A 109732-nucleotide genomic window follows, 5' to 3' on the forward strand; every position below is an offset into this window, starting at 1 on the left:
AGGACACCAAAAGTAGTCACTTTTGTCGAGACCTGAGGAAATGTCGATACATAAATCAGTCCAGAATATAAAAAAAGCGTTTATGCATGGATGTGAAACTAGGTGTAAAATAACAAAAGGGTTAACAAAAATACGTTTCGAGACGAACATAAATGTTCTTACATATAAATATGAGTGAAATTATGAAATACCAAGATTATGAAGCAAGCTTACCCCCGATTTTGAGAATTTTAACTAGAAAGACCGGAGAAAATTTTCATCATCATCATCATCAGCAGCATTCTCGGCATAAATGTGTTGGTCATCATTGTTCCCATCACCTATTGGATTGGCTGGAGGTACAGGAGGATCGCCATAGCGATTGATGTTAAGGTGTTGCATAAAGACTCTCATTTGTTCTTCCAAGTTATATATTCGTTCATCCTTCTTAACAAGTAAATTATTCAGACGATGCACTTCTTGGGTCAATTGCTCGTCTGGTCGTGACCTCCTTCGACCAGTCCCAGTGGATGATGAACTTCCAGGACTATTCGGCATGTACATCCTTGATAATGATCCCATCCCAAATATTTTCCCTTTTCTCGCCCCACCCGTTGCCTCCATCCATAATGCCATATTATCAACTGGTGGCCGGGACTCAGGACAATCATCACTACCACTAGCACTGCTCATTAAAAGTTCATCATATTTTTCCTACATTAACAATGTAGATGAAAATAAAATCACTATATATATATATATATATATATCTACCAAAAATATTGAAAGCATTCACGGTTTTCATTATAGTTTACATATAAGCCAAAGTATAACCTTACATACCTTAACAGCTTTTGCTCGATCGCCAGTCCATGTCTTATCTTTCTTTTGAAATGTGCGTTCAAATGTAGCTGCAAATGTCGGTTCCGTCCCCAATTCATGTGCCTACAAAATGTAAACATGAGTAATTGAATTAAATTAACTTATAACTCATTTAACAGACTTACCATTCGTTTGCGATGCTCCGCAATGTTGATAGAGCCCCGCATATGTGGTGACCCATCACTAGAACTAGAAGATCGATTCTTCTTATTACGCTCACGAGTTGCCGACTACGTTCGGATGCCCAAAATGTGTTAATTGCCTCCCAATTGTCAGCTGTAAAGAAAGACGGCTTCGCTTGCTTGCTCTTCGCTCTATTCATGACATTTCGCATAAAATCACTTATTTTCTTATCGAAAATTCTTCTCACTTCATTGTCTTCCGCCTCCTCCCACTTGAACTTCCGCTGCAATGAATAAAAACACAAATTGAAAATTATTATGATGATTACATAGCCATAACCATGCACCAGACAAATATAGACAGATTTTGTAAAGTTCATGTCGGGGAAAATATCTGGTCCTTTAGGTATCGAAAACTACAGAGTTGTTCTGTTCCCTTTACATCATTCTTGACCATCAATATACTACACCACACTTAATTGGTGAGAAAATAAAATATATAAAACTTACCTTGAACTCATTCCACCACATTTCTTTCACTTCTTGTGGAACATTTCTGTAAGTAATATACTCTCCCATCCAAAAGTTTCTTACTATTTTGTTCAATTCCCTCACAACAGACGGAGCATCCGTGAATCTGCATTCATATGAATATTGTGCAACATGGACAATTCAATTGACATCAATATCTAAAGCCCTAAATATTACATATACTAAAATAAAAATGAAGTACTTACGAATCTCCAAATGGGCATATGAAGAATCGGTTATCTTCTTGACCTATGTTTCCGTCAATATTCGATTGTTCCGCCGAATAATGGGATGGAATGGAAGGAGAGGGAGCTAAAGGAGATTGAACTGGAGAACGTTCAGTTCGCATGTGGCCAAGTCCCGTAACATGTTGTTGAGTGTTGGAGGAAGGGCCAACGTGTCCATATTGTGACGAACCATACTGTGGTTGAGGGTTAGATGCCGGGACAGGGAAAGAGGAAAGGGACGGGGACGAGGACGAGGAAGAGCCTTGTCTTCTAGGCATGTGACCTCCACGTTTAAACTGACAAGTAGGAAGGTTATGCGAATATGTAAAGAACTATTGACACGTATTACGAACACATAATGATGTACATGACGAAGCTTACCATTTTGATGGAAAGACTGAGAAAATATTTCCTTGAAATGAGCTAATGTCGAGTGTTTATGACGTGCAATTTCCTACAAACAAATATACTATGAATCCCATTCATTTTGATATGAAACATCAACGTATGAGCACGATTTGGGTGGCTACATGTATTAAACATCACTATATGAATCGCATTCATTTTGATTAAATTTTTTTTGACAACGTACAAAAATTTAAATTTCACTGAAAGTGGGTGGCCACAGGTATTCTGAGTTATTCTGTACAGTTTTGTAAGAAAAAAATTATTATTATTGCAAAAAAAAATTTTGGTCCCTAAAAAAGAATTTCACTAAAAGTTAGTGGCCACAGATATTCTAAGACATTTTGTAAAGTTTTGAAATTTTAAAATTTTAAGCATTTTTAAATTATTATTTTTAATATAATTTTTTTTCGTGAAATAAAAAAATTTGTCCATACTAAAATTGGGTGGCCACAGGTAGTCTAAGCTATTAGGTAAAGTTTCCAAAATTTTTGTCCTTATTTATTTTAATAATTTTTAGGACATGTTAAAAAAATTAAATATAACTAAAAGTGGGTGGCCACAGGTATTATAAGTCATTCCGTGAAGTTTTGAAAATTTTTAAATTCTAATTTTTTTTGGCCATCTAAAGAAATTTACATTTCACTGCAAGTTGATGGCCAAATGTTTTCTAGGCAATTCTGTGCAGTATTGAAATTTTATATTTTTTTAATTTTTTTTTCACCCAAAAAAAATAAAAATTTCCCTCACAATGGGTGACCACATTTATGTTAAGCCATTTTATAAGGTTATGGAAATTTTTAATTTTTTAATATTTTTTTCCCCGGAACGTTAAAAAATCTAAATTTCATTGAAAATGGGTGGTCACTATTAATTTTTGCCATTTTGTGATATTCTGAAATTTTTGTTTTTTAAAAAGTTTAAAAAACTTTTACGGTCAAATTTCATATTTGTTGCCAACATATACCATTGTTTTAATTTTCCGTAATTTTCCTTGATTTTTTATAGAATTGTTCAATTTTCAAGCATTTTCTGTGAAAACGCTTAATCAATCAACTTATCGTCATTTAACGCTTAATCATCCACATAATAGACAAATTAACCAGTCGACCATCGATCAAAGCCACATGCAATCCTGAAATCGACCAGTAACTTAGCCAACGAAAAGTGATCCTAAATAATCCTTAAACAAGTCCGACTAATTACCTAATTATACTAACTAGGGTTTAGAGAGTTGCTTACTTGGTTCAAGGACAATAAAAATCGGCCGATAGAACAGTGGCGGTCCCGGCGCAAGTGTGAGCTCAAATGGTGACTAGTCGGCCAGGTGCTCGGCCACGACCGGGAGAACGACGGCGGAGCTCGGCGGCGACGGCGTCAGGGGTGGCGACCGTGTCGGCGGCGGCAACGGCGTGGGGGCCGGCGACGGGCCGACCGGCCACAGCCTCGACCGGCGACTGGGAGGCGGGTAGCAGGCTGGTCGGCGGCGGCACGGCGGCGCCGGCGGCCTCAGCGGTGCGACAGTGACAACGGCGTCGGGCAGCGGGCCGGCCGGCTCGGCGGGCGGGCGACGGCGGCGAGGCCGGGCGGCGACGGCGGCCGGGCACGCTGGGACACGACCGGCGGGGGGGCGGCGACGAGGCGAGCTAAGGGGCGACCGCGGGGCGGGCGACGGGCGGCGGGGTGGCGGCGAGGCGGGGCGAAGGCGCGACGAGGCGGGGGGCGGCCGGCGAGGCGGGGCGAGATGCGATTCGATCCGTCGCAAATTTGCCACGGAGCTGTCCGTGGCAAATTTGCGACGGACAGCTTAGTTTTGCGACGGACTCAATTGTCCGTCGCAAATTTTGCGACGGACAGCTTAGTCCGTCGCAAATTTGCGACGGATTAATTTTCCCGTCGCAAATTGCGACGGATTAATTTTTCCGTCGCAAATTTAAACGGCAAAATTTTGACGGCAAATTTGCGACGGACAGATTAGTCCGTCGCAAATTTACAATGGATTTTTTTACGTCGAAAATTTCGAGCGGTAAAAATCTTATCGCAAAATCAACTTTCCATCGCAAATTTGCAACGGACTTTCTATATCGGTCGTAAATTTTGCGATCGACAAAAAATTTCCAGCAGAAATAAAAATTCGTCGCAAATTTGCGACGTAAAAAAAATTCCGTTTCAAATTTGCGACGGATTAAATTATCCGTATACAATTTCGAACGGTACAAATTCTCTCGCAAAATTTGCGATGGACAGCTTGAGTCCGGCGCAAATATGCACATACTACATGAACGTTGTAAATTTGTGAATTTTTTTTTTCGGTCAAAAATTTAGCATCTCATTTATTTGAGTCCTAAATTTGCTACATCTTTTTTTCAATCCAAAATTTAGGCATTTCAAATGTTGCAATAGAAATTAGAATATCGGAAATGTTAGGGCACGTTAATAATATTAGACTTGTCGGCATTTAGGGACAAAATTTCGGACGATCAATTAAAATAAAAAGAATAATCGACAATAACAATAATAAAAAAGCACAATAACAATAATAACAAGAACAATAATGATAACAACCAAAATAGCACCTGTAGCATTAATAATTACACATCTGTAGTGTTTTATGACAAAAATTTTAATCTTCGTCTTCGTCTTCGTCTTCGTCTTCGTCCTCGTCTTCGTCCTCGTCCTCGTCCTCGTCCTCGTCCTCGTCTTCGTCATCTGTCTGAAAATCAGATTCTGAACATTCTTGTACATTTAACTCGCAAATTTCAGTTGGCTCCACATCTATCATTGCTCCACACGGATCTCGTAAAGTTGGTATGTTATATTCCTCAATTTCAACCGTGTTAGACACTTCCTCCTGTTGGTAGGCTCTATCCTTCCAGTGTTCCTCGATTTTCCTCCGTGCTTTGATTTTACATACAGCCCACCAATCAGCTTTGTCACGTTTCAAACTAGGATATGATGCATAACATACTTGAATTGCTTGTTGTGCCAAGACAAATGGTTCATACTTCATATACCTTTTCTTGTGATTTATTTCAACCAAATTGAACTTCGTATGCACCTTCATTCCTTTGACGGGATCGAACCACGTGCACTTAAATAACACAACCCGCATCATTAATGGTCCAGGGTACTCTATTTTTATGATTTCATCCAACAAGCCATAAAAATCATCTTTCGAACTGTCACAATTGGATGACCGAACAGAGACACCACTATTCATTGTGGATTTTCTTATTCCATATTCTTGAGTATGAAAATTATATCCATTTATGAAATATGCTGGCCAACTTCGAACTCTTAACTGTGGACCCCATGACAGATAATGTAGCAATCCTTGCCCTCCAATTTCATCATAATTACTGTGAACCTAAGGTTACACATGCAAAGTTAATAATATATATTTAACTAAATGATGTATATAATTTTAATAACTTGGTTTTGATCCATAGGCAACTTACATATGTCTTGAACCATGCTGCAAATTGTTCATCGCACAAACGGTCAAACTCATTTGGTTGTAGTCCAAACATTGAAGTTTGGAAAATCCTAATATTAAAAACCATATCATTATTAGCAAATATTTGACACGCAAAACATATATTTACAAATTTACACTTACTTGAAGTATGGCTCGACTTTTGGACAATTCAGTAAAATATAAGTATGGGATGTATGAAGTTCTTCGCCTGATAAGTAACGAAACTGACATGCGCCGCTTGGTCAACCCAGATAATTGAAAATAGAGAATGTTGTGCAATTGGGATCAATGGGGCCTTCATCATTTCTGCCTGCTCTCCGCCTCTTGCATTGAACGTGCGGCTCAAAATAGTATGATGCAAATGTCGTCACTTCTTCCACAATATATGCATTACAAATTGAAGCTTCAACATGTGCCTTATTCTTCACTTTTTTCTTCAAATGATATAAGAATCTAGTTGAAATAGAAAAAAGCTTATCGGGACATATTATATGATAAACTCATTTGAACTGTATTTTAAAGAAAACATTACCTCTCAAATGGATACATCCATCGAAATTGGACGGGTCCTGCAACTTTGGCCTCATAAGGCAAGTGAACTAAGAGATGCTCCATTGAATCAAAAAACGCTGGAGGAAATATCATTTCTAAGTTGCAAAGAATAATTGGAATATCTCTCTCTAGTTTTTCCATGTGCGATACTTTTAACACTGTCGAGCAAATATCATGGAGGAAATTGCCTAATTCTGTAATGGCGCCCCATACAAAGTTCGGTAAAACTTCCTTCAAAGCTATTGGAATTAGTCTTTCCATCAGGATGTGACAATCATGACTCTTCAAACCTGTCAACTTGCATTCCTTCAAATCAACACATCTCCCGAGGTTCGAAGCATATCCATCGGAAACCGCATGATTTCAACCATTGACAAACAACTCGCCTCTGCTCCTTATCCAATGTATAAAGCTGCTTTCGGTTTTGGTCCCCGCTTTGCTTGCATCCACAGCTAGTATTGGCCGATCGCAAATATCTCTCATATCTTTTCTTGCGTTCAAGTTGTCTTTTGTTTTTCCGGCGACATCCATCACAGTATTTATGACATTGTCGAAAACTTTCTTTTCTATGTGCAAGACGTCAAGATTATGATGAATAAGATGGGCTTTCCAATATGGTAGATCCCAAAATATACTGCGTTTTGTCCACTTATGTGTACTTCCGTACTCAAAAGTCGTGCCGCGCGGGTTTTCAACAACAGTTGGAAAGTCCTGCACACGCTCCCAAATTTGATCGCCAGTCAACCTCAATGGTGGACGCGTTCTTTCAGTCCTATTCTTGCTGAACTCTTTCTTATTCCTTCTAAAAGGATGACTTGGCGGTAAAAATTGTCTGTGACAGTCAAAATAGCTAGGCTTCTTTCCATGTTTTAATCTAAATGACTTTGTCCTCTCCAAACATATCGGACATCCTAAGATCCTAGCTGTACTCCATCCAGATAACATTCCGTAAGCTGAAAAGTCATTTATCGTCCAAAAAAGGGCAGCCTTCATAACAAATGTTTGATCGGTAGAAACGTCATACGTAGGGACACCTTCAACCCATAGCCGTTGTAACTCCTCAATCAATGGTTGCATATAAACATCTATCAACTTTTTCGGATTTTGCGGCCCTGTCACGATCAATGTCAAAAACATATAAGGTGTCTTCATGCACATACCAGGTGGAAGATTATACGGCGTTAAGATAACTGGCCAGCATGAATAACTTTTTCCTGTTCTCCCAAATGGAGCAAATCCATCGGCACGAGACCTAACCCGATGTTCCGAGGCTCCATTGCAAACTCGGGTATGTTCTATCAAAATGTTGCCATGCCTCTGCATCTGAAGGATGACACATTAGACCATTTTCTGTTTCATGATTTGCATGCCAAGTCATGTGTTCAGCAGTGGCTTTAGACACATAAAGCCTTTGCAATCTGGGGATTAAGGGCAGATAAACCATTTGCTTGCATGGTTTACGCTTCTGATTACGACCCGGCCTCCTGTTAATCTTGTACCTAGGTTGGCTACAGAATTTGCAAGATTCTGCATTTTCATCATCTCTCCAATATATCATACAACCCCTACTACATACATCAATCCTTACAACCGGAAGACCTAAGTTATCCACTAGCTTTTTCATATCATAAAAATCACTTGGCATGTTGTTATCACGAGGCAATGATTCCCGCATTACTTCAACAAAAGAGTTGAAGCAATCCGCAGACACATTATGCTTTGCCTTGATATTTAATAGTCGGGCTGTCACCGATAACTTAGTGTGGTCCTCACAACCTGTCCATAGAGGTTCATCTGCTGCTTTCAAGACATCCCAGAACTGATTAGATTGAAAAGTTTCATTATACACATTCTCCTCAAAACCCGTTACTCCTATATCTTCCAACATTGAAGCATGACTAGTACCCACTTGTTCACGTGTAGGAGTAAAACTAGTACTTGCATGATTTGCTTCTGTGACAAAATTATAACTAGCTGCATCAATCACCATCCTCTCGTATGGGTTCAATTGCTCATAATAGCCACATTCTTCCCTAACTGAAAATTGGTCACTTCTTCCATATCCTTCATCAGATATAAATGGTTCACCATGGGAAGTCCAATTATAATAGTTCGGAGTAAACCCAAATCTAATAAGATGTTCTTTAACTTGATCACACACAAGAAATTTACCATTACCGCACTTTTTACACGGACACCTTAACTTATTTCCATCCATAAACTCATATTTACTACTAGCAAAGTCTAAAAATAGTTCCAACCCAGTACGAAACTCATCTGTCAATCCTTGACGTCCAGGTAAGTTCTTGTTATACATCCAAGCCCTTTCTCTTTGCATTGTGTCTGTATTAAAATAAAAAATTCTGGTAAAATATTTAAAATATCATATCTACTGTTCTTAATTAAAACCATAAAATTTTAGAAATTATAATTTTTGTTATTCACGCAACAATTAATATCAAATTGCAAAAATAGAAAAAACTACAATATAAAGAAGACTTACCAGGTGCTATTTGACTGAAATATTTGTAGGAGAAAGTGATCAATTTGATGAGAATTGCAACGTCCACATGGATTGCGAGACCTTCAATTAGGCACATACCCAAAAAAGAATAATCACTTAAGAATCATTTTTTAATAATTTTTAATGTGCGATGGAAACGGAATGTATCCGTCGCAAATTTGCAACGGATACTCAACTCCGTCGCAAATTTTGCGACGGAATTTTCATTTATTCGTCGGAAATTTGCGACGGAATAAGGTTTCCGTCGCAAATTTGTGACGGAATAAGGTTTCCGTTGCAAATTTGCGACGGATACTATGTGCCGTCGCAAACGTTCCGTCGCAAATTTGCGACGAATACTACGTGCCGTCACAAATTTGCGACGGATACTCAAATCCGTCGCAAATTTTGTGACGGAATTTTCATTTATTCGTCGCAAATTTGCGATGGAATCAGGTATCCGTCGCAAATTTGCGACGGCACATAGTATCCGTCGCAAATTTGCAACAGAATTTTCATTTATTCGTCGCAAATTTGCGTCAGAAACTATTTCCGTCGCAAAACGGCGTGGCCGTTCGGCCACATCCAAAGGCCGGCGAGGTATCGCCGGTCGCCGGTCGTTAAACCGGTGATGCAGATACAAAAAAAAAACAAACATAAACATATATTAAAAAAACGGAAATTACAATGCAACGACGAATAGTCACGAAGCTAGCTATGACACTTACCGGTACAAAAGCTTCACCGAGATTAATATGTGCGTGCGCGGATTTTGCTGATTTCAGACAAACGAAAGAGGGAGAAAAACGAGAGAGAGCGAGAGAGGGCGAGAGAGAGAGATAGGGTTGGAATATCACGAGCTGATAAACTACGAATTTGCGACGGACGCAGTTTTCGTCGCAAATTTGCGACGGACTTACAATGCCGTCGCAAATTTGCGACGGTTTTATTTTCCGTTGGAAATTTGCGACGAACGTTTTTCCGTCGCAAATTTGCGACGGAAAATACAATCCGTCGCAAATTCCGTCGCAAATTTGCGACGGCAAAACGTTCGTCGCAAATTTCCGTCGCAAATTTCGTGTTTTTTTGTAGTGGTCAACATAATAATCAATTTTATGAATCCTTTAACATGGCCACCACTAATTCCATGCCCATCCTCCATTGCAACTGTTCAAAGTGGAGGTTACTACGATCGACAGTCTCTATCAATCTGCATCCAGGCAAGCATGCACTTTTGCGTGCATGCACGAGAGAGAGAGAGAACACCCATCGAGATGGAGGTGCTATTATTAGCTAGAGGTGCGGTGACTACGACCGACGGCGGCAATGTCGTGTGGATGACAGGAACCTTGGATGTTGGGTTTCGGAAGAGCTCAAGGTGGGAGAAAGGAAGACCGGGATAAAAGATACAGAAAAACAAAGCAATTGATTTTTGAGTGAGCCGATGTATGCTCCCAAGCATGGTAAACTGAACATCTCAAGTTCTTCCCAAATGGCCGAAAATCCCAATCTCTAAGGGGAAAAATTTCAATGGTAAAAGCCCAGTTAACATCAACTCAAAACGAAGATCGTCGATCCATCAACTGAGGCTTTGTGGTTCTCTAAACAGTTCAATAACAAATCAATCTAAGTGATGGTGAAACCTATATAAGGACGCTAGGGTGAGTGTTAATAAATTTATTGAACTGTATATGTTAATAAATGTCGTTTATATTTCATTTAGGGCAATGTTTCATTAGTTATTATAGCGAGGGATGGAATCAAATAGTGCGATGATGAACATGAAAAGGGCAAGCAGTGGGAAAGTTAAAATTTAAGTAATTTTGTCCTGACTACCATATTATTTCTAATTGGATTATGCTAACATTTGTTTTAGGTTAAATCTTTTATTAGTAATTACAAGGGGTCGAATTGATGAGGGCAACAATTATGAAGATGAAAATGGTAAGTGAAGTAAAGTATAACATGGGAGGCAAGATTTTAATTAGATAAGTAATAAGTTAGTAAGAAATACTTAGATATGATTAAGCATTTAATAAAAAAAATTAACTCCAAACACATTTGTCACTTATTTAACAGTGCTGGCTGTGGACCTACCAATAGTCCTTAATTCACTTATTCATAGTAAAAAAAACATATATCGTTTTTTCTCTTTTTTCATTTTTATTTAATAAATTACATATTTTAAAATATTTGAAATAAGTTATGCAAAAACTTAATTTAGGTTTTTTTTTATCACTTACAAGGAAAGATAAAGTTAACAAGGGCAATGATGATGAGCTAAGTTGGTCAATTTACATTCTTATTAGAAATAATATCCACTCTGGGATCTATTTTAAGAAAACAACTCCATTTCAAACCTCTATTTAAATTTTTTTCTTAAGAAAAAAACTCTAAAAACAAGTGATCTTTTGACGAGTGGTGCGTAGAATTTGAAGTAACACGTTCTACAATATTATGTTTATGGTGGAAATTGAAATTTAAGATGTCTAGAGATATGCTGATTTTTCGTAATGCCAATGATGGCACAATTCTAAACCTTTCAATTATACCAATTGAGTCATAAATCTTTTTTGCCCATATAGTCTATTCGGCTGACTTTGGTCGGAAATTACTAGCATGAACGTCGGCTGTCTTACGTGGCATGGCCGGTGCTGACGTAGACAATTTTTATAATTTTTATTTCTTTTATTTTATTGTATTTCTTTTATTTCTATGTTTATTTTTTTACAACTCTGGGTCGGCAAGGTTTGGGTAAGGGTTGACGCCTTCGCCGGCCACGGGCATGGGCCTCCACGCCCTTGCCAAGATCCAGGCGAGCGCTTCGCGGCCCTCTACTAGATCTGGGCAAGGGCTTGATGCCCTCACTTGTGGCCAGTGAGGGTCAACCGGCCACCTCGCTAGCCCAACATAAAAAAATAAAAATAAAGGAAAGAAATGAAAAGAAGAAAAGAAAAATAATTAAAAAATTAAAAAAAATTAAAAAAATTTGTAAAAATTATCCACGTCAGCGTTGGCATGCCACATAGGACAGCCGGCGTTCATGTCAACGATTTCCAGTCAAAAATTGGCCGAATTGACTACATTGACAAATCGTCAAAAGATTTAGGATGCAGATACTATTGAAAGGTTTAGAACTGAATTGGCATAATTTAGGATTGATCGGCATAAATGCAATAAGTTTAGGACTCGTTTGGTAATTTTCCCGAAATTACACACTCAAACCTTGGCCACTGACTACACTTCCCGTTGATCATCTCTACTGTTTATCTTCTACATGTAAGAAATTTAAGTTAGCAAATCATCGAGCTTACAGTGCATTAAACTATTTAGACACATGAAATTACTCGCTCTAGACCAGAACAAAGTTGACATTTAATATACTAAGTTGTTTCAGATGGGACATAAGATAAGCAAGATTGTACCAAATTGAATGAACCGGATCAGTTCAATTCAAATGTTCTCTCCATAATCGAACTGAATAGAACCATTACGAGTAGCTTCATAACAAAGCAATATGTACATAGATCCCATAACTTCCGAGAGAATCTCTAGGGTAATGCATATGGACACAGGTGTTCCCATAAAGCCATATATAAAGTGAACATAAAAGTTACTAGAGTCTATAATGTAAAAAGGGGGACACAAAAAGAATACGTAATGAATCTTACAGTGGAACATCAAACATGAACCCGAGCAGTCGCTTCACAACACCCGAGCTCAAGACATACAGGAAAAAACACAGTTCCTGTTTCCAGTTATGGAAAGTCCACCTTCTTGCTCTTTCTAAGAATGGAACCCTAGCGAGACCCTCTTTATCTTGAAGTGACTCATGGCACTCACACTTAATGGATGAGCAATTTGCGGCTCCTTTATGCGCCAAGCAGAAGAATCTCTCTGAAACAGTAGATTCCTCTCCATCTATAGACGTTTTCAAGGGAAGGTTCTGTGTAACACAATTCCTGGTCTCTGCTTTTTATTACCTTAAATGCTAAAGATGCTTCTTTAACCAAAGTCGGTTGATGTTTAGACAGCAGGAATAATCCCGCTTACGTCTCTTCCTCTTTCACCTTTTATTTTGTCGTTAATGAGTGGTCCAAAGCATTTGTGAGGATTCATGTCTGCTTAATGAGGAAATATATGACTTGTAAAGCGGTTGATTTTATGCTATATAACAAGAAGGGATAAAGATGATGCTTTTTATTAAGGCGGCGAGATTACATTATCAATTTGTTCCCTGTATGTGATTGACACATGAGAATAATAAGATCTCAGGGCTAAATTGGATGCATCGACAAATTCTCTCTCTCTCTCAACCACAAAGGTTGCCTAGCTTTAGGCCAAAGTCGTGAAACCAAATTAGGGGGGACTTAAGGTGACAACTTCCTTTACACAAATGATTCGTAATGGTCGAATCCTTGTACCGATCTAATCTATTTTCGCAGACACAAACATGTGCGTGTGAACAAAGACACAGGATTTTAGAACTTCGGATGGATTCATGAACTTGGATTAGGACACGATCTAAGTACAGGAGAATTGGAGAGGATAATTTCATTCCCACAAAAAAGATCGACAATGTAAGTTATTTTTTCATTTAGGTATTTAACAAAGGTTTAGGTATATAATTCACTTCTTTCCTTTTTCTTTTGTTCATGTCTAGATATGACCAGAAATGGACAACTTGCATCCTTATGAGGACCCTACAATTGAAAATAGTGTTTATGATTTGCTTTCCGACCTGAAGTATAAGAACATTCACCGCTCTCCAATTGAGTGAACACACTTGGCGAGAAGGGTTGGGAGCTAATCAAGAACTGATTCTTGGGGACCCAACACGAAGAGGCATGGCACAGAGAATCACATAAATCATCAATTGCAATCAAATAAAAATCCCATAAAGCCGACAAATAATATCAATCCTCTAATCAATGAGGAATAAAAACCAGAGCTTCTGTAAAGGGTTTCCGCTTCCACCACGCAAAAGGGTCAAGAGTCCAAGCTAAACCATAACTGGTAGAATCTAGTTACCTTTCTGTTTCGATGTACAAATTGGTTGACACTTGACACGCATTATTATTTTCTCTCTCAAATCACATGCGCCCACACCTGCTGTTTGTTTGCAACACTATAAATATAAGGGTTTCCAAGTTCAAGAAACTCGCCTTCAGTGCCTATTTAGATCATTTCTTTGCACAACCCTAAAAGTTTTCTCTGCTTCAGTAGAGAGAGAGAGGAAGAGAGGGAGAGAGATGGCAAGGGCTTTCGAGCCTCTGACAGTTGGGAGAGTGATTGGGGATGTGATCGACCCATTCACTCCAAACATAAGAATGAGTGTGAAATACGATGGGAAGCAAGTGAATAATGGGCATGAGATCTACCCTTCCTCAGTTGCCGCCAGACCTAGGGTTGAGATTCATGAGGGTGACATGAGGTCCTTCTTCACTCTGGTATCGCACAAATTTATCTTCTTTTAGGACTTTCATTTCTGCATCAAAGATGATCAATAATAAGAGTCATATTGTTCTTTTCCTCGTTTCGGGCAGGTCATGACAGATCCAGATGTTCCGGGTCCGAGTGATCCTTACTTGAGAGAGCACCTTCACTGGTAAGTGATTCCTACTAGAAACCATATAATGTGTGCATGAGTTTGCATCATAATTACGGTAGATTGTTTCATTAACTCAGTCCCATTCAAATGAGATGTAATTTTGATCGAGTATTCCGTCAAATTATTGATTTTGTGCATGATCATTCGGCAGGATTGTCACTAATATTCCTGGTACTACGGATGCAACATTCGGTATGTCTATCCTTCATATTACTTCATTTATCATCTAATCTCTCTCCGTGGCGACAACTTATGTCTTGATTGATTTTACAACATCCGAAGAATTATTCTATCTAAAATCCTAACCGTATGATAATAATATCGCCAGGAAATTGTGTTAAGCCTAGCCTAGCTAAGGTGATCGCGTTGGAACATTGCATTATGCGGACTAGCATAACTTTAGAAGCAGTGACTCACAAGTCTGATGATTCAGATGGATTTATGAACAAACTTTATGCCCATACAAGAATCATTCAATATAAAATGTGTACATGAGCGTGGACATACGACATAGGATTACTTGGTTTGAGGCTTTCTTTGCAAATTATGACAGGAAGGGAAGTGGTGAGCTACGAGATCCCGAGGCCTAACATAGGGATCCACCGGTTTGTCTTCATCCTCTTCAGACAAAAACAGCGACAGCAAATAAGCCAGCCTTCTTCGAGAGATTGCTTTAGCACCCGCAACTTTGCCGCTGAGAACGACCTCGACCTTCCGGTTGCAGCTGTTTACTTCAACGCCCAGAGGGAAACCGCCGCAAGAAGACGCTGATCTGAACACCCTCCCTCTCTCCCCTCCACCCCACCCCCACACCCCCCCCTCTCTCTCTCTCTCTCTCTCTCTCTCTCATTCGCACTTCAAAATCAGTCCAGGGATCTTGTTGTAACACAAATAACCAAGAGAACTGAACTTTCTCTCCCTCTATTTTTATGTTGTTACCTGTTAAAGTCTGCCATGGTTGTCTTTCCATCCAAAGACAATGGATTTGTGACTGATTATTTCCAGATTTGAGCATGTCAAAACTGCTCTCTCTCTCTCTCTCTCTCTCTCTCTCTCTCTCTCTCTCTCTCTCTCTCTCTCTCCGATAGTCTCTCATCATCTCTTCTTGTTATATTCAAAAGGAAAATCATGAGATGGCACGTGAGATGTGAACCAGCATGTTTGCTTTTTATTTTATGCTAAATGCCAAGTTGGGGGTTTCTTCTGGGGCCTGAGTGTGTTGTGTTCCAGCTCAAACATGAAGAATAAAGTTGGAGCATTGGCATCACGCCAAGGGAACATCAATTTCCCATCTCTCAGTCTTATTAACTGTCAGATTTGCGGAGTTATCTCAGAGACACGTTTCTTTTGCTAGTTTTGACAGCATGTCGGCATCTATTTCCAAACCAGCAAGTTTCCTTTTGCCAAACATGTATAGCAATTACTTTTCCAAACCTAGAAGTCCGCCAACTGAATAGATGATGTGTACACGCATGGTACGCATCGGGTACTTCGGTTCGGAAAGATTTATGTGTACGCAGGATGATGTACACAGAAGTAACTCAACATTTTGCAAGCTCAAATACCCGGTACATGATAATAAGGTTTTTAAAATCTTCTCTGTTCTAAATTTGAGTCATACATCAAAGTGATGTTTATTGTCTTAGGTATGTATGATCGTATTGGCTTGCTTTGTGCGGAAACCTCGATGCCTAAGTTCAGGGGTTCGATCGTATATATGGAGAGAAAGGTTAGCACTCGCGCCCATTGCATTTTCAATAACTTTTGAAGATGCACAATAGGTTTCCCTACTTCTTAAATGGAAATGAATTATTAACACTGTCTATTTGAATTTTCTCTCTTAGCGAAGCCCATCTTTCGAACCTGACTGCTTGATATAGATGTTGGCACTTCTGTGAGAGAAACAAGAAAAAAAATGATATCACATACAAGTTTATTTTTCTTTGCAAGCTGACATGACATGTGAATTACCTTACATATATGAAGTGGAACACATTCTACCGTTTTGTTAAAATATATATATATTCCTATTTCATGCCTGTAGATTTCTGAAAGGATTGATGAGTGTAAAAAAGCAGTATTGATAAAAAAAATTACCGGTCACCTAATTTTGAGAAACTTTTTTGTAACCTACCAACACTATTAGGAAATTACTCACTCTTTTCTATAGTAATCAAATTATCAGCTTTTCTTTTATGAATTTTAATTTGTTTTCCTTACCCAACGCCTTAAATTAAGGTTGTACTTTATGTTTGTAATTCATGTCGATTGAGTTTACAGACACGGTAGTAGCTGTAATAACTATCTATGATGATTGTTTGGTATTTCTTGCATCGCCTCTTCTTATATGAACATGCTTCCATTGATTTCACCTTCCATCGGTGTTGTCCTTACTTGCGATGTTTCTTACTGTTCATATTACATTTCTGGGATGATCGTGTTCTTCGCGAGTAATGTTCGTGATGAACATGGACTGTTGTTTTGAACAAAAAAAAAACATGGAGTACTGTAATTTCTGTGATGATTAGCGTCTGCAATAATTTCACTACACAGCCCTCGCTTGTATTTTTTGCATCACATCGCAGTATAGATAGGGGTATGACGTTGGTGACCTCGCAATTTCTGAATAGGTGGAGGGACTTGGCATCTGTTTGAGAATGAATCTTCCTTTCATAAAGTGAAATCTTTTTGAAACAAAAAAACCCGAGATGTATTTCCCCTAGCACAACGGGTCTTGGCAACATCTTCTCCGTTGGGCGTCCACATCCATTGCTGGCAACAGCTTCCATCACCGCCTTGCTCGGTTTGCACTTGGAGCTCTATGCCACCTCATTTGGATAGAGCGTAACAACTTCCTATTTAGAAATGGGACCATTTTCCTGCCTGCGATGCGGAACCATCTTGTCAAAGCTGTTCGAGATAAGGCTCTTTCTCTCAAGCCTGTTGCAGATACTCCGCGCAATAGAAGAATCCAGGCCAGCTGGGACATCCCGACATCTATTTTTCTTAATGTTCTGTAGTTGTTGTTCCTTTGTGGCTCTTTAGTCCGCTTGTTAGAGGCTCAGCTCGTTCTTCTTATCACCCGGGCCCCTGCAGCTTGTAGCGCCCGCTAGCTTTAGTCAGCCGCGACACCTTTGCAACTATCGCAACACCTGTGTTGCGTTAGGTATGAGGTTTTTGTGTACGGCTTTTCTGCTGTATCTTGTGAATTGAAAAGTATATAATCCTCTTACCTTACCAAAAAAAAAAAACCCGAGATGTTTATCAAACTTGTCATGCGTTTTGACTGATTTCGTGGAATCTGGAAAATGGTACTCTAGTGAGTTGTTCTTGTATAGGGATCTTTAAGATAGTCTGATCATGTCTAGGATGAGAAGAGGCGTTTCGAGCCAGTTTGTTCCCAAAGACTACAGCTGCCCATTGCTTAACCCCTTTTTCGAGCCGGTTTTGTTCCCAAGATTTCAACCTTACTAGAGATTACCGACGGGTAACCGGGTTTTTAAAGAACGGTGTTGATCGAACTCCTGCTGCGACTCATAAGTCACGAACAGGACGAGTTTCCTTGTAGATTCCAGAGCTGGAAGCGGGTTACCTACATGATGATCATGGAAAGGGCGCGACAAGGTAAAAAAAGTCCGTATCTACTCTAGTTTCAAGGTTAAGGGCATCGCAAGGGTTTGAACTCAGTGCATTTATGCACAGTCCATTGCTCCATCATTCTTTCGAAGAATATTGTACGGCTTGAGCTCCTAAATTTCCACGCAAGAATCGATGATTTCAACTGAAACTCCACGAACAAGAACACCAAATCTGAACCGCACAAGTTTCCATCTTCCAACCGTGCAGTATAGTGCAAAAAGCAGAAACACATAATCAATCCGACATATATCTAACTTTCAACTATATACGCAACTATCTTTCTTGGTTTTTTTTTTCAGCTACAAAGATCGCATAAGTCGCATCAAATTCCTCTAGCTATATTATCGTACATGAGAGCCCTTGACAATGGGAGCTCGAGAAGCTTCCCTAGGGTCAGTGACTGACCAGCACCCATAATCAGAAACCTCGACGTCTCCGCAAACGACAACCTCCAGCTACTACATCCGGGTAACTCATCGAACGACTTCGCTGGGATGGCGCTGGAGACTTCCTCGGCGGGCAAAAGGCAGTTGGCGAACCGCGTAGTTCCGCCGCTGGTCGCGGCGGTGGCGGCGGCAGCAAAGCAAGAGGTGTCGTCCCAGAAGTAGTTCGGTGGCGGGGTTTTGTCGACGGCCTCTAAGTTGATCTCAAAGAGGTCGTCCTCTTCGTCTTCTAGTTCCTCGACCGAGGCGAGGCGGCTGGGTTGGTTCTTGCCAACGACCAAAGCCATGGCAGAGGAAGGTTTTAGGGGTAATCTGTGATGGAGAATGATGAAAGACTTTTGAGTATTTATAGGATGAGTTTTGAGTGGTGGAAGGGAGGGAGTGTGGGTAAGTAGAACGCCTGCAACAAATCTCCCGCTGATAGGTTTCTGGTTGGTTGCTATTGTTGATGCAATCCAACGTGCTTGCTGACTTATGAACACGCTCGTGTTTTCTTTGGAGTTGTGAGGTTTCTTTGATGGGTGGAAAAATCACCTAACATCGAAGACGAACGCTGGGTCTGAGGGGTAAAACGACTCGAGATTTTGCGATTTCGCCTCGATAAGCCTCGAGTTCTTCCAGTTCGATTTCTATTAGGCGCGGTCTTTTCGGCCTACATCGCGAGCGAGTAATTCCTAGCGAATCCTTTCGCCGGATTGGAAGGGTTGATTGAGTCTATTTGGTAAAACTATTCCGTAGTTCCATCTAACTATAATTAAGAAAGGGAAAAAACTCATTATCTTTGGTTCCAAATGATGGGAACTTTTGGAACAGTCATAAATCATATTGAATACAGCTAAAGATATTAAGACAGAAGTAGAAAATTGGTTTGGAAAGTAATTGCCTCGGTTCTTAATTATTGGGTGTTTGAATATGATCCACTTAGTCGAATATGTACTTAAATTGCCACATCGCTATATCAACTTAATTTTTTATACCGGCATTAGCATCGTGATTTTAATAGCATATATTTTTAGTAGAAAGATTTATTCACGGTAGTGATCTCAAGGCCATAACAAGTGTAAATTGTCATGATCGGTCAGTAAACATGTGCACTCTTGCTCATGGCCTCCAGACTTTATTGTGAACGAGCTAAAACCACTTGGAATTGATGGTTCCCCAAGGGACGGACTTCGGGCGATAATTAGTCATAACTCGTATCTTTTATGTAATTCCAATATAAAATATCGTAACACACTAAAATCGAGAGGTATCAATCAATGAACTAGATTTACTCTTCTTCTTTCTTTTCTTTTTTTTTTTTTCACTCCGACAGTCATCAAGAGATCGGGATCCATTCCCCGAGGATCGTCGGAAACATCCTAGTTTAAGTAGTAAACGCGATGCTACAGGGCTTCGCCTTTATTACTTTGGCAAAAGAATCAAAAAGGGAGAGACATAACTACACAAGCCCAACAACACCCACAGTTTCAAATAGGATACGCTAATGGCCATCTACCATTGACCTAAACCGTCAAGACGAGAGTCAGCAGAAGTAGACTAACGACCTCAACAAAACCTAATGTCCCTTGACCCAACAGCAGCCAAATTCACAACCAACTGTTCCTATTTTAGGACCTAATCTCCCCTACAAGTGATGTTTCGGTAGTGTCCGATGCAGGAGCTGTTCGAACTTCGCGTCATGCTCTCTCGTTTTCTCTGTGCAATCTGCGTCATCATAGCTTGTTGCATAAGGAACAACAGAGAACCTGCGTTCCAAACTGGACAATTCTGATCGCCCACCAAGAAATGAATGCGAATGTCCTCCATGCCCAATCGGCGCCCGTGTTTCAAGAAGCTATTGACTTTAAACGTTTGAGAAGATTAAAAAGGGAAATTGGTGGTGCTCCTTGATGACCTCCGGTGCGGCTCGATTTATGAGCAAGCATCTCTTATTAAATATGAGCAAATTCTGACCTAAAAAAAATTATGAGCGATGGCAAATCTCTTTAGAGCCCAAACCTCCATTTCTCTTACTTTGTTTTCACCTTTCGCTTGGCCCTTTATTTTTGGGATCATGCTGTGAAAAGATAACCGGGGTTCAATGTTTTGGCTGTTAGTCAATCGAGTCTCTAACTACGACCAAAACAAAAAAAAAATCGAGTCTCTAACATTTTATTTTTCTATTTTAAGTACCTAACGCGAAAAAGCCTTAATCAAGTTCCAAGCTTGCCATGGAAGGGTTTCCGAATCAATTTTAAAGTATTGCCATTTAATTAATGTTCTTTTTTACTTTGTTCCGCTCTAACTCTTCTTTGTCTCTTTCTCAACTAAACGCTGCCACCTACCCAATTCCTTTATCATTGGGCCGTGTGCCCAGTGGATATCTACTTGAAAAGTTAACATATGCAAGTCCTTTCTCTAGACTAATTGTCAGTTTGCATATTGATTTTGAAATTTTGCAATATGTTTTCTATTCAAATGATAAACATTTATTACCAGAATATGCTTATTACAAAGATATGCATAAGAATCTATTAGAGATTATCAGCAAAATATGCATAAGCAGCCCCATACTTTAACGTCTCAATAAGATAATTGAAATTACATTAAATGGAGCATGGGATACTACTTCGAATCTATTTTAAAGTGTGATGCAGACTGTAAATTGAATTTGTTGCTGCTGTAAAAATATGCTCTAGAATAGTAATACTAGTTCAAAAAAGGATTTAAGGTGTAGCAATTTTCTCAAAAAGAGGATTTCGAAATGCACATTATCTCAAATAAGATTTTAAAAGTGGTCAAGTTAGTATCAAATAAGGGCCCCTCAGCTTGTTCCGGCGACTAGGGTAGAGGCGATTTCATCCAAATTCACAACCGGGTAAAAAAAAAGTGGTAAAATCCCGAAAACCACAAACCTTAATTTGATGATATATCTTCAAAAAAATGTGGGAGAATATATCTTCAGAAAAGATGCCTACCATTGTTCGAAAGGTGCAATGCTTTTAGCAGAGAGGGGGATGCAAGGTCGTGACATCAACAACACGCATAAACACAGGACTCTGGAGCTCGGCAGCGGCTCCCGAGAATCAGGCTTCAGCATGCGAAGGAACCATCGCCAGATGTCAAGAGAAAATGGTTCAGAACGGAGCCAAAACCGAGCATCAAGAAGAAGCGACGCGAGCGCAGCGCAGCGAGGAACAGAACGGGATTTTACACCAGTGTTGATTTTTCAACCAAGGCAATGATGATGCACAGAAGGGTCAGGACGTTCAGAATCAGAGAGTCCCTCTCGGGGAAGTTTCTGTGAAGGGCCACCTGTAAACATGTCCTGTGCGCGCTTGAGCGAGAAACTTCTTGTTTTTTGCGCTTGAATCCACGATGAATCTTGGAACTCAATTTAGGGTTTTTTTGGTTTTTAGGATTTTTTTCCCCGTTGCAAATTTGGAATGAATCGCCCCTGCCCTGGCTACCGGAACAAGCCAGCTGTCGAGTTTGGATATTTTATTTGAGACTAATTTTGCCACTTCAAGCTCTTATTTCAGACACGGTGCACTTTGAGGCTCTCTTTCGAGAAAAGCCTCCACCTCAACTTCCATATGGAATTTTCCCTAGAAAATTGAAAATGTAAACTAAGTTGCAAGGATGCCAATAGATGATTCGAGTTATTTGTAGTGTGCCGGCGAACTGTACTTGGATACAATAAATATTGACTCATATTGTCTTGACCTCTTCATAAAATTTATCGAAATCGTTTTACTTTCCTTCAAGGAGTCCAAAAGCATTACCTATTTATCAGATATTTTTTAGAGAAACAACAATGAAATCTTAGATATCATTACCAAATGTAGCTTCAATACAGTGTCAATTTAACTCATCTTTCTTGGTGAAGCAACACCAAGGCACATAAATACTTTTATATAACTTTTTCGAAATCATAAGTAACTCTTTGTCGTTGATTTTCATTTATCTTTATCATTTTGTAATATTCATTCATTTGTCAAATACGTTCAAAATAAAGTATACCATTTTGAACACCTATCGAAAATTCAAATAATACTAAAACTTGTTCTAAAGCTCATTCAAAAACTGTCACGCCCCGTACCCCGCGAAGCGCGAACATCCCACGAAGAGGTCGAATTTGATGCGACGTCCCAGGACGCGTCGCCGACCCAACGCCCAACAATCAGATAAACATCTCGCATGCGGAAGCGACGTATATAAATATATATACACCGGTACACAAACAAGATAATCAAGGATAGCACAGTACTAAAACCATCATATTAAAAACATATACATTTCATTACTATCAACTATATACAATATTCATGTCTACCCCATAATACATTTATAAGAGCCAAAACGGGCCAACAACCACCAACCAAAAGAGGGTACGAGGCACGGCGGTCCACACCATATTTAGCCGGGGCTTCTCCCAAAACGAATCGGCACACCTGCCATCCTCAAAGCCGGGGGTCTGAAAATGTGGGTTATTACAACCGTGAGACGAATCTCAGCGAGTACAACCCCTAAACCTAGGCTAGGCTAACATGCATTCTCCTGACCGGAAACAAATATTTAAAAACCATAACACAACAACAATCAATGATTCTCTGACCCTGCAGGTTAGATAGTTCAATATATAATCATCACGGCACATACGTGGCACACATAGTCACACGTACGCCAATCACATGCTCATGCACCGAGTCTCACACACTCGCATGCCAGTCCATGCATGTTCCTGCATGCAAATGTCGTTGACATGTCATATGCATTTCCCGGCCCATTGGCCCACACTGACGCACTGGCAATCGCCCAATTTATTATTTATTACGACTCGAGTCAACAATATTCACGGCCCGGTGCGTCTAGCCCGCTTCAAAGTGCATGAGGCGCAGAACCGATCCGGCCCGGTGTCTCTAGCCTCGCTTCAAAGTGCATGAGGCGCAACACCGATCTCCTTACGAACCAGAGCCTGCTTCAAAGTGCATGAGGATGGTCGTCTTCCGGACGTACCGGGCATCGTCTTGCTTCAAAGTGCATGAGGACGGTATCGACCCGAAGGTCACGACCCGAAGGTCCTTAGGTGATCACACAACTCATTATTATCTGAACCCAGCGTATGACGCTTCGGGGTATTTTAGGTGATCATACACTCATGGCAGGCACGCATTCTCGCACAACTCCACCACATGCCTCACTCTAGGCATACATAATGCGTGTCCATGTCATGCGATGCAATGCGCCATGAGCACCAATGAAATTCAATCACTCAATATCACAACACGTGCTCAATTGGCCCAATTAATACCGTGTGGCCCAACGTGCGATTCACAATTCAATAATTAATTTCAAACCAATCATTGGTAAATCGCACTCCACATAATTCAGCCACACGACATGCGACATGGTAGTACGAAATCAATCATAATTAAGCACAAATTACGTACAACCAGTCAACCCGGACATACCAGGTAATTTTCCAATGGGCTCCTAAATTGGTCATTTAATCCAATTAATCTCCCCAAATAATTCTCATTAATCCACTAAATTTTCCCGATAACAATTTCTACCAATCAGTCCTCAACCCAGTCTGAAATACACACTGATACTACCTAAGCTAGTCCAGAAAAACGCACTATTAGTCCTAATCCGGGTTTAGGAATTTTACTCACTTAATTTCTAGACCACGGCGACGAGGAATGGCGGCCGATCACTGGTGAACAGTGGAACCGGCGGCGGCGTTTCCGGCGACGGCGTACGGACAACGTGAACAGTGACCGTACTGACGGCGTGAACAGTAACCGTACGGAACGTCGTACGGAAACTGTACGGACGGCGATGAACAGCGACGTACGGACGTCGGCAACGTCACAGTGGCAGCAGTTCAGCCGATTGGGCTCCGACGCGGCGGCGGTGAGGCTCCGGCACGGCGGCAGTGCTAACCCTGGAGAGAAAAAGGGAGAGAAAGAGAGAGAAAAGGAGAGAGAAAGTGGTCGGGTGAGGCTGAGGCTAAGGCTGGGGACAGAGGTGGTCGACGGCGAGGCACGGTGGCCGGCGACGGCGCTCCGGCGGCCGGCGGTGAGCTCCGGCAAAGCCAAGCCGAGAGAGAAAATGGGAGAGAAAGAGTGATCGGGAGGGGAGAGAGAGCTCTGGCCGAGAGTGAGGGTGAGAGGAGAGAGAGAGGATTAAATTCTGGTCAAATAATAGGGGCTAGGGCGCCAAGTGTCGCCAATCTACGCAAAATGACCAAAACGCCCCTAATCTAACGGCCTTAATTAATCCTTATCCAAAAAGTGAAGGGTAAAATGGTCTTTAGCCCCGATAATGCAGCTGATCCAAAAAGTGAAGGGTAAAATGGTCTTTAGCCCCGATAATGCAGCTGATAATCATCAATAATTTTCCCAAATAATTTCCCAAAAATTCGGACCCGAAAATAGCCTAGGGGCAAAACCGTCATTTTTCCGGTCCCGGGGCGAAGTTCCATTTTTCGCCCGTACCAACCCTCCATGTGCGTGGCCAACATAATGTGGTATCGGAATCGCGAAATTCATCGCGCAAGCCCTCGAAAATCCACGTCAAAGTTTCGGGAATAAAATAATATTATTTTTCTAATTTTTGTCGAAATTCCAATTTTTGGCCATAACGACTCCTGGTATGCGTGGCCACCCAAAAATGGCGTCGGCCTCGAAAAATAACCTCATTTGGCCTTGAAAAGCAACGCTGGCGTCCCGAGGGGCAAAATCGTAATTTTTCATCCCCTGACCGAAATTCCAATTTTTACTCATACTAACTCCAAACGTGTGTGGCCAACGTGATATGACGTCAAATTCCCAAAAATAGTCTCTTAAGCCTTCGAAAATCGACATCGAAATCCGGCCCCAATTCCGTGAACAAAACTCGCTAAACTTTCAATTTCAGGGTCTCTCACTAACGGGCGGCTGTTTAGGGATTACGCGTATCGACCTAGGGCTATCCGTATCGTAATGGTCTCGATCATCGAGAGAATGAGAAATTATCACTAGTTCTAGAGGTCACGATCGTTCGGTTCAAGTTCAGGACTGGTTGGCCACGTGTACTTTCGGTCTTGCAGAATCACCTGCGTCCCTATTGTACATCGTAGGCCTTGGCCAAACCCAATCCATTACCCTTTCCTACGATCGGCTCACGTTGGCCCAAAATATTCCCTCAGCGTCTCTCGTGATCGGTGTCCGTTTCACGATAGGGTCCCCGGTCCACGTACTGCTTCTTAATTAGCCATACCCTATTGGTTAGTATCCCGAGAGTGATCAGCTCTGGGCGAGACTTACTAAAATGAAATGCGAATTAATATCAGTTTTATTGATCCCGGAATTACATCGAAATTCGGGCTATTACAATTCTTTCCCCCTTACAAAAATTTCGTCCTCGAAATTTACAATCTATCCTTATCTACTCAAATAACTGGTGGTGTTGACGTCTCATAATTTCTTCGCTTTCCCACGTGGCACCTTCTGTTCCATAGTGCTCCCAGACAACTTTGACCATCGGGATCGTCTTGTTCCTCAGCACGCGCTCTTTTCTATCCTCGATCTTGACTGGTCTCTCCACGTACGACACTTTATCGTCCACTTCTATCTCCTCATACCTTAAGACATGAGTCGGGTCTTGATCATACTTTCTTAACATCGACACGTGGAAAACACTGTGCACTTGAGACAAATTGGGCGGCAAGGCAAGTCGGTAAGCCATATCTCCAATCTTTTCCAAAATCTCAAATGGCCCGACATACCTAGGACTCAGTTTTCCCTTCTTGCCGAATCTAGATAATCTCTTCATAGGCGACACCTTAAGAAACACGTAATCTCCAACCTGAAACTCTAAAGGTCGTCGTCTTCGATCGGCATAACTTTTCTGGCGACTCTGCGGTGTTCTGAGTCTGTCTCGAATGACCTCAACTGCCTCAACTGTCTGCTGGATCAACTCTGGACCCATGATACTCCGTTCACCCACTTCATCCCAACACACCGGCGTCCTGCACGCCTTACCATTTAAGGCCTCAAACGGTGCCATTTGAATGCTCTGCTGATAGCTATTATTATAGGCAAACTCCACCAAGTGTAACTATTCCTCCCTTTTGCCTTGAAAATCTATCACACAAGCTCTCAGCATATCCTCCAGGGTTTGAATGGTCCTTTCAGACTGGCCATCTGTCTGTGGATGGTATGCCGTACTAAACTGTAACTTCGTTCCTAAGGCCGTTTGCAAACTTTTCCAAAAGTTGGCCGTAAATCTCGGATCACGGTCTGAAGTGATCGTTACTGGTACTCCATGCAACCTCACGATCTGCCTCACATACAAGTCTGCGTATCTATCCAACTCAAAGTCCTTTCGCAGCCGAAAGTTCGCCGATTTAGTCGGTCTATCCACTATTACCCGATTGAATCATGTCCTTTCTCGGCTTCTTGGCGATCTGTCACGAAATCCATTGTAATATGTTCCCATTTCCACTTTGGGATTTCTAATGGTCTCAATAATCCTCCAGGCTTACAATGTTGTGCCTTCACTTGTTGACACGTCAAACACTTAGCTACATGCCTGGCCACATCTACTTTCATCCCATTCCACCAATAGTGTTGTCTCAAATTCTGGTACATCTTCGTACTCCCCGGGTGGATACTGTAATTGCTCCTATGAGCTTCCGATAATATTTCTTCCTTAAGTTTTATATCATCCAGCACACACAATCGCCCTCTAAATTTCAGAACTCCATCCTCAGACACTTGAAAGTCCGGTTTCCTCCTAGCTGCATCCATCTCAATAATCTTTTGGATTTCTGGGTCCATAGACTGTAGTTCCTTAATCTTGACCTGAATTTCTGGCTCAATCCTCAAGGCGGCCAGCAAATTCGATACTCGACTCATCTCGAACTTAAACTCAGAATCCCTGAGTCTTTCCAACAAGGTCCACTCCTTGACCATTAAATGCGCCAAACTAGACTTTCGACTCAAAGCATCTGCCACTCGATTGGCTTTCCCAGGGTGATACAGAATGTCGCAATCATAATCATTTAGAAGCTCCATCCATCGGCGCTGCCTCATGTTCAACTCTTTTTGCGAAAATAGGTACTTGAGGCTTTGATGATCAGTATAAATCTGGAATTTCTCTCCACACAAGTAGTGCCTCCAGATCTTAAGTACAAACACGATAGCAGCTAATTCCAAATCATGCATCGGGTAATTCATCTCATGCGGCCTCAACTAACGCGACGCATATGCCACCACTTTTCCATGCTGCATCAGCACACAGCCCAATCCTCTTAGCGAAGCATCGCTATAAATCTCGAATCCTCCTGGGCCCGACGGAATGGTCAATACAGGGGCAGTCGTTAACCGGTGTTTCAATTCCTGAAAACTCCTTTCACACTTGTCATCCCATTCAAACTTCACCTCCTTCTTAAGCAGCTTTGTCATTGGCATGGCTATTGATGAAAATCCTTCCACGAATCGCCTGTAATAACCAGCCAATCCGAGAAAACTTCGAATCTCGGTTACTGATGTTGGTCTAGGCCACTTGGTAACTACTTCAATCTTAGCTGGATCTACCGAAATTTCATCCCCAGAAACGATATGCCCAAGAAATCCTACTCTGCTGAGCCAAAACTCACACTTGCTGAACTTGGCATACAACGCATGTTCTCTCAAGGTACGTAGCACTTCAGCCAAGTGTACCTCATGATCGTCGGGGCTCTTAGAGTATACTAGTATATCGTCAATAAAAACTATCACAAACTGATCCAGGAATTCCTTGAACACCCGATTCATCAAATCCATGAAAGCGGCTGGGGCATTCGTTAATCCGAAGGGCATGACCGTAAATTCATAATGCCCGTACCGAGTCCTGAAAGCAGTTTTGGGAATGTCCTCATTTCTGATCCTTAGCTGATGGTACCTAGTCCTCAAATCTATTTTGGAAAACATTGAGGCTCCTTGCAACTGATCAAACAGATCATCAATCCTTGGCAGTGGATACTTATTCTTCACTGTTACTTGGTTCAACTGCCGGTAATCTATACACAATCTCAGAGTTCCATCTTTCTTCTTGACAAACAGGACTGGCGCTCCCCATGGAGACAGACTAGGGCGAATAAAGCCTTTGTCTAGTAGTTCCTGTATCTGGACCTTTACCTCTTTCAATTCTGATAAAGACATCCTATACGGCGCTTTCGAAATCGGCTCTATTCCTGGTGCCAATTCAATCACAAACTCCACCTCTCGCTCAGGCGGCAAACCCGGCAATTCCTGAGGAAACACCTCGGGAAAATTGCTTACTACGGGTATATCTTCCAACTTAGGTTCCACCACTGTTAGATTCACAACATTTACCAAATATCCTTCACACCTTTCATCCAACAGCTTATTCACCTCAAGCGAGGAAATCCAAGGGATCGAGGTTCCTCCTCGGTTTCCTTGAAATACAAAACTAGGATATCCATCTGGATTAAACTGGATCACTCTACTGCCGTAATCCACTACGGCATTTTGTTTAGACAGCCAATCCATACCAATTATCACATCAAAATCGAACATGGCCAACACTGCCAAGTCGATGCTTTCTCCTCTATCCCCAATCACTATTTTACAATTAGGACACCCCAATGACACTAACACTTTATCATTTAATGGGGTTGTCACACAAAGCATGGTCTCGAGCACAACAGGTTTAATTCCAACCAATCTAACAAACTGCTTTGAAATAAATGAATGGGTCGCCCCCGGATCAAACAATGTATAGGCAGCACGATCACATAAAGAAATCGTACCTGTGACCACGCTCGGCGTATCCTCCGCCTCTCTACGTGCCATAGCATAAACTCGCCCTTGCGCTGGCGGCCTGCTCTGATTAGCTGGTGGGGGATTCCCGGCTTGATTCCCTATTCTGGTTTGCTGCGGTTGCCCTGGGGGTACTGAAGGGCGCTGTTGGGGACAATTTTTGATCTGATGCTCCAAACTTCCACACTTAAAACAAGCCCCAAATCGGCTCGAGGGAGGGTTCGGTTTCCCAAGGTTCCTCCTAATTGGTGGGACGAAGCGCCTATTCCCTGTCATTGGTCTCTTCCCCAGACGGCGGTTATCTCTGTTCTGGGCAAACCGCGATCCAGATGCGGCTGCCCTATCCACCTGGTCCCGCTCAAGAGCCTGAGCTCTATCATAGATGTCCTCATAGGTTCTCAGATTGGACGGTATTAACAGGGTACAAATGTCAGGTCTCAATCCTTTCCGGAATTTTCGCGCCTTATCCTTGGGATGTTCCACCATCCTCAGCGCAAACTTAGACAATCTAGCGAATTCTGCCTCATACTGATTGACAGTCATCTGACCCTGGCGGAGTCGCACAAATTCTGCTATCTTCCTGTCCCTGGCACTATCCGAGAAGTATTTCCCATAAAAATTTTCAGTAAACATAGCCCAAGTCTGGGCGATACCTTCCGGAAATACTCTTCCCTTGGTGGCCTTCCACCAATCACTCGCATTTTCCTGCAACTGATAAACGGCTAGTGTCACTTTCTCCTGCTCGGTGCACCCCAACACCTCAAACGCCTTTTTCAGTTCTTCTACCCACTTCGGTGCAGCCTCGGGGTCACCTTTTCCCGTAAACTTAGGCGGCTTCAATTTCATAAATTGCTCCACTAGATGGGGCATCAATCTAACCCCTGCTGGTTGGCCTGCCCTGGATTGGCCTGATTTATTTCATTACCAGCTATCGGGGCGGCCTCAGCTGCCTGAGCATAAGCTGCGGCCCTTTCCTGAGCCTGCAATCCCATAACACGCCCTATCTCCCGTAGGGTATTCATTACCTCATCAAACCTGAGATCTCTAGCCTCTCGGACTCCCTCGCTAGCCTGGGCTTGGGGCTCCTTCCCCCTTCTCCTACTTGGAGCTTGAATAATGTCCTCTAGTCGGCGGTCTCGGCCCTCTTGGCCTTCTGAACTAGGCTGACCCTGGGGTTCCTTACCCTTTCTTCTACTCATCTTGCTACCTGGCTATACAACTACCTGCTATAATTCCATCAAGGAATTAAAGACTTAAACCAATCTATCACAGTCTAAGCCCTAAGCAGGTACGAAAACAACAATCAAGCAATCAACATGCGGCTTACTAAGAATTAATCAACTCATCACCCAAGGGTTTTGCATACTCACCTCAGGTCCTGCCGCGCCTGCACTTTACGGGTCAAACAACCAATCAATTCAAACACAAACACACGCTGTCAGGAGATACATGTAGCACACGAGGTCACCCTACTGACTACCCATGGTCTCATCGCTCCTTATCACTCCAGGCTTCGACCAAATGGAATCGAGCTGACCTTGCTCTGATACCAAATCAAATGGGGATGTCACGCCCCGTACCCCGCGAAGCGCGAACATCCCACGAAGAGGTCGAATTTGATGCGACGTCCCAGGACGCGTCGCCGACCCAACGCCCAACAATCAGATAAACATCTCGCATGCGGAAGCGACGTATATAAATATATATATACACCCGTACACAAACAAGATAACCAAGGATAGCACAGTACTAAAACCATCATATTAAAAACATAGACATTTCATTACTATCAACTATATACAATATTCATGTCTACCCCATAATACATTTATAAGAGCCAAAACGGGCCAACAACCACCAACCAAAAGAGGGTACGAGGCACGGCGGTCCACACCATATTTAGCCGGGGCTTCTCCCAAAACGAATCGGCACACCTGCCATCCTCAAAGCCGGGAGTCTGAAAATATGGGTTATTACAACAGTGAGACGAATCTCAGCGAGTACAACCCCTAAACCTAGGCTAGGCTAACATGCATTCTCCTGACCGGAAACAAATATTTAAAAACCATAACACAACAACAATCAATGATTTTCTGACCCTGCAGGTTAGACAGTTCAATATATAATCATCACGGCACATACGTGGCACACATAGTCACACGTATGCCAATCACATGCTCATGCACCGAGTCTCACACACTCGCATGCTAGTCCATGCATGTTCCTGCATGCAAATGTCGTTGACATGTCATATGCATTTCCCGGCCCACTGGCCCACACTAACACACTGGCAATCGCCCAATTTATTATTTATTACGACTCGAGTCAACAATATTCATGGCCCGGTGCGTCTAGCCTGCTTCAAAGTGCATGAGGCGCAGCAACCGATCTGGCCTAGTGTCTCTAGCCTGCTTCAAAGTGCATTAGGCGCAACACTGATCTCCTTACGAACCAGAGCCTGCTTCAAAGTGCATGAGGATGGTCGTCTTCCGGACGTACCGGGCATCGTCCTGCTTCAAAGTGCATGAGGACGGTATCGACCCGAAGGTCACGACCCGAAGGTCACGACCCGAAGGTCCTTAGGTGATCACACAACTCATTATTATCTGAACCCAGCGTAAGACGTTTCGGGGTATTTTAGGTGATCACACACTCATGGCAGGCACGCATTCTCGCACAACTCCACCACATGCCTCACTCTAGGCATACATAATGCGTGTCCATGTTATGCGATGCAATGCGCCATGAGCACCAATGAAATTCAATCACTCAATATCACAACATGTGCTCAATTGGCCCAATTAATACCTTGTGGCCCAATGTGCGATTCACAATTCAATAATTAATTTCAAACCAATCATTGGTCAATCGCACTCCACATAATTCAGCCACACGACATGCGACATGGTAGTACGAAATCAATCACAATTAAGCACAAATTACGTACAACCAGTCAACCCGGACATACCCGGTAATTTTTTAATGGGCTCCTAAATTGGTCATTAAATCCAATTAATCTCCCCAAATAATTCTCATTAATCCACTAAATTTTCCCGATAACAATTTCTACCAATCAGTCCTCAACCCAGTCTGAAATACACATTGATACTACTTAAGCCAGTCCAGAAAAACGCACTATCAGTCCTAATCCGGGTTTAGGAATTTTACTCACTTAATTTCTAGACCACGGCGACGAGGAACGGCGGCCGATCACTGGTGAACAGTGGAACCGGCGGCGGCGTTCCCGGCGACGGCATACGGATGACGTGAACAGTGACCGTACGGACGGCGGTGAACAGTTACCGTACGGGGACGGCGGTGAACAGTAACCGTACGGGAACGCCGTACGGACACTGTATGGACGGGCGATGAACAGTGACGTACGGACGTCGGCAACGTCACAGTGGCAGCAGCTCAGCCGATCGGGCTGCGGCGGTGAGGCTTCGGCGCGGCAGCGGTGCTAACCCGGGAGAGAAAAAGGGAGAGAAAGAGAGAGAAAAGGAGAGAGAAAGTGGTCGGGTGAGGCTGAGGCTGAGGCTGGGGACAGAGGTGGTCGACGGCGAGTCACGGTGGCCGGCGGCGGCGCTCCGGTGGCCGGCGGTGAGCTCCGGCAAAGCCAAGCCGAGAGAGAAAATGGGAGAGAAAGAGTGATCGGGAGGGGAGAGAGAGCTCTGGCCGAGAGTGAGGGTGAGAGGAGAGAGAGAGGATTAAATTCTGGTCAAATAATAGGGGCTAGGGCGCCAAGTGTCGCCAATCTACGCAAAATGACCAAAACGCCCCTAATCTAACGGCCCTAATTAATCCTTATCCAAAAAGTGAAGGGTAAAATGGTCTTTAGCCCCAATAATGCAGCTGATAATCATCAATAATTTTCCCAAATAATTTCCCAAAAATTCGGACCCGAAAATAGCCCAGGGGCAAAACCGTCATTTTCCGGTCCCGGGGCGAAGTTCCATTTTTCGCCCGTACCAACCCTCCATGTGCGTGGCCAACATAATGCGGTGTCAGAATCGCGAAATTCATCGCGCAAGCCCTCGAAAATCCGCGTCAAAGTTTCGGGAATAAAATAATATTATTTTTCCAATTTTTGTCGAAATTTCAATTTTTGGCCATAATGACTCCTGGTATGCGTGGCCACCCAAAAATGGCGTCGGCCTCGAAAAATAACCTCATTTGGCCTTGAAAAGCAACGCTGGCTTCCCGAGGGGCAAAATATTTTCATCCCCGGACCGAAATTCCAATTTTTACTCGTACTAACTCCAAACATGTGTGGCCAGCGTGATATGACGTCAAATTCCCAAAAATAGTCTCTGAAGCCTTCGAAAATCGACATCGAAATCCGGCCCCAATTCCGTGAACAAAACTCGCTAAACTTTCAATTTCAGGGTCTCTCACTGACGGGCGGCTGTTTAGGGATTACGCGTATCGACCTAGGGCTATCCGTATCGTAATGGTCTCGATGATTGAGAGAATGAGAAATTATCACTAGTTCCAGAGGTCACGATCGTTCGGTTCAAGTTCAGGACTGGTTGGCCACGTGTACTTTCGGTCTTGCAGAATCACCTGCGTCCCTATTGTACATCGTAGGCCTTGGCTAAACCCAATCCATTACCCTTTCCTACGATCGGCCCATGTTGGCCCAAAATATTCCCTCAGCGTCTCTCGTGATCGGTGTCCGTTTCACGATAGGGTCCCCGGTCCACGTACTGCTTCTTAATTAGCCATACCCTATTGGTTAGTATCCCGAGAGTGATCAGCTCTGGACGAGACTTACTAAAATGAAATGCGAATTAATATCAGTTTTATTGATCCCGGAATTACATCGAAATTCGGGCTGTTACAAAAACTTATTGTAATCCGTAATTTAAAGTTTATTCTCACCAATTATAAGACAATAGGGATTTTCGTCATCAATGATAAAGTGATAAGAATCATCTTTGATAAATATTTTAATCATTTTTAAATAAATGTTAAAAATTAAACTTACAGACCCTTAATTGAGTTTTGCATGCTTGTTGACTTGTAATTCTCAAATATAAATATTAAGAACTAACACATTTGAGTTCACTATAGTTATGCATCTAATCATGAGAGTCCTAACTAATTATCCATTAATGAAATATGAGAAATTGTATAATATATTGGAAATCTAATCATTGCATAGTTATATTTTTTTCATTTGCATCGACGAGAGATATCACGAAAATATGCATAAGGATTAAATACGCAAAATTATAGGTTTGCATTGATTAGAGATTGATTTACCAAAATATGCATAAGAACTAGAGATGTGAAAGTTTGTTTAGATTGGAGATTTGTTAGGAAAGGAGATTTGTTAAAGTGGATATTAGCAAATTGGCCTAATAATCTAAAAAAACCCCAACTTTAGGTCCAATCCCAGTTCTACCCTTAACTTTTTTTGGTCATGTAAAAAACTCCCAATTTTAGGTTTAGTCCCAATTCTACCCTAAACATTTTTGTCCCATGAAAAACTCTCAACTTTACGTCATATCTTAATTTTACCATCCAGTCCTAATTTTACCCTAAAATTTTTACAGTCTCATAAAAAAATCACAATTTTTTATTTGAGTCACAAATCTATTCCTATTAACCTCCCATCCAAAATTTCTTATTGACCGCCGAGAGATTGAAAATTCCCGAGCACAAACTATTCGAGCGTCCAGAGCCGAGTGTTCCAAGTGTGAGTTCTACGACCACGAGAGATGAAACACTCTCGAGCACGAGAAATTAAAGGACAAGCGCAAAATCAAAGATCTTTGAGCGAGATGGAAGGAAGACTTTCTTATGAGTAAGAGGAATTGTAGAAAGCTAACCCTAATTACTCTAATTTTTTACCTAAATTTCATATTTAACAAGACGTTGTTTGAGTTGATATGGATATTCACCCCCAAAAGACAACTTCTCAGATCTCAAATTTGGGGAAAAACTAGAGTAATAACATGGAAATGTCATGTAAGATCACTAAGGGTGCATTTGGTTCAGCATTTCCCCCTTGAGGTGTTTGGCAAGCATTTCCAATGAGCACTCGACCGAAAGCCAGCATTGGAAATGCTGAAAGCCCAAGGCTGGTCCGGACCAGCTTTGAGCTTTGAGCATTTGCCTAATGCTGAACCAAATTTTCTTCTTCCCAAACTACCCTCACTAATTCTCCAATGTTCCAATTTTGCCCCTTGTGATTGTTCATCTTTTTGGACTAAGGGTGGCCGGCGAAGCGCCAGCGCCAGTTTGGCTCACCAGCAGCCGTAGCCCATCGCTAGCTCCGGTGAAGGGTAAGCTTTTTTTTTAATAAAAAAAAATCCCAAAGCCCTTTGCAAAATAAGATTTACCAAACACTACTTGTGCTAAAGTAGCTTCACAATTGAGTTTTTATCAAACGCAATTTGCATTTCTCTAAAGGGCTTTAAGTTAAAGATATTTGCATTTTCCTAAAACCCTTTGGGAATGTTGAACTAAACACACCCTAAGAGCAATTTTGGACGGAGAGTTAATAGGCACAGATATGAGACTTAAGTAAAAGTTGGTGATATTTATGAGACAAAAAAAAATTTAAGATAAAATTGGGACTAGACCTAAAGCAGAGGTTTTTTATGAGATAAATAAAGTTTATGATAGAATTTGAGGTTTTTTACGAGACAAAAAAATTTAGGGTAAAATTTGGACTAGACCTAAGATTGAAGATTTTTTATAAGACAAAAAAAGTTTAAGATTAAAATTAAGTCTAGAGCTAAAGTTAAGTTGGGGTTTTTTTTAAGGTAGTAGGCCCAACAAATTATTGGGCAAGTACATCGATTAAAGAATTATTTCCAACATATGCATAAAAATTGAAGACCTAAAATTTGAGATTTGCATCGATTAGAGATTTATTACCAAAATATGCATAAGAATTAGAGATGCAAAATTTTAGGATTAAAGATTTGGTAGGATTAGAGATTTGCTAAAGTGATTCGCGTGGCTTAGCCTTGAAGGAACTTGATCCACTTATAAATATGTGTGTGGATGTGCGTGTGCGTGGGCACGACATGTAAATTTAGGACTTCTCTGTCTCCTTGTAGTCATTGGATACTTTTTAAAGAAATAGAAACTCGATTAAGCTCGAGAACCTGCAAGCTCAGTATTGGCATGCTTGAGCTCAACTCAAAAAGGTACTCGAGCTCAGACTCGGAAAAAATACTCGAGCTCAAGCTCAACTCCAAATTAGGAGAGTCACTCTCGAGTGCTGATCAAGTCGAGCTTTCGTTAATCCCTTCCACCAGCTTCCGAAACTGTTGAAAGGCTTACAGCAAAACCCCTACGGAAATGGCAATTTTGGTCTCAAAATGCATGGACAAAAATTAACACCAAAACTATCACACAAGATACTCGGAAGCCAAAACTAGCTTTCAGAAATTTTCCAAAAGCATCCTAAATTATGACAAACTCCACATTAACCTTTAAACAACTCACTGAGAATTTCATTTCATACATATCTCAAATCAGTTTCAGTATAACAAGCATTAGTCCATCGTGGATATCTCTGATGAGCCCCATCTACAAGGCCAATTTCAATTGCGTATGTCAAGATCATAAGCGAAAGCAAAAATCCTCAGAAAAGAGTTGTATTTGATCATAACCACCCAAGTGGACGTGATTTTAGCTTTAGCTTCTCCCGGTGTCCCAGCACTTTCTGGGTGTAAAAATTGACACAATTTCCTGTGAGTATCTCTCTATCCTTTTAACTAGACACGTTCTTAATGGCTTTAAGCATATGGGCCGTCCTAGCAGATGAATCGATTCATGGGATTGACTCGTAGACAGCAAAATTCAACATGACCAGACTCCTAGTATTTCCATGTAACAGCCCCTTTTGTAAAACTTTAATATTTCCTTCTTTCTAAACCAGTCTTAGATTGCAACCAGACACGAAATTCTTACCTTGATTAGAGACTGCTGCAGATGGGATAATAAGGAACAAGAATACCTCCCCCATGGCCTGTATCGATCAACCTAACAAAGCCTACTTTCTTACCTTCGGATCTCACTGACCAGTAGAGTAGTAGATCCACCAACCAAGCAGAGCAGCCGAGAACAAAACATGTACCAGCAATAAAAGTGGATAGGACAAGAATCACCTCGTAGAGGTACATTTTGCACTTCCAGGTTCTGCTGCATATTACTTGAATACACTGGTATGTGTAGCCACCAATTCATGGAGATAAATAGCATAGTATAAAACCTCATCAGACTAGTTCCTTGTTTCTTCAATACATATACCAAGGACAAAACCTCGCTTTCCCAGCACATCCTCAGTAAGCATGCTTGAACTAAGTTTGACATGATAGCAGCGAAATATGAAGCATCCATTTAGTCTTTCTCAAGTGATTCTACAACTTCTGGAAATTTGGAACAAACTCCACGTTCCGACGAAAAGTTAAATAAACATTAACCATCGTTAGTTTCCCCATGTACAGCCTAAGCACACTACTACAATTTGTCCTCTAGTTCATGGCAATTGAAATAGCAACCAGGACCCTCAGAGTACTTACAAATACCTTTTTTTCACGAGAGACTCCAATTCCAGTATAGAAAAGCTACATATGGTTTCCCGGCACATACCTTAGCAATTTCAGGCTTAAACTAAGCTCGAACTACAAGCATTAAGGCCCCGTTTGGTTCAGCTTTGAGAAGAGGCTTTCGGCCTCGAAAGCCCCTTCCCAAAATGCTGAACCGTTTGGTTCGGCTTTCCGAGTTTGGAAAGCTGAAAGCCAGCATTTGGAATGCCATTGGAATGCCGAAAGCCCAAAGCTGCTTTGGGCTTTCAGCATTTGTGGAATGCTGAAGCCTATTTTTCCTTCCCAAATTGCCCTCACTCAAATTTCAATTTTCCGGTTTTGCCCTGTCACTGTTCATCTTCTTTAACGTGAGGGTGGCCGTCGAGGGTGGCCGGCGAAAGACCGGCGAAGGACCGGCGAGGGCGGATCTGGCCGGCGAGGTCGCCTGACCCCAGGCGGCCGTCGCCTGGGTCAGGCAACCTCGCCGGCCCCTCGCCGGGCCTTCGCCGGCCAGATCCGCCCTCGCCGGCCCCTCGCCGGCCACCCTCGCCGGCCACCCTAGTCGGTGAAGAAGATGAATAGTAATAGGGGCAAAATCGGAATATTAAGAATAAAAATTGCCAAAGCCCTTTGCAAAAACAAATTTACCAAACACTATTTAGGCTAAAGTAGCTTCACAAATTTTTTTTTACCAAACACCACTTGCATTTCCCCAAGTGGCTTTCACCTAAAGGTATTTGCATTCCCCCAAGTTGCATTTGAAAAGCCGAACCAAACGGGCCCTAAATGAGAAGCATCCTAGAGACACCACAAATCAGTATCACAGATTCAAGCAAAGATGATAAAGAACTCCAATGAGTTAGCATATATTAAAATTGCGTCTTGTAAGATCCCCGATCTTCCGAGTCAAAAGTTGATGAGCGACTTGAATTGCACTTAAACAAGCAAGTTAGCAAAATCATAGTGAACTAACTTTTCAGCTCGTTGAAATTGTTGGAATCACAATCTTCTACATGATTTCAACCATTCTAACAATTACACAAAGGAACCCTACTTTAAACGACAATTAGCATTTGGCTTGAGAAACATAGTCCAAGTCATGAAAATGAAAAAAAAATCCCACTATTAGTAAAGTGATAAGTATCAAATATTAGGGGTGAGCAGTTCCAGGTTCTGTATAGATTTTACTTGAAATCTGTAACCTATCCATGAGAACAGGTTCCTCATTTTTTGAAACCTGAAACCTATCCTACATACCTTGGAAGTTGGAACCTACCCTTTTCCAGGTTTTAGGGTCAGTTCCCAGATTCCACTTGTATTATTATTAATTGAACGAATGCAGTGAATTATCACTTTTAATGATCACCATTTGCTACTAGAATTCATTGGCCACAACTTATATTTAGATACACGAAGAATATGGATCATTAACATAGTAAAAGTATCAGTCATGAAATGAAAACTCATACTAGTGGTTCCAGATTATACACTCGTCATTGGATGCCATGGAATACCGCAGGATCGCGCGAAGACATAAACCAAGAAAAATACAAAAACTTGTTTTAGGTTCTAGGTTCCACCTACCTAGAACTTGAAACCCATCCGTCGAAAAAGGTTTTTCAATTTTTAGAACCTGGAACCTACCCTGCATACCCAGTAACTTAGAACCGACCGGTCCGATTCTCAGGTTCCAGGTTCTATCCTGGGACCATGCTCACCCCTATCAAATATTCAAGGCTCAAAAGCACGTTGACCCTGTACCTTCCACCCCACTTGCCTTCTCCCTAACTTTGATTTCTTGGCTCATTTCTTAACTTCAATTTCTCGAGCCCACGAGTTTTGCCCCACATATTACCAAATCAAACATTTGTCCACATCTTCACCATTTCATAAACATCCAGAAAATGTGGGAACAACATTAAAAAATTAGCCCACATGCAATAGATCTTATACAACAGTAGATATATGAAATTGCATTTAACCATGTCATCCAAAAAGTATACTATGTTTAAAATATCAAATTCCAATGTCAATAAAATTTCACGATTTCATGATCCACTTTTACTATTTGATCTCAAATACAAAAGCAATTTTACTATCCTTAATACACTAAAATTACTGTCTCTGCCAAAAAAACATGTTTTACCCTTCAACCGTTGGAATAATTTCGAACTCTTCTACTCTAAGAGCGGCTTGCAGCACAACTGATTAAAATACTGGTTTTATTATATAATGATGTCTCCCTTTCAGCTACCATCCAACCAATAAGTACACATACTGTCTACTGAAAGAATGCACAAGCTATACAGTCTCATCATCAAACTGCTGCACCTCAGACTTGTTAGATTTAAAGCTGGCTAGGTCCTCCCAATAGATGTTGGATTGTCGTCCTTACATTCTACACTCCTAGTATCACCAAGTCCCAACAGGGAGTTTGCTTCAATGCAAATTCATAAAAACACATTAAGAAGAATGCCACATGAAATGATCTTTTTTTAAGTTCTGACTGTGCACAAATCACAAAGTTTCAGTCCCACCAAGGGATCCCAAATGGAATTCCAGCAGGTGCCTTGTACCTTGGCATTTCAAACAGCAGAACAAAGTTTAAACCGTATTTGTCTGGTCTATCAACATGCAAGGTGAACATGTCCCAGAGAAGACGAGAATCGTTTTAGTTTACACAAAAAGCCCGGACAAATTGTAACAACCAGCCTATTTTTTCACAAAAAGAAAATTCCATTGACGCTGACTCAAATCTATTCATCAAGAAGCAAAAGAATATGTCTGTATGTCCATATACTAAACGCTTTTTCATCCGCTCTTCTTATCATTAGCAAACAATATCTTCTCTGAACAGAGAAAGGCAGAAAACAGATCAGCCATAAGGTAAGGTCAACATGTCCACGAGACAACAAGAACTATCATAGTTCAACAAAAGCCTGGGGCGATTGTGATAACTGGCCTGTTTTTTGCAAATAAAAAAAAAGACGGTCCTAATTACATGAAAGTCGAGTCATGAACCTCGAATAAATCATCTAAATTGTGAAAACATTCTGACTGAAAGGCACTACATTTCCATCAGAAAGGAGTAGCCTTATAGGTTATACAGCTGCCTGCTGCCAATTGAAGCACGTAATAACTCTGTGAAACATTGGAACAAGAAGAGAAAGGTTTCTAGGCTAACCTAACTATTCTTGGAAACAAGAGGCAATCATTCATTGACCAAAATATTCAGTCAATCAACAAAGCGGAAGTTTACGCAAGTAGGATAAAACTCATCCACATCAATGACGTCAACCATTCATAGGTTGCACAATGTTGATGTATATCCTGCCCATGAAGTTAAAGTCAATTCGATCAAGACAGACATTAGTTCGCGCATTTCAGTATTTATAGAAAAAGAAAGACATCTTCATTGCGTTTGATGTTGAGGAGAACTTGCACACAAATCTCCCAAAAAATGTTGTCAGCCATTGCCACTAAAATCTGACAAGCAGCAGAGACAGAATCTAAAAGTTTTGTGATCTCTACATACCACTTCTCAACCAAATTACAACGAATCATCCAATTTCATTACATCATAACTACATCCATTACTCGTAAACTGAACTATGGCTTCACTATCTTTCATATCCCACACCCAAAACTCGGCACAAATCACTGGAAAACCCCACACATCTCTAGCCATTTCTACTAAAAGATGACGAGCAAAGAAAATAGAGTGTAAATCAAAAAGCACGCGTACGCAACAAGGCCACGATGCTCCTCCTCGCCTTCGGCAAGCGCCACCATCAGGGCCGTGGACGCCCTCGTCGCCCACAACACGAAGACCCCAGCGATCACGAACCGGACCACACTCGCTTGCGGCAAGAACAGCGACGCCGCCGACAAGATCACCACGGGCAGCAAACAGTACCCGACGACGCTCGTACACGTGTGCAGATTCAGCTGGCCGTTACGCCCGGCGAGCATGTTGAACACCACGTAGAGGAACATCGAGGAGACCACGATCCATCCCAGGATGACGCCGAATTGGATCTTGCCAGCGAGCAACTGGAACAGGCAGAGCGAGAGGTACAGGATGATCGGTCCAGACAGATCGGAGTCCTTGTGGACGGCCGGGTTCACGCGGAGAGGGTTGAGGATCGACCGGGTCTTCTTCCAGATCTGTTCGGGGTGGATGCCGAGCTCGTCGAGCAGGGGCTCCTCGTCGTCGAAGTTCGCGGAGCCGGAGGGGCCCCCGCCACCGCCGCCGATGGGGCCGCCGTAGATGGTGGAGGAGGCGGCGGAGGCGGCGGGGCCGATGTCGAAGGACATGAAGGGGAGGCTGGAGCCCGAGGGGCGCGGGGGCTGGAACGGCGCCGTGGGGACGCGGCGCTGCTGGAGGTTCCCCGCGGCGGGGTTTCCGCCGGCGGGGAAGACCACCGGCGGGACGGCGAATTCCTTCGTCATGGCGAAGAGGCAGAGAGACAGGTGAGGGAGGAGCTCGCCGGTTCAGGAGAGGAGGATTAGGGTTTCGAGGATCGATTGCGGAGAAGAAGCGATGCGAGATCGGAGCGGCGAAATCGGAGAGAGAGAGAGATTCTGGGGAGAAATACGAAGGATGGGGGGGATCGGTCGATCTGGAAGGGGAGCTTAGGTTGAGGGAGGAGCGGGAGGGCATATCCGGGATTGGTGTCGGCGGGTCCCGCAGACGTGTCGCGAGCCCATTGGCCCGGTGATGCCCTCCGGGGGGAGGGGGTGAAATTACCTTCGTAGGACGTGGATTCCATTTCTGCGCTGATGGGAACTTGGGGGAGTTTTCTTTTTTTTTTTTTGCCTTGGGCGTGAAGGTTCTGATCGTTTTTTGCCTCTTTGTACGTGAAAAATTGGATGATTTAAAAAATATTTTTATGAAAACGATTGCTTGAATATAATAAAAATAATTTTCATTTCTTTATTTTTTTATTAGCGATTAATTTTAGAAAAATAACTTCTAAATTATTCATTTTTCGCGAAATAAGTCACTAAGTTGTTGCAAATATCGATATTACTCTGCTAACGAGTTGTGGTTATTTGTCTGAATCATAAGTTATTTAAATTTTGACCAAAAAAATAGGTTATATAAATTGAAAGGTCGAAAAATTAATCGCATAATTAGCCAACTGAACGAAAATTGGTCCCATTTATTTCGCGAAAGATAAATGATTTGAAAAAAATATTTTCTAATACTAATCGCTTATATCCCGTAAGATAATTAGTCGATGAAAAAAATGTTTTCATCACGGTGACAATTTCTGTGTAAACATTTTTGCGAATGGGGAAAATATTTTTTGTTTATTCATGTTTGCACGCGATTGTTTTTAGAAAAATAATTTTTAAAATCATTCATTATTTGAAAAACAAACAAAGTTTAAGTGATCTAAATTCGAAGAAAAATAACACCCCGAGACCGAGAGACAGATCACGCAATAAAAAACAGGATGTTCTTTTTGTTTTTGGCCAAAATAGGATGTGCAAGGTGTATGCCTCTTCTTCTTCTTTTTTTGTAAAATTTCAAATTTTTGATTAATTTTCTTTATTTATTTTAGGTTAATTCCTATGCACCAAGAAGTAGGTCTAATTATCCCCAAAACAGTATAATAATAATAATAATATATTTTTTTTGTATTATTATTATTAGAGAAGAACTGCGTAGAAACGGAGGGGAAAATGGAGATTCCAAGTACTTCACCGCCGCGAGCCAGCGACCACGGTCGCCGCGAGCTCGTCAACTTCACTCTCCCTCCCGCTACTCCCCCAAGCCCCGAGCACCGCCCCCATCCGGAGCTGCTCCGCCGCCTCCTCGTCCCGCGGCGGCGGCGCCTTCCCCTGTCGCCACCGCCGCTAGGGCTAGGGCTCGCCGATCCGGCAATGGAAGAAGGCGGCGGCGGCGGCCCGGGCCTGTCGAAGCCGGCAGCGCTCGCCGCCTGCTTCTGCATGGCCCTTTTCTACGTCGCGACTCTCTACGCGCCCGCCGCGCTCCTCCGCCTCCCTCCTCCCCCCTCCTTCAAGAGCTTCATGCTCCGGCGCTTCGCCTGCGCCGCCGTCTCGTCTCTGGTCTCGGTCGTCGCGACCGCCCTCGTTCTCCCGGTGAGTCCCAGTTTTTCAGTTTGCAACTGGAAGATTCCTCTTTTCTAACGATTCGCGACGCCGATTTGCTGTAATCTTGAGTTGGCAATGTGGTTTCCTGCTGTATGCTAGATAAGGAGATGGGAGGTTAGGGATTTGCTGGCTGTTTACGGCATCAGAGGAGACCATCTGGTGAGTCAACTGAGTCAAGTGCAGTATTTCTAATTTTAGTTTTGTGTGTGTCTGCGTGATCACGGGACTGAGGAATTTTCGCTCGCGGTGGTTATGCGTTCAATCCTCGTTCTGCAGATTCTGAAATGAGATGGTTTGTGTATGTGCATGAAACAGTGGCAAGCTGTGGTTCTTCCTCTGTCGTTGACCTCGCTTATGTACGCCGGGAGTTTGGCCCTCAAGTTGTTGTTATGGGTGGATTCATGGAAGGAACATCGGAATTGCTCCGGATGCTTTTCCTTCGAGTATAGCTACGCTTCTGTGCAGTTTCCATTCAGGTGGATTCTCTCCAGGGCCTCGAATATTCTGGCTTGGCGTAACTTTGTTGTGGTTAGTGTTTTTTTCCCGTCGTGCTTGTTGCGCATTAAGACTTTGTCGTGATTCGAAATCTCAATCGGACTAATCATGCATCTCAACACATGTGATGTCAAAACACTTGGCAAAGTCGATAAACTGCAACTTCAAGTAAACATAGATGTTTCTAAACAAATACGATGCATCAAAAGTTAACTACTTAAAGCAATGTGAAAGTGTGGCTTGGAGAGGACATTTGGTCTCTTAATTAGGTTTTGGTGGGTTTTGACTGTTTAAGTACGCATTTTAACTTTTGCTTTACCCAATCACATAACTATGCATGTTAATGATATAATTGTCGTAGTTTCCCATTTTAAGTTGATTTTTGATGGATATGGTAAAGTTACGATCTATTCACATCATTTGTAACTGCAATTAGCCTGTCTCTGAATATATCGACTTGTACGCATTATGTTACGGATAATAAAGTGTCGATAATTTTGTGGATTAAGAATAAGACTATCTAGTTATTCTCAATTTCATGCTGGATACTTTTGAATAAGTTGCTAGATGTTTGATTCGTTTTCATTTTTACTATTTGCATCCTTTATTTAAACAGGCGCCACTGACAGAAGAGTTGGTATTTAGAGCATGTATGATATCCATACTTCTCTGTGGAGGATTCGAAAAGTACAGCATCCTTATCCTGGGCCCGATTTTGTTCAGCTTGGGTAATATGATTGATGAACTTATAATCCTGTCCTGTCCTTAGCAATTCCATCCACGCAACAAAAATTGCAGTTACAGAGTATCTTGGTTGATAATGCTTACCTTGTTGAGATATTGGTCAAGTGCAACACATGCATGGTGCTGCATGTTGAAGTCCGTCATTCTTGTCTGTATTTGGTAATGAAGTATTTATTAACTCCTGCATCCTTCAATTGTAAATAAAGCATCCTATAAGTTATCATCTGAGTTGGCACTTTAGAATCTTAAGGATGTTCTTTTACTTCTGTATTGTCTCATATAAATGATGAATTTGCTTTTTACTCACTACAATTTCCCAAGCTAATAGGCTATGTATTCAGAATTGTCTGATACACTTTATCAGAATTGGATTAGGTCCATGAGAACAATTCTGCATGCTGTGATACATAGTTAAAAGTGACTGTTTTATCGCATGGTAATTGCTTCAGAGTCTCTTGCTTTTAACCCAGTGGAAGTCTCTGGAGTCCATCCTTCCAGTCATAGTATTTTGTTAACATGTGACTGGGCATGGTGTTCATCTGTGAACATCTTTAAGACTTTTCTCTTCCTCTTGGTCTTTTTGATGATACATGTTTGATCAATGTAATAAGGGTAGATTTCACTTACTGTTCTCTTTTTGCTGGTGTTTGAGTTGGATCCTTCAGTTCATTGAAATGATTGTCATATCAGTAGGAAGAATTTAGAGTTCTTTCAACTGGTAAAAGTTAACTTGCATTCCCTTTTGAATACTCCTAATGTTCCTTATTTTTTACGTCATCTGACTGCAAAGCTATTTGAAATGATCAATATTGTTTCTATTTTCGCAAAGCATCAGCTCTGTCGTTACCAGTTCTGTAGATGGTTGCTGGTTTTAACTTCTGGCACATGCTTCAAAATGTATTTCTGCCTTTTCTGCTATTTTAAGTTGAGGTGAATTTGTGATGATATGATCGATGTGTGATCTTATTTGCAGCACACTTGAACCATTTCATGGAGATCTACATGCAGCAAAAGCGTCAAATTATAAAAGCATCAATGATCATAGGTAAACTCTATCCTGAATTTTATTATAATTAGATGCAATTTTTAAGGTCCGAAGGCTTAGTTTCAACCAATTTTTTTCCTCCCACGGTCATCTTTCTGGTGATTCTCTTTTCTCTTTTTTGTGAGATTTCAATTGCTGAATGAGGCCGTTCTCTCTCTTAACAATGATCTGTTGTTTTGTCAGGCCTCCAGCTTGGATACACTGTTGTCTTTGGTTCATATGCATCATTTCTATTTATCCGGACTGGTACGTCGAAGCTGGTTTGCAATGGTGTTCATTTGATGTCTGAAACTTTTTGAAGGAACAAATTCCATGCCTTGAACAATATCACTGTGAAACCTAAATATATCCGTTTTACAATGCTGGATTTATAGCAGTAGCGTGCATATGTTCTTTCCATTGTGCTTTATTGGGTCAAGAGGTTACTGCTTCTGAGTTGTTTGTTTTGTATGGTGTTGCAGGACATCTTCTTGCCCCGTTAGTTGCTCATATCTTTTGCAATTTCATGGGATTGCCTGTGCTATTTTCACACAGGAAAGGTATGTAACTACGAGTTGGCTTGAGATCTGTATGATTGACCAAATGGACTATTGTCTAATACTCCATAGATGACGTGTTGAATACGACTTTATCTATGAGTTTGGTTTTTTCCCCTGCTCTCCTTTTATTGTCACTTCTCAGCCCTCGTTTTTATTGGTGCTGTTCTGTCTTCCTGTCAGAATGTTTGCTCAATGACTCCTTTAAATAAGGCATCCTTTATACTCTTTTTTTTTGGCAAAAGAATGGAGTACTAATCTTGATATTAACGAATCCTATATACCTAAGATTCCCCTGAAAAAATCTTGACGTCATATACTGTTGTTTTAGCAATGTTCAACTTTGGTCTATATCATTGTTCTGAACATATACCTCAATGACTCGAGTAGGATCATCATTTCTATTAGCAGACGCTCCTCGCCTTGAAACCATCTAGAGGTCTTTATCACCAACCATTCTTCTACGGTGTTACCTCCTGATCTTGCTTGTGCTGGTGTGTGAAGTCGGGAAAGTTATTTTTCCAAGTGCCATCTGAAATGACCATGAAGCAGGAAGCATTATAGACCTCGCAACATTTGGAGAATCATAGTTAACATCCCTCTTTACTTAGCTAAGTTGTGTTTGTAGTAAACCATCTGACGTTGTACGCTTGGAGGTTCTGCTCTCATGTTATAAAGCTGCCCAGATTAACCATCTTTTCCTTTTGTTTTTCTTCTGTTTTTTTTTTTTTTTTGGTTGATGTTATTTAATTTTGTCCATACTCTGTAAAATTGCCTGTGCTAGTATTATGAAAGATGTGTTTCAACATTTTTATCTTTGTGCTGCAGATGGTCACCTTCTTGTATTTTCTGTGACAGGAATTGCAACTGTGGCATTTGTAGCTGGAATGATGGGGTTTCTATGGCTCCTTTTTCTTATGACAAGGCCAGATTATTATAATGACAGAACTAAAAATTGTAGATGTTGGCATGCATTCTGTTCCTGGATCTGAACTTTTTAAAGTTGCAAGATACGTCTTCAGTGTGAGGTTGTGTCCGGGGAGGATATATCGGAGAATTGAGAAAAAGGGATGAAATCGGGATGTTGGGTCATGTCCTCACCGACTCCTCTATCGGCTGATTTATCGGAGGACCAAAAGAAACGTCTCTGTTTTCATCCATACGGAAGTCCATCTGCTCAAACACAGTAGGCCAGCAGATATTATTCTAAAGTCCTTTAATCCGATGCAGCCCAGAACTTGTGCTGATTGTCCATCATCCCCGTCCTTATGGACTGCTGCCGCCTGTATAATTTTGTGCGCATCACTGTGCGTGTTCTTTTCTTCCCCGGAAGTCAGAAGAGGATGCTGGCGGAATTTCTATGGGGATTTATAAGGGATATTTTTCTTGTAATAAAAATCTAGGTTCCCTCGTAAGCATCTCGCTAAGAGGGTTGTTAATTGCTCTCATGTCACTGTATTTGTATTTGGAATTCTTTGAAAAAGCTTTGGCCAAGATAAAGCCTTACCTAATGATTTGAGTGGCAATCATTCATGACATGTGACCTAAATCCAGTTTGAGTACCGCTTGTGGTACAGTTCGAGGGGATTTGCTTGATGCGGATTCACTCATAGATGTATGTTTTTTTTTGGCTCATAGATGTATGTTTGAAGATAGAAAATTTCTGTTTCTTTGGCCATCCCAGAGGAAATTATCATCCCTAAGAGGGTATCGTTCTTTCTTGCAATCAAACGTGCGTGAGAGTGAGACTCAGGAGGGCCTGCTTGATGGTCGAATGGGTCAACGCCCCATACCATGTATGTGGTATTCAGAAGGATGGGCAAGATTCGTGTTGACTTTGTCCACCGAATGCACCCTGACGTTTCTTCTCGGACAGGATCCTTAACATAGAATCTGGATTGAGAATACCCGTGTCTATTCGTGTGCTGTACATCTTGTCTTTTCCTTTTGTCTGGGGTTATGTTTCTCTAGCGCACAAAAAGACATGCATGATGCGCAAGGAACGCAGTTAAAGAACTTCTCCAATTAAGCAGCACAAACATTCTTCTAGGATTCAGTTTTAGCGGACTTGGTACGAGCTATATTGCTTGAATGTGAAGATGAGCAAATCATAATCTCAGAGAGAGAGAGAGAGAGGTGCATTTGGCATTTGGTGATGGACCGAGACTTGCTTGAGAGATTAGAAATTCACATGTCAACCCGCAAAGATCGTCAATAAAGAAAAACCGAACCGATGAATCTAACGACAAACTTCTTTTTCTAACTGGGTATTACACTGGAAGAAGAGAGCGGATCGTCGATGGGGTCAGGCGGGGCATTCGTGGCGCATCTGAATATTAGGCGTTGGTGCCGGTATTGGAATAATCAGGTCGCGAGCTAGAGCTAGCGGAGCCACGGCGCTGATCGAGAATGGTGGTGTTCGAGGTAGGACTAGGACCTTCCTCCTTGGCATTGGAGAGCCTGTCCTTCAGCTGGGAAAGGAGTGCCTGGTTCTCTTGGTTCAGGAGCTGGGCTCTCTTCCTCAGCCTCTCGTTCTCTTGCATTATGTAGCAGTTCTGCAGATACAGCTCCGAGTTCAGCCTCTCCATCTCTGCGGCTTTCAAAGTGGCAACTGAACCGCTCCTCCGACGACCGGTGTTGCTTCTGCAGATTGCCCTGTTATTATTCCAAGACACAGAATCAACGAAGTATTGCTGAGTACTTTTCTAAGCATGAGGTTGACCACAATACATTAGTCAATGCCAGGCATACGAGGAGTGTTAGTATTTCTGTCTGAGCAGAATCAAGACCAGCTAAAGAAACAAAGATAGCTATCAGAAACCATACCGATGTCTCTCTCTCTCTCTCTCTCTATCTCCTTCACTGTGTTTCGTGTTCTCTTGTTCTTGTGGCCTTGTTGGGTTTGAGTTAAGAGCATGCATACCGTTTCCCAGAATCCATGGCAGATATAAATAGCCAGAAAACAAACAGAGGGAGCTTTTGTGGCGTAAATGTGAAAGCAGATGAAGACACGGAATATCATAAAACAAACACATTTGCCCAAATCAGCACTGTTCAGGACTTGTTCCCCTTTCGGCTTCCCCAACATGAAAGAAAGGGATAAAGCTCTTCTCTCTCTCTCTCTCTCTCTCTCTCTCTCTCTCTGTGGCTCTGCACAACTACTCATTGCTATTTTGCTGATTCCTAAGACTCGGGCCATCGTGTACGAGGCCAGCCACATCTGTGGCACAAAATGTCCTTGGCAGTTTAGATTGAACATGCAAGAAAACCCATGTCCTCCTAAAGAGAATTGACTGACCGAAAGTGTCATATACTAAAGGGAGAAAAAGGGATTCATAAACATGCAGTCTCCACTCAAAACTAAAGCCCCATAAAGCTCATGCAGAAGTTACCTGAGTAAATAAGCAGAGAGGATAGCGAATGTTACAAGACGTGAGCTGTGGGGAACATCAGGAGAGGGACAAAGGATAAAAAAAAACCAGAGGGGTAGTGTGAATTATATAGTGGACAAAGTGGAAGAAAGATGGGGGGGATTTTGTCTCTCTGTCCGGAACTGCAATCATGAGATGTGAGCATGGAAGGCGGCTCGTGTTGATGAGTGGTTTCGGAATTGATGATCCTCATTATGTTGGGAGGAAGATTATTGCCCCCTTTTCACTGCTCACTACTCACCTTTTCATGTTGTAATAGGATCACAAAAATATGTGGGAGGTTAGAGAATGAATAATGTCGCGCAAGAATTAGCTTATGTCTTTTTAACGATTATGTTTTTAATGGGTGGGTTACATATTATGAACATCGCCGCTACATACAGACTCGACAAAATAAGATGTGCCGGATGTGCAATGTTGCGACAGTCAATTTAAGGTATGATTAAAAGAAACTAAGGTGTCGGAAAATGATATTCGATAAAAATATATGACATAAAACAGGGAAAGTGTATGCCGTGTGATTACGAAATATCACAAGTTGGTGAGCTTCGGACACGTGTTTTGTAGAGGCCGGTGGGTTCAATAGCTTAATGGAATGAGAGTTTGCATGTGCTGGTGGCTTGATTCAACGAACAAAATATTTGCCATTCATCTTTACAGATTAAGATCCTCTCAATTTTAAGGAATTTTAGATCTTCAATTGACACCTTAAAGGACCACCATAGAACACACGGGAGATGTCGACTAAGGTGAGAGTGTATCTTCATGTGATTTAGTGTAAGACCAACCAATTGATTCCACATGTCGAGCTCTGGACGCAGGTGTTGTCGACAAGCGTCCTAAAGAAAAAAGTGTATTACGCATTGCTCGTATTCAATTACCAAGTGATGAAAATATGCAATAAATCAATTGTACAAGTGTGTTTACGGATTCGACAATCTAAAAATTATTATTGATATCTCGTGACTGTTGGACAAAATGGTTTCCTTTTCCTAACTAGAAGTTAGCTTATATTTTTTTCGAAACATCGAAAATTAGAAAATCATTGTGATATCACATCTCGCAACATGTGCTTCCATTGACGAAGTCCCGCAAGTGTGATCCAACCTTACTCACACGCGATTATTAGATTTGATTTGGGTCTTTTTAGATTTTTCCTTTTGGGCATAGAATGGATATCGTTGTCGTAGGATTAAGCTGAATGATTCATGGTATTTGTCAAGTGGTAACCTCATCAAATGAATGGAGTTTTCTCTTTTATGAGGACATTCGTGGCTTGTCTATTTAGTATACAGGGACGGCAAGTTCTACCGATACATTTTTCATTTTAACGTGCTCTATACTTACACACCTTGTATTTTCAATTCATTACGAATTTTTGTTTTTTCCAAGACGTAGGAATGAATATCCTCTAAAAATTTTACATTTTGATGATCCCGACATTCGAACGAATTTAACGATCTAGACATCCAAACAAAAATCAAAATAAAATCTTTTAAGGTCATCCTTAGGATCGGCTATCTATCTCTATCTCTCTCTAGCAAAAGATAATGGGATAGGCCGTCCCCCAAGATACGCAATGATGGGCATGGATCGGTTCGAAGTTCGAACCATCATGACCTCTCCCCCCCTCCCTGCCCATCAATGGCCCTATTCTTGTCTCCATGTGAGGATAGATTACGGGCAACCAATTACCATATCCGGTTACCCGCATTCTTACTTTCGGGTCATCATGTTGTTTTCGGGCGTCGGGAAGCGTTGGCAATGATCATGCTCCGCCGTAGCGTTTTAATGCGAGAGGGGCGTGATGGCCGCCGCTTTACACACACACACTGAGTCTCACTTGTATTGAGCCTCGTGTACCTTCATTTTGCCCTTTTTGATCTGGCATTTGCGTGGTTTACTATTACTACACACGAGGGAGATAACTTTGACTTTAAATTATGAATGCGAGCTATTGGGATTGGATTGTGTTCATCAATCATGACTCTTGCACGTACGTGCCTAGTGTTGCACTTTGGCAGCCCCAAAAGACATCTAGGTTGAGGCCTATTCAGGTAATGGAAGACGTAAAGGGAAAATTGTGGGTGGATTGATGTTTTTTCTTAAAGTTTATCTTGATTCAATTGGGCCTGGAAACACTTTTTGGAATGACCCATTTTGGCCTTTTGAGATGATGTCGAGAGAGAAACCTGAATTTTGTCCCTCAACTCGTAGAGAGGAAGTTCGAAATGCAAAACTAATGTCGACTCGATGGCGTGGAGTGTCTTTATGGAGAAGGAGAATATAATGTGGTATGTTGCATCTATATTGTTTGCTCATGTTAACATCATGAGGACTAGGTTGAACAGTTTTTTTAATAAAGTTATTATTAGGAGTGTGCAACAGCCGGAGAGATCACTAAGAGGGAGCCTAAGTTCGAACACGTTAAAATATTCAATTGGACCTACCTTCACTCAAAAACTTAAGCCAATGAATTATGGCCTAACTAGGATATATTAACTGTTGTACACCGCACTAATTATCCGATTTAAGATTTCCCTAACAAAATTTATACGTGCATCATAACAATCTACACCTTAATTCAAGTAATATTTATATGCATCAAGATATAAAGTTGGTACCAATTTGTTAGGAGTGTGCAACAGAAGCGTAATATCTTTCGCCCGGGAGATCACTAAGAGGGAGCCTAAATTCGAGGCTAGTAAAATATCCAATTGGACCTACCTTCACTCAAAAACTTAAGCCAATGAGTTATGGGCCAATTAGGATAAATTAACTGCTCTACACCACACTAATTATTTGATGTGGGATTTCTTTAACACAACTTATACGTGCATCATAACGGTCATTGTCCCTAATTGAATCGTAATGTAGTTTTTTGACAACTTATAACATAAGATAAAAGTTGAGACTATCGAGAGTGACCTTCCTATAGATGGCCTTCAAGTTAACTGTGCGAGTGCACATATCTAAGCTTCTGAAGAGGTTTTTCTTGAGCTTGAAGTAAGGGATGAGACTAATGGGGCCCCGAGCGAGGTGGTCAATGGTTCCTCTTAGACGCAACGTTGGTGTACAAAGCAAATCTAAATTGTTGAACAACGTCGTTGCCTAACATTTTCATTTCACTTTACCCCCTCAAATTGATAAAACCTAGTAATACAATTCTACAATCTTGAGAATGTTGCCGCCAAAGATAAAATGGGATGAATGCACTGTAAATTCTAAGAGTTGTCGCGAGAGTGCGATCAAATTTTAAAACTTTCAAGTAGTGCAATCAAATTTTGAAACTTGTCAAATTGATATGATCAAATATAGACCCGTGACAATTGGTATCGCAACAATATTTCTTGTCGCCGTGGCTTCCAACTCCGACGTTGTCAACTCCATGGATGTTGCTCAAGAGAAGGACGACCGTGGGAAGGTTAAGAGGGCTAGCTCGATAGACTCATGTCTGCCTTTGAGGAAAGGCTAAACAAGGTAATGGTGGCCATAGGTTACATGAAGAATGGGTTCGAGGAAATGAAGGAGTGGATGGACAAGGTGGAGGAGACACTCCGAGATGAGTTCTCGAGTGCTACGAATCACGGGCCACTTGAATGGAAAGAATAAAGACCTTGAAGCCACCAACGAGGCATTGGAGTTTGAACTTCAAGAGCTCAAGATCGAGTTAGTCCTGTGCAAGGCTAGCATTGCAAAAGTGTGGGATCCGTTCAAGCAACACCCAAGGTGGACGTGCCGAGAACCAAAGAGTTCAAGGGCAACCGCTCTGCTAAGGACATGGACAAATTTTTTTGAAGTATGGAGCAATCCTTTGGCCCATCGGCATGCAAGACAAGAACATACAGGTAAGAATCACTTCTATGTTTTTGACCATGTTGCTATGCGGGCGTCGTAGGTGCGGTGAGATCGAAGTGTTGGTCTTGTCAACACTAGGGATGAATTCATAAAGAAAATTTGGGAGAAAATTTTCTCCCTAGTTCGCTTAGGACGAGGCCCATGGTAAGCTTTGTCGGCTCACACAAAATGGACGGTTCTGGAGTATGTCGAGGAGTTCACCGAGCTTAGGCTTGAGATCCCCGCCCTTGGGGATGGGAAGCTCTCGTTGCCTTCATGGATGGTTTGAAGCCTTGGACAAGAAGAGAGCTCCAATGACAAGGTGTCCAAGATATTTCCAAGGCCCTCACCATGGCCGAAACTCGTGTGGACTTCTCTAATCCCAACTCTTCCATACCAAAGAACAAAGGGAAGAGTGGAAGAAGCCCCAAGGCGAGTGGCACAAGGATTAGAAGAAAAAGACTATCAAGTGCTTCTTTTGTGATGGCCCTCACTTGGTTAAAAATTATCTACAGCGAGGCAAGCAATCTGCTCTCATGGCGGACGATGCCGAAGAAAGGGAGAAGACTCGCATCGGATCAATCAAGATCCTCAACGCGCTAAAGAAAAAGAAAGTCTTGATGTTCACCGATGTCTATGTCGTAGGAACGAAGATGAGCGGTTCAGTGGATACCGGCGCATCTCATCTCTAGATCCGCCCGATCACCAGAACACATATCACCAACAGTTCACTTAGCTGATTGTCTCGCAATTAGCAAAAGCACAGGGCGAAGCATTATATAATTATATCAACGAATGAAGCGAAGAGCCCGTTTATAATAAGATGTTCCATTGCTTTTGAGATACAGATGTTTACCCAGAACACCATTTATTTATTCTATCCCCGAACCAACTTTGCCTGTATAAAACAATTACATTGTGCATTCGGGTATTTCTATACCTGTGTATCAAGGTTATCACGATTTACAGGCAGGGTTGGACGAGAGGCTGGTCAACCAAGCTGAATCTGCTTCCACACCCACATCATCGTCATTCCTATGCCATGTCCAAAGTGCATGAGTTGCATTCACCACCTCCAGTTGCCCGTGCCCAAAGCTCGCCTCCCGGAAAACCGATATCGATGGTGCCGGATTCATGTACCTGGCAAGGGAAGCAGCGGCTTTAAAGTTAAACCCATCTATGGTTAGTCAGCCGCAGCAAAATGCAAATTGAAGTTCAACTTTTTCCCGCTCTCAGTCAATTTCGGTTTCATTGTGCAGCCAGCAACTGATAAGCAGAAAGAAGCATTTGGACAAGGAACACGAGAAAAACCTTTTGGCAAGGCCTTCGCGGTTTCCGCCATCGCCGATGGTGATGTGCACCGGACCGCAATCATTGGCATTTCCGTTGTAGACGCGGGTCTAAAGAGTAAGGAGTGAAATGAAAGCAGAGATGAGAAACTAGGAGGAAAGCATAGCCTCAACAAAAGATAGAACAGAGAAGGATTAGGGAACTTACAAAGCGCTCATAGGCATGCACATGCCCAGCGAAAACCACGTCGACTCGTGCTTGATAGAGCAAACCTTCCATGGAGGCTTTCATCTCGACCGATTCCTTCTCGCCTTGATGAGCAGTGTTAGAATTATACCACGGAGCATGGATCAGCACCACTATCCAAGGGGTCCTCTTCCGGTCCACCTTCCCCAAGTCGGCTTGCAACCACTTGTACTGGGCTGAGCTTGGGTCAAAGTCCGTGTATGAGCCCAGCATGATGATGTGGACCCCGGCGACATCGAATGAGTAGTAGAGGTTGCTGTCCGAGCCGCTCTCCTCAAATGGCATCCGCCACCTCGCGTTGTAGGACGTGAAGGAATGAGGATGGATGACCGGCATCTTCTCAATCTCATGGTTGCCTTGGGTCACCATCCAGGGCCTCTGGCTAGCCAGGGGCTCGACGAGGCGGCCAAACGAGTCCCACCAAGGCTGGAAGAAGTCGGCGTACGACAGATCGCCGGGCAGCAGCAAGACGTCATAGTTCGATTGTGCTATGTGTTGAAGGGTCGATGTGGTCCATCCTGTCTGTCCGAGGTCGCCTGCATCATGCCATGTCAAACTTTAAACCACCTTCGTAAAAAGCATTTTGCGGAATATTTAACATAGTGCCAATTAAACCGCCGAGATAGACGTGAGAAGCATTAACATGTTTCATATGCATGCTTTGTCCAATCCCGCTATATGGGGGGAAAAATAGGCTTCTGCTCATATAATGAACAGAGTTGCAGCATTAAAATGTTTCCTACCATCACTCCAAAAACAATGTGAATGGACCAGATCAAACACTAAAACAAACCAAAAATTGTCCCAATAGAACTATAGATTGTAATTCATCTTCTTGACTTCTTGTATATTACACGGTCACTTTCCACCTAGATGAAAACCCTTCTTGATGATTATATGCTTCTACATACCTATTACTGTGAATTTGATCGGTAACTGCGCGGGAGGGGTTTTGAATCTGAACTCGCGGGCCAAGTCTGAGCTACATCGGTAGTAATATACCATATTAGGTTCCAGCGGACCGATGACCGCCTCGTGGATTTCCCCGGACTTGTACAGTGCGTACTTGTATGAAGTTGTATTTCCCGTCACTGAGTTCTGGTACACGCCCGGCGACTTGCCGTATTCCACAGTCGGAGGAGCCGAGCCTTGGGTGATCCACGAGATCCTCATTTTATCTTGACCCACCAGAGATGTATGCACCTGAGAAACAAAGCCGGGGATTTCAGCAGACCTTTCTAACATGTCTATTCCCCAACTAATCTAAGATGGAATTTAGCTTCAATGTCAATGACATGAGAAGGTAAAAGTAAAAAAACAAGTTTGTCAATCATTGTAAGGAGCAGCTGTTGAATCAGGATTAATCAAGCCTATCGCATGAAGTTGATGGAACTGTTTTAGATCACGATTCACACATCATATACATGATTCTAGATGAAGTACATTCTAAATATTCAAATGCAATGATACATGTTATGTTTGCACAATGTTCACATAGGTCACATAACTTTGTCCACTGATCTAGCCCACCAATTACATACTTAAAATAAACCTAAGAGACACTTACCTGGAAAAATAAAAGAGTTAGATTTAATATAGAAAAATAAAAACTCTCTGGATTACCCCCCCCAAAAAAAAAAGGGGAGAGAGAAAGGTAGAGATAGTCTTCAAACTTCAAATCTTTTAATCCAATAAGTCCACGAAAATGTCTGCTCATGAAGATAGCCCTAGCTTTTCGTTCATTTGCTAGCAGCAGAAAACATAAGCACATCAAACTGGATCGAAAAGGACAAGTCTAGTTGATCTATTAACGTAATTAATCTAATTAATCGGTGGGGACTACTAATGACACTGTTAAAAGTCACGCACCACCTAATACCCCGTGACCTACTTATTCCCGCGGAGTGCACTGTACATGCCATGACAAGGCGGGAAGGAAAAAAAAAAGGAATTTTAGATCCGCGTTTTCTTGCTATACAATTGACTTTTTTAATAGATACTTGAAGGGATTTATTATTAAAAAATAGACATATGTGTATGTATCAAGTGCACTATATATATATATATATATATATATATATATATATATATATATATATATATATTCCTAGATAAGGTAATTGTGGCCATTAAAATTTCACATGGGATTTACATAATTCACACAACCAAAGATTATGATTGACTCGATCAATATATGTTAGGATCGAGTCGGGCAACCACTTGCCGTGTTTGAGCCATCCATCCGAGATTCTGCTTGTGTCATAAACGCCAATGAAGTTAATGTGCATCCTAATGGGATCGGATTCAGGTGACCTTTCTTGTAGTCAAAGAGGGAAAAAAAAAATATCGCCATAATTAAACAAAACACCAAAAATAGCTCAGAAAAAAACGAAAATGCGTGGATTATCTTTCCGATAATATGGTCGCCCGTGGATAGAAAGTTGAAACATCCCCATTTTGTTTCTTTATCTTTTGGATCGACTGAGGCACATCATCATTGCACTTTTGAACCCAACATGGAAAAATCTTCATCGGAACCTCTGTCGTTTTCGGCAAAGTTCACGAGCATTTCCAAACGAAGCCGGAAGAACCGAGAATGAAAAAAAAAACACAGGAAGACAAACACTGAGCGATTTGATCTTCTCTCTATTTTGCGTGTATGCAAATGGAAAGCGAGCGTGGCCATATTCTGCGACCTTCGCACGGCACTAATCCCCGGAAATCAGGCAAAATCAGCATCCTAAACTTGCACCAAATCACCACACAAGCACTGCAAGGGAGAGGGAGAGAGCTAGCAAAAACGGCGAAAAGACCATGAAGATGAACAAGCCGCCCTTAAACGTCGATAGTGGAGCGTCGTTCCGACGTACCTGCTGGGGAGAAGCCGAATCCCCGTTCTTGGAGTCGGCAACAAACATGTCGGGGCGCGGTTCCGGGCGATTGTAGGGCGACGTCGTCCCTGCCGACGCACGGTCGAAGCAGGCTCCGGTGAAGGCCGTGGCCATCAGTGCCAGAAGAACGACCACGCGCGGCCTCATCGGAGCGCGCATTTCTCCGGGGTCCCTCTCTCTCTCCTCGACGGTGGCGCGGGCGGCGGGAGGAGGAGGAGGAGGAGGAGGAGATCAAGAGAGGTTGAGATGGAAAGACTGTCTGGGTGGCTTCCTGTGAGTTATATCCTCGTACTCGTTTTTATTCATCTTCCATTTATATAGATTCATGTCGGCCTCTGGCGGATCGTGTCCAGCATGGGAAATCAATAACGTCCGGGACAATTTTAGTCGCTTAACCCCCGAAAATGAAAAGCCCGAAAATAATTATAACATTAACATATGCCTGCGATAATGACAGGAGCTAATAATTATGGAGCAAGCAAGTAATTTCTCACCGCAATCTTCCATTTATCGGGGATTTCTCGAATATTGTATAAGTAGTATTTTTGTTTTCGAAATATTCGAGCGTCTTTAAGATGGGTTTTCTCGTCATTAAAAAAATAATTAAGGCCCGATTTATATTTTTTCGAAATATACGTTTGATGAGATTATGTGGTGGGTTTAACTCCTTTTAGGCGTAAGTAGAGAGAGAGAGCAGTGTCCATACGAAAATGGTTTAGACAAAAGGCCCGTGGTTTACATGGGACACGTGAAGCATATTCCGAAGCATAAAGATGACGGTCCATTGGGAATTTCTAAGCTTCAAACATTGGATTTTCCATTTCCCAATTTTGCCTTCTATTTATTTATTTGTTTTATCTTTTTTTTTCTTTTTTTGGGTGACTTGCTCTTTTGGCGTTTCGCAGTTGGAAGATATCGTCACGGTTTTGGGGATTTTCATTGGTTTTCCTTAAACGTTGCATTGCGGCCAAGGTTTCGCTATGTTGTCTATAATCTAAATCTCTCGAACGAACATTGAGGATAAGAAACTTTAGTAGTTCCGGTCCATTAAGACAAGATATTTGCATGCGTTGTATATTCACGTCATTCAAATATAGTTTCGGTCTATCTTTACATACTCTTTACTGTATGTATAATCGATCTCGATTTGATTACCATCAATCGCCGTCCAACAAAGTTAATTAAGCTTAATCTAAGTGTAGACGGAACTGGGAATTTGTTCCTTAGTAGACAACCCTAATCACCCTTGAGAGCATCGAAGAGAAGTGACCCCATTTTCGTTCTCTCAAGATGGACAGTAAGGCCTCGAACATGACGTCCGTCGTAAGGTGTTTATTTTAACAAATACTACATGATCAAATAGATATGCCATCCAAATATTTACACATTTAAAACTTTATTCCCATGGTAAGTTTGGCATAATTGATTATCATTTGTCATTTGAGATCGTATTTGCTTGTAAAATTACGTTTTTTTTTTATGACTTTGGTGTCACGGACCAGCAGTTCCTTGACTGCAAAAAAGCCTGTGTGGCACCTGGTAAGTCGATAACATCAAGCCAGCTTTCGTTCTATAATTGTTTCAAAGAACCATATGGCGAATAGTTTCCTCATATCGAATCATACCATGTTCAGCTAAGCTCGGGCGTCTAATCCATCAAGCGCATGTTCAACTAAGCTCGGGCGTCTAATCCATCAAGCGAGATAAACGGAACACTTTAGGTACAATCACTAGTTTCGGTTTGCCATGGTCTCATCAGAAGAGCGACATAAACTCCATACCAGTTTGTGCACGAGAGGCTAACCCACCTTCAAAGCTCCTAAGGGTATCTTAATTCTAACCTAAAACTCCTAGCACAAACCACCCCAATGCCACTCCCATGAACCAATTGTATTAATCCCTTCTGCATCACTCACTCTTCATCGAAAACCCCAAGTTCCACTCACAAGGGTACACGAGTATGGGAAAACTCCAGTGTCACTTCGGTCTGTGACATTCTCCCTACTCAATTCCACAACGTCCTTGTTGCAATCTGTTCTGTCGCTTCCCTGCGTTCCTCAACTATTAGGGTGCGTTTGGTAACCATTCTGTTCTCGAAAATAATTTTTGCTTAAAAATAATTTTTTTATGTTGTTCCCGGAAACAATTTCTGAGCATTTAAAGATGTTTGGTAATGGCCCAAAATTTCTATTCCTGAAATAGAAAAAGAACATAAATGCGTTTGGTAACTGCACAAAATTTCTTTTTATTAATAATATTTTAATAATATTTTGAATTTTTTAAATATTTCTTTCTTTCTTTTTTTTCTTTTCTCCTTCCTTGCCCATGGCTGGCAAGGGCAAGGGCTGGACCCTCGCAACCTGGGCAAGGGCCACCTTCGCCGCCGCCCTCGTCTGTGGCTGGCAAGGGCCGCGACGCCCTTGCTAGCCACCGGCCACAAGCTAGGAAAGAAGAAGAATCGGCCACAGGCCAGGAAGGAAAGAAGAAAAAGAAAAAAATAATTCTCTTCTATTTCTGATTCTTGTTCCCAGAATCAAGAATCAACTTTTTTTTTATTCTTGATTATGTTCCAAAACTGATTCTGGGAACCAATTTGTGCTCGGGGACAAAAAATTTACCAAACGGACTTCTGTTCTTTTTTTGTTTTCGAGAACAAAATAATAGAATCAGGCACTATTTGGCTGGTTGCCAAATAGGCCCTTAATGTGCCACTCTAGGTCATACATTGAATAGTCTTCAACCATTGATGTGCCACTTTTGGATCATACATCGAATGGCAACGCTTGCCCAACAGAACATGCCACTCTACTCCACCGGTAGCTTTTTTCGATCAACGTTGTTTGAGTATCCTCGGTCACTTGTGCTTTCCTTGACAAGTGTGGCACGTTTCACCAACTGCACCTTTTGGAAGCACCCTCTTTTGCCTACTAATTTTCTCCTGATCTCAGCAAACTAATGGAGGTTTCTCTCCTTATTGATAACGTGGTGGCAGACCCATATTGAGATTCGCCAAATTGATCCAAGAACATTTTCCCTATTCAGTAGGGAATTGGTTCTTTCCCGTGCCCCAATTGTCATCCTAGACACTAGTCAAGAGCCACACTTTGTCCAACCAAATTTTGCCCTAGCAATTCACTCTCTGCTCTTGTATGACCGGGTAGACCACTGGTTTTCTCCAACTCTAGCTCACCTACTGGAGGGATCCTGCTATAATACAATCTATCACGGGCCGACAGTTCTTCGGTTGCGGAATAGCCCGTGTGGCGCTTGGTGCAGTCAATAACACCAAACCAGCCTTTGTTTTATAGTTGTTCCAAAGAACCGGATGGCGAATAGCTTCCTCGTATCGGATCGTACCATGCCAAGCTAAGCTCGAGCGTCTAGTTCATCGAGTGAGACATGCATAACACTAGGTACAACAATTTGTTTTGGCCTGCCAAGGCCTCATCAGGAGAGTGCCATCAGCTCCTGACCAGTTTATGCACGGGAGGCCAACCCACGAACCAGTTGTATTCATCCATTTTGCATCACTCACTCTTCACCTGATAACCCCAAGCTCCACTCACAAGGGTATGCGAGTATGGGAGAACTCCAACGCCACTTCGGTCAGTGAGGTGAAATAACAATTCTAATTACCCTTGAGAGTATCAAAGAGAAATAAACTAATTTTCTTTCTCTCAAGATGGATAATAAGGGCTCGGACATGACATCGGCCGTAAGGTGTTTATTTTAACAAATACTACATGATCAAATAGATACGCAATCAAATATGGACACACTTAAACTTTATTCCCATGGTGAGTTTGGCATAATTGATTATCATTTGTCATTTGAGATTGTAGTTGCATGTAAAACTAGGTTTTTTCTATGACCTTAGCCTCTCCTTGTATAACTCTTTCCGCAAGGCATGCAAAATAATTAATTTCAGGTCATGCCAGCTAATGAGGGTGAAAAAAATTATCAATGATTATTATGATTTGCATTTTTCTATTTCTCGCACCAATATGATCTTTGATCGGGATCACACAAGTTTAACGAGAAAATTACATTACCAAAAAGTCCCCAATGTTTTGCACGGATGCCAATCCAATCTTAAACCTTTAAATTTTGTCAATTGAGTCCTAAACATTTTGAGAATTTGCTAATGTAGTCCTTTCGGCCAATTTTGGCTGGAAATCGTTGACGTGGACAATCTACTATATTTTAATAATTTTTTTGGCACAACCCCCGTGTTGGCGCGTGGTTCATTCTCCCCATCAACTAAAAGGCATGGGGTCCCTCTCTCTTGTAATGGTGGGAGGTGCTCATAATAGCGGAATCTTCTGTAGAATGTAGCCCTAGTTTAAGGGTGGACCAGAATAAATCTTTGTATATTGATTTTTCTTTCTCGCCTTTACTCTCTAATTCGTTGTGTTTTGTGTGGCTAATTCTAACACCCTACCAGTGTTAAAAGAAAAAAAAGAAGAAATGAAAGAAAGAAAAAAGAGAAAAAAAAAGAAAGAAATTTTTATCATGACATAATTCTTTGTTGGGTTAATACCACGAAAAACCTATGACAAACTTATGACGAACTAATTTTTTACCATAAAAAACCCAAAACTAGTATACCGGTGATAAATTTATCCCAAACTAATTTTTTGACAACCAAAAATCCCAAATCGATACACTTGTAACGAATTTACCCTCCGTTAAATTGGATTAATACAAAAAGAATCACAAATTGGTAAACCTGTGAATAACGGAGGGATAAAACCCAAAACTGGTACTCCCGTCAATTCTCACATGTTATCCAACTCAAAAATTTGACATTAAAATTTAACGGAAACTAACGGAGGGTAAATTTGTCATAGATGTATCAGTTTGAGGTTTTTGGTGATAAAAAAATTAATTTAGGGTAAATTTATCACAGATGTACCGGTTTAAAGTTTTTCGTGGCATTAACCATTCTTAATTTTCTCTTTGCATATAGTAATCTAGAATCCGGTGGGCGTATAGTATCCCACTAGAGCTCGCACAAGATGCAAGAATCCCCATAATCAGTCGTGAAACTCCATGCTTCGTCACGTTTTCGCGCTTGCAATTTCTTCAATCGATCAAAAAGCGATCGAAATAGCTTCAACCCCATAGTTTGGATTATTCTGATTTGCTGCCTTGTATTACGGGGACAGCTAGTCTCCCGGTGCAAAAATTGATTAGCCAATATTCCCGCTAATGTTCCGTCATTGTCTCTCTAACATAGCCTCTTAATCTCTCCCCTTACAGGTCTTAAATGGACCCACCAGGCAAATTTGGAGTCGTGTTCGAAGGGCTTGATGTAATTTATGGTTTAAAGCACCCTTCGAAAGTTACTATGTCTTGATAACGAACACTGATTAACATTTCCATCGAGAAATTGCTGTTGCATTCAGAGAATTGCGCCACGGATATCAGATTTCGACTCGTGTTCTTTCGAACGGAGCTTTAGACGGACCCCTCATGTAAAACCCTAAATGCACGGGAAGTTCGCGAAAACGTATTGCATGGTCTATCCACGTAGAAAGGCAATGAAATAACCTTTCTTATATTGTGCTTAACTTCTCGGCCCTTAGCAACAAAGAACTTTGACTGTTAATGGAGAAATGTTTAGCGTGATTAGAATGTGATAAGTCGGACTTATCATAATGAATTGAAGCTATTCAAAGGGCAAAACTATGGTTCAAAGGTCCTATCTAACCCTTCAAAGTATGTTCCAGCAAAAGAAAACTTCAGGGTCCGTTTATTTGAAGGAAAACTATTTGCAGGAAATTGTTTTTTAACTTTTTGGTATTTGGATGATGGAAAACTAATCGATTTACGGAAAATATTTTTTGTTCCATGAACTGAAAGCATCAGAGATTGTTTGCACTGCTTGTTAGACAAAACAAATCACAACGTTAAGAAGGCCATGTCAGCCCACCCTCCTATTCATCTTTACTCTCGTGCTTCACACCCGCTTCACGGTAGGATGAACTTTTCTCATGAGAAAATCGCGTTCTTAATTTATATGGTTTGACACAAAAGCAAACCGTTATAAAATGATATAATCATTTATTTCATTGATCGAGTTCAGACACGCTCAATCTCAAACTAGCGTCTCACTTTCGGGATGTAACATGAAATTCATAATACAAACATGACATTACCCCATCATAATTCGATATGCTCATAGATTAAACTAAGTGAATTTTTGTTGCTGTTGTAAAGATGTAAGCAGTATTAATCAGATGAGTACAGAAGCTTGAAGGCATCTCCTAGCATTGTAGATGGAACTAATCATGTGAGAAGATGGATATATGAAGTCTCCACATAGTAGCCAACAAAACATTTGCCTGGAAAGGTCTAAAATTTTGGTAGAGTGAAGCCATGCCACTTACAATTTTACATACCTTAACCAAAAGAATGAGGATCTTAGTTGACTTGTTTTGAAAATATTTGTAGCTATGCTCCATCCAAATGCAATATATAATCGCTAAGAAAGAGACCTTGAGGAGTCTCGCTGCCAAGTCATTGCCCTTAGTGGCCTTGATCATCTACTGAAGTTCATCATTCCATCTTCCTAAAGATTGTCGAATATCATGCCATGTGAGGATATTGCACTATATACTCCTAGTCCGATTACACTTGAAGAACAAATGGGTTTTGTCTTCTAAACTGTTCATAATATGTTCTCTACTGTCGGTTGTCTATCTCTTCAGACAAGCTGGCTGATAAAATGAAATGGTTGGATCAACGACGATAGGAGATTGGGCCCACCTATGGGATTAGAGCTTTGTCCTGAACAGCCCTTTCTTTCCTATTCGCCTGTGCTTGCAAATTCCGCTGGTCCAAATCAGGTCATACCACTCCATAGCTGTTCCCACCTATATGAGTTCCTTATGTATCTCTTTCCAATAGTAACTTGAGCTAGAGATGACTGAAGTTAGAGGGTCTCAACTTAAGAAGAACTTGCCAACTCTAAGCCATACTTCCCTTGATGTCAAGTTGTATCATTGGAGTGCCTTTGCATTTGGTGCTGTGAACCCAATTACTCCATAGGGAAGAGGATGGATAGTTGATAAGGTTCCAAAGCATGCGACCTAGCAATACTTTGTTCCAAAATTTCAGATCGGTCAACCCTAGTCCCCCCCCTCACTTTTAGGTAAGCAAACTACTTGTCACGCAACTTTGCGTGACATATGAACTTCTGCTTTTCCTGCCCATAAAAATTGTCTAATCTTTTTCTCAATCTCATAGATAGTTTGATTTGGTAGTAAAAACATTTGCATCCAAAAGGTGTAGATGAAAATAAGGTCCGATTTGGCCAATTGAAGTCGTCCTACATAGCTAGTATGTTTCATGCCCCATCCTTTTATTTTCATAAAGATATTTTCCCTCAGACCCTTGCAATCTTTATGCGTGAGCCTTCCAGTAAAAAGGACCAAGGTATATAAGAGGAAAGCTACCTATGGAGAAAGGTGTGTGGTCCTGTACAAGGAGCTTTTGACCATCAGTCAATTCAAAGAAAAAGATTTGATATTTGTTTGGATTAAACTGTAGTCCCGCACGAGCTGCAAAGTCATCAAATGCATTAACAAGGCAAAGGACGGAGTTCACATCCCCATGAGCAAATAGAAACTAATCATCTGTGAAGTATGAGGGGGTAATTCTTTGCGATTTATAGCACCAATGGAACTTAAAGGAAGAGGTAGCAACTTTCCCACTAATAATTTTATTAAGAATTTTCATAATGAGGACAAAGAAATATGGAGAAATTTAATCACCAAGTGCGTAGCCTACTAGTTCAAGCAAAATAACTAATTTGTTTGCCATTGAAGTTAACTGAGAACTTGGGTGTAGTATGTATTTATAGCTTTAAGAACCCTGAGAACGGCATCTCATGTTACCATGTCATAAGCTTTCATGAAATCAATTTTTATTACCACTCGTTTATCTTTGTCGCCCTTATGGTAGTTGTGCAAGAGTTCTTGGCATAGTAGAATAGTTTCTGAAATCTACCGTTCCTTGATGAAAGCAATTTGGTTGAGGCTAACAACTGAAGCGAGAATACAAGTTATTATTTCTGCAAGTGGCTTTGATATGATTTTATATAAAACATTACAACTTGAAATTGGAATGAAATCCTTGAGGCAACATGGATTAGAAACCTTCGATACAAGAAAGAAATAATGAAGAGTTAACATAAAAAATTGTGAATACATGACATGTATCTTATTACATTAAAGAGAAATGCATTAGATTGTGTTGCATAAAACAAAGTAGTCTAACTCTAACGATTCATTTTAGTTTATTAAAAATTGACATCAACCCACAAAATGCAAAAGAATGGAAGGAACATAATTGCCACCTTCAAACTAAAAATAAAATTTAAAGAAATAATTATATAGTATAGTAGAAATAAATCACTCTTTTTAGAGGATCATTCGTCCTTCACTCTCTTGCTATTACCCGCAGTGAGCGCAGCAAGCAAGGTGCATAAGAAAGAGAAAAGGGGGATGAAGTGACACGAAAGAGATCTATAGTAAAATTGAAGAAAAGAAGAGGGAAGGGAGGGAGCGACGGGACATGTGCCCTCACAAAACCCTCCTTTCTTGTTTTTTATTTTTTAGCTAAAACTCAAAACCTCTTTTCTTCAAATAGCGATAGTAGCTCATTCATGAAATTCTCCTCATTTCTATGACCATAAGTACTATACATTGGACCTGATCATAAGCTCGGCGACCTTCTAAGCCCGCTCGAGCGGACAAAGCTCGAAGAACAAACTAGGCAGACCTAGGCATACAATTTTTTTCTTGGGTTGAAGCTCGCTCAAATAGCCTTGCTTGGGCCTACTCAAGCTCGATTACCTTTTTGAGTGAAAGTTCAAATATTTTAAATCATGGGCTAGTCTTGGCAATGACATTTAGGCTTGTATTCTGCTAGGCTCATCCATTGATCATATCTATTATGCATACATAGAGGTGAGAAGATTTTCAGGCTTAAAAATCTTAATTGACATGAAATAATATACCAACGGACATTTTCTAAAAATTCACATCGCTCTTGATGCGTAAATAGAACAATTAAACAACGTGTTCTATATTCAATTCCTTCTAACCTACCAAGTATATTTCATTCCAAAATTTAGGGGATATGGATTTATCTCCAAATTGTGTAAATGTATCATGCCATGTAGAATGCCTCGGGATCAAAGGTGCATGGTAAACTTATAAAAACAATAGTTTTGAGAAGGAGGACCCGTTTTCCATCATCTTTTTCTTTAGTCATCCTTCCAACGCAACCTTCTCTGCTTTCACCAAGGTCCTTGTACTTTAGCTAAAAAATCAAAATCGTCCATATAATTTTTTTGTTCAACACATCCTTCCACCTTTTAGAAAGTGCTACTGTTCGTCTCCAATTTGCTTTTGTGATGGAATTTCCTGACATGGCGTTAACAACGTTAGAAATTTGATAATTGTTTTTTTTTTCAAATGCTCTCTCTCTCTCTCTCTCTCTCTCTCTCTCTCTCTCTCTCTCTCTCTCTCTCTCTCTCTCTCTCTCTCTCTCTCTCTCTCTCTCTCTCTCTCTCTCTCTCTCTCTCTCTCTCTCTCTCTCTTCTTCAACTTAAACCCCCACAAAATCTAGCACCTCAACAACGCAAAACCCCTAATTCATAAATAAGCAACCATTGCTGCGAGCTCAAGATCCATGAGCTCGAGCTGTTATGGCAGCCACAAGCTCGAGATCTACAATGTTTAGATTGCGACCATTGCGACCGCAAGCTCAAAATTCGAGCACCCATGGCCGCAAGCTCAAGTTTTGGGTTATGCGCTTTAGATCTCCAAGGTCCAAATCTCGTGGCTGCGAGCTGGAGAGCCCATTCTCTCACTCTCTCTCTCATTTTGTTTGTGCTTTTATGTTGTCTAATGTGTGGTACGAATCATAACACAACAAGTCCACTGCAGAGTCTTACTAAAAAATCCGACAGTCTATATTAGCAAAAATCAATGAGTAAGAAAAAAAGTGAAACAGAGGGATCAATGTAGCACTTTCGAAGAAGAGAGATTCTTTTGAATAAAGAAAAAAAGTAAAGAGATCATTTTGATTTTCGATACAAAAATCTATGGATCAGCGGTGACATTTACCCATTATTGAAAATGAAGGAAAATATATTTAAAGTTTAGTAAAGCCTATAGAGAGTCTAGAGCTTGTTAAATCCCTACCTTACATCTGAAGTAACATACGCATTTTTTTTTTTTTGGTCGAAAGTAACATACGCAATTGGATCAAAACTTTAATCGTGAGTTGTGTCAAATGTGCAAACAACATGGACTCCATACTTCTGTAAATTAGTATTATCTTTTGCCAATGAACTGAATCATCAGTAAATTTCTGTTTCGGCTTTTTCTTTTAACTCTTGGTAATCATGATCTTAATGACCTTTTTTTTTTTTTTATAGTTAACCATGGATTATACAAGAACCTAGAACTATTAATTCACTTACGTACCGTATCTGATAAAACAGAAATTGGTGAGAAGCAAAAGAATAAAAAGAAAAGAAACACTTCCAGCCTCTGAAGCTCCTATCACTCGTTTTCAACTATAATCTCTTTCATCTTTTTGGATTTTTCCCCGCGGAATTTCTCTCTCAGCCTTTCGTGTAGAGACCCACTTGTCGTCACACATTCTAGGGTTTGGGCGAGGGGACGTGTTCCAATAGCACTTGACAATCACCTTTTGGAAGCAATCGTGTTTCCACTTTGGGAATCTAGGGGCCAAGAAAGTTTGCAATTGCCTGAATACCTTTGCAAATAAGCCCTTAATCACATTTGGTCAAAAGCTATTTCAAGATACTAAATACCCTTTTGGGGAGACGAATGTATTGTAGTATAACGTGGTAGCTAACCAGGTATTGTAATTAAATCAATGCGAAATCACCATATAAATAAACGAGAAATAATGAAGAACATCAGATACAGGAGAGTCGCGCTCAAGTGTTTCTCACACCTAGATAAAGCCTAGAGCAAACCCACAAATATTATCTCATGATCTCTCACAAAGAACTCACTAAAAAATCTTACAAAAAGAAATTCTGATACTCCTCTTGTTTGCTTTTCTGTATCTGATAGTAGAGGTAGAATATGCACACACATTTGAAATAGGAAAACTTTTTTAGAAAATCTACTCAAATTAAGAAACTTGCTCGAATTGGAGGTATATTCTCAACAGTATGCACGCGTATGGTTAAAGCCTTTTTATAGCTTACACTCTTCCTATAATCACAAAATTGATATTAATGGAACTCTTCCATGGAGATGGAAAGGCAGCCAATTGATCAACATCTTGAAGAGTTTCCCCTAAAAGTTTAATTAGTTGAGAGAAAGCAAAATTTGCGTGTAGACCCACCTTTGCACGTGAAATATAAAATGTGAAAAAGAGAACATACTAAAAGAGACGTGTACCATATAAAAATAAAGATAGAAAGAGCACCAAAATTCATACTCTATAATATCTGCTCTGGTACCGTTTTGAACAGATCATTTTGTTAACAGTTCAACTTTGGAATATTGATATATTAGAAAGATTAGTACTAATCTGACATTTTTTTGGTTTCTTTATCATCTTTGTGTCGTCGTGATCTAGACAATGTTGACGAGATTATCAATCTCTCGAATGGTTTGATTCCTTGTTCACATCATAAACGTGTGTCAGTCGAAAGGTTATGATCCGGTTCTCAAGGCACGTCCAAAACTGATATAATAATGGAAATCTGTGGTTGAAATTGCTTCTTGAAATGAGACATTTGCCAACTCATTTTTCCCATTTAAGATTTGATTAATGAGAGAGCCAATCAAATATAAGAGAGTGTGGGGTTATGCACCGCCACGTCGTGGGGTTTCTAGGAGTAGATTCCTCGGATATTCGGAGCATGACGTAAGAGGACATCATTGAGTCCGATTCATAGGTTCTAAGATTTGGCAGTTTTTATCTTTTATGGTTGGCTTTTTTATGTGTTTTGGTTTACCACGCGAACCAATTATTTTTTCATGCTTTAACGGGGAAAAAGGGATATTGCTAGAAAATTAGAAGTTTTACCATTTATTTGTAGATTTATCACAAAACAAAAGATAATTTTACAATGAATTGAAGGCGAGTTTATTCCGCGGAAAACAAATTATTTGAAAAATAATTTTTAAAAACTAATCGCTTGAATTACTTGCAAAAATGAATAAGATGAAAAGTATTTTCATCGTTCATGAAAATTTTTTAGACATAAATTGTTATTAATAATAAAAATATTTTTCATTAATTAATTATTTCAAAATATACAAGCGATTATTTTTAAGAAAATAAATTTTAAATTATTTATTTTTTCACGAAACGAACGGAGCCTAATATTTTTTACCAGATAATATGACTTTACCAAACATAAATTGTGTTTACCAGGAGATTGGTCGACTGATCCGGCTTCTGTGAAATTGGCAAACCTAATGGGCAGGTGAGAGAATGAACGGCGTGGCTTCTCGTGACCGACAAACCCTAATTTCCCTCACTGGCAAACCAAGGAAGAAGAAGAAGAAGAAGAAAAAAAAAAAAAAGGCAACGTAAAACGGATGGGTCTGAGTCTCCAACAGGTTGGGAACCACCCAAGTCTGACTTTGGGTGTTCAGACGGTGGTGGTGGTTAGCTTTTTTGGCTCCAACCGGACATGTCTTGTCCCCTTTGGAGGAGAAATTCTAGTATACGACAAATTCATTTTCGCTCAGTCCACGTGAAAGATTCAGATCAAGGTGAGCTGAGCTCTACTGGCAAAAGTTTTGAGTCTTGCCCAACGACCGAGATATTGCATGCGTACAATGAGAGAGGTGGCCGGAACAACATCAACTAACAAACCGAGTAAGAGAACGCACGGATCGTCAAAAATTTGATCTCTGTAACTAACTTTGTTAGAAGCTCAAACTATCGAGAAATGCGTACACATCCACGATCATCGACCATATATCTTAACAAGTCTTACCCGGTTAGTTTTTCTACACACGAGATTAGTGTAAGAACTCATTGGTATGAACTTTGAGCGATGTATCGATTGCGAAACTTCACAAGTGTATATTCGAACTTGCGGATGGGTTGCTTGTGACCCGAGACTTTTCTAAAGTCCCTCTTAAATAATAGTAACCCGTAACTCGAGACGCTTTTATTTCTTTAGTTTAGGATAATTACCAAAACTATCCAAACGCATCAATGATCCTGTAAAATTACTGGCTGAGGAAAGTGGTCCCTTTCCCAGCCAAGCCAAGTCCAAGAGTTACCTTATCACACGCTTCTTGCTGGTAGTGAAGAAAAATGGAGGAGGACGAGAGCACATCTACCTCTGAAGCATCATATTCAAGATATTCCAATCGACTTACTTGACGGTATTGCCTTCTCGTTTATTTAATAGATTATAGTGTTCCGATTCAAATTCCCCTAGCCCAACTTTTCTTTATATTCCCTCTCTCTTCCTCCCAAAAGTATTCATCAGTATACACACTTTAGCTTCATTGCTTCAACCATGGAGATTTGGTGTCCACGGGCGTTTCTTCTTCCTTCAACCATTGTTGTCTTCTTCTTCGTCTTCGTGCCTCAGATTCTCATACAGTTCACTTATGCTTCCGTAGAGGAATACAATCGACCCCCTCCCGGGAACATCATATTCTCCAAGCATAAGCGGTCTGAGTCGGAGCCTCAACAGGTCGATTTCTCATTGCCCATTGATCTTATAACTAATTTCAAAGATATTTTATGAACTCCTTTGCGGTCGAAGAACATGAATATTTCTCGAAGTTGTGCCGGTTAGATTTCATGTCGATGTTAAATGCTATTATTCCCATTTTTGGGTGATTTTAGGTGCATATTTCGCTTGCCGGAAGCAACCACATGAGAGTAACGTGGGTTACGGAGGACCACAGGGCGCATTCCACCGTGGAGTACGGCACGGCTCCGGGACAATACACCACCAGGATAAGAGGAGAGCATACATCCTATACTTACTTTTTCTACTCCTCCGGCAAAATCCACCATGTCAAGATCGGGCCCTTGGAGCCAGACACGACTTATTACTATCGGTGCGGTGCATCTGGCCCGGAGTTCTCGTTCAAGATGCCGCCTTCCACCTTCCCCATCGAATTTGCAGTGGTTGGTATGTATCCTTGATGCAACTCTTTTTTGTCCCATTTGAGTCGATAAATAGCAAATTTCTTCCTATTTGTCCAAACTGAGTTTATCTAGTAATCTTAATCGTTACGATTTTCCGACCTATGTAGGTGATCTAGGGCAAACAGACTGGACCAACTCAACCCTAGAGCACGTTGAGAGCAAGGACTACGACGTCTTCCTACTCCCGGGCGACCTCTCCTATGCCAATGGCCAGCAGCCACTTTGGGACTCCTTTGGCCGCCTGGTTGAGCCAACTGCAAGCCGCCGACCTTGGATGGTTACCGAGGGCAACCATGAGATCGAGATAGTTCCCATCATCTACACACACGGGTTCAAGGCTTACAACGCCCGGTGGCTCATGCCCTATGAGGAAAGTGGGTCTGAATCCAACCTCTATTACTCCTTCGATGTTGCCGGTCGTAGCATCCACATCATCATGCTGGGGTCATACACCGAGTTCAACTTCGACTCGGCTCAGTTCAAGTGGCTTCAACAGGACCTGGCCAAGATTGATCGGAGGGCGACACCGTGGGTGTTTGTGCTGTTGCACGCGCCGTGGTACAACACGAATAAGGCTCATCAAGGGGAAGGTGAGAGCATGAGGAAGGTGATGGAGGAATTACTGTATGGCGCACGGGTTGACATCGTCTTTGCCGGGCATGTTCATGCCTATGAACGATTTGTAAGTTCACATATAGCATGAAGCAAAATGTTTCATTTTTGGTTTTTCTGAGAATATGACGCTCGTTCTTTGTTATACGCAGACTAGGATTTACGACAATGAGGCTGACACTTGTGGACCTGTCTATGTGACCATTGGCGATGGAGGGAATAGAGAAGGGCTTGCAATGTCGTAAGTGTGCTTTCTCTAACTTAATTTTTCCTGTTTATGTTCATTTTCGTTCTGAATCAACAACCGGTCGAATTGTAGGATGAAAAACAGAAAGAAATCCTAGAGGAATTGACTGATGTTAAGCTGTTGTGTTACTCTTTGATCTGTCGTAAATTTTTTATAGGACAAAACACAGATATGGCAATGTTCTTTTAGAGGATGATATAAGATAGCATTCTCAAATTTTGAAATATAGACAGATTTCAGTCATCATTAATCCCAAAAGAGTATGCCTCTTTTTATCGCGAGACGCATTGCCGCATTGGCCTTGTGTTGAAATATTGGATGATGTTGTGTATGTTAATGTACGCTTTTATAGCGCCTGATCATTTAGGTGATGAATTTGTAGGTACAAGGAACCAGCTTCGCCTCTCTCGATGTTCAGGGAGGCGAGCTTTGGACACGGGAGACTGAGGGTACTCAACCACACGCATGCGCACTGGTCATGGCACCGCAACAACGAGACCAACTCCGTCATCGCCGACGAGGTTTGGCTAGAGAGCTTGAGCGCCTCAAGTACTTGCATGGGTCAACAACCATCTTCTATTAAGGATGAACTTTGAGCAGGATCGAAGCCACAATAGAGATACTTAGGTTCAGCATCAGTCAAATTGCATATTTGGTGGGTGTAGGTTTATATGTTGAAAGGTCCCAAAAATTTAGATAAAATTGCATGTTTGGCAATCTTTCTTTTCCCTTTGAATTCCTTCTTAGACACAGTTTCTTGCAATTAGATGGGATTTTTACCCTTTGTTAATGACACAAATAATTCCTCCAGAGCAATTAATTGGGTTTATGCGGTTTATTTTTCATATTTTCTCGTCGCAGGAAAGTAGTGAAAACGAAATTCTTCCTTAATTTACACAACAATTCATTGTCTTAGAGAGTATCGATGTTTAATACTATGTGTTCCAGGCCTAATGGGGATTTAAGTTCATATTCAGGACGGACCAAATCGAACATCGGATTCACACGATGGGAAGCACTTGAACTATGCTTAAGCTTGAGTGACTGGTGGGATAGTAGATGTTCTGACAATTATGCCTAACCTAATAGTCAAATTAGACTTTGGAAGACCGGTATGGGGAAACGATGTTGACTTCATTGAGGATTTATATTCCCGATTAAAAGAAAGGCTAATCAGCTTCCTTCTAGGAAAGAAATTAGACAAAGACTTTGATATTCGTAAGAAAAATACTAATGTATGTCATCAATCTATTGAAAAATAGGTGTTAATACAAAATTGTTTGCACACTAGCATACACGCAATGTGCGTGTGAAATAAACTTTCGGACGTAAGCTCTAAAAGAAAGACGATGGAGGCTAGTAGTAACATGAAAAAGAAGAAGCAATTTATTCGAAATTATAGAAAAATATATGGAAGCTTTACGCTAGTCACGTGGCTCGCGCTTTACGCAGATAAATGTCATCAATTTTGACTATCTATCCCGTATATACAGGTATCTTTATATGTTGTTTTGGGTTATTGTCAATTGAGTTAAAAAAATATAGCAAAAAGGAAATCTTTGTGAACGTAGACATAGAAAGGCCACATGAGAGTTCAGATAAAGTTTAAAAGGGAATAAGAATACCAAAAGTTCTACAACTTTCGTATGGCACTCACTTGAGTGTTAAATTTTTTTTTTTCGCTCACTTGAGTGCCACATTTTTTAAAAATCGTATACTTGAATGCTATCGGTGATTTGTCTCGTCAAAAAATCCAACGTGGCAATAATTTATCATATAATGTTTGACGTGGCTCATCGGCAAGATGAAGTCAGCAAATGAGAATTTAAATGACGTTGTTTACAGATCTATTTGAAGAACCCTAGCTCAATTTATCGAAATTGGGGCAAATTTCTGTTAAAGTTGAAAAGGTTGGTGAGGAACCCTGACGCTGCTTCCAAGAGGCGAAATTGGGGCTCTTAGAGCAAGCAAGGAGAGGGAGAGGGTTCGTGCCATCCGTTGGTGAAGTACCCTAACTCAAAATAGATTCTCTCACACACTCTCTCTCAGGAGTCACCATTGCAATTTCTTTATTTCCTCCACCAACGGATCTTGGGTCTCTCAGAGCAAGCGCAAGGACAGAAAAGAGAGAATGATAATGGACGACGGAGGAGGAGCGGCGTCGAAGTCGCTAGACTATGCTTCCAAGCCGAAGCAAGAGAAGACAGAGACTATGCTTCCAAGCCGAAGCAAGAGAAGACAGAGCGAGAGTGAGCGATATCGAGAGCGAGAGTGAGCGATAGTGAGCGAGAGTTAAATTTTTATTTTATGGATTCTACGATTTTCAGACAGGAAGAAGTGAGAGAGGGAGAGAGTTCCCTTCTTAAAAGCCAGGTCGGATTCAAAACATTATTTAAAAAGTCACGTAGCACAAATTGCCGAAGTATACACTCGAGTAAACGAGTTTACAGCTACGTGATACTCAAGTGAGCAAGAAAAAAGTTATGGCCCTAAAAAGAGCGTCATACGAAAGTTATCACATTTCTGTTGTTCTTATACCATGTTAAAGAAATGGAAGTGTGATAGAATATGTAGAAAAGAAGAGTTCGAAAAAAATTAACATGGCTGTATTTAATATTTTATTTCATATTATTAAGAGTATATGGTCACTGTTATCTAGGATAATTATTTAACAAGTACTAAACTTATTGCATGGCGGCGAATTCATTCCTAAACTTTTTATGGTCAATTTAGTTGTAAATCTTTTGACGATTTGTCGATGTAATCATTTACCAATTTTGACTAGAAATCTCTGACATGAATGCCAACTATCCTACATGGCATGGCCGACGCTAATGTGGACAAGTTTTGTAATTTTTTTGAATATTTTATATAGTATTTATTTTTTATTTTATTTTCTTTCTTTTTTCCCACTATTCATCTTCCTGGAAGGACTGGCGGTGCCGGGCCCTCGATGATGGCCAATGATGGTTATGACCCACACTCAGATCTAGACGAGGGCCGTGAAGCCTTCGTCAGTGTGAGCGATTCGTATCTATATTATGTTTCCCTCGAGAGCTAACCTTACATGTGCTTGGGATCCAAGAATCAACGGGCTCTTTTTTTATGAGATGACGACAATATTCTCCGCCCAGATTCGCAAATTCATTTGAGTCGTGAAGAAGCTTAGGAACATGAATCCATAGAGATTATGGGAAGTGCATATCTATAAATGGGCGAGGGCCTAGGCCCTTGCTGAGTCCCCGGCGACCCGTGTCGGCCCTTATGGGAAGATAAATAGTAATCAAAGAAAATAAAATAAAATATAAAAATAATAAATAAATAAATAACTCAATTTTTTTTAAATGGTAATAATTGTCTGTGTCAGAGCTAGTCGTGCCACGTAGGAGGATCGGCTTCTATGTCGGTGATTTCTTACCAAAATTGGTCGGAAGATTTATGACTAAATTTCCAAAATAAAAAAATTTATGATTAAATTGACCACCGTATAATAAGTTTAACATTTTTTTTAAATTATCCCCCCTTATCCAGTGCCATATTCAGCAAATGTAATTTTCATTTAATTATTTCAATCGCTAACAAAAAAGCTCAAATTTATCTCATTTTTATATGATAGTTAATATGACTTGCAAGTTTAAGATAAAATTAAGAAAAAAAGTCACCAAAAACATCAAACTATGCCCACCGTGGCACATTTACCCTCAACTTTTTTTTAACGTTAAAAACCCCAAATTATGTCAACTGTGACATATTTATCCTAAACTTTTTCCTGTGATATAAAAAATCAAATTTATATCTATATGACATATTTACCTTCTATCAAGGTTCTGTTAGTTGATATTTCAATCAAAACAATGTCTTTTAAAGAGGGTAGAATATATTGCCTTATTTTTGTTTGACTTGGTCAAAATAGGATTAAAATTAAAAAGAAAAGAAAAGAAAGCTTTGACTAGTCAAAAAGAAAAGGGGAAAAGAACACTAGAAGTGCCAAAAGCTATGTACGGCGCTCACTTTACTGCCAAAAGTTTTTTCCGAATTATTTAAGTGGCGTTTTTAAAAAAAACGATCACTTAAGTGTCAACTCCGATCTAGGTCGCCAGAAGTCTGACATGGTCATATTTTATTAATATCTCAGTCCTACGTGGCTCGCCGGCGTGCCTAGTCAGCATTATTGTTCCCAAACAACGTCGTTTATATATTTGCCCCAAATCGAAACCCTTAATCGAAACCCTAATTCGACTTCCTAATTCAATTTTGAGAGGGGATGGTTGTTTTCGCCGGTGGGAACGGCGGCGTCCGTCGTTGCTAGATGTGCAGTGAGCAACGGCACAAGACTCAGCGAACTACTACTGGTCGGATGATGGAGGATGGCTGGAAAACCTGAAACTTGCCGGTGGGCCTTGATGAGAATTTACTGGGCAAGTTGGAGTCCATAGGAAATTGCCGGAATAAGCTAGTGTTGCTGGTATGGCTTTGGAGCAGATAGCGTCGGCGAGATTAGCGATGAGCGATGCTGAGTTCTGGGCAAGAGTCACCGGTCAATTGTCTAGATCGGGAACAATGCCGGCCTGGTCGCTTGAGACTCTGCAAAAAGGAAGCTGTGTGTTTCCGATTCAGAAAAGAAAAGGGCCCCTTTTTGTCCTTTTTTGATGGATGTGTCATATCCCAAGAGAAAAGAAAGACTGAAGAGTTCATATCCTCCATTGAAGCTTAGAGAGAGAGAGAGGGGATTGCCCCTAATCTAAACCCTAATTCAGTTTTGAGAGAGGAAGAATGGCGTCCATAACTCTCACATTCTCTTGCTCGCTTGGGTTCGGTGCTCACTGTCCATGGCTGAGATCTCGCTCTCTCACCGAAGCTTGACTGTCAAGGCGATGCGGCCACGTCGGCCTCCGAGGTGGTCGTCTCTTCGCCGGCGCAGCTATGGCAGGGCTGGGCGCCGCCGCACCGATGAGGCTCGGCACCTCTCTCCTCCCCAAGACCCGTGCGACGTCATTTTTGGACTGAGCTTCGTGCGATGTCGTTTTTAAGGAAGTGTGACTAGCCACATTGTCCATGTGGACTTGTTCTTAATATTAATAAGCCACGTCAGATTAAAAATTTAATTATAAAAATCACATATTATTTTTGGCCGGAATTTCTCGCTGTTAGCACTAAAGTGATCGTTTTTTCTCCGATTTGATACTTAAGTAATCCAACAAAAACTTTTGACACTAAAGTGAGCGCCGTACATAACTTTTAGCACTTCTAGCGTTCTTTTCCCAAAAGAAAAGGGGAACTTGACTTTCATTATATAAGGGAAAAGAGTGAGCACGTAGAGCACGCAGGAAAGCGAGGAAAGGAAAGAAAAGAAGAAGAAAAGAAAAAAGGGGGAAAGAAGAAAGAAAAGGGAAAGATGGATTTCGTGTGTACATGTCACGGACGTCTTGTCAAGCTAGATTTATTTTGATTTGCAATGCTAGATAAGGATTCAAATCCTTTGTTTGTCTAATTGGAATAGTTTTCGGAATTAGAGCACAATTTCGAAGTTTTGTGAAATTTGAACTCCGATGCCCAATTTTTGCATTGTTAAGATGAGGGATTTCATGGAAATAGTATATAAGGGCGTTGTGGGGCTATGGGACTTGACGGGAGCCAATTTGAAGTAACGGTGTGGTCGGAGTGAAATTCTAAAGTTTCATGCTCAAGTTCCACATTGCGGATAGCTTTGAATATCCGCTTCGGACAAAAGTTTCGTTGGCGCGTAGGAGTCATTTTATTAGCAAGTAAGCTTGGTTTAATAGATTTGTAGCTGAGGTAGCATTTTAGACTTTGATGTTATTTCTCGTTTATTTGATAAGATTGCGAGTTCGATGGTTCGAATAATCTTTGACATTTGGTCATAGGCGTTCCCATGTAAGTAGTGCTATCTATTTTATGAATTTTTAAACTCATGTCTCGAAAGTGGTAAAGATTCAATATATATGAGTTATAAAAGAGCATGTTTGTTACAAAAAAATCTAGATCGGGCATTTACGACTTTCAGTTATTTGTGAATCGTTCGAGAAATGTCTTATGAAAGAAATTTCAAAAGGTTATACATATTTATTTGTGAATGTGATTTATGAAATAAATTCCGAAATGATTTGAGAAATGTCTTGTGAAATATATTTCGTTTGATTAACAGATTGTGAAAGAATATATGTTTTGGATTGTAACATGTATTCTAATTATGAGAGGGATCTGGATTTGGTATTGTGGTTTATTGGAGGTTGATGGTTTGATGCTCAATATCACTATGAACTCAGTTAGGGATTTATGGGTATGCATACTAGTTTGAAGGATAAGAACATTAGTAGTAACATAATTTTCATACGATGCTCACTTAAGCGCCATAACTTTGTTTTTCGTTCACTCAAGTGCCACATCAGAGTAAAATCGATCATTTGAGTACTATTTCCAGCAAATCAACCTACGTGGATTTTTTACTTAATTTTCCATTTCAACGTGAAACTTTTTAAAATAAACGGAAGTCCTCGCCGGCCGTGACTGAGGGCCTTCGCGCCCTTGCCCGCGGCCAACAAGGTTGCGAAGGTTGTTGCCAGCTGCTAGTGGGACTACGAAGGCCTCACCCCGGGCCATTGCGGCTTCGCCGGTTGCGGTCAAGGGAGTGAAGGCCCTCGCCAAATTTGGGTGAGGCTGCGGCAAAGGCCCTAGCCCAGATTTGGCGTGGGCCTTCGTGCCCTCACCCGTGACCGATGAGGCCACGATGGCCGCAGGTGAGACCCTTGCCGGCACAAAGAAAAACAAGGAAAGAAAAATCTAAAAATAAAAAAATTGTTAAAAAATTACAAAAATTATCCACATCAGTGCCAGCGGTACCTAGTAAGACAATCGGCCGGTAAGACAAATCATTGATAACACTTAAGTGATCGATTTTTTAAATTTGTGGCACTTAAGTGAGTAAAAAAAAAAGTTTATGGCATTCAAGGAAGCGCCATATGAAAGTAATGGCACTCTTGCTGTTCTTATCCCTTGGTTTGAGGATATCCTTAAGGGCAAAGCCACCGACTGATTATAGATGGAGACCTTGCCAATGGGAATCTTGATCGCCTTATCACCATATGTTGTATTGTGGCCATGGCTTGATATTTAACAATAGATTAGTCGACGAATGGATCATTGATGTGTGATTTGACATGGATAAATGGAATAGACCATTGATATGTGGTATGGCATTGATTAATAGAATAGATCATTGATATGTGAATTGATGATATTGATCAATGAACTTGACCATTAATGTTTATTTTGATATTGTTGATTTAAATGAGTATTTCCGGTACGTAAAAAATTTTGTTGAAAGGTTATAACTCGTTCATGATATTGTGTATGTGTGTGTATATATATTATATACTAGATTTGAGATTATTGAGTTTTGGTATCGCCTTATAAACATGCATAGTAGATGATCGATCTGCTTAGAAGAGATATACACTACTCATTGAGCTGTGATTGCTCATCACTTTCATTCTAATCTTTTTATGGTCCATCAGCTAGCGGCCAGCAGGATGGGAGTGATATTGACGGGGAACTTTGGTAGTTAAATTTTGAGTATAAGTTGTGATAGTTTGATACATGTCCGAAATGACATTTGTCTGGTTTAGTTGAGTTGGAAGTGTATATAAACTTTTGATGGATTGTAGAAATTCTGATCCTTTAACCAACTTGCTGGTTTATCATAAATAAATAAATAAATTATATGCACACACATATGTGATAACATGTTATTGTTGGTTATATTGGAGGCTGCGTCCTTCAGCTAAGAGGACGATCATGTCATTTCCTCTATTCTTATAGGATTTGGGGTGTGACAGAAGGAATGGATGCATAGGGTGGAGGAGACGCTCCGAGATGAGTTGTCGAGTGTCAACAATTTAGTCACGGCCCACTCGAATGAGACAAATAGGCCTTGAAGCCACTATCAAGGCATTGAAGTTAAAAGTTCAAGAGCTCAGGACCGAGTTAGTCTTGTGCAAGGCTAGCATTGCAAAGGTATGGGATCCGTTCAAGCGGCGCCCTGCTGAAAATCAATGAGTTCAAGGGCAACCGATGTGCTAAGGGCGTGGACAGACTTATATGGAGTATGGAGCAATACTTTGGCACCATAAGCATACTAGACAAGAACACCCAGGTAAGAATCGCTTCTATGTTTTTTACCGATGTTGCAATGCTACGATGGCGTCGTAGGGGTGGCAAGATGAAGCTAAGTGTTGATCCCATCAACAGTTGGGATGAATTTGTAAAGGAATTTTGGGAGAAATTATTCCCCAAGTCCGCTAAGGACGAGGCTCAAGGCAAGCTTTGTCGGCTCACACAAATGGGAACGATTCTGGAGTACGTCAAGGGGTTCACATGAGGATGGGAAGCTCTCATTGCTTTCATGGATGGTTTGAAGAAGAAGCAAGCTCCAATGACAAGGTGTCCAAGATATCGGCAAGGCCCTCACCATGGCCGAAGCTTGTGTGGACTTCTCTAAGCTCAACTCATTCAAACCAAAGAGCGAGAGAAGCCGGGGAAAGAAGGTCCATCCAATCCCCCTTGTGGGAACTGGAAGAAGCCCCGAGGCGAGTCGCACAAGGATTAGGAGAAGAAGACGATCAAGTGCATCTTTTGTGATGGCCCTCACTTGGCTAGAAATTATCCATGGCGAGGCAAGCTATCTGCTCTCATGGTGGACGATGCTGAAGAAAGGGAGAAGGGCCAAGTTTCCTAAAAAAAAATAGCCTTGATGTTCACCAATGTCTATGTCGTAGAAACGAAGATGAATGGTTTAGTGGATACCGGCGCATCTCACCTCTAGATCCGCTTGATCACAAAAATACATATCACCAACACTTCACTTAGTCGATTGCCTCACATTTAACAAGAGCACAGGGCCAAGCATTCTATCCTTTTGAGACCCAAATATATTTACATGGAACACAATTTAGTTGTCTTGAAGAACAATTTATGTATTTTATTCCCGAACCAACTTTGCCTATATCCAACAATTACATTGTACATTCGGGTGTTTCTATACCTCTGTATGAAGGTTCTCACAATTTACAGGCAGGGTTGGATGAGAGGCTCGTCAACCAAGTTGAATCTGCTTCCACGGCCTCATCATTGTCATTCCTATGCCATGTCCAAAGTGCATGAGTTGCATTCACCACCTCCAGTTGCCCGTGCCCAAAGCTCGCCTCCCGGAAAACTGATATCGACGGTGTTGGATTAATGTACCTGGCAAGGGAAGCAGCGGCTTTAGAGTTAAATCCATTTATGGTTAGTCAGCTGCAGCAAAATGCAAATTGAAGTTCGACTTTTTCCCGCTGTCAGTCAATTTCGGTTTCATTGTGCAAGCCAGCCACTCATATTCATTATGCATATGAATTCTAGAGGATCGCATCACAGTTTCAGAGCTAAATCTGCAATGATTTGAAATTTTGAAGACTGATAAGAAGCATATGGACAAGGAACACGAGAAAAACCTTTTGGCAAGGCCTTCACGGTTGCCGCCATCGCCGATGGTGATGTGCACCGGACCACAAGCATTGGCTATTCCATTGTAGACACGGGTCTAAGGAGAGCAATAAAGCAGAGATGAGAAATTAGGAGGAATGCATAGCCTCACCAATAGATAGAACGGAGCAGGATTGGAAGCTTACAAAGCGCTCATATGCATGCACATGCCCGGCAAAAACCACGTCGACTCGTGCTTGATAGAGCAAACCTTCCATGGAGGCTTTCATCCCGACCGATTCCTTCTCCCCTTGATGAGCAGTGTTAGAATTATACCAGGGAGCATGGATCAGCACCACTATCCAAGGGGTCCTCGTCCGGTCGACCTTCCCCAAGTCGGCTTGCAACCACTTGTACTGCGCTGAGCTTGGGTCAAAGTCCGTGTACGAGCCGAGCATGACAATGTGGACCCCAGCGACATCGAATGAGTAGTAGAGGTTGCTGTCCGAGCCGCTCTCCTCGTATGGCATGCGCCACCTCGCGTTGTAGGACGTGAAGGAGTCAGGATGGATGACTGGCATCTTCTCAATCTCGTGGTTGCCTTGGGTCACCATCCAGGGCCTCTGGCTGGCCAGGGGCTCGACGAGGCGGCCGAACGAGTCCCACCAAGGCTGGTAGAAGTCGGCATACGACAGGTCGCCAGGCAGCAGGAGGATGTCATAGTTCGATTGCGCTATGTGTTGAAGGGTCGAATTGGTCCATCCTGTCTGTCCAAGGTCACCTGCATCATGCCATGTCAAACTCACCTTTATTAAGAAGCATATTTCGAAACTTAACATAGTACTAATTAAACCCCTGAGATAAACCTGAGAAGCATTAACATGTTTCAGATGCATGCTCTGTCCAATCCTCCTATTTCGGGGAAAAGAATAGGCTTCTGCTCATGAAATGAACAGAGTTGCTGCATTAAAATGTTTCCTACTACACACTCCAAAAACAATGTGAACGGACTTGATCAAACGCTAAAACTAACCAAAAATTGTCCCAATAGAACTTTAGATTGTGATTCATCTTCATGACTTCTTGTATACTACACAATCAAATTTTCCACCTGGATGAAAATCCTTGCTGATGATTATATGCTTGCACGTACCTACTATTGCAAATTTGATCGGTAACTGCGCCGGAGGGGTCTTGAAACTGAACTCGCGGGCTGAGTCTGAACTACATCGGTAGTAATATACCATGTTTGGTTCCAGCGGACCAATGACTGCCTCGTGGATATCCCCGGACTCGTATATTGCGTACTTGTATGAAGTTGTATTTCCTGTTGCTGAATTCCGGTATACGCCCGGCGACTTGCCATATTCCACAGTCGGAGGAGCCAAGCCTTGGGTGATCCACGAGATCCTCATTTTATCTTGACCCACCAGAGATGTATGCACCTGAGAAACAAAGTTGTGGGATTTTAGGATACCTTGCTAATATGTCTGTTCCCCGCTAATCTAAGTTGGTATTTAGCTTCAATGTCTGTGATATGTGAAGGAAAAAGTGAAATACAAGTCTGTCAATTATAGTAAGAAGTAGCTTTTACACTGCCAATAAATGAAATTTTCCCATCCAAACAAACCATGGCAATCTCTAGTACTATCTTTTAATTGATCAAAATCTGTAATTCCAAATGCCCACTTAGACTCTGGCCAAAAAGAATAAAAGAACTCGCCACTAGATGGTGGAGGAACCACATAAGGTGTAATGAGAAGAATTCGCCCCCGCCATACCGAGAAAAATGCGAATGGGCATCATTATGTTTGATTGCTAGATAAAACATGAAGCTTTTTGCTACTTTTACTTGTCAATTTACACATCAAATGACTGCTTTATGCATGTCTCTTCTGGTTAAAAGAGGAATAACATATCCCTTCTCTCAAGTAATCTGTGCCTACCACAGGAGAAGACTGGAAAAAGGCACATTGTTTCCAGGAGAGCCGATAAACCGCGGCTCTCTCAAGCTACCCGAGCTCGAGTCGTGAGCAACTCAAGTTTGACCGAGCTTCATTCAATCAAGTTGCCTTCAAACTCAACAATCATTAGGCTCGGCCAACTTGTGATCCAAATATGTAGCTTTTCGTATGTTTCCCTTACTGTCAAATATTTTTGTATACTCAAAACAAACTCAAGGTAGAAATGATGCAGATCAAGTCTAAATCGAGCATCTTTATTCACTTTCTCACTGTGACTAGAGTTCAAAGGGTATCTATTGAGTAGAGTTAGCTTGATTATGCCCATTGCAACCCACCTACAACAACCGAAGATGTCTTGATTCTGTTGTTTGCGTTTGGGCCTTTGAGAAATCATTAACGAGTGTTACGACACGAGATATATAGAGATAGCTACAAGTTTAGGTAGAAAGACATCTACAAAACAGTCATCAGCATTAAACTAGGGTTACCCAAATTCCCAGGACAAGAAGTTAGGTATTATCCTCAACAAACAATAGCAAATCATGGTTACCAAAAAAAAAAAAATAGCAAATCATGAGTAATCAAGTCTATTGCAAAAAGTTGGTGGAAATGTATATATCAGGTCATGTTTCACACATCATATCTTTTACCCAGTAAGTCCACAAAAATGTCTGCCTATGATAATAGACCTAACTTTGATTGTGACTTTCTGTTCATTTTCTTGTGTGAGACGCGTGTGAGGTGGTTGACTTTTGCTGGCAGCAGAAAACACAAGCACACCACACTGGCTATTGATATATGATTTAGCTTATGTAGTAGATGTTTGAAGGAATTCATTAGTAAAGAACAGACATGATCGTGTAGATTAAGCGCAAGATGTTCACACCACAAGGTGCCATCTCAAACTTCGGGGAATACTTACCCCCGACAAGGTAATCATGACCGTCGGATTTCGTGAGGTCCACACGATTCCCACCTTCAAAATTCACGATTGGACCCAACCAACATGGTAGATTGGCCCCAACCAACATGGTAGGATCGAGTCGGACAAGTATTTGCCGTGCTCGATCATCCATTCGAATTTCCGCCCACGTCGTCAATGTGTATTTCATCAGGATCGGATCCGGGCGGCCTTTCTTGTTGTTGAAAAGGAAAATAAAAAGTAGCCAAAACTAAGAGACTCTCTAGTTTTTCCAAAAGCGAGCATTTATTGAAAGCAGCCGATGCAGGCAAGCACAACTCAAACGTACCATCTCATCCGACGGTGAATGTACTTTAAACTAAACTTTATTTTTTTTCCTCAAAATTGACATTTGTCGTTTCAACGCTAGACTCCCAGACACCTGCCATTTTTACACTGATTTCTTTTCTACCAAAACACCAAAGAAATAACTCAAAAAGCCAAAATTCCTAGTTGTTGGTCATCTACCCATAATTTGGTTGCCGTGGATTGAAAGTTATAACATCCTCACTTTATTTATTCATTCAAAAACATCCTCATTCGCTAGTAAACGATCATGAGAAAAGCTACATCAGAATATCCGTCGTTTTCGGCAAAATTTTTCAAGCATTTCCGAACAAAGGGCATTGAGCGATTCGATCTTTCCGTGTTCGGCGTACATGCAAATGGAAATCGAGCGTGGCCATTATCTGCAACCTTTGCACGACAATAATCCCCGGAAATCAAGCACAATCAGCATCCCAAACTTGCTCTAAATCACCACACAAACACAACAACGAAAAAAGAGAGAGAGAGAGAGAGAGAGAGAGAGAGAGAGAGAGAGAGAGAGAGAGAGAGAACTAGCAGAAACGGCGAAAAGACCATGGAAATGAACAAAACCGCCCTGAACGTCGACAGTCGAGCGTCGTTTCGACGTACCTGTTGGGGAGAAGCCGAATCCTCGTCGTCAGAGTCGCGAATGAACACCGCGGGGCGCGGTCCTGGGCGATGGTAGGCCGCCGTGGCACGGTTGAAGCAGGCTCCGAAGGCGAAGGCTGCGGCCATCAGCACGAGAAGAAGGGCCAAGCGCGGCCTCATCGGAGCGCGCATTTCTCCGGGGCTGTCTCTCACCTCCTCCTTCTCGGATGGTGGCGCGCGACGGGGGAGGGGAGGAGGAGGGAATCAAGAGAGGTTGGATAGGGATGGCATGTGAGGTAGGGGAAGGGGAAGGTGGGGACAGGTTTGAAATGGAGAGAAACTGTCGGGGTGGGTATGGCTTCCTGTGAGTTATTCTCGTCCTTCATGCGGATTCCTTTTATAGTTTTTACATGTTCATGTCGGCCTCTAGCGGGTCGGGTCGTGGCATGGGAAATAACGTTCCGGACAATTCAGTGGCTTTAAAAAAAAAAACCCCCAAAAAAATATACGATATTATAATATAATATTAATATCACAAAAAATCTCAAACTGGTATATCTGTGATAAATTTATCAAAAACTAATAACCTCAAACTAGTATGTATTTGACCATAAAAAATCTCAAACCGATACATTTGTGACAAATTTATCTTTCGTTAGTTTTCATTAAATTGAATTAATATCACGAAAAACCTCAAACTAGTACACTTATGACAAACGGAGAGTAAAACCCCAAACTGGTACACCTGTCAACTGCCACGTGTCATCAAACTCAGTAATTTGACGATAAAATTTAACAGAAATCAATTAAGAGTAATTAAATTTGTCACGGGTGTACTAGTTTGAGGTTTTTCGTACTATTAATCTTATAATATAATATTTGCCTCCGATTATGAAGAGAGCTAGCTGATGATGGGCAAGCAAGTAGTTCAATTTCCCACCGCAAAAAAAATAAAAATAAAAAATAAACGGGGGACACGTGGGTGATCCTTGGGGGCATATTCCGAAGCATAAGAGGAGAGTTTTATTGGATTTTCGAAGCATTAAAATATTGGATTTTCCACTTTCCAATTTTGGGTTCTGTTTTTATTTTCTTTTATTTATTTATATATTTCTTGGGTGGGTTGCTCATTTGGCGTTTCACGGTTGGAAGCTATCGTCACGGTTTGGGGCTATTCATTGGCTACCTCAACGTTGCATTGCGGTCACGGTTTCGCTATCTTGTCTTTTTAACTAAATGTTGAACAGAAATTTATGGATAAAGAAGACTATAGTAGTTCCGATCGATTGAGAGAAGATCGTTTGGATAAGGTCTATATTGTCATTCAAAATATAGTTATAGTCTTATGTGTAGTCGTTATGTTACGTATGATCGATGTCGATTTGATTATCATCAATAGTCGTTCGACAAAGTAAATTAGGGTGATTGAAGTGTAGATGGAGCAGGATATTTATTTCCTTAATAAATAAATAAATAACACCCTAATCTCCCTTGATAGTATGGAGGATAAATAACCCAATTTTCGTTCTTTGAAGATGGACAATGAGGGATCGGACACGACACCGGCCATAAGGTGCTAATTTTATCAAATATTACATGATCAAACAGGTGTGCAATCCAAATATAGGCACACTAACTTTATCCCCATGATAAGTTCGGCATAATTGATTATCATTCGGCATTTGAAATGGTATTTGCATGTAAAACTAGGTTTTTTTTTAACGACCTTAGCCTCTCCTAGTATTGTTCTTTCTACAAGGCATGCAAAATATTAAGTTTCACTTTATGATGATCAATGGCTATTTTGATCTTTCATCGGATCACATAAGTTTAACCCGTACTGATTATCAAGTCACTTATCGGGCCGGCGTTCTTAATACATGCTGGTTAGCGCACTTACGGAAGTAACAATAATTATGATTCCACTCTCTTACACTCTCGAAATCCGACATAAAATCACCCTAATATTCAAATAGTTTCCATGACCTAACTCTTAAGTTTCTCTTTGCACACAAGAATATAGAATCCGGTGGGAGTATATCCCACTAGCTCGCCCAAGATATAGAAGAATCCCCATAATTATTGTGATCGCGATTATTTGTGTCATTCCATGCTTCGTCACGTTCTCGCGCATGCAATTTCTTCAATCGATCAAAAGCGGTCGAAGTAGGTTCACCCCATAATTTGGATTATTCTGATTTGTGCCTCGTGTTGCGGGGACAGCTAATCTCCCACGGTGCAAAATTGATCAGCCAATATTCCCGCTAATCTTCCGTCATTTGACTCTCTAACACAGCCTCTTAATCTCTCTCCTCCCCGGTCTTAACTGGACCAGCAGGCAAAATTTGAGACATGTTCGAAGGGCTTGATGTCATTTTATAAAGCGCCCTTTGAAAGTTACTATCTTGAGAATCAAAACCGATTAATATATCTATTAAGAAATTGCCATTACATTTAAAAAATTATGGCCATGGATATCACTTCGATTCACGTTCTTTCGAGTCGATCCGCATAGAAAAGTAATGAAATAACCTTTCTTTCATTGTCGCTTAATTTCTCAGCCCTTAGCGCAATTAGAGTATGATGAATCCGCATTAAAGTCCGCGATCATTCTCACATCGTGATTAGTTGAACCTAAATTAGGTGAGATATCAAACTTTTGCGGGATGAATATGGCATGAGTTGCTGCTATATTCTGAAGCGTGAAGAGCAACATGATACTATAAAAGGGCAAAAATTAGGGCTAAAAGGCCTTGACCTTTCAAAGTAGGGAAAATTGTTCAAAAAATCCTAAACCTATTGGTTTTTTGTCAATTTAGTTATAAATCTTTTAATTTTGCCAATTAGTCATAAATCTTTTATATTTGTACCAATTCAGTTCATCCGGCCAATTTTGGCTGGCCGATGCTAATGAGAACGCTAGCCATCCGGTCAACGCTGTTGCAATTTTTTATATATATTTTAATATATTTCTTCGAATTTTTTATTAATTTTTTTTCTTTTTTTCTGTTCTTTCTTCTTCTTTTTTCTGCCCTTCTTCCCTCTGGCTGACGAGGCCGACCTCGCTGGCCTTTGACAAAGCTCACCCCCGCCGGCCACTAGCGAAGGTGAGCCTCGCCCACCCCTGGCTGTTTGAGCCTTGCCCAGCCAAGGCAAGGTTGAACTCGTCGTCGCTGGGTTTTCTTTCACCCAGGGATTGCAAGGTCGACCTTGCCATGGCTGGGCAAGGTCCGATCTCGCAAATTTGGTTGAGGTCGAGCCTCGCCCAGCTAAGGTGAGGCCGACCTCGTCGTCGCTGGGTGTCACTAGGCGAGGGAAAACCTAACAACGGCGAGGTCAGCCTTGCCTTGGCTTGGCGAGGTTCAACCAGCCAGGGACAGGCGAGGCTCGCCCTCGCCAGGGACAGGCGAGGCTCGCCCTCACCAGTGGCCGGTAGGGCCAGGCTTCGCTAGATGGCCGGCGAGGTCGACCTCGCCTTTGGCCAGTACCCTTCTTTCCTCTAGACTGGCTAGAGGGAAGAAGGACAGAAAAAAAAAAGGAAAACAATTTAAAAAAATTAAAATATTTTTAAAAAAAATTGCCACGTCAGTATTAGCCAGATGGATTGAATTGGCATAAATGTAAAAAATTTAAGACTAAATTGACAAAAATGTAATAGGTTTAAGACTTTTTGGACGATTTTTCAATATGTTCTTGCGAGAGAAAAGTTCAAAGTAAGGAAGAAAAGAACCAAGGAATGGGGAGCTCAACTCATGTTGCAGGCCTAAGATCACACAGAGATTGTTTGCACTGCTTAGTGGTCGAATCCAACCACAACATTAATACATCCGCTGGTGCAGGCCTAAGAAGGCCATGTCAACCGACCCTCCTATTCATCTTTCCTCTGGTGCGTTACATTTACATCCGCTTCGCAGTAGATTAAGGGTGCGCATAAATACTATTCTGTGCCCGGGAACTATTTCTGAACAGAAATGATTTTTTTTTATTCTGTACTCGGAAACAATTTCTGAGTATTTGAAGGCGTTTGATAAACTGTCCAAAATTTCTATTCCTAGAGTAGAAAAGAACAGAAATGCGTTTGGTAACTATACAAAATTTCTGTTCCCAAATAATATTTTGAATTGTTTAATTTTTTTTTTCTTTCTACCATTTTCTTCTTTGGCCATGGCCGGTCGCGCGGCCGGCGAGGGCGTCACGGCCCTCGCCGGCTGCCGGGCGGAGGCGAGGGTCGCCCTCGTCGGCCGCCGACGGAGGCGAGGGTCGCCCTAGCCGGCGAGGGCTGGGGCTGGACCCTCGCCGCCCGGGCGAGGCCGAGCCTCGCCGTCTCTGGGCAAGGGCGACCCTCGCCTCCGCCGGCAGCCGACGAGGGCCGTGACGCCCTCGCCGGCCCTGGGCTGTGGCCGGTCGCCGGCGGCCGGCCCAACCCAGGGAAGAACAACACAAAAATAAGAAAAGAAAAAAAAGAAAAAGAAGAAAAAAAACTGATTCTCAAAATTGTGCCGAGAAACAAAAAGCAACTTTTTTTTACTTCTTGTTTCTCTTCCAAAACTGTTTCTCGGCACAAATTTTTGAAAAAATGTGCCCAGGAACAAAAAGTTTACCAAACGCATTTCTGTTCCCAAACTATTTCTGGGAACAAAAGAACAGAAATTTTCACTATTTGGCACGTTGCCAAACGGGCCCTAAACTTTCATCATGAGTGAATCGCGCTCTTAATTCATATAGCTCAACACAAAAGCAAACAATTATAAAATGACGAACTCATTTTATTTCATTGATCGAGTCAAGACACGCTCAACCTCTCTCTAGCGTCTACCTTTAGGGATATTACACGGAATTCAGAGTAGAAATATGACATGAACCCGTCATAGTTCGATAAACTTATAGATAAACTAGAGTAAGTATTTTCAAAATAAGATTTGATTGTGATTATTAAGACGGGAGAAAGGGAGTCAAAAGAAAAAAAAATACTTTCAATGAGGAAGTAATAAAGAAATAACACGAAATTCCGAATACAAGATATGTATCTTGTTACATGGGAAAAATACCAAAAAAGTCCAAAACTCATTGTATTGGTATCAATTCAAGCATAAATATTTCAATTTAACCAATTTAGTCCTAAACCTTTCACATTGGTACCAATTCAGTCATACGGCCAATTTAAATTGAAAATCGCTAATGTGAATGTCGGTCATCCTACATGACATGGTCCGCACTAACGTTGACATTTTTTAATAATTTTTTTTTATCCTTTCCCTTTTCTTTTTGTCAGTGGCCGGCGAGGGTCACCCCGTCTAGCCATAGGTAACGGTTTGCCTCGGCAAGCCTCGTCAACGCTCACCCTCACCTAGGCGAGAATAGTCCTCACTGGCCATGTCTTTTGGCCGGTGGCCGGCAACCGGCAACTGACAAAAAGAAAAAAAAAAGGAAATAAAAGGAAAAAATTAATAAAAAATTCAAAAATATCATTAAAAAATTATAATAAAAAAGATGTCCACGTCAACGTCGGCCGTGCCACATGGGACAGTCGACGTCCACGTTAGCGATTTTCCAGCCTAAATTAGTCGAATGGACTGAATTAGTATAATGTGAAAATATTTAGGATTAAATTAACCCAATTGAAAAGTTTAGGACTAAATTGGTACCGATGCAATAGGTTTAGGACTTTTTTGGTATTTTTCCCCTTGTTACATTAAAGAGAATACTTTAGATTGTGTTGAATAAAATAAAAGTAGTCTAACTCTAACGATTCGTTTTTGTTGAGAAACCTTCTATAATATTTCGAAGTTGATAAAACCGTCCATGTATGTCTTATGAGCTGGATAAATGCAAACGTTGTTTATGTTTCAGGTAATACCCGTTTAAGGAAGCTTATATGTACAAAAGAAAAAGATTCGTGAAGACTAGATGAACCTAAGTGTGAACAAGTCTAGAAAAATGTGAAAAGACTTGGAGTTACCATGATGAACAGGACCACAGGATCTAGCTTGTCTATCAAAGTGTAGCTGATATTACCAAGAAACTCGATATAAACGGAAGCTGATATCACCGAGAAACCAAATATATATAGGAACTGCTAATGTCAGTGGAGCGACTATATTAACTATAACAACAGCTTTATCACATGCTCAGAAGAAAATACCCCATGATGAGTTATTTCATCAAATTATTTGACAACTAGTGATCTAGTGTGGATTATCTTTTTAGAAGAAATTGATTTATTATCAATCTAGAGGAATATCTATGTGGAAGATCCTAATTACACGTGACATCCAGATTGATTGACAATCATCTAGAAGACAGATTTATTTTCATAACTCGAGTTACACTATTTTTGGAAACTAGAAGATTTGATTGCATAGGCAACCAAATCTCCCGAATCTCAAATTGATTGACTTTAACGGCAAAATTGTTCTGCTCAACAATTGTCCGACAAATAGTTTGGAGATTGATCCTCATAAAGATTGTCCATTAGGAAAATTAGATACCGAGAAGTATAAAAGGAGATCAACATACTTTGAAGAAGAAAAAGATTAGAGTGATAAACAATCCATTAACAAAAAGATTTACATTCTTATATGGTTTTTTGAGTGTACTGAAAGTGTAATTTCTTGAGAAGTGTCGCAGTATTATAGTTTGTGCTTAAGTGTGAGATAATGAGATCTATCTCCTTGGGTATAAGCAACACCGACTTTGGAAAGAAGAGCTTTGAGTATAAGCAACATATACTATTGTAACTTCTAGTGGAATACAACCAATAGGTTGTTAGTCTGGGAGAGTGGACATAACCTTATACCAAGCCAAACCGCTATAAAATTCAGAGTGCATCGTTCTCTATCTCACTGCTTATATCCATTATTGTCTAATAGAAACGCACTGTACTAACCGATATAACATGTTCCCACCTATATCAACTTACTGATCATATATGTTATTACGCTTATATTAAATTTGACGCTTATAATTTCTCAATATTTTGTCAAGTTTCTTGAAATCACCTATTTAACCCCTCTAAGTGATATAGTTAGCCACCGCAATTTTTAGTTTCGGTAAAATTTGACATCAACCCACAAAGTGCAAAAAGAATGGAAGGAACATAATTGGCACCTTTAAACTAATAATAAAAATTAAAAAGATAATTACGTAATATATTAGAAAAATAAATAAAGAGAAAAGGGGGATGCAGTGACACGGAAGATACCTTTAGTAAAATTGAAATAGAAAAACAGAAAAGAAGAAGAAATTAGCGAATGAGGGGACATTTGCCCTCGCAAAAACCTCCTTTCATATGTAGTATAGATGTATTTAATAGAGAAACTGTGCGAATATACACTATACTATGGCTCATTCATAAAATTCTCCAGCTTACTTTCATTTCTATCACCATATGTATGTACTATGCATTGGACCTGATCATAAGCTTGACAGCCTTCCTGATCGAGCCAACAAAAGCCCGAAGAACAAATTAGGCAGGCCTAGGAATACAATTTTCATTTCGGATTCAAGCCCGCTTAAATAGCCTTGCTTAGGCCTACCCGAACACGATTTTTTTTTTTTTTTTTTGCGAATAAAAGCAATAGATTGAAATCACAAGCTAGCCTTGGCAATGACATATTAAGACTGTCTCTGGCTCGGCTCCCCCACTGATAATGTTATTATGCATACATATAGCCGGGATAATTTTCAGGCTTAAAAATCTTAAGTGGCATGAGAGATATATATAAACAGACGTTATCCAGAAATTCACATCACTCCTGAAGTGTAAAACATAACCATGAAAAAAAGCGAGTTTCATCTTCAATTCATTTTAACCTACCAGGTAAATTCCTCCATCACCTTCTTCATTAATCATCGTCCAACACACCCTTCTCTGCTTTCAGTTCCACAAACACATTCCACTTATATTTAATCTTCTGCATTAACAGTTCCATTCTTCTTCGACTACAGATCACGGGTGCCACAGTCGCATCTGTTGCCACGTCGGCCCAGCTGCGAGGGAAAATTCGTCGTCCACCGAGGGATTCGTGCTTCCACCATTGCTGTCGGAGCATCACAGCACAAGCTGCAGCAATTTCCACGGCCCTGTCCTCAACAATGTAAAGAGGACGACATTGCTCATCTCAATGTTGGTGCGAAACACCATGGCGTCGCCGCCACAGCTTGATACCTCGGCAAGTACTTGAGCAAGCTGTTCAGCTAACACACAGACTCCCGAGATCCAAATCAATATGAGCTTAACCCGATTAGCCCGCTTTCAAGGTGCCACTTGTGTCGCCGTCGCCGCCTATCGCCCCACCGTTCCACCGTCGGTCCCACACTGGCAGTTGCGCCTGATTTCGAGTACTCATGCGCCGGACTTGACCCGTTCTACTCATGTCACAGCCACGTAGACGATGGTGGAAAAATTGTTTGATAACATGGAAAAATAAAAATAATTGTTGGAAATCTATTGAAAAGGATGAGAAAATGATATCAATGTCTGAGGCATGCTAATCACTGTCCTTAAGGATAATTCCACCTCTCGAAGTACGAAACTCGGTGCATAAGCCTTCAGCGGCTATCCTCCCAAGATACAACAGACCCTCTTCTATACTCCGCACTTAATATTAGAAGGAACAGGAACAACGTTATGTGTATATTCCAGCAAAAAAATGAAAGATAGATAAAATAAAGAATAAAGAATATTCTTGTTCTGATATATATATATATATATATATATATATATATATATATATATATATATATCACTTTCCAATTATGCTCAAAGTAATGATTTATAGGTACAAGAAAGAGAGCATTTAAGAACCGTTATAAAACAATTGGTAATTATTTAAAAAGTGACTGATATATGACCGTTGCAAAACCATTACAAAATGATGACTTTATGGCAGTCATAAATTATAACAAATATTTCAAAACTATTGAATTATCCAACAATCCCCCACATATTTCAAAAGGTTTTGAAATGTAAACATAAAATAATGCTGAGTTATTGGAGCTTAATGCATCGGAACTAGCGCTTGTTAGGCTATGAATCAGCCTTAGAAAGAATCAAATATAATTCATGAAATCATTGGTGAAGTTCGAAACTTCTGTGAATCAGTAATTCCTTTTGTGAATTATGATTTTCACCAATCATATTACACTTCCCACAAAGTTTGTTTTTCAACGCGGTTTTGCGCTAATAGGCCATGCGCATGCTTGGTTTATTCATAAGTGGTCTAGAGATTATTGCCAATAATTCTCATAGGAGTGACCTCACTCTACACTTATATAGGTGATTCTATCAAATTTATTCTGCAGTTTAATGCAACACCAATAATGGCTATGGATTCATTAAGAGTTTAGCTCAACCTCTTTTTCTTTGCAGCCTTGCACTATTCTCACCTTAGGATGGACAACAATTTTAATAGTGCATCACTAGATCAACAAGTGACTTGTTATTACCCATATGAACCTAATTAATGGAATCGCCAATCATATAGGTTGGGTTACCATCACTGGTGATTTTCTTCAACTGGCTTGTCCCATTCCCCTCGATGTATAGTCAAAGGATTGGCCAAAATCACTTCTGACTTTACATAATTGATGAACATAATTCCATCTTTAAGCAATTACTTTACCACATCACGTCTCAATCAGATGTGTCTCTTTATCATTGAAAGAACCATTCTTTGCAATGACTATTGCCACTTGGCACATGTAAGGTGTTGGTTTCATTCCCTTTCCCAAGAACTTGAGCAGTTCTCGTATCACCAAGATATATATTTTCTTCCCCTTCCTCTACTAGAGTGTAGGAGGATAGACCATTTTGTTTTTACATATATGCTTGGTAGCACCTAAGTCTACCATAAATTCTTTCACTTAGCCACAATATTGGCTTGGGAATGACCGCGTCAATTGCATCATCATATCATCTATCAAATTAGCAGGATTGTCATTTCCCCCACAATTTTTGTTTCACTGAATTCTAAGGTATAGCACCTCCACGAAGGTGAACACATATCCATTTGTAGATTTTGTCTCATCTGAATCTGAGATTCACTAAGCATCGCTATATATATATATATAGCGGAAAATCCACTATGTAGGATGCCATAATTTATGGTTCCTTGAAAGGTGAAGGCTATGCCTCAAGCGCTTCTTAACACTAGGGATTGCACAACTTATGCATTCGCATGCACAGAGACACCCTTACAACTTGCAAGCACATCAGTGGATGCACGCAAACGCCACTTTAAAGTTTAAAGCACTAAACACACAACATGTCAATAATGGGTGTAGCAAAGTATTTATTGCTCATAATTCTAACAACATATATTAGACCATATTGCTTGTATATACGGTCCAGCAACACTTAGTAAGCACGGTCCTTAACTGGCACTGAAAATGAGGTCTAAACTCACTTCAAAAGTATCTAAAAACTATTGACATGATATTGACACCTGATTTTTAGCCGACGCATTTAAATTAATTTAATTTTCTTAATATTTTTTAACCTGACTATTTCACCTTATTGTCTCCCTTTTACGCTATATTGGCCCATTTGTATTTCAAGGTACCAATTTACCAAACCGGCTAAAACCGGGTGTCAACACTTAGGGGTTAAGCAAATCAATCATAACTATTCATTTAGAATAGATCATGGCCATCCATAATGTCATGTCTCCTATCCTTAACTCCTAAGGAATATACTTAATCATTAAGGGAGTATTCTAGGCCATTAGATTGATCTAAGGGTTAGAATTCAAAATTGGGGAAGGTATATAAGCTTTTTCCTTCCAAAACTTGCGGGGAGCTCTCATTTTTTCAGAAAATTTTCTCTCTCCTCTCTTCCCTCTCTCTCTATCTCACGCCCTCTCTCTCTCTCTCTCTCTCTCTCTCTCGGCCAGACTTTCCCCCCGCCGGTTCGACCGCTCGCCGGTCGGTTCCCGGCATACCGCCGCCACTCCAGCGATCCCCTCGATGTCTCTGAGCTAGTCACAAGACTCTCTCTCGGCCGGACTTTCCCCCCGCCGGTTCGACCGCTCGCCGGTCGGTTCCCGGCATACCGCCGCCACTCCAGCGATCCCCTCGATGTCTCTGAGCTAGTCACAAGACCGGCCACCGCCGCTGGTGGCCAAAGCACCTCCGATCAGCTCCATCTCTCTCTCGGTCACATCACTAGCAACCGAGCCGGTGATTGATATAGCCGACTTCCGTGGCGATTCTGGCAATCCGACAGCTCCCTTCAACGATCTTGAGCCTCAAGCGATCTTCCTTGGTGTCCTCCCATGGCTGTGGTGGCCGGCCTCCCTCCGAACGGCCACCGGATTACTTCGTTTTACTTGATTTTCCATTGATAGTTCATTTGATAAAACCAGACCGATTCTGACCATGATTTGTGTACTCTACTTTCAGAGGATCGTTGAGCTTTATGAGGCTTCTCCTAAGGCTGTATACGGAGGCCAGATCGCTCGGTTGTACGTCGAAGAGTTAAAACACAAGGTAAGTTCAAATCTGTGATTCTCGGATCCTGATGACCTGATTGCTTGCAATGATGATTTGACCTGTGAAATACTAGAATCTCGCAAAGTGATGAACTAGAAAATCGTAGAATACATCTTGAGCTTCGATTTGATAGGTTGTACGCCTTGAACGGACATCATTTACTAGGTCAAATCTCCTTAGAAAGTCGAGATCAGAATATGAAATGATCATGTTGTGTTCTGTTCTTCTGTGATACTGAATGACCTTGCTCGATTGGACTATTTTTCTGATATTCTGTGTTCATTATTTGACAAAACTTTCTTCATGAAAGTTGTAAATCACACTCAGATCTGTCTATTGTAAAATTTTCATAAAATTACAAGTATGTTAGGTTAGGACGATTAGCATCGTCATCTGATATCAGTTCCTGTTGTAAATGAGTTTCTGACCGACTTTTATGTGTTCTTCGATTTTATAAAATCGTTTGTTCAAAATCTAGAAAATTGTTCTTCACAAAAGTTTACACTGAGATCTAGAGATTCCTTATGATACCAATTTTGTCAAAATCAGAATTTATTTGGATGTTCAAAGGAATTTTTCATGATTTAATCAAATTCTGTGTCCAGATCTGAAATTCCTTCCTTTGAATTCCAAAACATGTTTCTCCGAATTTTATAAACTTGGAGTCCTTTTTTGCGAAAACTCAAAACTACAAAGTTCTCATTAGGGTCTTATTATGTATGCTAAAAATTTTGGAGGCCTAATAGCAATGTTTTGGTGAGTCAATTTGCTAAAAATCTTGAATAAGGTCCTCCCGGCCTTAAAAATGCTTTGCAAACGAGTCATCGGTGAAAACCGAATTTTATAAAAAAATGGGGTGCTTTTTAGCAAAAACTCAAAACATGAAAGCTGTCACACACGGAGAATCCTAACCTTCCAAAACATTTGGCTAGGTTTTAATAACGGTCACTATGTTTCCCGTAATTTTTTCTGAATTCAAATTCAAACCGGGTTCAGACTGCCTCCGAGGGTAAATTTGTCATTTTCGTGAAAATCAGTGGGAAATTAGAAAAAGTGGTCTCCATGAACTTTGATCTTCATGAAATTATCTTTCTAATGACACATGAATCACTTCATTTGAACATCATTAAGTCAATTAACCACACTCTTACGGAATGGAGCCTGAATTTAGCAATTAATGATTGAACAAGTTGACCTCTTTTGAGGCCCACTATCCATTGCTTGTTTGGTTGAGAAACAAGGCCCATGAGCCTAAGTGCATGCTTTATCCATTGTCTTGCATGTGTTTGTTAGATGTATGTTCGACCCAGTGCATGTTCGACGGACAGCCCACGATAGTCACTTATAACCCGACTTTAGGGGTTAACGATATGAGTCATCGTTTTGCGAATGCAAATGGTTACTCTTTGTCGTTAACTATTAATCAATTAACATTAGATCATTAAGTGGGTGGGATGACCGAAATGCATGTAAAGCAAAGGCCGATCCCGAGGCCTGTGTTTGATTGGTGAATTTGCTTATATCATTGCCTTGCTTTGGTTGTTCCTTTGCACATTGTTTGTCGTGAATGCATGTTGTGAATGTAAAAATGACACCCGAAAGGTGATTTATGGAGGAGGTGGCCCCAAAATTATTGAAGACGTTGGCGATAGACCGATGTCCAATTCAGTCTCAATTTATACCTAATTCATTTTACTCGACCATGTCTTGGGATTTCGTAATTGTGTTGTAAATAAACACCCGACGAGTTGCGAGTTTACTTTTATCGCACTTAGAATAGCTTGTCATTTTAATACCTTGGTTGTTTACTTTACGCAATGTTTTTTAATATAATTGTTTGTTTCTTTCTTTTCAAGACTAAGATAGGATTAGTTTAGAATTTTAAATGAAAACACAAAAACAAGATACATGATCACCTAGTGGACTAAAACATGAAAAATGGTAAAAAAATAAATGCATGATAACGTAGATGACAACCATGATAAGTTTAACGGTACCGAATGGGTGTTAATAGAAATATTAACGTAAGCTAGTCCCCAAACCCATGATTTCTGGTTTTCATAGAAACCGAAACGAAACTCCCGCGTTTCGATTGGGTGTTCTAGTTGACCCCCGACTTAGGCTAGTGTCGACTCCTAAAAAAGATAAAATCAATCCGCTGTCATGCGAGGTATGAATTTAGGAAAAATCCACGTTCATGATAAATGGACCGTATGGATGACCAAAAGATTGACGCTTTGATAAGCCGTTTTTTATGATGTGCCATACTAACCGTTTCATGAACACTTACCTCTAAACCCGCTTCATCGAGTTCGGCCCTCAAGAAGTAGGTTGCGACACATGTGAGCCTCAAATAGCATTCAAATTAAGCTAAATTCATCAGAATTCATGTTCAATGAAGGACATCCAATAAAGCCTAGCAATTCCGGCAGATGTAGAGCAAATTACATTGATAGTGATTTTTAAACATGCTTTGAACCCTAGAAAAGATATCAGACACTACCCATAATCATGAACATTTAACAGAATAATCAAACTAAGCCCATTTCATTCAAATTCACATCTAATTGATAACGCCCAACATTCTCTTTCCTTCAGCACCTCACGATCTCAAAGTAACATGCACCAGCATCATTTGACATGCACAATCACATATGAACAGGATTCGATACACAAACACTTGTGAACAACATTCGACATACATCTCCTATATATCCAATCCGTTCGCTTTTCAATCAACCATATAAAGGAAGTCCAGCAAGACACAACGAACCCAACAATAATTGGACATCGAAATGTTTATAGACAGAATGTAATAGGAACTAACTATCTATGATTGAGTCAGGCATTCTGTCGAACAAGTTGTGAGCATGTGGGGTGAATTACCCTATAAACAGAATAGCTAACAATTCAAAACACAACATAGTAGAGATAAATTGGCGAATCTGATTTTTATTGGATACGAAACGACCAGATGGTCCGATAACGATACTCGGCTTCAATCAGCAAAGTGAGATGATTCAGGTTTGATTGTGGCTCTGTTCGAGATGATCCTCAAAAGTAAACAGAACGAAAACATCAGAGTAGGAAATCCATGCGTACAGGCAACTCTTGCAACTTAAATCGAAAAGACACAACCTGGCGATGGTGAGGTGATAACGCACGGCAATCATGAGGCGGCCGTGCTATGGATCATGTTCCTACGCCTTGACTTCATTTCCACCAGACGCCTGAAGTTCATTGCTCCCTCTGTTTTCTTATTTACAAAAACAGAATAGAAATCAAAAGACAAATCGGAAATGAATCGAAATCAATTCCAAAGTTAATCGGAGACGAAGCGACCTGGCAGGTGTGGCTCTTAGTTGATGGATTCATCATTGCCTGAGCGTCATGGAGCAGGATATACGACGGCAGAGATGAAGACGGGGCGGAAGATCACAGATAAAGCCGCCGGAGTCATCGTTGCTTGACTAGAATCGGGGTGAACTGAGTCGCGGTTGATTAAGAAGAGCCACAACGACAGTGATCAAGGTGTTGTGACAGTGGAACCGCGAGCCAACATCAAACCGTTGGAGAAACTGGTGCGAGACGACGACGACATGGGAATCCATAAGGCAATTATCCTTAAGATTGTTGGAAAAATTGTTAGATAATAAGGAAAAATAAAAATAATTGTTGGAATCTATTGAAAAGGATGACAAAATAATATCGATGTTTGAAGCATGCTAGTCACTATCCTTAAGGATAATTCCGCACCTCGGACAGATTTTCTTCTATACTCCGCACTTAATAGTACAAAAAACATAAACAACGTTATGTGTATATCTCAACAAAGAAAGGAAAGATAGATAAAAGAAAGAACAAAGAATATTCCTATTTTGATATGTGTATATATATATATATCACTTTCTAATTATGCTCAAAGTAATAATTTGTAGGTACAAGAAAAAGAGCCTTTAAGAACTGTTATAAAACAATTGATAATTATTAAAAAAGTGACCGTTATATTGTCATTATAAAATAATTGAGACTTTATGAAGAATTAAATTAAACGTTACAAAGCCGTTATATGGCCGTTGCAAAACCATTACAAAATGATGACTTTATGGCAGTCATAAATTATAACAAATATTTCAAAACTGATGAAATATCCAACAAACGCCTCCTAGTAAATTCCTCCAAAGAATGACCACCTCCAACTTCGACAAGTTAACGTCGCTCCTCCAATTTGCCTAACGTAGCTCCGTTCTTGCTTTCGACTTTTGCTTTGAATGAACTAAATGAATCCTATTTTCTTAGATATTCTACTCATATGTATAAGATAAAAATCCTAAATCAAAGATAATAAAGCTAAGCACGTCGGGTATACAATAGAAACATATAAATAACTAGATCTTCTTAGATTTGGCAAGATCAATCTTCTTCCTGAGATCATTTGTTATTGAAGTAACAATCAAAAAGCAAAAAATCAGAATGGTTGCAGTGCAGAATCTTTTACAAATCAACATGAAGATAACGCATTTGTTATCTAGCAGAGTATCCATGAGTTAATGATTTGGAGATCTTTTCTGATACCGTAAAGAAAACAAAGAATTGAGTTGATGAAGCGTTACTTTTCATTGATATGTTGTACAATAAAAAGAGCTATCATCACCTATAATTATGATAGAAATTAAAGATAAAAAATAACAATTTGATTTATATGAGAATTAAATAAAAGACAAATCAGAAAAGATCTCCAAATTATCAACTCATGGATACTCTGCTTAAGGTGTTATCTTCATGTTGATTTATCTCGTAATTCTCTCCATTTATTTGAGATGCAGACTGGGCTGGGTGCAAACTCACCTGACGTTCCACCACTAGTTATTTTACTTTTCTCCACTCAAATTGTATTTCATGGAGTGCCAAGAATCAACTTACTGTGGCCTGCTCCACAGCTGAAGCCAAATCTCGGGCTCTTGCTTTCGCAGTTGCTGAACTCACTTGGATTTCATACATACCGCATGACATTGGGATCTACCAACATCAACATTCTTTACTTTTCTCGGACAATATGTTAACATTACATCTCACAACTAATCTGTTTTTTCATGCTTGGACAAAACACATTGAGATCAATTATCATTTTGTTCGGAAAAAGGTTGCTCTTGGTTCCATTGTAACTCGCTATGTTCTGTCTTCCTAACAAATTGCTGATATTTTCACCAAACCATTGACTCGAGATAGGTTTAATCAAACTCGATCTCTGGTCCTCCCATTGATGGGTTTCAAACGAAGTATTGAAGTAACAAATCAAAAGGCAAAAGGCAAAAAATCAAAATGGTTGTAGTGCAGAATCTTCCACAAATCAGCATGAAGATAACACATCAAGCAAAGTATCCACGAGTTGATCATTTGGAGATATTTTCTAATGTCTTTTATTTATTTCCCATGCAAATCAAATTGTTATATTTTATCTTTAACTTCTACCGTAATTATAGGTGATGGTATTTCCATTAATTTATACTGTACAACATATTTTCATCGACTCAATTCTTTTTTTTTTCTTTAATTTGTCTCGTTGTGTATCAACCGCTCCAGAAAAATAATAGGGACGTGAGTGACCGTTCAAGCTTAAATTAGCATCTTATCCTATGTTATCTTATATAGTAAATCTCAAATAACTACAGAATATAGCAAAAGCCAGAAAAGCAAATGACAAACAATGACAATTTGAATTTGCCCTAAAGTCGGAGAGTCGGTGACCGGATAACCAGAGGAATTAATAGGAGGGATGATGGAACATGAATACATCTCTCTACCACTCTTGTTCCCAAAGAAGATTTTCAGTTTCACTCGTACGTTAAGGATGTTGTCCAAAGAACAGAATATGAGGGTTTAGTGTCACCAAGGTCCTTGTACTTTTGCCCGAAAATTAAAATCGTTCGTATAATTTTTTGGTTCAAAAGGATCCTTTTACTTTTTAAAAAGTGCCACTGTTCGTTCATGGTTCGCTTTTGTGATGTAATTTACTGACATGAACTTAACACCTCTAAAAATTTGTTGATTGTATTTTTTCACTTTTTTCATTTGCTCTCTCTCTCTCTCAACTACCGTATTCTTCGACTTCCGTTTCTTCTTCAACTTAAACCCCCACCAGATCCAAACCAAACCACAAAATTTAGCACACCAACAATGCAAAACCTCTAATTCATAGATACTCAAATCATGATCAGCGCTAGCGATGGTGGCCGCAAGCTCAACATCTACAAGGTTTAGATCTCGCGACCGCGAGCTCAATTCCAATTGCCATAGCTATCATGAGCTCGAGATCTACAAGGTCCAAATCTCGCGGCCACAAGCTCGAGAGCCCATTTTCTCTCTCTCTCTCTCTCTCTCTCTCTCTCTCTCTCTCTCTCTCTCTCTCTCTCATTTTGTTTGTGTTTTTTTGTTGGCTAGTGCGTGGTCCAATCATAACATAACGTGTTTATTACAGTGTCCAACTCAACAATCCGACAGTCTACATTAGCAAAAATCAACGAGTAGGAACAAGTGAAACATAAGGATTAATGTAGCACTTTTGAAGAAGAGAGACGCTTTTGAACCCAAAAAAAAGAGTAAAGAGATGGTTTTGATTTTCAATCAAAAGTACATGAATCAGCAATGACATTTACCCAATATTAAAATCAAGCAAGATATACTTAAAGTTTTGTAAACCTATAGGGAGTCTAGAGCTTGTCAACTCTGTAACTTAAATCTGAAGTAACATACGCAATCAGATGAAAATTTGAATCGTCGGTTGTGTCAAATGTGCAAACGGACTCTATACTTTTGCAGTATTATCTTTGCCAATGAACTCAATCATCACTAAATTTCTGTTTAGACCGCGTTCATTGGCTGCTTTCTCTTTGAGTCTTGGTAATCATGAGCTTAATGGCCTTTTTTTTCTAATAATTGACCGAAAATTACACGATAACCTAGAACAATTAATTCACTTACGTGCCGTATTTGACTTAGAATAAAACAGAAATTGGTTAGAAGCAAAAGAATAAAAAGAAAAGAAACACTTCTAGCCTCTGAAGCTCACATCAGTCGTATCATTTTCAACTGTTCTCTTTCGTCATTTGAATCTTTCCCCACGGAAAATCTCTCTCAACCTTTCGTGTGGGAGACCCACTTATCGTCACGCATTCTAGGGTTTGGACGAGAGGAAGTGGTCGAATACCACTTGACGATACTCTTTTGGAAGAAACGATGTTTCCACTTTGGGAATCTAGGGGCCAAGAAAGTTTGCAATTGTCTGGTCACATCTCTAAATAAGCCCTAAATCACATTTGGTCAAAGGCTATCTCAAGATATGTTAAGTACCGTTTTCGGGAGATGTATGTGCATGTATGTTTTAAAGCCTTTTTTTCTAGCTTGCACTCTTCCTAACACCACAAAAAATGATATCAATAGAACTCTTGCACGGAGACCAAAATGCAGCCAATTGATCAACATCTCGAACGGCTTCCCCTAAGAGTTTAATTGGTTGGGAGAAGGCAGAATTTGCGTATAGATCGAGCTTTACGTGTGAAATGTAAGGTGTGAATAAGAGAACATACCAAAAGGCATGAGCACCATACAAAAATAAAGATAGAAAGATCACCAAGTTCCATACTCGATGATCCCATTTTGTCAAAAGTTCGATTTTGGAAAACATGGCGCAACGACTATATTATATTTCGGAGGATTGAAAATGCATAGATAGATTAAAAAAAATTACTAGTACTAATCTGACATTGGTTTGTTTCTTTATCATCTTCTCGTCGTCGTAATCTAGCAATGAAAATTTTAGCGACTTCTAGATAATGTTGACGAAATGATCAATCTCTCCAATCGTTTGATTCCTTGTTTTCACATCGTAAACGTGCGTCAGTCCTAACGTTGGGCAGAGGTTCGATCCGACTCTCGAGGCACAACAAAAGCTAATAATTGAAATAATTGGTTGAATTTGAAATTGCTTCTTGGAATGAGACATATGTAAACTATTTCTTTTTTCCAATCAAGATTCGCTTTCGCCACGTCGTGGAGTTCTAGGAGTAGATTCCTCCGATATTCGGAGCATGACGTCAAGTACATCATTGAGTTCGATTCATAGATTCTAGGTGTTATCAGTTTTTTATTATAGTTGGCATTAATGTGTTTTGGTTGACCATGCGAACCATTTTTTTAATATACTTTACTAGGGAAAAAAGGGATATTACTAGAAAATTATAAATTTTACCATTTATGTGTAATATTTTACAATAAATTAAGATTATTTACCGCATAATATACGTCTTTATCAAAAAAAAGTAATGTCTACTATTTCTAGCAAAAAAAAAAAGTAATGTGTACAAGGAGGTCGGTCGACTGACAGCTTAATTCGGTTGACTGGCCTTTGTGAAATTGGAAACCTAATGACCAAGTAAGAAAATGTACAGCCTCGATTTTATGAGATTCTATTTGATGGTGAGAGATTTCATCTTACTATAAGGTGGCCTAATGATGAAATTTCGTTACTGGCTGTTGACACCTATTTTTAATTTGCCCAAAATTAATTGCACAAAATTTAGGAATTAATTTTCTTTAATTCCTAAAACAAAAAAATTTCAATTTAAATGCATTGCATATAGAAATTAGGCACATTTTGCATTAATAGGGTCTATTAGAGAAGATTTAAAAAAAAAAAATCGAGTCGGGCCGAGTCGGAGCTGGGCCGACCTGGCCCATTTCTTTTTCTTTTTCCTCCTGCGCGGGCCCAGCCCGTTTTCTTTTCTTTTTTCTTTTTTCCTCCGCGCGGACTGGGCCTGGCCCGGCCCAACCCCTTCCTCTTTTCCTTCTCCCTCGCCGGTCGCTCTCTCGCCCCTGTTCTCCCCCGTCGCTCTCGCTGCCCTGTTCGCCTCTGCTCACCGACGGCAGCGTGACGGACGGCGGCATCGCTTCTCACCGTTGCTGTCTGGCCAGAGGAGGGCCGGATGAGCACGCCGACGGGACTGGCATTAATTGCCAGTCCCGTCCTCCCTATTTCCCCTCTCCCTTATCCCCTCCTCCCTCTCGGTTCCCTGTTCCTCTCTGCCCCCCCTCGGCTCTGCTCTGCACCGGCCTGCTATGGCCGCGAAAGTCGCGGGGCAGGTAGGTCGGTGCAGGCCATCGTCACGCCGACGCGGGGAGGCACAGGTTCGTCGTCGCCGGCTATAAATAACCAGAGAGAGAGAGAGAGGCCGGTCGGCCATTTTTGGAAAAAAATACAGAGGGAGCGTGAGAGCGTGAGCCGGGAGAGACAGGAAGCCTCCGGCAGCCACCGCGCCTCAGCCATCCATCCCCATCGCCGAGCTGACGGCGGCGACACACAGAGAGAGAGAGTGGGTCGGCGATTTTCAGAGAAAAACAGAGTGAGAGAGAGAAACCGAGAGAGACCGAGAGAGAATAGAGAGTGAAACAGAGAAGAGAGAGGGAGCCGAGAGTTCGCCGGAGCTAAAGAAGAACCAGCAACGGTCGTCGACGCCGTCAGACTAGCCGGAAGCCGCCCAGACGCGCCGTCGACCGGTGAGCCCCCCTCGGCCGCGAAGCTCCCCTGTTTTCCCCTGATTTTTGGCTCGGTTTGGCCGGGACTCGCGCCGGCCGTTTCGCGCGAATCCCGGCCCATACCGTCGTCGGTCCCGATCCCTAGTCGCCGTCGGAGGTGAACCCAAGCCGCCGGAGTCGACCGGATCGCCGGAGGAGGTCGGAATCCCTCGTTTTTCTACTCACCCGCCAGGCGTTCGACGAAATGCCTCAACCAGGCTGGTTTTTGTTTCATCGCCGGCCGGCGAACGGTGGTCCTACGGCGGCTCAGGTGAGTAGCACAGCCCACAGGCGGTCCTAGTCGGGCGATTTGAGGGCGGCGCTGGCCTGGGTCAGCCGGCGGACGGCCAATTTTGGCCTCTCCGGCGCCCCCCTCCCTGCGGGTCTGTTTGTTCGGGTCGGATTCGACCCGAATCAATAGATCCGACCCGGGTCAACGCCCGGGTCGGATCCGTTGACCCGGGTCGGTTCCGACCCGATCCGGATTGACCGATCTGACCCGGGTCAACGACCGGGTCGGATCCGTTGACCCGGGTCGGTTCCGACCCGGTTTGGATCCGACCCGACCTGACCCGGTTAATATTATATTATTATTTTATTTTATTTTAAAAAAAATTTTTAAAAAAATTAATTAAATTTTTTTTTCTTCTTTTTTTTTCTGTATTATTATTTTTTTTTCAAATTATTTTTTATTATTTTTATTTTTTATTTTTTTTATTTTAAAATTATGTTATATCTAAGTGTTTAATTTATCGTAGCATTATTATGCATATTTTTGTCTTGTTTAAATTAGACAAGCCTGAGATTGTGCGGTAATATTTTGCATGTTATTTTTATTATCGCTGTACTATTATGCATGTTTTTAATACAATCGCATGAGTTGTGTTTTGAATGTCATCTGACTTAGTTAAGGTTAGAACCTTAGGCTGCATGAATTGTTGTGTTCCTGACTGCTGATCGTTTCTGATTATGCACTCGCTTGATCACCTCACATGTTAGAAGAAAGGTCCTAAAATCAATCCAAATTGCTTGACAAATGTTTTCAGAAATGAACAGGGTAAAATGGTACCGAAAGGGCATTAGTTATCTAACTAGTGTAACCAAGTCCCCGAATTCAGTTAATCTCTGGTTCGCAGGAATAGGGTGATTCTCCCATCACCCTATTTGGGTTTCTAATCGACCCACCCCAAATCGATTAGTGGCGACTCCTTGATATAAACCACTTGCATGTTAAAAACTTAAATCCTAAGTCGCGATATGGTATGGGCTTGGGAGAGCCCGAGTTAAGTCCCGAACCTAGACTTAGCACGTACCAGGCGAGCCCCCCTTTTTTGCATGTTGTTTAAAAAGGACTCGGGAGTTCGGTCGCGACAGACTGGCGACTCCGCTGGGGAGGTGGATTTTTCAAAGTGGACTTAAGCCAAAAATTTTTATCTTGTTCAAAATAATTTTTGTTTGGCAGCAAGGACTCCAGGTATGATCCTGACATTAAGGTGTTATTTGTCTTGCAGGTTCGAATTGATTGTTTATAATTTGTTGTGCATGCTTTAATGATTTAGCACTACACCGTTGCACACACAACCACGCTGCCGGACCTGGGCCGCGATAGGGCATGTTAGGATGGTGTTAAGAAAGATACGACCTCGAATGCGAGCCCGCGATGTAGAGGTTGCCTTTCTTTTCCCCGAAATTTATTTCTAAAAATCGTAAAGAAGTATCTTTAGCCGCTATTCGCGTGACTATAAGATATTCCTTTCGATTTGGCCGAGGTTAAAAGGACTTGATACCAACGCGAGACTGCGACGGTCAGGCACCCTTTTAACTTCATGTTGCTGAGCCAGTCTAGATAGAAATCGAACCTCACTCCTCATGTGCATGTTGTTGCGATTGCCATGGTTCAAAGAAAGGTATATATTCTATCCCTTCTCATTTTTTTATATATACGGCCTACTTATTCAATTGATTT

At 41.0% G+C, this 109732-nt stretch overlaps 7 protein-coding genes across 11 annotated transcripts; 3 read left to right on the plus strand and 4 right to left on the minus strand.

Moving 5' to 3' along the window:
• Positions 1–13718: 13718 nt before the first annotated feature.
• On the plus strand, positions 13719–15324 carry LOC115675329 (protein TERMINAL FLOWER 1-like). Its single transcript, XM_030597934.2, has 4 exons — positions 13719–14129; positions 14226–14287; positions 14442–14482; positions 14844–15324. Exons 1-4 carry the CDS (start codon positions 13932–13934, stop codon positions 15059–15061), a joined length of 519 nt encoding a protein of 172 aa, XP_030453794.1. The 5' UTR covers positions 13719–13931; the 3' UTR covers positions 15062–15324.
• Positions 15325–19999: 4675 nt separating this feature from the next.
• LOC115675274 (uncharacterized) lies at positions 20000–30038 on the minus strand. The gene is made up of 2 exons (XM_030597870.1): positions 29159–30038; positions 20000–20079 (listed from the first exon to the last, which is right to left on the minus strand). Exons 1-2 carry the CDS (start codon positions 30036–30038, stop codon positions 20000–20002), a joined length of 960 nt encoding a protein of 319 aa, XP_030453730.1.
• Positions 30039–41222: 11184 nt separating this feature from the next.
• On the minus strand, positions 41223–42324 carry LOC115675336 (uncharacterized). Its single transcript, XM_030597943.2, has one exon. It carries the CDS (start codon positions 42167–42169, stop codon positions 41411–41413), a length of 759 nt encoding a protein of 252 aa, XP_030453803.1. The 5' UTR covers positions 42170–42324; the 3' UTR covers positions 41223–41410.
• A 1073-nt stretch (positions 42325–43397) lies between these two features.
• Positions 43398–48198, plus strand: LOC115675289 (CAAX prenyl protease 2). Of its 3 annotated transcripts, none has more exons than XM_056303685.1 (8): positions 43398–43828; positions 43940–43999; positions 44156–44368; positions 44952–45063; positions 46053–46124; positions 46308–46370; positions 46586–46663; positions 47489–48198. In XM_056303685.1, exons 1-8 carry the CDS (start codon positions 43409–43411, stop codon positions 47650–47652), a joined length of 1182 nt encoding a protein of 393 aa, XP_056159660.1. In that variant the 5' UTR covers positions 43398–43408; the 3' UTR covers positions 47653–48198. The 3 variants fall into 3 exon arrangements, with proteins under 3 accessions (XP_056159660.1, XP_030453747.2, XP_056159661.1); XM_030597887.2 differs by having other exon boundaries at positions 47519–48198; XM_056303686.1 differs by lacking the exon at positions 43940–43999.
• A 582-nt stretch (positions 48199–48780) lies between these two features.
• Positions 48781–49926, minus strand: LOC115675290 (uncharacterized). Its single transcript, XM_030597888.2, has 2 exons — positions 49487–49926; positions 48781–49315 (listed from the first exon to the last, which is right to left on the minus strand). The coding sequence occupies exons 1-2, from the start codon at positions 49693–49695 to the stop codon at positions 48997–48999; spliced, it is 528 nt and encodes a 175-aa protein (XP_030453748.1). The 5' UTR covers positions 49696–49926; the 3' UTR covers positions 48781–48996.
• Positions 49927–54679: 4753 nt separating this feature from the next.
• Positions 54680–87062, minus strand: LOC115675288 (probable purple acid phosphatase 20). 3 transcript variants are annotated; one of them, XM_056303706.1, is made up of 5 exons: positions 86728–87062; positions 56376–56667; positions 55426–56000; positions 55240–55328; positions 54680–55068 (listed from the first exon to the last, which is right to left on the minus strand). In XM_056303706.1, the coding sequence occupies exons 1-5, from the start codon at positions 86896–86898 to the stop codon at positions 54885–54887; spliced, it is 1311 nt and encodes a 436-aa protein (XP_056159681.1). In that variant the 5' UTR covers positions 86899–87062; the 3' UTR covers positions 54680–54884. The 3 variants fall into 3 exon arrangements, with proteins under 3 accessions (XP_056159681.1, XP_030453750.2, XP_030453746.1); XM_030597890.2 differs by lacking the exon at positions 86728–87062 and adding an exon at positions 58335–58695; XM_030597886.2 differs by lacking the exons at positions 54680–55068; positions 55240–55328; positions 55426–56000; positions 56376–56667 and adding exons at positions 82302–82665; positions 82914–83002; positions 83091–83665; positions 84038–84329.
• LOC115675286 (purple acid phosphatase 22-like) lies at positions 71719–74233 on the plus strand. The gene is made up of 5 exons (XM_030597885.2): positions 71719–72081; positions 72237–72528; positions 72653–73227; positions 73310–73398; positions 73787–74233. Exons 1-5 carry the CDS (start codon positions 71902–71904, stop codon positions 73998–74000), a joined length of 1350 nt encoding a protein of 449 aa, XP_030453745.1. The 5' UTR covers positions 71719–71901; the 3' UTR covers positions 74001–74233.
• Positions 87063–109732: the final 22670 nt, after the last annotated feature.

The sequence above is a fragment of the Syzygium oleosum genome, unplaced genomic scaffold (genome assembly GCF_021117445.2).
Source record: "Syzygium oleosum isolate NSW1041296 unplaced genomic scaffold, Sole_v2.1 Sole_v2.28, whole genome shotgun sequence".
Taxonomy (NCBI): Eukaryota; Viridiplantae; Streptophyta; class Magnoliopsida; order Myrtales; family Myrtaceae; genus Syzygium; species Syzygium oleosum.

What these genes read in the sequence shown, in the direction of transcription:
- LOC115675329 (XM_030597934.2), top strand. Translation starts at nt 13,932, where the DNA reads ATGGCAAGGGCTTTCGAGCCTCTGACAGTTGGGAGAGTGATTGGGGAT. An exon ending in TGAGGTCCTTCTTCACTCTG is followed by an intron (nt 14,130 to 14,225) that starts GTATCGCACAAA and finishes CGTTTCGGGCAG; the next exon opens with GTCATGACAGATCCAGATGT. An exon ending in TTGAGAGAGCACCTTCACTG is followed by an intron (nt 14,288 to 14,441) that starts GTAAGTGATTCC and finishes ATCATTCGGCAG; the next exon opens with GATTGTCACTAATATTCCTG.
- LOC115675274 (XM_030597870.1), bottom strand. Translation starts at nt 30,038, where the DNA reads ATGCCCCATCTAGTGGAGCAATTTATGAAATTGAAGCCGCCTAAGTTT. An exon ending in TACGCCGAGCGTGGTCACAG is followed by an intron (nt 20,080 to 29,158) that starts GTACGATTTCTT and finishes ATGATGACGCAG; the next exon opens with ATTGCACAGAGAAAACGAGA.
- LOC115675336 (XM_030597943.2), bottom strand. Translation starts at nt 42,169, where the DNA reads ATGACGAAGGAATTCGCCGTCCCGCCGGTGGTCTTCCCCGCCGGCGGA.
- LOC115675289 (XM_056303685.1), top strand. Translation starts at nt 43,409, where the DNA reads ATGGAGATTCCAAGTACTTCACCGCCGCGAGCCAGCGACCACGGTCGC. An exon ending in CGACCGCCCTCGTTCTCCCG is followed by an intron (nt 43,829 to 43,939) that starts GTGAGTCCCAGT and finishes GCTGTATGCTAG; the next exon opens with ATAAGGAGATGGGAGGTTAG. An exon ending in GCTATTTTCACACAGGAAAG is followed by an intron (nt 46,664 to 47,488) that starts GTATGTAACTAC and finishes TTTGTGCTGCAG; the next exon opens with ATGGTCACCTTCTTGTATTT.
- LOC115675290 (XM_030597888.2), bottom strand. Translation starts at nt 49,695, where the DNA reads ATGTGTTTGTTTTATGATATTCCGTGTCTTCATCTGCTTTCACATTTA. An exon ending in AGAGAGAGAGAGAGACATCG is followed by an intron (nt 49,316 to 49,486) that starts GTATGGTTTCTG and finishes GAATAATAACAG; the next exon opens with GGCAATCTGCAGAAGCAACA.
- LOC115675288 (XM_030597890.2), bottom strand. Translation starts at nt 58,514, where the DNA reads ATGCGCGCTCCGATGAGGCCGCGCGTGGTCGTTCTTCTGGCACTGATG. An exon ending in ATTCGGCTTCTCCCCAGCAG is followed by an intron (nt 56,668 to 58,334) that starts GTACGTCGGAAC and finishes TTTGTTTCTCAG; the next exon opens with GTGCATACATCTCTGGTGGG. An exon ending in TGCATGCCTATGAGCGCTTT is followed by an intron (nt 55,329 to 55,425) that starts GTAAGTTCCCTA and finishes CTTACTCTTTAG; the next exon opens with ACCCGCGTCTACAACGGAAA.
- LOC115675286 (XM_030597885.2), top strand. Translation starts at nt 71,902, where the DNA reads ATGGAGATTTGGTGTCCACGGGCGTTTCTTCTTCCTTCAACCATTGTT. An exon ending in CATCGAATTTGCAGTGGTTG is followed by an intron (nt 72,529 to 72,652) that starts GTATGTATCCTT and finishes CGACCTATGTAG; the next exon opens with GTGATCTAGGGCAAACAGAC. An exon ending in TTCATGCCTATGAACGATTT is followed by an intron (nt 73,228 to 73,309) that starts GTAAGTTCACAT and finishes TGTTATACGCAG; the next exon opens with ACTAGGATTTACGACAATGA.